At 48.6% G+C, this 124,549-nt stretch overlaps 9 protein-coding genes, 1 long non-coding RNA gene and 1 pseudogene across 15 annotated transcripts; 6 read left to right on the top strand and 5 right to left on the bottom strand.

Moving 5' to 3' along the window:
• Positions 1-13,986: 13,986 nt before the first annotated feature.
• Positions 13,987-19,759, top strand: LOC120652841 (telomere repeat-binding protein 5-like). The gene is made up of 10 exons (XM_039930775.1): positions 13,987-14,264; positions 15,479-15,663; positions 15,761-16,586; positions 16,694-16,882; positions 16,965-17,024; positions 17,103-17,182; positions 17,283-17,527; positions 17,608-17,931; positions 18,021-18,084; positions 18,765-19,759. The coding sequence occupies exons 2-10, from the start codon at positions 15,577-15,579 to the stop codon at positions 18,939-18,941; spliced, it is 2,052 nt and encodes a 683-aa protein (XP_039786709.1). The 5' UTR covers positions 13,987-14,264; positions 15,479-15,576; the 3' UTR covers positions 18,942-19,759.
• Positions 19,760-31,493: 11,734 nt separating this feature from the next.
• On the top strand, positions 31,494-34,800 carry LOC120652840. 2 transcript variants are annotated; one of them, XM_039930774.1, is made up of 5 exons: positions 31,497-31,637; positions 31,738-31,785; positions 32,293-32,544; positions 32,771-33,018; positions 34,040-34,800. In XM_039930774.1, exons 3-5 carry the CDS (start codon positions 32,295-32,297, stop codon positions 34,472-34,474), a joined length of 933 nt encoding a protein of 310 aa, XP_039786708.1. In that variant the 5' UTR covers positions 31,497-31,637; positions 31,738-31,785; positions 32,293-32,294; the 3' UTR covers positions 34,475-34,800. The 2 variants fall into 2 exon arrangements, with proteins under 2 accessions (XP_039786707.1, XP_039786708.1); XM_039930773.1 differs by having other exon boundaries at positions 31,494-31,785.
• Positions 34,801-34,911: 111 nt separating this feature from the next.
• LOC120652838 (receptor-like cytoplasmic kinase 176) lies at positions 34,912-38,086 on the bottom strand. Its single transcript, XM_039930772.1, has 6 exons — positions 37,703-38,086; positions 36,944-37,275; positions 36,732-36,867; positions 36,506-36,648; positions 36,291-36,414; positions 34,912-35,494 (listed from the first exon to the last, which is right to left on the bottom strand). The coding sequence occupies exons 1-6, from the start codon at positions 37,770-37,772 to the stop codon at positions 35,163-35,165; spliced, it is 1,137 nt and encodes a 378-aa protein (XP_039786706.1). The 5' UTR covers positions 37,773-38,086; the 3' UTR covers positions 34,912-35,162.
• Positions 38,087-46,962: 8,876 nt separating this feature from the next.
• On the top strand, positions 46,963-49,953 carry LOC120648842 (probable protein phosphatase 2C 31). Its single transcript, XM_039925491.1, has 4 exons — positions 46,963-48,392; positions 48,633-48,746; positions 49,203-49,467; positions 49,573-49,953. The coding sequence occupies exons 1-4, from the start codon at positions 47,013-47,015 to the stop codon at positions 49,686-49,688; spliced, it is 1,875 nt and encodes a 624-aa protein (XP_039781425.1). The 5' UTR covers positions 46,963-47,012; the 3' UTR covers positions 49,689-49,953.
• Positions 49,954-60,029: 10,076 nt separating this feature from the next.
• Positions 60,030-63,100, bottom strand: LOC120652837 (E3 ubiquitin-protein ligase XB3-like). 2 transcript variants are annotated; one of them, XM_039930771.1, is made up of 8 exons: positions 62,826-63,076; positions 62,626-62,685; positions 62,466-62,537; positions 62,237-62,358; positions 62,001-62,141; positions 61,764-61,871; positions 61,382-61,643; positions 60,030-60,787 (listed from the first exon to the last, which is right to left on the bottom strand). In XM_039930771.1, exons 1-8 carry the CDS (start codon positions 63,006-63,008, stop codon positions 60,389-60,391), a joined length of 1,347 nt encoding a protein of 448 aa, XP_039786705.1. In that variant the 5' UTR covers positions 63,009-63,076; the 3' UTR covers positions 60,030-60,388. The 2 variants fall into 2 exon arrangements, with proteins under 2 accessions (XP_039786705.1, XP_039786704.1); XM_039930770.1 differs by having other exon boundaries at positions 61,764-62,141; positions 62,826-63,100.
• Positions 63,101-66,416: 3,316 nt separating this feature from the next.
• Positions 66,417-71,243, top strand: LOC120652836 (annotated as a pseudogene).
• A 963-nt stretch (positions 71,244-72,206) lies between these two features.
• On the bottom strand, positions 72,207-76,154 carry LOC120648841. The gene is made up of 2 exons (XR_005665100.1): positions 75,896-76,154; positions 72,207-72,372 (listed from the first exon to the last, which is right to left on the bottom strand). It is a non-coding gene; the product is annotated as an uncharacterized LOC120648841 (long non-coding RNA).
• Positions 76,155-76,811: 657 nt separating this feature from the next.
• LOC120652835 (palmitoyltransferase ZDHHC12-A-like) lies at positions 76,812-85,999 on the top strand. Of its 2 annotated transcripts, none has more exons than XM_039930769.1 (11): positions 76,812-77,245; positions 77,356-77,490; positions 82,880-82,946; positions 83,109-83,205; positions 83,301-83,394; positions 83,488-83,571; positions 83,754-83,794; positions 84,315-84,380; positions 85,263-85,322; positions 85,421-85,472; positions 85,553-85,999. In XM_039930769.1, exons 1-11 carry the CDS (start codon positions 77,071-77,073, stop codon positions 85,627-85,629), a joined length of 948 nt encoding a protein of 315 aa, XP_039786703.1. In that variant the 5' UTR covers positions 76,812-77,070; the 3' UTR covers positions 85,630-85,999. The 2 variants fall into 2 exon arrangements, with proteins under 2 accessions (XP_039786703.1, XP_039786702.1); XM_039930768.1 differs by having other exon boundaries at positions 76,813-77,245; positions 83,298-83,394.
• A 3,433-nt stretch (positions 86,000-89,432) lies between these two features.
• On the bottom strand, positions 89,433-92,379 carry LOC120652834 (putative clathrin assembly protein At2g25430). Its single transcript, XM_039930767.1, has 2 exons — positions 92,043-92,379; positions 89,433-91,681 (listed from the first exon to the last, which is right to left on the bottom strand). The coding sequence occupies exon 2, from the start codon at positions 91,589-91,591 to the stop codon at positions 89,666-89,668; it is 1,926 nt and encodes a 641-aa protein (XP_039786701.1). The 5' UTR covers positions 91,592-91,681; positions 92,043-92,379; the 3' UTR covers positions 89,433-89,665.
• Positions 92,380-106,354: 13,975 nt separating this feature from the next.
• Positions 106,355-112,213, top strand: LOC120652832 (protein spotted leaf 11-like). 2 transcript variants are annotated; one of them, XM_039930765.1, is made up of 4 exons: positions 106,355-106,872; positions 109,724-109,840; positions 109,955-110,380; positions 110,487-112,213. In XM_039930765.1, exons 1-4 carry the CDS (start codon positions 106,468-106,470, stop codon positions 111,681-111,683), a joined length of 2,145 nt encoding a protein of 714 aa, XP_039786699.1. In that variant the 5' UTR covers positions 106,355-106,467; the 3' UTR covers positions 111,684-112,213. The 2 variants fall into 2 exon arrangements, with proteins under 2 accessions (XP_039786699.1, XP_039786700.1); XM_039930766.1 differs by lacking the exon at positions 106,355-106,872 and adding an exon at positions 106,898-107,250.
• Positions 112,214-121,844: 9,631 nt separating this feature from the next.
• LOC120652831 (dof zinc finger protein DOF5.1-like) lies at positions 121,845-123,936 on the bottom strand. Of its 2 annotated transcripts, none has more exons than XM_039930763.1 (2): positions 123,556-123,936; positions 121,845-123,335 (listed from the first exon to the last, which is right to left on the bottom strand). In XM_039930763.1, exons 1-2 carry the CDS (start codon positions 123,607-123,609, stop codon positions 122,241-122,243), a joined length of 1,149 nt encoding a protein of 382 aa, XP_039786697.1. In that variant the 5' UTR covers positions 123,610-123,936; the 3' UTR covers positions 121,845-122,240. The 2 variants fall into 2 exon arrangements, with proteins under 2 accessions (XP_039786697.1, XP_039786698.1); XM_039930764.1 differs by having other exon boundaries at positions 121,845-123,332; positions 123,556-123,935.
• Between the last annotated feature and the right edge of the window lie 613 nt (positions 123,937-124,549).

Genomic DNA, 124,549 nt, shown 5'->3' with positions numbered 1-124,549 from the left:
ATTCCTCATCTATCCGTTGTGCCTCTACTGGGTAACGATTCCTCACGCGCGGCCCCGTGCCCGATCTGAGCTTGGTCGATTTGAATCCATGGCGTTGTAAGGCTCAGGGCCGCAGGACTGCAGGAGCAGGTCGATGACGTGTGCTGGAGGAGCACGGAGGCTTTCCATCGGTGGGGACCGGGGGCCGGGGGCGCTAGTTCTTGACGACGCTTTCGTCGATCGCCACCAACATTGGGGAGCTTGTCGGGTATTTCGGGGATACCCGAACCCGAACTCGAATTTTTGGGTACCCGAATTTTTGGGTTTTTCTTTTTTTCGGACAATTTTTGGGTGTCAATTTTGAAAACTCGAAATTCTAAAAACCCGAATTATCCGACTCGAAATTTTCGAGTAACCCGAATGCCTACCCATACTTGTCACGGGTATACTTCCGCGCGGCAACGCCGCGCACTGTTCTAGTTTGCTACAGGAGTTCAGAGGAATTCCAGCGTTCTAGACACAGCCGCGACTCCGTAGAAAGTTGCAACGGAAAACTCGTGAATCTCCAAATCTGAGAACTTGAAGTTGTCAGTCCATTCGAACCTTCACAACCAGTTTTTGCAATGCCAGTGTCAGTTGTAGCTGCCAGGTCCTCTGCCTAGTTGAAACGAGAGTCCCTAGAAGTTAGAACCGACGGGAAGGGAAAACGGACGAGGCGATAACGGTCACGTGTAGGTGTAGCGCGTCGCGAGCGAAGGAACGGACGGGGAGGAGATTGGGAGGATTCCAGGAACGGTGGCCACTTGTCCTCGCTCCTCCAGGATACGATTGGATGATTGGAAAGGGAAGGGAACGGGAGGGGAGGGGGTGGTCCTGCCCAATTCAGATCGCTTCCGACGCTCCAAAAAAAAAAATCAGATCGCTTCCGCCAGATGCCAGTCCCGAGTCCCGACGGGCGGGTGGGCTCGCCACGACAAGCTTGCAACTACCGGGAGCCCCAGACGGCCAGACCGGACAGGCGAACGACGCCGCTGCAACTACTACTAACACACGTACACACACACGTACATCGTTGTCACGGCGAAAGACTCGAGGTCCGGCTCCGGTTCCGAGCTTACAAAAATTCGCACTGCCAGTGACGACGGTTCAACCCTCGCACGAAGCTCGGCTGCGGCCTGATCCGAAGGTAAATTTACCGGAAGCAAGTGCGGTTCCTGATAGGATCCGAGACGCATGGAGAAGGGAGCTCACTCGGGCGCCTAAACCAACCAACGCAAGGCAAGGCAACTGTCCCTCTCGGCTCTAGCTGGACGGCCACCATCCCCATCCGCCCGTCCCCAACCCAACCCAAGCCGGAACCACCACCTCCGTCAGGTCAGGAGCCCTCTCCTCCCCCCTCCCCACCTCTCGACAGACGAGACGGTGGATGGACCACCCCGCCCCGGGCCCTCCTCCCCTACTACCTTGGACTGCACCTTTCGGGTACGTGACGCCCCGCTCTTTTCCCCTGTGACCGAGACGCGCACATTTTCGTTTCGCTTCCCAGTAAACCCCGTCGCCGTCGCGAGAGCAAGGGCGGCGAAAGATGGCGGCGAAACGAAACGAGCGGTTCGGCCATGACAAATTTAGCCTCGCGAGCGGCGAGCACGTTGGGTACACCCTGTGCTGTGCCCCGCTCGGCCCATGCCGGGCTGGGGAGGGTCCCTGCCGCCGCGCGCGCCCCGATCGAACTGGAGGCGCGCACGGGACGGGACAGCGCGGCGCACGAGCGGGCGCGACCGGCACCGGCAGCCACCACACATGACATGACCCCCATGACGCGGAGGGCACTCGGCGACCTGAATGCCGCCGCCACCGACGAGGCCCCCCCGCCGTTCCGCTACGTGATACCCTGCTGGGCAACGCAGGGATATTCCTCCTGCCATTCCTTTTCACTGGATCGCGTTGGGGGCCGGCGCGGCAAAGCGTCCTCCTCCTCCATCGGCATGTGTGCCGCGCTGGCCCGGCACGAGCCCCTGCCCGTCGTCGACCCCGGCCGCCCCCCTCGCTGCTCGGGACGGTTACTACTTACTACTAGGCGTCTAGGCACGGAGATGCTCACCGCGGACGGAGAGAGGGAAGGGGGGGGGGGACAGCGCCGCCGGCTTTGGCCGGAGCTTAGTTTGGAAGGGAAAAGGGAGCGAAATGTTTTGAATGCCCACATGCGTCCATGTGTACTTGGGGGCGACGAATTATTGGCTCCCACTTGGATGGGTGGATCGACACACGGATGAGGGATCAGGCTCAGGCGAGGCGCTGTCCCTCCGTATCCATCATCTGCGGAACACTGGGACGCCACAACCAAAGCTCTCCAATTTCCCGGATCAGAGTTCAGAAACAGGGGCCTTCTTCAGCACGCAGGATCGTCTTCGAAATAACCATTTCCATCTCGCCGATCCAAAGAGGTCGCAATGCAATGCAATCATCGTCCGGACACCGGAACTCGGCGACGTACGTAACCCTCGCTGCGCAACTGCAGATGCCGCCCTGCCCACCTGGCTGTAGGCCGCTGTAAGCAGGAACAGATCGTGCACCGTCGACTACAGGCACACTCGCTGCCCTGTTTCTTTATCCGATCGGCGTGGCTTCTCTCATTTCATGCCGTTACGGGTGCGGGGCCCTGCTGCCGGCAGCAGAGCATGATGGAATCTTTGCATGGACACATCAGCCATCGGGCAGCCTAACAATCTCACCCCATCTCATCTCATCATCTCGCAGGCTTAGCTGCCTAATCCAGATGCAACAGCTGCCACTTAAACTAGCATTAGCAGCTGGTTCCTAGAACCAGCCCCCACTGTGTTCGGCAGGTTGGAGCTGGAGGCTGGAGCTGGAGCTGGAGCTGGATTTGTGTGAGAGAAAAATACTGTTACCTGGCTGGTGGCTGGAGGCTGGATCTGGAGGGATGTGAGAAGGAGTTACTGTAGCGCTGGAGGGCTCTCCACCAGCGAACGCAGTAGTCACAACTGTACTACTCAGCACCAGGTAGCATTAGCTGTAAGTAAATTCGTCCTCACCCTTTTTTTTCCCAACTACGAAACATATGGGTTTGGATGTGACCCCCCAAGAAAAGGATATGCCCTTCCTGAAGCCTACTAGGGCCAATTTGAACCAAGGAAAAGAGGGAGCATAAAGTGAAATAAGTGCCTGTGAAGTCGGCACAGCACTACTAAATTGTACCACTGCATATTTTTATGGATTTCTCTTTTTGTTCTTTTAATTGCAGTTATGTTCCTCAATTATTGCCATGCTGATTTCTGTTTGTGCGCTTTTCAGTAGATCTATAGCAAATTAAAAATATTAGAATATCTTGATCAGCTTCCATTTAAATGCACACCCATGCAAATTATTTAGCAAACTATGCCTTTTCAGAAGTACTATACATTAAGCGCGAACTAGTCTGCTTAAGCTTGTGTCTTAATATGATAATAAACGCCCAGCAGCGTCCAAAGAATGCATTTTTCATCACTTCTAAAGAAGGAATAATTTCTCTTTCTCGCGACGCATGTGATCTGATAAACAGCTCTAGCTACCTTAAGCGTATCGATCCATGTGATTTCCCAACCTGGCCAACATTTGCTCAGCAAAAGCAAGGAAGAGTTAGAAAAAAGGTCACCGGAGATGAGTGAATATATCTAATTAATTGCTTGATACCTTGATCTCATGGGCTCGCCTGATCATAAGCGTGACCTGTTCCTCCGGCAAGCAACAACCTGTTCTTGTAGAGTAGCATGTGACACGAGGCTCCCTTCACATGACGCCTTACTTTTCCTCTAATCTATACGGAGAGAACCAGACTGTTAGTTTTGTAATCTCTTGTCGTTGCTTTAAAGAACAAAAATATTGATCAACCAAGTGGGCATTTGTATATATTGTACTATCCTACTTTGAAAAGATAACAAGGAATTTGGGAAGTATATTCATGCTAGTTGGTGTAGGGCAGCTAAGTAGCTCACTTTGTTAATCTCTCTGCAACAATGGCATTGTTGGGCAGTCTTAGGTAGGATATAGCTAGGCATCACATCCAGATCAAGCTAGGCGAGAGCGCACCAGCCAGGAGTGATGGCCTCCAATGTAGGCCAAAAGAAAAGGAACCAATTTTGGAATCAAAGAAACCTATATATTTGTCACTGAAAAGGTCAACTCATTGGTCTGCCGCCTTTGTTAACCAAACGATACGAAGTCAATGCCTGAAGTATCGCTCTCAAAGATCCCTACCACTTCAGAGGTTTTACAAGTATCTGATGGATAGATTCAGAAAAACATGTCGTTGCGATTTTAGATGATGGTTTGGTCTACCTAATGCATCATGACTCTGGTTTTTGCACTGTGTGTACACGATTGTGATAGGATCATAGGACAGTCTGAGCTCTTTGCAAACCGACACTAAAACCCTAATCATCCTAAAGATATGTTAGTTTTAAATTTGAAAAGTAGAGATTGGTGTAGATTTTGCACCCACAGGGACAAGATCCTCCCCCTCCCCCCGGGCAGCAACTAGGAAGAAGCCCCTTTCCATAAGCATGTGATCAGACCACTATAGCTCACACCAGCCATGTGATGAGCCTTCTTCACTTGTAAAACCCTCTCATGAACCCCTCCTACCCCAATGTTCCAATGGGAAATTTCCACTATAAACATATACAAGAAGTAAACTATGCTACTACAAGAGAGAGAGAAAACAAATGGTGGCTAATAGCATTAGTTAATGTACACAATAAAATAGGAGCCATGCATCTTTCCCCCCTCCCTTGTCTTAGTCGGGAAGTTGGTGAGAGTGGCATCAGCTACTTCTCCACAGGGTAGACAACCAATGTGATGCACGCCTCATTATTCCCTTTCTCCCCCATGGATGGGGCCCTAATTAGAGGGGAGGAATCTATTAATGATTGCCCAATATGTTACTAATACTTTTCTGGCAGTGCCATAGGATCCTGTTGTCAGTACTGATGATGCTCTGCTCTCTGATCTCACCCCACGCAAACCACCAGTTTTACCGGGCCTGAACTTCTTATGTAGTATGGGTGGATTAAAGTCCTCTACCAGTCCGTCGTCCTCGCAGATCCAAGTCTAACCGGACTGGATTTCTTACGATTTGCTGCCAGAACAGATGATTTTCAGTACGGTTGTTGCGCTATTATTTATAGTGACCAGAGCATTGCTCATGAGTTTTATTTTGGGACGAAGATTGGCAACCACCAGCCGATTCTGACCACCCAACGGATGCATTGGGCCGTCAATTTGCGCTCGCCCAATGCAAGCTGACATTATTATTATTATTATTGTTGTTGTTGCTGCTGCTGCTGCTAGTGTATACTCCTACGCAATGCAGATCTGAGGCGACCGAGACCTTTCCTATTTTTTGAAGCGTTCTATGATTGCGGTTAGATCAAACATACTCATCGCAAAGGCTCCACGCCATGTGAGAGGCTGAGCGAGACCGAGACCTACTCGCTTCATTAGCCTTCCCCTAACACGTAATTCTGTCCCGGTGCTAATCCCTCCCGTAGCATCAACATGGATGGAGCGTCAAAGCATGTGACCCATGCAGATTTGTTATGACATGCATGGGTGACGACATGATTAGCAAGCCCTTTCTGTTCTCCCCCCTTCAATTGTCCAACGGACCATGTCCATCCAGCGTGTGGTGCAGACAGCATACAGAGAGCTGAGGGAGGAGAGGGTGGTGGCTTGGAGTAGTAGTAGTATGCTGAAAGGTCCACTTTGAGAAGGTTAGCCGATCGCAAAAGCAAGGGAAGCAAGGGTGGTCCCGGAGCGCGCTTGAATACATGGTTTAGACTTTCGGACGCTGCAGTTGGAGGAATCGGTGCGTACGCGTCGACGGTGATCGGCATTTAGGCCCGGTGCTTTCAGGCGCTGCCGGCTCACACGCCCCTGGAATGGGCGCGCCACGGCGCGACGGCGAGTCGGCGATGGCGTCGCCGCCAACATGCTAGCTCTATTAGCTAACCCACCCCGCGCCGCGCCGCGCGCTCCGGGCCGGGGGCGGCAGCGGGACGTGAACGTGCCCGGGAACGGAGCCCCGGCGCATTCCCCTCCGGGGCGACGTCGCCGTTCCCGGTTTCGCCTGCGAACGGACGCCTTTCCGGGGCGCTCTCGTTTTCTCCGTCCCTGCCCACCCCCGGGGGCCTGGCTGGCGCTGCGTGGTTTCCCGTTTCTGTGGACGAGATGAGGATGCGGTTGGGTGAGAGCGGGACGGTTGCAGCTGGCCGGCCGTTCCTTGCGCCATAGGATGGATAGGAGGAGGCGCATCGGGCATCTTGTGTCAGCAGTGATGGACTCGGGGGTTTCTTTTTCGGGGAGGGAGGGTTAGGAATGATTGGAAGCCGCATGGGTGGTCGTGGCACGCATGTTGTTCAACTAACCGCGCCTTTAGCAACCACACAGGATGACAGGGGTACTAGTACATCCCTACCAGTAACACTAGTATAAAGTATACTAGTACAAATGAGCTAATCATCTACCATCAAGTGACCCTGATATGTCGCTATCGGTTCTCTGCAATCCGATCATTACTGTCCCCATGGACCACAGGTAACAGAGCGCAGCCCCCCTCTACTACTAGCTTTTTGCCGGACGCTGTCGACGGTTCAGACCGGCGGTGAGCGCCGGGCAGGATGAAAATTCCGGTAACCTGTATGGCGCGTGACGTGACGCCAAACGAGATTACATTAAAGAGGAAAAACGCAAGGTTTTTTTTTTTTGAGAGCAAGGGAAAACGCAAGGTTGGCCATGTCCAAGGATGTAAACGCAAGAGACTAGTACCAGCACAGTTGCAATAAAGAGCACATGGCCAGCCTAAAAGGTTGCCTCCCGGTTTGGTAAGGGGCCGATCTAGCGCAGGGAGGAATGCAGGAGGGATCTACCATCCACGGCCGAAGAGAACAGCTGGCCCAACGGAACAGGGGCAAGCCGCGGGGTGCGCGCCCTCCCCGTCGGAGCCGGACCGGGAGCGCAGCCCGGTCGGGGTGCTTCCTCTGGCTACGTTGCCGGCCGTACACGTCAAGCAAGCCTTCCCCTCCCGTGGTCGTCTCCCCCACGTTGCCTGCCCGCGGGGGCCGCGGCCGGGGCCACCGCTCGCGCGCGTGCGGCGCGCACCTAGCCGCGGGCGCCTCGGCGCCCGTGTCGCTGGCGGCTGGGCCCGGCTCGAACCGAGGGGTGCGAATGGTCTCGAGGAATGAGTTCCCGTGACGGCAGGGTAAAGGGAAAAGGTGTGGAGTCTCGGACGGTATTTTGACCCTGTGGGAGGAGCAGGGGTTTAGCAAGAGCGCAGGGAACTCCATGCCGGTGCCTTTGAATTCTTTTAAAGAAATTAAAAGCAGCAGATTGTTGATTTAAATTGGTTTATTTTGTTTTTTTTCATCCATACGTTTGAGGGCCATTTGTGGCAACCCTCAGTGTGTAAATATAGATGTCCATCATTTAAACCTATATTCATCAAATAAATGTATTTAAGCTAAAATAGTGCAAGTATGTGTCCCTAAATTAAATCGTGTCTTTGCCCCTAAATCTTTTTTTTTTCAAATGAAATTAAGCTCTCTTTTTTCTCTCTCACAGCATTGATATATACGGGAGGTTCCCGTCTAAAATATGCAGACAACGAGGTAGCACATCAGGGCAGTACTATTTCTAAAGCAACGCTGTACTTGAGGGGTAGGCCGCTAGATCTCGGCAGTTTTTTGGAAGGTCGGATGCATGGGTCGGAACAAACAAAAGGGCAGGACGACGAGGCGTTGGAACAACGATTGGTATCATTGGCATCGGGGACGAGATCGGCCGGCATGGTGGCGAAACGAAAGCGGGGGGGGGGGGGGGGGGGGTTCCCTTTCCCGGGACGTTTGGCATCTCTGGCCACTGGCGTCCTGGAGCTCGATCGCTTTGGCAAAACCCCAGGCAGGGCCGCCGCTCCCCCTGAGCTTTACGTGCAAGCAAGCAAGAGCTGCAGCAGTGCGCGCGGTCCCTCTCCCCTGCCATTCCGTTTCCTTTCTTCCGTTTTTGGCTTAGCGTCTTCTACGGTGTGAATGCATTGAGGACAAAACAAAACAATCAAACAATTCTGGCAAGTTCGTCAAGTGCGCATGCATGTCCTTGACATTCATAACCCAAAAATAAATAAAATGTGCCCACTGATCTCGAGATTTGAAATGACGCGGTGATTTTTAGCCATCTCGTAAGATCCGAGGATCGAATTCGGTTCAAATTTGTACTGTGCATCTGTTTCCGTAACGGCTCGGGTTTTGTCGGCGCAAGCAGGAGGAGGAGCGACGCCACCACCAAGCGCGCAGGAGCAAGGTCGTGCGTGGTGCGCGCGACGTCGCTTTCGTCGGCACACATCCGATCCGGCACCCGGGTCGCGTGATGCACGTTGCTCCTATCCGCCTTGGCCCACCGCGACGTGAGCGGAGGGACCTGCAGCCTGCAGGCGCAGCAGGTCGATGGAATGGGATGAAACGAACTGGCCTCACCGTGCGTACGTGCGTGCATTGGACGGGACGGGATGGAGTGCCCCGCCTCTCAGGCCCCACCTCCTTTCCCCAGGGCCCAGGCCCTTGCCAGTGCATCTGCTTCTGCTGCTGCTGTAATAAGGGGAAAAAAGGCACCGGTACATGCATGCATGTCTTCCCACGACGCATGCATCTGCATGCTGCATGCACTGGGTCCCCCTCCCCGCTCCTGCGAGCGTGCATGCATGCATCATGCAGCACGGAGTACGAACAATGCGGTAGCTGGGCTGAGCCGCCGAGGTGAGCGCTCATGATTGGCGTTGTTGATGATGGGGATGGGGGGGGGGGGGGGGCTCGTCCAGATGGGTCAACAAGAAGGAAGGATCAGCGAGCGAACAGGACCAGGACGGGAGCGAGATGCAGGGCCGCGCAGCAGAGCAGAGTGCAGACCCGATGGGTCAACAAGAAGGAAGGATCAGCGAGCGAACAGGACCAGGACGGGAGCGAGATGCAGGGCCGCGCAGCAGAGCAGAGTGCAGACCCGCACGCCCCCACCCCCGTTCGTTACCGTGGCTGTGACCTACTCCCTCCGTTCTGAAATGTAACTCATTTTGATAGTGTTTTATTGTATTCAGATTTATAAAATATTCAATAAATCTGGACATATAATTTATTTAGATTCAGAGAATATTTAATAAATCTGATAAAATACCAGAATGACTTACATTTCAGAATAGAGGAGTACGCGATGGCCTCTGACTACAGCGCGTGGACTTGTCGTCGTCCGAACTCCGTACTAAGAAGAACTCCCGCCCCGGCCCCGCAGCATTCAAGCGCGCGCGCGGGGTGATTTCGAATCTTCTACCGCGGTGGGACATTAATAATTACTACAGCGACGAGCAACGACCACCAGCTATGTGAACTGCGACTCAGCGAGTGGTTATACGTAGTATTAAAAAACAAATGAAATTACCGTGGATTCGCTGCGCCACACATTAGTCGCCCCGATCGCTAATCATGCGTCCTTACACTCTCTCCAGCGGGGAACTGCACACGGCCCGGTATCCCGTTTTAGGGGTGGGAGCACCCGGGATGTGCTACAGCGGCAAATTGGAAAGGGTCTGGCAAATATGGGCGAGGACAGAGAAACGCTATTACTGGGGCGTACGGCCGGCCGGTATCCTGCCCGACGCTGACGAAGGCCAATGGCCATCTTTCGCGCCGGCTGTATGCTTTGCTGCCGGCGTGTTGGTTGCAAGTGTTAGGAAAAAATAAATATAATATTGGATTGTGGGGTATAGGGGGTGTGCTATGGGGTGCATTGCTGGAGAGAATTTTGATATGGAGTACGAAATCTGTTTAGAGGAGGAGAATATTACTTTTAGGGGTGGGTTTTAGAGGAGACCCATGAGACAGTCTTAGGTGCTGTTTGGCTCCAGGACTTTTTTCAAAAGTCCTTATCACATCAAAAGAAATCTCACTATTTTATAATATTAAATAAAATCTGTTTATAAATGTTTTTTAACAGCTGAGTGCTTTTTCGCGAGACGAATCTAATGAGCCTAATTAATTCATAATTTGCTACAGTGATGCTACAGTACCCATTCGCTAATCATAGATTAAGATATCTCATTAGATTCGTCTCGCAGTTTAGCCCTAGAGTTCTGCAATTAGTTTTATAATTAACATTTATTTAATACTTCTAAATACTAAAAAATTCCAAAGATTAAAAAAAAGTCTGTGGAACCAAACAACCCCAGTTGCCCGCGACGAACATCCATCCCATCGGCGCCGGCCATTTTTCTATCGCTCCACAAGATTTCTCCCGCGATACGTTTCCACCGTTTACGGCGAACACGCGTCGCCCCGGACCCCGACGCGTCCGACCTGTCCGCCCACGTGCCCCCCGGGCCCGCCTGCAGCGGAACCCTCGCGCATCCTGGCGGCGGGGCGGGGCCGACACGACGCGACGCGACGCGCTCCCCGCTGCGCTCCACGCGCCGCCCAGGGCGCCCCGGCCCGCAAACTCGCAGCGCGCGCCGCACACGGACACTGACGCGGGGCAGTTGCTTTCTTGTTTTGCCTCGCCCCGCCGCCAGTCCCGTCGGGCCCTCCCCCCGGCTTGGCTCCACGCGAACGAACACGGAACGCCCATTGGCTCCTGCCCCGCGCCGCAGCAGATTCCCTTTTCGCGTCCCTCGCGGGGCCCGCGACCCGCCCAGGAAGAGGCCCCCGCCACCACAAGCGCCGCCCCGTCCTTATCCCGCGCACCACCACGCCGTCAGGGCGCCGTCCCCGGTCTCGTGGCCGGCGCGCCCGCCACGCCGCCGTCGCGTCTGACGCCGGCGACCGCCACGGACGGCGCGCGTCACGTCACGTCGGGGCTTTTTTCCCGTCACTCCAAAAAAAAAACCCGCATCGTTTTCTTTCGGTCTCATCTGACGCTCTTTTTTTTTCTCTCTCCTTCGTATGTGGTCGTAGTCGGAGAGGATCACGATACCGAAGAGCACCGAAAAAAATTCAAAAAAAATGTTTCCCGTTGTTATTATCCCTTCTCGCCGTGGGAGATAACGAGGGCCAGGAAAATGGCTCAATTTCTGGCCAAAAGTGACCACCGGACCGGGGCCATCGGAGGGGGGGCGAGGGATAGGCGGATAAGCGTAGGGGGAGAAAGGAACCAATGGAGGCGTGCCGGGCCGACACGCGTCACCTCTTTTTTTCTGACGTGGCCAGGGAGCCGGATCGATACTTGCTACAAATAAAGATTTGGGATTTGCAAGAAAAGCACCGGAGGTCCTCTGTTCGCCCTCTCGTGGAGCTTGTTTCGAATGATCAAACATTTAACTTCGTTCACTGCTGCGGTAATTAGGCCTTTCAAACGGTACATAGTGGTCACTGGTGAGGGTGTGCCTTTTTCCTGTTCACTACAGTGGACACCATTACATTAAAACACAAAAGTTTAGAAATTAGGAGAAATTTGTCGAGCAAATAACAACTTGTGTTTTATAGGAACCAACTAAGTCTATGTCAATAACCGATTTTGCGTGGGTGCTTTATTTGATTCAGCGGCCATCTTGGGGCACCTTTAGTTGCATCAATCCATTTTTTTTCTTCGTGGACATGTCCAGTGAACAGTATCAATTCCAAGGTCAAATAACATTTATTTTGCTACTCTCTCCTAACCTTCAGGGTATGTTAGAATATCTAGAATCCTAATATTATGGTGTCCACTAAGGCCCTATTTAGTTTCCAAAAAAATTTCTAGAGTACCTGTCATATCGAATTTTTGGACACATGCATGGAGCATTAAATGTAGTTGAAAATAATAACTAATTACACAATCTAACTGATTAGCTCGAGACGAATCTTTTAAGTCTAATTAGTTTATAATTAGACATTAATTGTCAAATAACAACAAAAGTGCTACAGTGTCAAGACCCAAAAATTTTCACGAACTAAACAAGGCCTAAATATTGGATGATGAATCTAGAGTGAGGCGGAGTAAATTGTGCATTATTCTAGATCTAACTATGTTGAAGCAAGGATAGCATGTCGATAAATGACTAGTTATTATTTTCAACGTCATATTATTTTAGTTGATTTTCACAATTGCTCAACGGAAGAATATTACCAAAAATAAAAATCCAACTTTTTCGAAGAGCTATTTTGTGGATGAACTATGGAACTTGTAGTATAATTAGACATGTCTAGGTGAAAACAAATCTCGACCAAAATAGTACAAATAAGAATGACCTATCACCGTTATTCACTTGAATATGTAGCTCTTAGGAGAATGTTCTTATGAGGTTGTAAAAAGAATTTTGTTGAGAAATCTAAAAATGTCTATTTGCAGTGCATAATGTTGTACCGATAATTCTATGACGCGTAAAGCACTTTAATATCTAACATTATCATTATACATAAAAGATCATTTATCATTTGAATAAATGTCTCTCTTTTAATTGTACAAATGTACACCAATATTTTTTTCACGCACTCAGCCATATAAATGTCTCTCTTTTAAACTGCGAAGTCGAAAGAACTAAACCATATGAAAACAAAAGTTCTACCTAAGATGCTATTTTTTGTTGGCAGATTCCAATAAAGAACTCGAGAAGCATTTGTTTCCTAAAAGTGGAATGGCATGCAAATATGGTCATTCGGGACGGCCTGTTGTCTCGCTATGCTAATAGTGGAAACCCAGTATAGTGGTATCTTTTTGCGAAGATAGTAGGGCAAAGCTTGCGGTAGTGCTTCAGTTCATTCTAAAAAAGCAGCACCTTCATGATTATTGCCTAACGAACTAACAGATTTCAGGTAGCTACAAAGTAGTGGATTCATATAAAAATAGCAGTAAGTTAATGGAACTTTTGAACTACACTAGAACTCAGTTGATGTTTAATTCATGTTTATACTATTGATACCTTAATGGGGAAAAAAAAGAAAACATATATCCATGTTAGCAAGTAGCAGCTTCATCTATCACATCCAATCCTTGTAGATTCCATCAGCACAGTATTTGTTTTTTTTTAAAAAAACTTTGACCAGTATAGAAAACCCATATATGTTTTGCCATCGTGAAATTTCCACCATAATTAATCATGGTAAATTTTGGAACCTAAAGAATGATCGTTTCTTAAACCCTACAAATTCTATGCTCCATTTGTTTTTCCTCCCACACCTACGGTCCGAGCAATGGTCGAGTGATGCATGCAAGCTGAACCTTCTATATATATTTTCCTACAAGGTGGCTTTTTTGGATTTTAGAAACACAAAGGCCACGAATTTCTTATCTAAAAATTATCTGGTCCTGCTGCGTTGAAGCGGCCCCGGAATCTTAGCACCTTTTCGGGCATCACCCCTGGACATTCTCCTCCACCAACACCACACAGCCTCTCATCCCATCCCCCCCCCCCCCCCCCCCCCCCCCCCCCGCGAAAAACAGCAAAAAACCCTCATGCAAAAAAGGGAAAAATAAAAATAAAAATTAAAAAATGGAGAGCCCTGAATTAATTCCGTGAAAGAGAAGGTGAGAGAGAGACTGTGGAGTGGGCCCGCATGCAGTTAATAATTGCTAACCCCCCACGTTTCTATACTAAAAACGCCACCGCTAATCTCCTCCCTAAACCCCCACCGGTTAACAGGGATCACTCCTCGCGTTCGTGGTCACGAGGGACTTGAGGCCCCCGCGGGATCCGACGGCGTGGCGGGCGCGTCCGCTCCCGGCACCGACGGCCTGGATCCGCGGCACGTGGCGCGGGCGCGGGGGTCGCCTCCCCCGCTGTCAGAAGCCCGGACAGGCCCCGGTGCCGTCGGATCTCCTGGGCGGGGGGGCACGTGGACGCCAGGCAAGGGCGGAACCGGTCGTTGGTCGGGGCCGCGTGGGGTTGAACCGGGAGCAGCCGGTGGCGCCCCGCCTCTCCCCGGTGGGATGGCGTGGGCGTAAGCGAGGCGGGGTTGGGGGGGTTTAAGAAGGGGGTTGGTTTTGAGGGGTTTTGGCCAACCCACACCACGGCACCACGCGCCTCCACCATCAGAAGAAAAAACCGAGGCGGAGGGCGGAGAGGAGAGCAAGGGGAGGGGGAGGAGACGGGGGGAAAGGGGAATAAAAATAAAAGAGGAGAGGCGAAGCAAGGCGAGGAGGAGGGGGAGAGCCCAGAGGCCCAGGGGGAGGGGGAATAATTCCGCGGGGGCGAGGGATCTCGGCGGTTCCGGCCGCGGAGGAGCCCGGCGAGGCGGCGATCCGGGGGCGATCGGAGGTGGGAGCGCGTCGACGCCGGCGAGGTGAGCCCGGCGTGCTAATTCCAGGGAATTCAGCCGAATTATGCGGCTCCGGGGCTGGGTTCCGCGTTTTGGCGCCCCGCTGTGGGGCGCTGCTGTGTTGGGGTTTTGCCTCCGTGCTGTTTTGCTCCAATCCTGTCCGAATTATGCTTGCTTCGGTCCGATCCGCGGCGCTGGGCTCCGAGCAGGAGGTGAATTTGCGTTTTTCCTGAGATTCTGCTGCATTTCTGGGCTGCGGTTTCAATTTCGCCGGGTTTTGGCGAATTCCGCCTCCAATTGCAGCGCATCGGGTGCCGAGATCGGATCTGGCTTCCGCCTGATTTGCGATTTCTTGGACCTTCTTGTGCGTCTGCGGGTTTTGCAGTTCGCTCCCTTTTTTTTTTAACCGACGCGCCCGCTTTCCTTTTGGCAGTTGCTTAATCCTCACGGATTCCGATGCACGAGGTTTTAAAAAAAGTTTTCTTCCTCTCTCCCCCTTTCTCTTTGATCGCTTGGCGTGCTGGTTTACCTGGCGAATTTATTTGCTTGGGTGCATTAAATTCGGCGGCGAAACCATTTCGTAAGGAAAAACATTTCTCATCTGTCTTCTGAGGTCTTAATTCGGATCACGAGTGCAAGTACTATGATTTCTCTCTCCATTTCCTGTGCTCTTTCGGTGTATGCTTAATTAATATTGGTTTTGTTTCGCTTTTGGAGCGCAGCCAGTTTAAAATTCATGCCATTTTGGCTGTTCCGCGTCTGGATCTCTCGCCTTGGGGTTTTGGGATTCTAAATTTTGCTAATTAATTACTCCCTCCTTCCCCGTTTATAAGGCATGGTGGAACATGACACGGTCTTCTAAACAACACTTTGACCATTTATTTATCATATATTATATCACTTTTGATTATAAACTTATAATCATTGTAAAATATATTTGATTATGAATCCAATCATATGAAATTTGCATTATAAAAATAAAAATTTAATAGTCAAATTATTGGTCAAAGATAACAATGTTTGAATCTTGATATACGTGTATGCCTTATAAACAGGGAAGGAGGGAGTACACTGCAAACCGTGATCGTTCCCTGTTTAATTAATCGAGGGTTTATCCGAGATTTATCCCAAGTTCTTGCGGAGATCCCAATGAATGATTTCCTTTCATTTTTTATTCTGCTGACTACCAGTTTTCCTTTTGCTGATTGCTAATGGGTTCTTGAATACTTGCTGTGCAGATTTGTGTTAGGGGACAAGCCATGAACAGCGCAACCACCGGTTGTTAACTAAGCAACCCCTCTTGTAAATTACAAGCAACCGAAGCGAGGCGCAAGAAATGGTGTTCCAGAAGAGGTCGTCAGAGATGGAGTCGTGCGGTGGAGGCCAAGTCGCGGAGATGCCGCGCGTTCCCAAGTCCGCGAGGGTATGCGCCTTTCAGCGCATCGATTCGGACCTCGCTTCACTGCCCTTGGTTGGCGAGTCTGACAGCGATGGCGTTTCTTGTTCGGTGAAATGTGCAGGGCAAGAGATCGGTCCGGAAGAAGGAGGCCCAGAGCCCGGGACAGATGATGTGCGCATTCGACCTTCTCGCGACGGTAGCCGGGAAGCTGCTTGATGAAGGCGAGGGATCGCTCGTGAACATGAGCGCGGGTGCCCCGGTCTTGGCTGCATGCGCGAAGGATGTCCGCGTGAAGCAGGAGCAGTGCGATGAGGCGATGAAGCATTTCAAGCACGAGGTGACGGATCAGGATAGCTGCAATGAGAGCGCAATTCTCCCCCACACTGTGTTTTCACGGTCGGTGAATCATGCTCGGAGTGAGGATCCGAAGGCGAAGTCTGAAGCCCTGGACAAGGAATCCTCTATGATCAGCTGTACCAAGGCTGAATTGGGTTGCAATTTCGGGGCGATTGCAGATAGGTGGTCTCCTGAATCCGTGGAATCAGGAGCCTTCACTGGAGATGCAGCGGCGAGCTTGATGCAGGTGGCCACAGCAGGATTTCATAAGAATGCACCTGACATGTATAATTTGCTCGATCCAATGGATGTGGACGTGAAGCCTCCTCCTTTGGTCAGCTCTGACAGCACCGGTGAAATGCCATTGTATGGCGATAAAATTCACCGCTCAATATCCTTACCAAGGGGCCCGAAGGGTGTGGCGGGGTATGCTGTAGATAGAGATGATGACGACGACAAGTCCTCTGGGTGCACTCATCCTAGCACCACCACTAACAGGGATTTCAGGCTCAATTGTACAGCTGATCATAGTAGGGTAAGAAAGCTGCTCACTTCTAAGTACAGGAAAGTTGCTCCAGCCAGGATGCACAAATCAGATCTTTCCTATAGTGGTAAGCACTGGAAAATCCTGGCCTTCCTTTTATTTTCAGTAGCACAACATTTATGGAATTTCTATTCAAACCAGCTGCATCTCACTTGAATTCATTGATCCCATCAGATGTTGAGCGGAAACCTTCTTTCCGCAACAAGAAAATGCATTATACACGACAGAGGACACAAAGGAGTACATTTAAGCGGAGGAAGCTCTTTGATCGTCATGCAGTTCTAGCATCTGAATTTGGTAGGGCAAATGGAAAGGGAAACTCAAAGGCTACCGGAAGAGACTCCCATGCTGTTTCTTTGGAAGGTTTGTTTTACTTCCACACGGGAATTTCCTTTCCATGCTATTTCCTTTTCTTACTTATCTGAGGGTAATAATATTTCTGCAGCAAACAAGGGCACCAATTCAATGCCATTCCAGAAATCTTGTGCATCAAACGATTGCCATGGTAACATTTACTCCCATCAAATTCATTTAATCTCCTAATGTCTATTTTTGGACCTAAGATATCATTTATTTCTTGCAGTGAAACTTAGAATTAAGTCTTTCAAGGTGCCTGAACTTCTCGTTGAAATACCAGAAAGTGCAACAGTTGGCTCACTAAAGGTATGTGCAGGACATTTTAGATAATGTGTAAAAAGGTTGCAGTTTTTTTTTCTTCTGCTCAATGGGGTTTCCTGTAGTTTAATCAGTATTCCCAATGCAGAAAACTGTTCTTGAGGCGGTGACTGCCATTCTTGGAGGTGGTCTGCGCGTGGGTGTTCTTCACCATGGAAAGAAAGTCAGAGATGATAGTAAAACTTTAATGCAAGCTGGGATTGGTCAGAATGATATGCTGGACAGCCTTGGTTTTTCACTTGAACCAAACTGTACACACAACCCGTCGCAAGTCCAAGCTCCTGAAGATATCAGTTTTCTGGAAACCATTGATACTACTGAACCCCTCGCAAGGTAAGAAGCAATGCTTCTAAACAATTCACTGGCATGCCTTCACAGTTCAGCCTAACCAGACTTGTGAACTACTGATACAGGATTGCGCCTGCTGACTCATCTTCCAAGCATGGTGAGGTAGATGTCTCCCAGGAGCTTGCATTAACCCCTTTAGCAATGAACTACCAGGGCAGTGATCATGATTCTGTACACTCCCCTGGGGGTGTTTCATCGCCTGATAAAGTGTCCACAAACTCGCGAGCTTTAGTTCCAGTTGCTCCTGCAGATCCCAATGCAGGGGCTGTAGTTCCAGTGAATAAGTCAAAGAGGTCACCAGAGCAGGGGCAACGCCGAATCAGGCGTCCGTTCTCTGTTGCTGAAGTAGAAGCACTTGTGCTTGCAGTCGAAAAGCTTGGAACTGGAAGGTATAATTGCTTATTCCCCTCATTTGACGTGACATTGTATACTTTCCTGGGTTCTGTAATCTTACAGGATAGTTATGGATATGTTGCAGGTGGCGAGATGTTAAACTCCGTGCATTTGACAACGCAAAGCACCGGACATATGTTGATCTTAAGGTAATAACAGTCAAATGCTTGACTTTGACTTCAACTGAAGACTAAACTAAATATTTTCTATACATTGCAATACTCAGTCAAAATCTGTTCATTGGTTTCCGTATTGTCCTTTCCTAATTTATTGATTGATCCTCATGATTTCCTGTTTTTTGCTGAACATTTTAATTGCTGCGAAGAGGAGGCTTCGCAGGGAATTGCATACTTAAGTTTTATGCAAAATCCCTAGCGGGTTAGGTTACTTGGCTGATTCAACCAGTAGTTTGGTGCTTGTGGGTTTTAGGTTCCTCACCCGACAGGACCGTGCTGTTTTTGTGTTCTTAGAAGGTTTCAGCCAGACTCTTTTTCTTAAAAGCCTCTTGTCCTTGTGATTCAGTTAGTGCTGTCCCCACGCATCAGCTTGTTGTTTAGATGGGTCATGTGGGTTGTAGTACCAGAACGGTTCACGTAGAAACAAAGGAGACCCATTCTTTCACGTCAACTAACCTGATCCGGACTTTAGAGAGAGTCTCGCCGAGGGATGAGATAACCTTTCCTTTACTAGACTGGAAGCTTCTTGGCTGCTTTGCATTGCATTTGCTGCATCTGTTGGCAACTGACTACATTCTCTGGTCAAAATTTGACTATGACTTTGAGTTTGAACAGGCAATGAACTAACCGTGTCAATATTGTGATGTGAACAGGACAAGTGGAAGACGCTGGTGCACACGGCGAGCATCTCGCCGCAGCAGCGGCGTGGCGAGCCGGTGCCGCAGGAGCTGCTCGACCGGGTCCTGGCGGCCCAGGCCTACTGGTCCCAGCAGCAAGCCAAGCTCCAGCCTAAGACGCCCCCGCTGGCTGAGGCTCGCTTGCTCACCTAATAATTCGATGATCCCGGCTGATGGCCTCCTCGGAGGCCGTTGCAGCCTTTGTATAAAGTCAGTAAGTCAGTCAGTCCCTTTACAGGAGGTTTAAGGAAGATATTAGAAAAAAAGGATACATATATAAGGTACAAGAAGCATTGACCGATTTGTTGTAATATCTACTCACCACCGGTTATTCTTTAAGCCAGGATTCTCTCTCCTTGTGAATTTAACCAAAGGAAAGGGTATTTCTTTGGCAAATTGTCCATGTTCATGATGGAAGAAGAAGATGATCCATGAACTGAGATCTGCAGTGTCTACTAATAGCTCACAATTTTTGCAATTGTGGTTAAGAAAATGAAGGTGCTGCTTGGTCGTCCAAGCTCCGGCTCCAGCTTCTGGATTCTGCTTTGAAGAAGTCGTTGTCTCCCACTACAGAAGCTGCGAATCCAAATTTCAGTGTATTAGGCTTAAGTGCAGCCTATCTTTTTATAGTTTGACTCACTCATAGAGACGGCCACAGAAGCCGCAGCAGGAGGGTAGCTTCTCCTTTGTTGATTTAGGCTTGGGAGCTTCAGCTCCAGCAAAGAAGCCTAGCTTGAGACTGAGCGAGGCCAAAGCCGCACCGAAAGCAAGCTTCAGATTTTTTTGTTCAATTGAATTCATTCTTTTGTTAGTGGAGGGTGATGGTAGGAGAGGAGGGATGGATCTTTGCTTCACTTTTCCCTTTCTTTTATTACTGTAGTTGTACTATGTTCTTTCACCAATCTTGTAGTCATCCTCAAATTTGTAATTGATCAAGATTAACAATATGAAAAGAAAGAATTTTTATACCACTCTGTGATACAGTGTCCTTTTCCTTTAAACTGTGGCCCTCATGCAGCATAAGTTCGCCCCCTGTGATTAATTTTGTGCCGACACTCAGCAGGTGATGCTGCTTGGGATCAGGCCCCAATCAGGTGCTTATTAATTTGTTGTCCTGTGTCAGAGCACTGCCGCCGGGGCCTTGCTACTGGAGATTCTTATCCATTAGCCCCCAATCATAATCCCATGTGCTAAAAGTTTACCACACCGCACCGCAACTGATTTGATCTATTCACATCAACCGCTACCAGTAATTACTTATTAGTAATCTCCAAGGCGTAAGATAATATCTTAACAACTACTACTCCAGCTAAGTATTCTGAATCGGCACGACAAGCAAGTTGACTTCTGGTCCTCTACGTTCATATCATACAAGCTGCTTAAAGTCCCTTGCAATTGACATGTTGCATGAGGATCGGGTACACATTTTTCCCGTTACTTGCAAAGATCTCAAAGGTTTAAACCGTTGACCTCTGACCCTAGGTGGCCCCCAAAAAAAAAAAATCTACCGCCAGTACCAGCAGGCCGGTGCCCTAGCTAGTAGCTGATCCCTTGAAGCATGCTCGCCCATCTGGCGGCGACGGGAGCTGCTGGCCGGCCGTTCCGTATACCGAAAGAAGAGAATACCGCGTGCGCCTTGCCGTGTGAGGATTGGAGGCCCGGAATATTCCCATGTGTGGAGCGGTGGCGTATGATACCGGGTTAGAAAAGACGCAAGCAAGCACAGGCGCCCCCCGCGGCCGGGAGAGGGGCCTGCGCAAGGAAGGGCGAGCGGAGAACCGGGCGGCGTCCAGGCTGGGCGCATTTGCTCGCTAGCTGTTGCTTGGAAGCAAGATTAGGAGGAGAGGGGGAGCACCGACCGACGCCTTGCGGCTGTGCCGCTGGCTCGTTAAAAACAACGGTGGCCAGCTGCTAGCTCGCTCGCTTGCTGAGACCCTTTATGGCTAGATGGATGGATCAACCGTTAGCTGGGATGATCAGATCAGATCAGGTCACGGCGAGTGCGCTCGTGCTGTGCCCCTCCCAAACGCACGGCGGCACCACCAGCAGGGGCCCCAGCTCGACGCCGCTGTGCTCGCGCGGGACTGTGTAGCCGAGACATGTGGGCGAGATCGAGACGGCTGCGTGTACCCATCCGGCCGGCCCTATTCATTGGCCGTCGCCGGTGCCCATACCAGCGCGCACCCGTCACGCCAGCGCCTGCCGTATATCTGCGTGTATTTCTCGCCATTATCCCCGGACTAACACGAGCTAACAACATGCGGATGCGGGCGGGGGGATGCGATGTTGGGGCCTGGGGGTTAAGCACGAGCCGAAACATGCGAGTGTTTCGGGGCTCATCTGACGGGCGGGGGCGGCACGGCACGGCACGGCACCGCAAGCCATGTTCCCTCCATGTGGGCTCTCTCCCGATCCCCCTAGCATCTGGTGGCCGCGATCTGGTCGCGGGCGCCCGGCTCGGCCCCGGGCAGGCGCACGCCGCGCGGGTCGGCGGGCGGAACCGGTAGGCGGCCGCGTACGGCGCCCCGCCGCCAGCCCACCACACCGTCCGGCATGTTAGGCTCGATCGGCATGGGCGGGGCGGGTCAGATGCATGGATCCAACGTTACAAAAATGGAAATACCACACTTTGTGGCGGGCGTGCCTCGAATACGCGGATCTTGGATGCTAAAACTCTGTATGTTTTGTGCTTGCAATAAAGCGGGTAACCTTTTGTCTGAAAAAAATACCACACTTTGTGTTTCGATGGGTATTTGGTGTATTAATTAAGGTTAAACTGGTCTGGGGATTTTTGAGCCGGCTGAAGGTGCAGGGAAAACTCAGACATTCATGATGCAATAATATTGAAAAAAAATCGTGTTGGTCTTTTCTCCTTTTGATAACGATGATCATTTTCTTTTCGATCAATGTATTGCAGGCCTAGCTTGGCTAGTTGCCAATTGCCATTGGTCAATTGTAGCGGAGTAGGTGGCGGTGGTGGGTGACGACGGCTACAGTGGCGTATGCTTACCACATTACCCTACTGGTCCATGGTGGCATGGTGGCGCTTGAACGCCTCCTTTCTTTCTTTAATTATTACCATCGTCATCATCGTCGCTCGCCACCACCCGCGCTGGCTGACATTTGAATCTGTCTCGGCGCGAGCGAACAAACCCTCTTCTATTGCTAGCCGCCGATCACATTCTAAAAAAAAAAAGTCGCAGCCTAGTAGCTTAGTATTAGCTTGCTAGTGCTGCTACTGCTACTACCTCCGGTTTTATATATATGTCGTTAGGACATCATCGTTAGCTCATTTTTAAACTAAACTTGCTGTTCTAACGTAATATATACAAAATCGGAGGTAGTATTTTTTAATCTCCTCTGCGCCATGGGGCCCTGATATTTCTTTCAGCTAATCGGGGAGCTACATGCTTCCGCCATGTGCTCTGTCGACGTTGCCTTGCTCCAGAGAAAACTTGTGACTCGATTAAACTTTGGAAACCAGTTCAGAAACGAGATCAAGCTGATCACAAAACTGATAATAGTCCAGCCGTCCAGCTCGTTGCCTGCAGGTTACTGTTTCGTGCACACCTCGCCCTGCTGAAAACCGCACTGCGTTAAACACCCGTTCCGGGCTGCCAAATTGATGTTTCTTTTCTCGTCTGATGAAAAACTCTGTTGGAATAAAGTACATTTTGACGACCGAGAGGACGCAACGCAACCCCTGCGGAATCGCTTTCAGAGGTGACGGGCGCGCACGTAAACTGGCGAGATGATGCGCGAGGTGCCGAGCCGGCAAGGCTCCATCTCCATGCGTGCCGCCATGAGCCAGCGCCGCATGGGTTCTGTTCTGCCGGTAGAATTATAGATAGGATAGATACAAAGAAGTAACACACGGTTCTAATTAATCTTCCAAGTTTGAGTCCGAATTGGGCAGGCAAGGTAAGGGAGAGCTGGCGCGGCGTTGTGGAACACGTGAAGAAGACGAACGGCCTTCTTGGTCTATTACAGACGGAAGAAGACGGCGGCTCGCAACTCCCAACCAACGACCGGACGCCCGGGGTTGCCTGCTCATCCGGTAATCCATCTTGACGCGCTGCAAGGAATTAAAGACAGCGTCAAACTAGTATTACCAGCTGCTTAAAACTGGTTACCGATAAGCCTTTAATTTCCGAGAGCAAAAGGGAGACCGGAGTCTATGCTGCCGACTAGTACTAACACTTAATAACCATCCGGGCCCGGGGGACGCTTGGTCGCTGTCAGCGGGTGGCCTCTAGATTAGCCGCCCCTAGATTAGCAAGCTGTGCACGCACGAGAAGAGCATGGGTGCCACGGGGTGGAAGCTTCTCTTCTCCCCGTTCTCACGCGCGCGGGCGGGGTGGCGCCATTTCCTTTGACCAGCCGGCACCCGCGTGGTGGTCGACGCGACGGGGGCGGAGCAGGACGATTTGGACTTGCCCAGCGCGTTCCCTCTGCCTAGGTGCCCTGGCGCTGGATGCTTCATGCCGCGTGCTGTGGCGTGACGTGTGTGACGGCTGCTTTTCCAAACCCAAAGGCCGCGTGATGGATTCTGGAATGTGTTCTGATCGTCTACTGCGTTCGAAGCACCGGGCGGGTTGTCGAAAAAAACGAAGCCTTTCAGTCTTTGCTACTTTGGAGAGCACGTACGGTGCAAAACATTGACCTGAACTCTTTGTAACAATGAATAAAGATGGAAGGACGAACTAGTGCTTGCGCCGAACGGGTACGAAAGGAAATGGACTGATCTATCATTCAATCTCCGTGGAAAGAAAGATGCACCGATGGCTTGCCAAACCTTGAGTTGAGAGCTTGTTTCGAAAGAAAAAAAATAAACACTTGAGAGCTTGTTAGGCGAAACGGATTCTAGGGTTTGTATTCAAGTGTTTGTATTCTAGGGCCCAACCGTTTTGAATTCTAGGGCCCATGATTCGACCTGAGCCCAGTTCTTCTTTGACAACTACGATCTCAACCGTGGTGAATTTTGGTCCAGAAGGCGGCGTCCTCAAATCTTCCTCCCAGGCCCGCAAAGCAGAGGTCCGAAACGGAAGGCCACGGCTGCGAATCTCGCGGTTATTTCTTTTTTATATTTAAAAAAAAAATTCAAAAATATATGTCCGTTTTGAAATATTTCAAAAATATACCCCGGTCGCCCTCCCATAGGGCGACAGGCCCAATGTGTAATTTTTTTTTCAAATTTGCAACGAAGTCCCTGGAGAAAAAAAAACAAGCCCTGTCGCCCGTTGGGGGGGCGACAGGGGCCTGTCGCCCGGCCCACGGGCGACCGCCGCTGGGCCCGGCCCACAGTCGCGGCAGGGGGCCTGTCGCCCCCCCCGCGGGCGACAGGGGGGGCCTGTCGCCCCCCCCCCTCCCGCGGGCGACCGGGGTCTCCCCCATTATAAAAGCCCCAGCCCTCCCCTTCCCTCCTCATTTGAGCCCGAAAATTCCACCAAAAATCCAGAAAAAAAAGAGAGGAGTGAGGAGAAGGAAAGCGGCGAAGCCCTGCCGGATTCAGCACTTGTGATCTGCAGATTAGTACATTTAGTTTAAATATTGTTATATTTAAGTACTACGTATTTAAATATGAGTAATTTAATTTAATTAGTGCTATAGTAGATCCATTTAAGTAGGAGTTCAATGATACTTTAGTTTGTAGTTACGTAGTAGTAAATTAGTTTAGAAAATTAGTTCTACGCATTTATTATTACAATTGCAGTGCTATTAGAGACATGTTTATAAATTAATTATGATTTAGAATAGAATTTGGCATATGCAGTATAGAATTCGAGAGTCATCACGTAGTTATGAATACTTATACGTTGTAGTTGAATTTCATACTTAGTTTTTACGGATTATTGAATAAGGTAGTGAAGTAAAGAGTATAACTCGATAAGTATTATGTGATATACAGATATGTCGAGCAAAATGTAGTTTCAAGTATTTTATGGTGAATACAATGTTATGTATGTGCCAAATGGAGTAGATCTTTCTGCCTTTAAGCGCCCATCTAGCGGCATAGATAAACCTCTGGAAAGGAGTTTTGGTTCCATATGTAAGTGGCTGCAGCGTGGGTTCCATGTTGATCCATTGACACATGTGATCACTGTCCAGTCTCTTGTTAATTGGGATGTAGAAAGTGAATTATGGGAATTAATGATGATACACAGCACTGATGACTGGCAGAAGTACATGCAAGCAGCTCTAGAGCGTGGGTGGCCTCTGGCCAGTCTTGTTCAAATCCGGGAGAAGACACAAAATGAAATCCAACATTGTGCAGATCAAGGAACTCCGAGTATTCGAAGAGAGACCAATTATGTTGAGCAAGATGAGTCAGAAGAGACAGAGAACCAAAACATGGGACCACAGGGCCTTGCTGATGAGGGAGAGATGATACATAGCATTGTGGACGAGATGGAGGCAGAAGACCAAACCGCAATAGAGATGGAAGAATATGAGGACTCATCTGATGACGAGCAGTACTCATTGCCAAAAGAGTGGAAAGAGCATGGTTTTGGCAGTCATATCGCAGAAGATGTACGAAATCAGGAGTGAGAGTACAGAGGGAATGAGGTAGTGCAATGTGCAACATATCCAAACATTGAAGCCGTAAAAGATGCTGTGAGACTATGGGCAATCTCATTGAAACGAGAATTCAGAGTCGTGAAGTCTGGCAGTAAAGAATATGAGGTGAAGTGTGTGAATGCTGGATGTCCATGGCGAGTACATGCATTCAAGGGAAAATGGAAGTCAAACTGGAAATGTTCCATTGTCACAGAGCACACTTGTTTGCTGTCAGAAGTTATTCCCTCGCATCGCAATATATCATGCGACTTTGTTGCAAAGCAAATGTATGGGTTTATTATGGACAACCTAAATTATGAGCCAAAAATGATTATTCGACACATTGAGCAGACTTACCAGTACACCATCAGTTATTTGAAGGCATTGCGGGCTAAACAAAGGGTGTTCGAGATGCGGTTCGGCACATACGAGGCATCATATGATAACCTACCTCGTATGTTATCCCAGGTTGCTGCTAGAAATCCTGGAAGCTTTTATGACACATACCTTTTACCAGTCGTGACTAGAGGACAAAGAATTATGCAACGAGCCTTCTTTTGCATAGGTGCTTCTGTTAGAGCATTTCAGTTTTGTCTTCCGGTGATCTGCATTGATGGCATATTTTTGACTGGAAGGTATAAAGGTCAGATACTCACCGCAATCGGTGTAGATTGCAACAACCAAATTGTTCCGCTCGCATTTGCATTTGTTGAGAATGAGAACATAGACAGTTGGTATTGGTTCCTTGAACGAGTGAAGAATCATGTTGTTGCTGCACGTCCAGATGTGTGCCTTATTAGTGATAGGCATGCAGGTATCCTGCAATCAATACTGAAATTGCAACGTGGAACTGCGACAACGCCTCCATTATGGCCTGATGTCCAAAACAGGTGGTGCATTAGGCATATGGGTGCAAACTTCTATGAACACTTCAAGAACAAGGATCTTAAGAACCTGTTTAAGAGGTTGTGCACCCAAAATCAACAGAGAAAATTCAAAGCATTATGGCAGATGCTTGATCAGTTGACTGCAGAGTTAGTGAAGGTAAGGGCATCAGGAGTAGGCACGAGTCAGGCTGCAGAGGCTAGGGATTCAATTGAGAAGCCATTTTCACACTGGATTCGAGGTGCACCTAAGGAGAAATGGTCATTCCTTTATGATACCAACGGAATACGGTATGGTATTCAGACAACGAACCATGCAGAGTGTTTCAATATGGTTATGCGTTCTTGTCGTGCCTTTCCACTTGTGGGAATTGTTGAGTTCATCATGTATGGGTGCATGAAGTATTTCAGAGAGCGTTACACGGCTGCAAGCATAAACATCAGCAACCCCCAAATTCAGTTTTGCAAAAGAGTGACACAATATATGCAAGAGAAGATTGAAAAGGCAAAACTGCACCGCGTCATATCCACAGGTACAATGGAGCATAGATTTGAGGTTCTATGTAAGGATAGAAGTGGTCGTGGTATCCGCAGAGATAGAGTGGTACATGAGAGTTTGATTACAGTTGATGGTAAAGCATTATGCTCCTGCATGAAGCCTAAGTTATTGCATATGCCATGCTCCCATCTCATTGCGGCATGTGCAGAGTCTGCGTTACAGCCAGGACTATTTGTTTCACCGTACTTCAGCAAGGAAGCAGCTGTATCCACATGGGGACATGAGGTATACGGGATTGGAATTGTGGGGCCTTTCACTCAGGATAATGAGAATAAGATGTTTATTCCTGATCCAGCCACTAAAAAAGGCAAAGGCCGCCGTCAGACACGTCGTATTCGGAATGGTATGGACGAGTCGGAAGCAAGCAAGGCACAAAAGCGTTGCAGCCAATGTGGATCATTGAGTCACAACTACAAGAAGTGTCCTCAGAATGCACTTCACGATGCTACTGACGTCGGTCCTTTCGGAAATCCCAGAGATGGAGCACCTCCTACGTTCAGACGAGCATCGGCGAGAATTGCTCGTGGAAGGCATTCGGTGTCATGATCCACAATTGTATTTCATTATTTGTAATATGTAGTAATGAAATATGGCAGGTATGTAATTAAGTATTATTGTATTTATGTGTCCAGTTTGTATGAAATATATATTTACCTATGTGTTCTCATATATTTTTGAATGCAGGTATGGAGATGGACTCCTTGCTAGACCCAGTGATCGACTCGAGCCACAGGTCTTACTTTGCAGCTGTTGAGCACCGAGCCCTAGAGGTGCTACGTCCTCGTCCACCCGGCGAGGCGATCTCTATACACCACGATTGGTGTGACCGGTATGTAATGAAATATTATTGTTTATCACTTTTGTATTCGCCGGTATTCCTTTGTTTCGACATTTTTTGTTTTTTTTTGCAGGTTACGTGAGGCCGGCCTACTGACTCTGAGCCGTCTTGTCGAGGTTGGGCCTATTCAGCTCGACCGATCCCTCCTGACGGCACTCGTTGACAAATGGAGGCCGGAGACACACACGTTCCACCTCCCGTGTGGGGAGATGACTCCTACGCTGCAGGACGTGGCCTACCTCCTCGGCCTCCCTATCGTCGGGGAGGCTGTAGGTCCGCGTGTGGTGGCGGCCTCGTGGAAGGATGAGCTGGAGGCCCGTTTTGCCCTGGTTGACCGCGTGGACGAAGCATGTCCGATCAACCCGCACCCGCGAGCAGCAGGTCCTTCGAAGACCTGGTTCCTACAGTTTACAGTACGTATTCATTGCATATATAAATTTAATTGTTACAATTCACATGTTCCATTGCCAGTTGAAACCATTAATCTTAATTGTTTATGCAGCCTGCCTTGTTGGCTGCGGATGCCGACGAGTACAGTGTGACCAGATCGCTGGAGGCGTACCTACTTTGGTTGTTTGGTTACATCATGTTCAACAACACTCATGGCAACTCGGTCGATAGGATTCTCCTTCCGTATGCACGGGAGATTGCGGATGGGGACGAGGACGTACCGCCCTACAGCTGGGGTGAGGCGGTACATGCAGCCACTTACCGTGGACTCTGCGATGGGTGCATGAAGACACATGGGAACGCTATCCTGTCAGGGTGCCCACTACTGCTACAGCTTTGGTCGTACGAGAGGCTAGCCATTGGTCGCCCCTTGGTCAGCCACGAGCCTTACCACGGGGGCATGTACGGCGACGAGGAGGACGAGAGGCCCACTATGGGAACTATCTGGATCTGGCGTCAGGTATGTTCGCAACAAACCTAATTTTGTTATTCATTGTTACATGATGTATTAGCGCAATTTTAATTTTACTTATTCGGAATGCAGAGGTCCTGGGCACATGCGCGGGTTAAACGCGCATATCCTGAGTTTGTTTCGGAGCTCGACATGCTGACGCCCGAGGACGTTGTCTGGGAGCCTTACAGCCCAGAGGCTGTGGCTACCCGTGCACCAGCAGGCCTGTCTTCGCACTGCTCCGCGAATGCGAGCCTGTGGCTTACTTCCGCCGTCCTGGTTTATGACATCGCGGTTGAGGCATATTGCCCCTGGAGAGTCAGGAGACAGTTTGGGCAGCGCCAGGAGTTTCCGGTGCCCACCGCGTTGGAGCGTGTCAGTCGCCAAGACCACAGGTAATTATGAATGAACTTGGCTCATACATTCGTGTCGAATCTAACGATTATTCGTGGTCCACTTTGTAGGTTGTCAAGGAGTGGCTTGCCGTGCTCTGATGATTGGCTCACCAAGATCCAGCCGTGGGTGGACCAATGGGAACAGGCAGACGAGCACTTGGTCCATCCAACAGGACCACACACAGATAGCTCCTTTAGGGCTTACCTCACCTGGTACTTACCCCGGACTCGGGCTCGTCTGGTTTTTATTGACACTCACCCGCAGCCACACCAGGCGAGGCCTCATGATGGCTATGCCCGGCACCACGTGGAGGCACTAGCTGGCGCGGTGAGTCTCTTGATCATATTTGCATATATATATAATCATATTTATAAGATAATTCATGTGTTTGTAACTTTACTGAATTGATGCAGTTTCGCCTTTGCAACATGATGGAAACGGACTGCTCGACTTACCTGACGAGGGTACGTGCCGGATCCCCAATGACCCAGTTTGAGCAGACAGAGGCATGGTCGAGGCAGTGTGATCAGTTGCGTCAGGTAGCGTACAACTTCGGAAGCCGTGTGCAGTACGAAGACAGCCACGGGTCGTCTCAGGCCTCGTCGTCGTTCCCGTGTCCGTCGACCATGCACGGGCCGACGTCGCAGTTCTTCCCAAGTGCAGGTAACGTACATATCTCTTTAAAATTACATCAAGTGTTCCTACATATTTACTAATATCACATACAGGATACGATCCAGCTACTGCGTTCGGCCATACTGGAATGTTTAGAGGGACAGCACCAGTTGGCGGACCGTATCCAGGGATGGTACCGGGGCCACAGATACCGGCCTACACAGGTTAATTTATGTTTCGTATTTCGGTTTCTACATGTCATTACGAAATATACGAGCGTACGCTAACATCCACATTTTTTGCGTAGGATTCTACCCCGATGCGGGCGCCGGACCTTCTTCTTCCTCCTTTCGACCAGATAACGAGACATTCACCTTAGACGACTTCGACAGCTTGAGTCCAGAAGAGCCTGCCGCGCAAGGTGACCCCGATGTCTTGGGGTATTCACAGCTAGGAGGAGCACCACTTGGGATCTCTCAGCAGCAGACACCGCAGCCCCTTGCGCGTCCTGAGCGACAGGTGAGGTCTCCGGATGTTCTCACCTACTCCGAGGGACATGTCCGTGCCCAGCAGAGGGCTAAGAGGGTCCGACGCCCTAGGGGTGGTTAGATGTATATGATGTTTATTTGTAATGAGATAGCTGTGGACCGCTTATTTGTATCCGATGTTTATGATTGTGATAGGTTACTTGTCATTTGTTTTTATAGATATTATTTATGTGAACTTATTATGTTTGTGGGTTCCATAATGCTCGTGAAATAAGGGAAGTTCTTGCGATTTTTTTCCGTGATTTAATGAAGGACAAGTTACGTGCGGTAGGAGTTAGCGGCCGAGATCTTGCCGACGATGATGACGAATACACGCTCGAATAGCTCAAAATAGGTCCCTGCAAAAATAAAAGTCCGAGAAAAAAAAAGGGGGGCCTGTCGCCCCCCCAACGGGCGACAGGGCCCTGTCGCCCGAGGGGTGGGCGACAGGCCCCTGTCGCCCGTTGGGGGGGCGACAGGTCCCCTTTTTTTTTCTCCAGGGACTTCGTTGCAAATTTGAAAAAAAAAATTACACATTGGGCCTGTCGCCCTATGGGAGGGCGACCGGGATATATTTTTAAAATATTTGAAAACAGACATATATTTTTGAAATTTTAATTTTTAAAAAATATAAAAATGAAAAAAGTTCGCGAATCTCAAACCCATTAATCAAACTGAGCCCACCAGCTGCTGCGCCGGGTTGCCTTCGAGTCCAAACCACTCCCGCCGTCTTCTGATATACTGAGAAACTTCCCTACAGAGCTCTACTAAACTTACCTGTTTCTTTCGTGGCCCTCTCAATTTTAAGTTTCTATACATCTTAACTTTGTTTCTTCCCTTATCTCGCTCTTCTGTCAGTTTTAAGTGTTAATGGTGTTAGCAGTTTAGCATGAACATGAGAAGACCATTTTATCTCTATTTATATTTCTATAACCAAATTGATATTGGTACATGTTTTTGAACTTTTTGAAAAGAGAAGAAATGTTGTAGTGGATTATTTTCGCATTTTTAAATATATCAATTTGGTTACAAACAATCTTTTGACGTACACCATCCGTTCCAAATTATAGATCGTTTTGGCAAATCTAGATACATAGATTTTGCTATGCATCTAGACGTAGTGTTTATCTAGATACATAGCAAAATCTATATATCTTGATTTGTCAAAACGACCTACAATTTGGAACGGAGGGAGTAGCTGTTAACACTGTTAACGCTCAAAACTGATGGAAGGACTAGATAAGGAAATAAACGAAGTTAAGGTATCACATAGGGAATTTTTGGAAAAAGAGAACCAGGTAAGTTCACACGAAAAAAAGGAAGAGGTAAAGTTCTGTACTGTAGAATTTCCTCTCTTTTTTAGGGGGGTACTGTAGAATTTTCTCTCTCATTTAATCTTCTCGCTACGAATTTGGGCTGTCGCCGCCCAGCCCACCTCGCACCCGTCCGCGACTCGGCCTAGTCGGCCTGCCCCGTCCCCCGCCGGCGGCCGCGCTCCTTCACCTCCCCCCACATCTCCCCGTTGTCCGAACCAGGCCCGCCGCCCTTGCCACCGCACCGCCAGGCGCCAGGTCCCGGCGGCCGCGCTCCTTCACCTCCACGGCTCCACCCACATCTCACCGTTCTCCGAACCAGGCCCGCCGCCCTTGCCACCGCACCGCCAGGCGCCAGGTCCCGGCGGCCGGCACGACCGTCTCAACCCGCGCACGATACTCGAAGGTGAGTCTCTGCGTCCGCTTCGGTATCGATTTTCAGGGTTACGTCTAGCTCGTCCTCTTAGGTTTTAAGGCTTACCCGTAAGCCTGTTGTTGTCTCCGCCCGCTTTGCCCCCTGTGCTCCATTGGTAAGCTGATGCTCTTGTCGGCTCGAGTCTGAGGTCCTAATGTTGTCGTCCTGCCCAAGGACTAGCGGCTACTATGTTCGGCAACTTCTGCGGGCAGTCGTCTAGGAGGGAAGCATGGAAATATCACCTTGTGTTGGTGTTGAATTCTGCAACTAGATGATGGATATCGCTGCAGTAGTGGAGAATTCGGTGTTGGATCGAATCATGATGGCCTAAGCTGTTTTTTAGTTCTGTTTGGGCTCTTAGGATGTTGATCTGAATATCTGATGGTGCATAATATGTTTGTTTAGTCTAGATTTCCCAATTGTTATTCCACGAACAGTGATCTGTTTTAATCGAAATTCAAACAATTTGTTGCCAACCTTGGTACTTTTGTGTTTCAGAGATGCAGGATAGAATGAGGCGACAGGGACAATACGGTGAATCAGACATCAATTCCATGGTTGCTGCCCAGTTGCATCACTACCAAGCACAGCAAAGGGTGCAGCAACACCCTGAGAACAGCTATACTGGAAGAGATCCTGCGCAAGCTCCTGGGGAGCACCAGTACACTCCCCCGAAGGTGAGGCAGAGTCAATGGGATCGAGGTGGACCAGACATGCCAAGCCAGGTTCCATCATATGCATATAAGGAAGGCAAGTACTGCACCTTATTAGTTTGATACTTCTTTTTCTATCAAGTAGTCCTGCTTCATTGCTTGCAAAATATAACTAGTTGCACTGGCACAGCCTATATATTGCAATGGAGGGTTCAAGGGGTGGTTGCATAGTGGGTAATTCTATTTGGGAATGTTCAAGCAGATGTAAGCAATTGCTTACCAGTTACAGTTCTGTGATATTATACTGACCTGTAGTGATGCAGGTCAAAGTGCTGCGGGTTCACAGTCCTTTTACGATGGACAGAGATCTGATCCAAAGGTTGGTCTAGAAAAGCAGCCCAGCAAGGAAACAAGGGACCAGGCTCGTACAGATAGGACTGAAACAAGATACGATGATTATAATCTTCCTCGGACATTTGAAGGTCTAGAGCAAAGTTTTCATGAGGACATCATGATGCTATCCAAGGAACTACAGGATGCTGAGGATGCTGAAAATTCTAGACACATGGAGGTATGTCAAAATGTACAGTATTTTTTCTCCTTTGGTATGCGACGACTGGAGTAATGCATGATTCTGCCCTATGCCCCCTACCTAGGAATAGTTGCATTGCAGTATACAGATTTAATTGTTTGATTAGTTTTTCATTGAATTGTGAATTGTCCTGAATTTTATTTTAGCCTTGGCTTGATCAACTTGCTTGAATGCTTTGTTCTTTACTCCTGTTTTTTATATTCCTTCTGACCATTGAAATGAGGTCCTTGTCCATTTCTCGAGACCAAAGTAATATCATTATCTAATTCAATTTTGATACAATTAGCCTTTCGAGGAAAACAAATGCATATGTGGATGCTGGTCAACTGCTACTTTTACACTGTTAGTTTTTCATTTTGTATCTTATAACTTGGTCAGTTTTATGCAATATGCATATTTTCAACTTGCATGCAAATATATCAGCTTATACATGCTATAATTATATGGTCATCTAGCATGACCAAACTGCTTGCAATGAACTAAGCAGATTTACCATTCAGGTTTTCGTCCGTATGACATATATAATAACATTCCATTCAGATAAGTATGATAATACATCCTCACCTAGAAAGCCAGCATGGTTCACTTACTAAATTGGAATTGTAATCTTGCCCCTTCATACGGTTGTCCATATATTCATTGCCTTACCCTATTATTGTGATTCAAGGGATCTTCATGCTTGGATTTGTTTCTATAATAATGGACGAATCAGCTAACTGAAGGTGTCATGCGCGTGAACTCAAATTCCATGTTTTTCTTAAAAACAATGTATGCCTGATAATCATATGCATTTCTAATATTCAACAAGTGAACTGTGGAAAATGGAAATCGCCACAGGGATTCAGTATAATGTTGTGACCCTTACAGCACTCTGGAATCTGGAGCTGCTATATTTAATTGAATTATCTGCTATTGCTGTTGCATTCTGTTTATTGATAGTTATATGTGTTATTTGAAACCAAGACAACCATTGTTTCGTGCTTCCTATGCCTCTTTGCAGAGATTGAAGGAGATAAATACACGGTACCAGGAGAAACTATTAGCACTTCGGGCTCGGCAAGCAAACTATAGAGATGAATTCCTGCGTAAGGAATCTTTGGCACGCCAGCAGCAATACCAGCAGGCCAGCATGAGCCATTATGCCAATAACTCTGTGGCTGGGGAGCAGCATGGTTATCACCCAACAGCTTTGCCTGGCGAGCAGCATGGTTATCATCCAGCACCAGCAGCAGCCACACCTGCCGCTGCAGCTGGAGGTGCTTATGGAGAAGCTCATCGGGGTTATGCTTCTGGCCATGGCCAGTATGAATCCTTCACTGATAGACCAGATTACCCAGATTTCCATGGTGGCGGCAGAGGTCGGGGTCGTGGTTTTGAACACCGTAGCCAATACCCTGGTGGCCGTGCTTATAGTTCTGGTGGCCGAAGATTTTAGATGTTTATTAGTTGCATAGTCCGTCATGTTGAGCTGATCACGGCTTATCTCAATTTGCTGTGATGTACTCGATGCTTTAGAAGCTTTTGTTGCGATCTCCTGGAAACCTAAACGCCTGTAGAACCTGTTCTACAATCCGTGTCACTGATATGTTAGTATTGAGCTACTTTTACAGTTTTGCCAGTGTTCCTTCTGGTTGTAATTTGTGGACGAACCAGAGAATACGGATGTCTTTTTTCCTCTGCTATCCATTCATGTTATGTGTTCTCTGAAGCAATAAAAGTACATGTTTATTGAAATCGAAATAATAAAACCAGCCTTGCTTATGTTGTTTCAGTTTTTAGAAGCACAGTATTGGTAGATATTGTTTGTTTGGCGGGCAATTTGCAGTGACGATTCTACAGCAAAGCAGTTCAAGAATCTGAAGAAAATGCAGCTGGACCCAACAAAAAGAACTATTTTTGAACTTGATACAACACAAGTGGACGGCTAAAATATACATATGTAGAGAAAAAGTTGCACCAACGAAGCAGCTAGCTATACACAAAGCAAGATATATTAATATTATACACTCTTCAGAAGCAAGTTGCCCCTGAAATCCCTCATCCGTTCACCGTTTTACTCCATTGGAGTACTACAAGACGACGATCCTTCAGAGAGGCAAGACCAACCGTAACTAGCCATTCTCCTACTTGCCAGATCTCACTGCACTCTTGGTGTCTTGAAGGCCTTCCAACACGGTCACAACCTGATCCATGCCAGGCCTGCATCGTGCGTCCATCGACAAGCATTGCAGTGCTAGGGCTGCGGTCTTCTGCGCCGCGGGAAGGGAATACTGGGAACCCAACCGCGAGTCCAAGACATGGATCACCCTCCTCTTGTTGGTGATGTAAGGCCTAGCCCACTCCACCAGGTTGTGCTGGCCAGGTGGGCGGTTCTTGTCCAGAGCACGCTGCCCAGACAACAACTCCAGAAGAACAACACCGTAGCTGTACACATCGCTCTTCGCGGTCAAATGGCCTGTGCATCATGAGGGTAAACAATAGACGTTGCCATCAATTATGCATATGCAAGCCATGTTGACTTAAACCATTAGATCATGTGCGCAAATTTGTAGGTTAAAGAACAATTTCAACTTGGAAGCAGTCGAGTAATCAGAATTTGTGTGTTGACTTGACTTGTACCATAAATTCTGATTTCATGGTAGTTCATGCATGAAACCAACTGGAGAATGTAGATGCATTTTTTTTGGGACTAATCAAAGGCATTGCACAGCTTAAAGTGCCTTTCAAGTAGCATAACGTGATGCTTCAATGTTTCCCCCCTTTACAGGATGCCATACATCATACACTTAATTCCTTGAGTTTTTAAATCGTAAGCAGCACATGCACAAGACAAGAAATGCCAATCAAGGGACTGTACAGCAACATGCTGTGCTCTTTGCTGACACAAATTATTTTATGTTCCCCAGTTGCAATTGATAAATGAGTTGCTTTAAACAAAAGGCGAGTCTAAGCAGAATGCAGGATCATGCCATATAAAATTGAATAAATGAATCTAACAGAAATTGCATGCACACAATCAGTATCCTTGTCTTGCAAAATATTTCTTTCCTCAACTACAGAGAAATGGAGAAATAATGAAAAAGAGAATGAGGATTGATGAAAATAAAAAAATTAACTAAAAAGGAATGAGTTACAATGAAACACCACAGCTTCATTTACCCACTTTCTCAGCATAGTAATTATAAAGTGTCAAAACAACAGCGAACCAATATGATGTATTACTGGCTGGCAAATCATGCTGCAAAGATTACCTGTTGCAAGATATTCAGGGGCAGCATATCCTTGTGTCCCCATGACCCTAGTAGAGACATGACTTTTATCACCACTTGGACCATCTTTTGCCAAACCGAAATCAGACAATTTTGCATTGTACTCCTGTAAAAAAGTCAAATAGATAATTAAATATCTTTAGATCAAAATTCAATTGACTAGCACATATTTTATAGTGAACGATTTGCATACAGACCGAGTCGAGAAGAATATTGGAGGTCTTGAAATCACGGTAGATAACTTTGGCCTGGTCGCCGTGCAGGAAAGCAAGGCCTCTGGCCGCCTCAAGTGCAACTTTCATCCGTAAGTTCCATGGGAGCGGTTGGTAGTTCGACCCTCCTGTAATATCATAGCATTCAGTCCTTCTCATAAGCAAGAATCCAAGAATGAAGGACTTCACAAAAGAAAACTTGAGAGCTTACTCCTGAAAAGATGATGCTCTAAGCTCCCTCTTGGCATGTACTCATACACAAGAAGCCGTTGTTCATCCTCCAAGCAGTACCCAATAAGTTTCACAAGATTAGGGTGGGACAACTGCCCTAGGTAATTTACCTCAGCCTACAAAGTTATTGCAGACACAAATTAAAACCACCTTATAGTCAAACAAATGCAATAGGAGTGGGGGGGCACCAACCAGCCATTCTCTGTGCCCTTGGAAGCTGTCGAGCTTAAGCTTCTTCACTGCGACAATCATCCCAGTGCCTGGTTTCACAGGTGCAAGCGTGCGCTCATCCATCCATCCCTTGAACACCGAGCCAAAGCCTCCCTCCCCGAGAAGGCTGTCCGGTCTGAAGTTCCTTGTGGAGCCTTTCAGCTCACTGAAGGTGAACTTTCGGACATTTGATGATTCCAGAATTTCTGTCTCCGTACGAGGAGTAGGTGGCACCGACGATGAAGAGCCGGATGTCTTGGTACCAAAGGTGCTGGTGTCGGTTGCATTCTTGCTGCTGTTCTTAGAACCGGTCCCTGAATTACAAGCATCTACTATATTAGTAAGAGAAAAAGTCTGTCCCTTGCGATGATATGCTTCCAGAATTGAAGTGCTGCCACTTCTTGCCTAATAAATCTCACATTGTTGTAAAGAAAAAGTTGCGATCGTCTTGAAAACATCCTAATTTCTCACCTAATATTGTATATTTTCGCTTACCAATTCTGACAAAATAAGCCCGAAATGGACTATTAAATTGTTCTATTCTCGGGAGGGCAAGAAAACATAGCAGTTTATTCGAATCCAGGTCGACTATTCTTTCTTCTTTCCAAGTGCAGCAAAAGGGATCAGTAAACGCTCATCCCCCCAGTAGAAAACAAACCGGAAATCTCTGCTAGAAACAGAGTAAACATGGAGGATTCAAACACGCTCACACCGAGTAGCCAAGAAACGAGCTTTCAGTACCTGACGAATTGGGGGCACTGAAGGAAGGGTTGATCTCGGCGTTCCCCTCCACGCCGGCGCAGTTCCCCATCAGGAACAAAGATGACCAACTAAAACCCCCACGCGAGGCGGCCGCGCGTGGCGCTCCCTGCTGGATTCCTCCTAGCTCCTCGGCCGGCCGCAGGGAGGGAGCTAGAAGCGGTAGGACGCCTGGGTTTATTTGGCTTGTGGTGTCATCCTTTCGCTGCTCCGCTGGGTTGGAAGGAGATGTAGAATCATGGCTGCTGCTGGCTGGGCTGCCTGCCTGCCTGCGAGCGAGGGTGGTGGTGGGGTGAGCCGTGGGGTCGGTCTAGCTGACTAGCTCTTTTTTTTTTTTTGAGACAAGCTGACTAGCTCATTAATGGAGGAGCAAGGCGCCTTTCCGTCTCCCTCTTCTCTTTTCTACCCCTTGTTTTTTTGCTTCCATGCGCTTCACGCCTTCGCTTCTTCTTCCGATTTTGCAAGTTCCGTCTTGAGTAGTGCAAAAAGATTTGGTTGTGTTTTTGTCCAAAATTGTACAGTGTCACCAAAAGGTGTTCGTTCAGATCTTTTTATGGTTTACTTACGATTATGTCAAACTATGCCACTGTTTTCACGGGTTTTGTTTATGGGCCCCGCTATGTTATTAATTGCATCTGTTGACTAAAGATATTTGCTATATGCAACTTTGTAGTAATTTTTGGCTTAACAAAATAATTTCAATGAGCTTAGTTGCGAAAAAAATATGACAGAATTGAGTATTGTTTTAGATTTCTCCCTTTGTGAAAACAACATTAATTACTCCAACGATAAAGTTCAAAACATTGTATTCTGATGGCCCATTTGGAATATAGCAGTTCCCACGAGACATGAACTTCTTTGTTGTCCAGTTTTATCTGTCCCAACCGATCAACCGCCATGGTAACTGTTGAAAATAGTCCCATCTTACTTGTGGATAATGGAGCAACACAAATTATCAGCATGTTCGATCGATAGCAAAGGGCAAGGCTGGGTTGGTTTCTGGCTGGGCTGATCAGCCTAGTCGTCTAGCAGCCCAGTTCAGCCAAACAGCTCGCGAATAAGCCCCTTGGGAATGGGCTGCTGGCTGCCTCCGCCAGCTGGGATACTGGCACCAGCCAGCCACAGATGTCCACCTCGAACGGTGCCTATCAGCTATTCAAAAAGGGCGTATAAGTGTAAGGGAGTGCTTACCCATTGGACTGGTCTTTTACAGGAAATGACCCAAATATCATTTTTGTTGTTCTTTATATTGAGGCGGCTTGTGCGAAGCAGCCCAAAAGACCTAGGAGCCGGTGCAGAATGTTGTCCACTGTGTGCATCACAAGATGAAGAAATAATTAGTGCATTGTTATTGCTTTGTATCACAAAATGCTTGGTGACTTTATGCGGCCTTTATCATAGCAATGCACCGGGTCATGTTTGGTAACGCAAATATCCCAATGTGTTTCAGCTCATTTCCCACGATATCGTTTTTCGGGTGGTGGTGACCGGGGAGTGAGACAACGGTGAAACAAAACTTTTAGGTTTTTCCTAATATGATCTCTATCTATATTTCTCATCATCGGCTTCCAGCACAGTTTCTTCAGCTCAACTTCGTCGGCATAGTATCCTTTTTTTAGCATCCGAATTACTAAACGAGCACGACATGCAACACTCAGCAGCACTGCCGCCACATGAATACGCCAGCTCTTTCGGATTTAAGTAGTGAGTCCAGTTTATACGTGCTTTTTATTTGGTGTCTGGTGACTGACAACATCCAACAAGACGCAATCATTTATCCAGCGAATACCACAGTGCCGCTGCAGTGCTCCCGCCACTGATTTGTGCGAAACAGGCAACGCGATGGGGACGCGTTGGTGGGCCCGGCCCCCCACGGCCGGTAGCCCGGGACTGCACCCGTTTGACTAGCGAGCCTCGGCAAGGTTGGAAGTGGCGGGTGGTTGGCGGGCGTCCCGCTGGCTTGAAACTTTGGAGGCGCTTGCCGAGTCGCCGATCACGAATTCACGATGCCGTGCCCGTGCCACACTGCCACGCCGCCCCCCGCGGAATCACATCGGCAACCTCTCCGTCTCCGAGTCGCGCTCGTCTTTTGGTTGTTGCCATTGCCACCCTCGGCTCCGGCGGCGGCGATGCGTCCTCGACGAGCCGTCGCAGGACGCAGGCGGCCGCGCGCCGCCGAAGGGGAAACGAGCGGGAGTCAAGAGAGACCGTGGCGCGCCGCGCCGCGCGCGCGGTCGAGGGCGAACGGCGATGCAGGTTAATGGCCGTGGTGGGCAGTGTGAGAAGTTGCGCGTCGCCTCTACCTCCGGGCCGGGGGCGTCGTCAGGAATCCGGTTGGGAGCTCGGGACGTCCCTGTCGAGGGAGCGAGCGAGGAAGTCGTCCGTCCGTCCGGTGCGGTTGTGGCTGGCGAGCTGCCTTGCACGCCGCAGGAACCAACGACTGCTGCCGCCTGAATTTTTTTTGCGATTCCATATGGGAAAATTCAGAAACGTGTTCGTATGAGTGCACACGCGTGTACTGCGTACCAGCCGGGGGCTGGTGATGAACAGGTGTTTAGTTAGCTCAAGAAGCTTCCAAGGGTGGCAATACTGTTTGCGCAAAACTCTCGTTTTAAAATAGGATGGGGGGATTATTGTCTCCACCCTGACCCTAAAAGAAACTGTTTGCACAACGAGGAGGACAGACAGAAGGATCGGAAACGTTTAGTTTTTACTGCAGCTATAGTATTACAGAATCTTTGCCTCCGTCTACTACCACATGTGGCGTACTATACCAGGTAGGTCGATTCAGTTGGCGACAGCTGCTATGTCCCGTACCAGTAGCGCCGTTGTTCCTGGCCCGCGTGTACACGTACGTCCTCGCAGGGGCCCTGTCATCGTGCGGAATTTTTGGACGACTCCACCGTGCGCACAAGACCCGGTCTGCGATGGGTGGAGGCAGGGACAAACCATCGTTAGCCTCGGAACGACGCTAAGACGCATGATTAGTGATAGCGTGCTTGGTTAGTATAAAAATGCGGGCATTTCCACTCGCAGAAAAATATAGGCATGCCAAAGTGAAGGCATACCTTGGCAAATTTAGAATGACACTTAGGTATTTTTTAACCATAAAAGGTTAAAAAATACCTAAGTGTTAGAGGATGAAGACGAGTAGAGGATGAAGAACAACTTGCAATGCGGAGACGAGTAGAGGATGAAGAGCAGCTTGCAGCGCGGAGGAGGAGCCGGCCATGGCCGCCGCACATGAAGCGTAGCATCAGACGTTCGGATCAGAAGGCGATAGCAGTTAATTCGGGGGCGGCCCACATCGCCCTGAGCCGGGGCGCCGGGGGAACGACCTCCGGCCCCGCAGCCGTGTCTGAATTCTGATCAGGATGCGCGCAGATGCATGCATGATGCATTGATGGTTGATGCCGAATGCATCCTGGGCCAGGCAACCGCCCGGGTCAAGGAGTCCGCCGGCCGAGGACTCGCTCGCTGATCGGAGTTGCTTTCATGGAGGAGAGCCGGAGAGGACAGACGCCCCAGCTCAGCCACAAGCTAGCGTACGTACGCGCTGCGTGTCGACAACTCTGCTACTGCTGCTGCTGTACGCCGGCCGACTTGACTCTTCCGTGGACGTGCCAGGAATGCAAAGATCACACTCACCGGACTGACGCCCACGGCTTACGGGTCACGTGTCTCGACGCCCCGCCCTGCACTGCACTCGTGCCAGATACAGTTTTTACACTGGAGTGCCCGTTTGGGTCCTTTGGGATGCAAGCATCGTTCCCGGGCCCATCTTTTCTTTTCTTTTTTTTCCCTGTGGAATGGAATGACGATCGTATCCGTACGGTTACATTCCATTCCATTCCATCGACCTTCGGATTCATGGAAGGCGGTGATCCGCGAGCTTAAAATGGCAACGAGCTCAAGGGGTGTTCCTTTGATTTTTCGGTGACGGCGTGGCGTGCAAATTAGTAACCTACTAGGTCCTGCTCCTCCATGGATCCGGCAGCGCACCACAGAAAAGGGCGTGACAACCGGGCAGGCTTGACTCCGGGAGCCGAGCGAGCGCCGACGGCAGCGACGGCCGACGGCGACGGGTGGCGCTAACAGCTGCTTTTCCAGGGAGCACGGACAGCGCCGATCGTGGACCCGTCGACTGCCCCTGCACGGCATGCACATTCCTGGACGAGACGGTAAAATAGAGACCTTTCTTCTTCTTCTTCTTCTTTTTTTTTTTTTTGAGAAAGAGACCTTTCTTCTTCTTGAAATAGAAAAATAGAGGCTTCAAAATTGGGAAGGCCCGTCCGAAGAGCATTAGCCCCAACCACGACAAGCTACTGGGCCTTCAAAGCTTCTCTTTGTTGTTGGGCGGAATGGGCCAATCAGTTTCTCGGGCGAAGCGATCAAGCGGCGCAGCGGATCGCCGACGAACTTAGTAGTGTGGGCCGTTAAGAGAAATCGGCCCTGCAAGCCTTGGCCCACTGGCCCACATGGAGCAATCGGCTCATGTGCAGCCAGGGGAGTCGCGGCCGTTACAAAAGTGGAAACCACGCCTGCGCGGCGCGCCAGGTGGGCAGTGGCCCGTCACGGGCTGCGCTGCGCGCACGCCTGCGCCACTGCGCGGACCGTGGCGTCACGCTTGGGGGAGCGTCACTTGGGGTGCTGTCCTCCGGGGCACAGCCATCTGGCAACGGCGTGGGCGGCCGCCGGTGGCCCGTGTGTGCATGTGTGGCAGTTACAAAGTGAAAACCACTCCTAATTTTAAAAACATAAAATTAGAAACCACGCCTCCGTGGCGTGCTTGTTGGGCGGTGGCCCGGCACAGGCTGCGCTGACCGCGGCGTCACGCTGGGTAGGGGGGAGCGTCACTTGGGGCGCTGCTCGCCGGGCCACAGCCATCTGGCAACGGCACGGGCGGCCGCCGTTGGCCGCTCTGCATGCGTACATGCGTGGCAGTTACAAAGTGAAAACCATGCCTAATTCTAAAAAAAATAAAAATGGAAATCATGTCTGCGCGACGCGCCAGGTGCGCGGTGGCCCGGAGCACGGGCTGCGCCACGCGCGGCCTGCGCCGCTGCGCTGACCACCGCGAGGGAGAGCGTCACTTGGGGCGCTGCCCGCCGGGCCACAACCATCTGGCAACGACCTGGGCGGCCACCGCTGGCCGCTCTGCGTGTATGCATGCGTGGCAGTTACAAAGTGAAAACCACGCCTAATTCTAAAAAAACAAAAATGGAAATCACGCCTCCGCGGCGCGCCAGTTGGGCGGTGGCCCGACACGGGCTGCGCTGCGCGCACACCTGCGCCGCTGCGCTGACCGCGGCGTCACGCTGGGGAGGGGGGAGCGTCACTTGGGGCGCTGCTCGCCGGGCCACAGCCATCTGGCAACGGCATGGGCGGCCGCCGCTGGCCTATCTGAGTGCGTGCATGCGTGGCAATTACAAAGTGGAAACCATGCCTAATTCTAAAAAAAATAAAAAATGAAAATCATGTCTGCGCGGCGCGCCAGGTGCGCGGTGGCCCGGCGCACGGGCTGCGCCACGCGCGGCCTGCGCCGCTGCGCTGACCACCGCGGGGGAGAGCGTCACTTGAGGCACTGCCCGCCGGGCCACAACCATCTGGCAACTACCTGGGCGGCCACCGCTGGCCGCTCTGCGTGTATGCGTGTGTGGCATTTACAAAGTGGAAACCACACCTAATTCTAAAATAAAAAGTGGAAACCACGTCTGCACGGCGCGCCAAGTGGGCGGTGCCCCGGCACTGTCCGCCGCGTCACGCCGGAGTGGGAGGGGGGAGCGTCACTTGGGTGCTGCCCGCCGGCCCATCTGGCAACGGCGTGGGCGGCCGCCGCTGGCCGCTCTGCGTGCGTGCGCGCGCGGGCGGCGGCGCAGTCCCCCGCACCAAGTCTCCCTGGAGCGGGAACGGACACGGACTGCGCGAGACCCAACGACGCTGGCGGCATCACCTGCCGCCGCTGGCAGTTTCGTCGGCACGTCGTCCCCGGGGCTGCGCGCGCACGGACCCTAGCGCGTCACGGCGGCCTCGTTGGTCGTTTGACCTTGCGTCCCCGCGCGCGGCGCCGGACTCCCGCGTTGTCCTCTTCCGCGGCCCATCCGCCCGCGCCCCAGCCGTCCCGACCCTCCTGACCGCGCCGCGCAGGCCATAGCCGAAACAACCCACCCCTGGCAAACTTTTCTGGGTATTTTTCTAGTCATGTTTCGGACAACACGTGCTTTATCCAAGAGGGGCACCCCAAAGGTTTTTACTTAATACGTTTCTCTAAGTGTGCTCTAAGCTTTGGGATCACTCATCGCACGTTTCAGGCTGGCCGATGATGATGGGCCTATATTGTTTTGAATTAGGGGAGTAGTTCTAGATAGTCCTCCGTGTATGTAGCGGCAAGTTGGTTTGGTTGGTCATGCCACCGATGAAAATTCAAATCAGGGGCTATTAGCCGCACTAATTTGCTATGGGTACCAAGATATGGATCCACAAGAGGAACCCTTGGAGACATATTACCTACATCCAATTTTAATTGTAGCCTCCAGCTAACGATGGAGACTAACACGAAACACAATTCACCAAGACCATGAGGAGAGATACTTCACATCTCAAAGATATAGCGATAATGATACATTGGGTTACAAAGTTAAGAACACTAGAACATTGCGCGCTGTCTCATTAGTGACATCGCTGCAATAGCCAACGAGATTGTGTGCAAAATGATGTACATGGAAATATATATCTTTATTATATTCAACAAGTATGCTATATAATAATTGTGATATATGTTAAATTACAGGTGCTAGATGGCATGTCTCCTACCCACAGCCGAAGCTATGACTTGTCATTCCTACCCAGATTGTTGCATACTAAATTCTAGAATTAATTCAATATGCCTGCACCTATACGGCTTTAAACAAGCTTGTTACATATCACAATATCTCCAAGATACAAAAAATCTACATATCTTGATAAAATTAATCTACCTTTTGGATGTCTATATCTCCTAGATATAGAAAATCTAAGTATCTCAATATTAAACATACATGTCATATGAGTGTTGTTACATTAAATTGTATAATCGTATACCTATACATAACTGCGTCAGTAATCGTCATATCTTCAAGATATGGTAACATTGCATCTCTCAATAAATTTAAATTCTTTGGACATTGTTATACTAATGTGTGAGTTATAATACCATGAATATGGTTACTTAATAATAATAGAGAGCAAGCACCCCTTTGCGTTAGACATTTTAACAATATGCAATAATAGCTTATCATAATAACACACATACTTTGCTATTGTTAATACTAGACTCCAAGCGCGTGGTGCCTTGTTTAGACATGAGGATGGATGCTCTTAACACAAGAACGATTGCTCCACATATCAAGAATGACCTAGGAATAGACATTCTTGCAACCTACCAAATTATAGGCATGCTAATAATGTGTTGCTTATAATTACATTTGTGTAGTATATTAAAAATATATAGCATAATAATATGATGGCATGGTTCATGTTAACCATCTAGCTAGGGTAACTGCTTACCACCTTGTCTTTTACCTGTTTTACATCCTTTAATTTCGCGGATAAGGTCCTAAGAGTTAAATCGATATGTTTATGGGTGTGCGCCTCGACAGTAATGCATTGATCATTATCATATCTTTGATATATACTAACATATGTATAGAATGATAAATTTAAATACTTTAGATACCAATATACTAATTGTATGAATTGATCGTTGCCCACCACAGAATGCATTTACTTGATAGTATTATAGAGCAAGACACCCTCCTTCCTAGACACTCCACATACTAAGGACAATGTGGTAATATTGAGTTCATTATATTGCCATCTCATTGACATCGTAGCAATTAATTGTGAGGCTCTGCATTGGCTAATGCATTGCACATTGCTTATCAAAGTAAGTAGATTAGATGACATATCCCCTGTTAACTTATTAAGTATTAATCTTTTAGGGTAATCATCCACTGCTCAATTGTGACCTGTCTTCCAACCTACTTTGTCGCGTACTAAGTTAATAAGAGTCAGGTCAATATGCCTGCACCTAGATATGAGCGCATCAATCGTCATCGTGTCTTCAAGAATAATAACATTGTATATGCATATCTCTTATTAACTTGTTAAGTATTAACCTTCCACGATAACCGCCCACCGCTCAATTTGTGACATGTCTTCCAACCAACTTTGTCGCGTACTGAGTAAGATTCACATCGATGTGCCTGCACCTAGACATGAGTGCATTTATCGTCATCGTATCCCCAAGAATAGTAACATTGCATCTCTCGATAAATTTTAATGTATATATTACTTTGGACATTGCTATACTAATATTGTGAACTATTTGTTACTCACTGCGGAAATGTAGTAGTTACTTGATAATACTAGAGCGCTAAGAGCCCTCCTTCATGATAGCCATTTTAACAATATGCGATAACGGAAGATGATTAAAAGGCAACTAATTTGATCTTGTTAATATTGGAATGCAATATGGTGCCTTATTTGTCCACACAATCTGAGGCACTCCGCACATTAAGGATAATGTAGATGCAACTGACCGTGAGGTTCTATACGGGCTAAAGCATAAAACATATTATGTATCAATAATCTAGGGAAAACACTCAATCACCAACCTACTTTGTCGCATGCTACATTTCTAAGAGTTACATCGGTGTGCTTGCAGGCCTGCGTCAAGATATAAGTGCATAGCTCGTTATCATATCTTCAAGATATAACAAGATTTGTATCTATTGATACATTTATTGTTAAAGATTTCTCTAGATATCTCTATATTGATTGCGTGAATTGTATGTTACTTACAACGACCTTCCCTCTCTCCGGTCCCTTGCCCCTCCCCCTCGGAATGCCTATATAAAGTGGGGCGGACGCCTCTTCAAACCATTCCAGAGCTAGCATATCATTAGAAATACTTCCATAAGAATCGAAAAACTTCGAGAAACCGAAGCGTCTTCGATTGATTCTGAAGCCTTTGATAACCCAGAAACCTCTTCTTCCATGAGAGATGGAAACCCTTACTAGAGAAATCATGGTGTGATATCAAAATGATATGGATACTGTAGGGTACCCCAAGCAAGAGCGCTTCCGTTCACTCAAAAGTGGGCCTGCCCCTTGTTGCATCACTCGACTCCAACTATAGTCAACTCCCATAAAAAAAAACCACCCTCTCCCCTACCCTCCCTTTCCAGAAAGGTCAACTCATCCACCCCCTCCACTCCGCCGATCCCCAAAATCCAAAGCCCAAGAAAACAAAATGGGTAATGGCATCACCAAGAACCCATGCTTCTCCGGCGACCCCTACGCGGCCGCCGTCGCTTCGGACCCGCTCCCCGACGACAGCCAAGGCCACTCCTTCACCTACGTGCCATCGGGGGCCGTCTTCGACCAGCCCCCGACGGCAGCTGCGATGGCGTCGGAGCCGTCCTTCTTCTCTTTGTCCGGCGCCGCCATCAGCGCCAATCTGGCGACGTCCGCGTCGATGCCGTCGTTCCACCTGTTCAACGAGATGACGTGGCCGCCGTCGACCGCGTGCACCTTCGAGAGCTCGCGGTCCTTCGCTGCCGCGCCGCTCCAGCCAGCACCGCCTAGGCTGTCCATGTCCGGGCCGCTCCAGTTCATGTCCGGCCGTTTCTCCGAGACATCAGGCTCGACGTCCACCATCTCCGGCCCGCCATCGGGCCGCCCATTCATGTCAGGCCCGCTCGAACGCTCCCTGTCCATCTCGTCATCCGCGAGGCAAAAATCAAGCGTGTCAAAGCTCATCGCCGAGCGCCGCGACGCCCGCTCCCGCCGCCATGACGAGGGATCGCTGCTGCGGTTCTTGGCGAAGACCGCCTCCAAGCTCCGATTCGGGTCGCCGCGCTATAGCCGCCGGCCGCAGGAACCTGCTGCTGATCCGATGAAGGTCTCCTTCAGCGATAGGGACTACCGCTCGCCGCCGAACGGCAATGTGGAGTGGGCTCAGGGCATGGCCGGCGAGGACCGGTTCCATGTCGCGGTGTCCGAGGAGCACGGCTGGGTGTTCGTCGGGATATACGACGGCTTCAACGGCCCCGACGCAACCGATTATCTCTTCGCCAACCTCTACGTCGCTGTGCACGGCGAGCTCAAGGGCGTGCTCTGGGACGACATCCAGGTCGGCGACGGCGACGACGGCGGGTGCTGCGACCAAGAGCCCACTCCGGGCAATGCCGAGCGCCCCTGTTTCGCGCAAGCGAACGGCGAAGGCGTGGAGGCTAAGCGCAGGCGGACGGAAGGGCCCGTGCCAGGCAGCAACGCCACGGCAATGCACCGCAACGTCCTGCGGGCGCTGGCGCGGGCGCTGAAGAAGACGGAGGACGCCTTCTTCGCGGCGGCGGAGGAGCGCGCGGAGGAGAGCCCGGAGCTGGGGCTGATGGGGTCGTGCGTGCTGGTGATGCTGATGAAGGGCACGGACGTGTACGTGATGAACGTCGGGGACAGCCGGGCGGTGCTGGCGCGGCGGCCGGAGCCTGACCTCAAGGACGTCCTCGGCAAGGCGTCGCAGGACCTGCAGCAGTTCAAGGCCGAGATCATGCGCGAGCTGGAGGCGCACGACAGGGAAGGCCTGCAGGCCGTGCAGCTCACCCCCGAGCACAGCACGGCGGTCGAGGAGGTACGCCTGCGTTCTTCCCCTGCTCTGTTCTCTTATTCAGATGTGCAATTAATTTGTGACTGATTTGGAACAAGAATTCATCGTCGTTTGTTCTTGTCATCTCATTAAAAAAGGAAAAACAACTTTTGACAACTGGAAAAACTGCACTGAAAGGAGCAGGCTTGATAAGACAGTGACAAACCTGTGTGTCAATTGAATTCTTTCTGTGGGTTCACCAAGCCGGAATTTTGGGCGATGCAGGAGGTGAGGAGGATCAAGGGCCAGCATCTGGATGATCGGAACGCCATCGTCAATGGCCGTGTGAAGGGGAAGATCAACGTCACCAGAGCATTTGGAGTCGGCTACCTGAAGCAGGTAACTCCGGTTCTGCTTCGTTTTCTGTGCGCATGCCCAACCCCAAGTACATTTCTGTTGTCGGATAGTCCTCTGCAGTTGGTGGAAATTCCTTTGCGCGGCGTTTAAGATGTGCAGTTCTTATGAACATGCTCTGTGCGTCGTGCTATCACCGTCTAGGACTAGAACTGTGAGCAACCAATCATGTGGGTGTTCTCGGGTGATTCTGTTCCTAGGCCTCCCCAAATCATGGCAGAGTAGTGGCTGTCAACAGTAGCTCAGTGGAGTCGTAGCTTCTAATTCCACGCTTGTCGGCGAAAATTACCACAAAAACCAGAAAAATTCAGGCGCGCCGTACTGCAATGTCGTCTTAAACCATCATATTTCTCTCAAATGTCAATCTGCAAACCTGATGACGATTCTAGTTTTTTTTCTGAAAAAAAAACTGATGTTTCTGCGGCCATTTCTCTCTGGCAGCCCAAGTGGAACAGCAGGCTTCTGGAAGCCTTCAAGGTCAATTACGTTGGCACGGCCCCATACGTCAGCTGCACACCGGCGCTGTGCCACCACCGCATCAGCGCGCAGGACAAGTTCTTGGTGTTGTCATCCGATGGCCTCTACCAGTACTTCACCAACAAGGAGGTGGTGGACCAGGTGGAGGCCTTCACCGCCGCGCAGCCCGACGGCGACCCCGCGCAGCACCTCGTCGGCGAGCTCGTGATCCGCGCCGCGAGGAAGGCCGGTGAGCAACGCAGCCGTGCCCGCAGCACAGCACGATCAAATCCAAACCAGCCGGCTTCTTGAATCTCGATGACATCGTCCTCTTGGATTTCTTCTTCCCTTGCAGGCATGGCGTCGCACGAGCTGCTGCACATCCCGCACGGCGCGAGGAGGCACTACCATGACGACGTGTCCATCATCGTGATCTCCTTCGAGGGGAGGATCTGGAGGTCGTCCGTCTAGGATCTGGAGCTGAGAGAAGAAGAGATGGGTGGGGTCATGGTCGACCGTGCTGCCATGAATTACCCGTTCGGCTACCTTTTTCACCTTACTTATATTAGAACAATGTTCGCTCTTGCCGAAACTGTTGTACATAGTTAGGCAGGAGGAACTCTAGTAGCTAGGCTTAAGTAATCGCCAAAAGGAAAACAAAAAATGTACTAGTATATATAGTATGTAATTAGGGTTTTCGCATCATTGCGGTCTCTAAAGAAAAAGAAAAGGAAATAGTAGTATATATTAAATAAGAAATGCTGTGTCCATCACTCTGATGCTAGTAATAGTAGAAACACTGAATCGGCACGTTCCAGCACACCTGGAGCAACGCTGCCCTGCATTCAGATCGCTGACAGCAGGCCATACAAGCACATTGTTCGGCTTAGTTTTTTCATTTCTTCCGGAGAAAGGAAAATACAATGCGACTGAACATCGTTGTCTGATGCAGCCAACGTCACAGGCTAAAAACAGCGCCCATCAAAGGTTTCTTTGGTGCAAGAAACATAAGATCAGTGCGTGGCTTTTCCCAAATGATAGATTAAAATATCCCCAATGAATCATCGTTGTCCAATTCAACCGTGTCAAAATGCTATCACGATCATACTGTAGGGAGGTGAGGTTACAATGCATCACTGGAAAGATCACTTTTCAAAACCTTAAAATACCAACCCGTGTGTCTGGCGAATAAATCGAAGCAGACTAGTAGACCCTTACTGGAGAAGGTAACTTTTCCCCAAGTTTTGCTAGTGCGTCACCGCAACATTTTCCATTCCTTCTGGAACGTCAAAGCGAGTTGAGTTGTTTAAACTGGTATATTTTTTAGCCTGAAAATTGTCTTGGCTTTCCTGTACAAAATTAGTATACAATTTGATTCAAATATTTTTTTCAATGATCACGGTTTCATTGCGATGGATGATACGACTAGTATAACAGAAATTAAAGACCAAATCACACCTTACATTTTAAAATCGAAGAGGGTGCTTATTTTTTAAATTATACTCCAATAAAGAACAAACAAGAGCACAAGTAACAAGGTGGTGATGAAGGGACATCGATCTGGTGGACAGAGTCCCAACTATACATGCCTGGAAAACCATGTCAATGGGGCTGTATATATAAGAAATCAAAGAGAGATGAAAAGAACCTGCGTTGATTTATCCGGTTTTGAATTCTCGTTGGTCCAAGTTGAGAGCTCGATGCCTTCGGAGTAGGGCCTTAACTTCCGAGGTCTCCCCGCCGGAGGAGCATATTTTTATGCCTGCTTTGTAGGTCAACCCTCGCACACGCCTACTTGACAGCCTACGACGTAATCGCCCACATCATTTGGCTCAAGTGGGCGATAAAAATTGAAGGTAAGTGAAGCTGCCCCGGCGCTGCATCGAGACGTGACCCATGTCTGCATGTGTTGTGCTAACGGTATCATTGGCCTTCCAGCAATACTACGATCTTCTTTTTTTGTCCTTCCCTTTTGCAGTCAACGTCACTGGTTTATCTAAGTTCGTGGGACACTTTCCTTTACATGTGCAGTTTTTTTATTTAGAATTCTCATATGTTCCAAGTAAGGTTTTGTTTTTTTATAGAGGGCCTACGGAGTCTGCTTGGGGCACCAAGGTTTCACGGTGTACTCACTGGTGGCGCAATGCGCCTATGCGAGGTTCCTGCGTCCTGCCTGGGCTCACGGAATCTTGTTGCAGACTGCGCAAAACTTACCCAAAACCTTGATACTTAGGTGCTACAAAGTTAAACGTGCCAAAATTCCCTTTTCATGTGAGTGGGCATATGTAGTGGTAAAGGGTCTTAAAATTTCACCTATATAATATAAGGGCTGGCTCTAATCTTATACAATTTTGAGTTAAAAGAATTAAATATCATCTTGGATTGTGAAGATGTCACTAGGGCCATGACCCCTTACCGCTTGTATCGCTAACGCCTTTATAGCTACTTACTTAATACGATTGAAATGTTGATACTTATGAATCTTGAAATGTTGATTTAATTCTGGTGCAAACAAATTCCAAATTTGACTCACTAGCCTTTCAACCCATGCTTCCGCACGGACTAATTAAAATTAATATAAAAATAAGACTTATAGCTAATAACTATAATTATCTATCTCACACCCTCTTTCATTTCCTAAATATTCTAGCACATGCTCTAAAATTCATATTTATCATTATCTAGTTGCAATAGTTTCCATTTTGCATCACATCTCAATGTATGTTCGATATATATTTAATTAAACTATTTGTTTGTGAATTGGTATTCTTATCTTTTCCATCATACATGAATATATGGTTAGACATATCATGTGTAGTATTTTGTATAAATAATACTATAAATAATATATTAATAATGATAAAAATAGTAATTTAGAATTTTGTATTAAAGAATTTTAATATTTTATTACATATATATATATTTAGATTTAGATTTATGGGTTAATTTAACATTTAAGAATGACATAATTAGATAATTTATATGCAAATTTAGGGTTATTTGCATTATTTTTTTATAATAGCATAGGTGGTTAATTTATATACATGTTAAGAGATTACTTTAGTCAATTTTTATAATAACAGAGGTGGTAATTTGTTAGAAAATATAGCAGATCCAATGTCTATTATAAATATAGTTGTCGTTAATTGCTAGATGTTTCTAATTTTTGTGAGCATTTCTAAAATTTCTCTATTTTTGTAGAGAGTACATCTAAGATCTAAGGTGACTTCACATGGAGACTTAAAAGAAGCCTCTAATTAGTAATAGTAGCAAGTAGTTTAGAAGATAATTCCATTTCAAGGTTTGTCAACGAGACAAATCATTTTTTTGGAATACGAAACAAAACAAATAATGCATTGAATAGCGCAAGTGCAGGCGGGCCAGAATGGCCCATGGATTTGCTCGTTTGAGAGCAAGGCTAATGATTTAGTACATTGCTGGCTGTAAGAATCTTTGCAGCTCATTTCTCAGTCCACTTATATAGTGGTTTACCTCTCCACCATTAATATATAGCCCACATGTCTATCTAACAAAAAAATTTTGTTCTTATGTTAAAACTGGTTGTATGCTTACAGCCCATTTCTTTTTTCTCTCCTCTCCTCTTTTTTCCAACTCAACATTCTTTCTTTTTATAGCCTACCATAATACTTGCTATGAAGAACCCCAAGAATTGCATTGATGATGGTGGTGGTGTGCGCTGGCCGGTCAACTTTTATTTTTTTTGGCAAGATCGAAATTTTGTTGCCTCAAGAATTCACACAAAAATAGTTCTGTAAACTGCTGGGAGGCAATTCCTTGGGCTCGCAGGCGGCTGTCAACGAGTGGGGCAATTGTTATAAAAACGAGTGGGCCAAGAAAGAAGTAGGCCTGGACGTACTCCTGGGCCTCCATCCGGACGTAAGTGGGCTGAGATTGCAGCACTCAATTGAGCCCATCCAGGCGGAAACACCCCCCCCCCCCCCCCCCCCCCCGACGCCGCCGCCTGGTGCCCGCATGGTCCACCACGGCGGGCGCGGCGTGTCCCAGTCCCAGGCCCGTCTACTACTGCCGGCACTGCACTGCACAGCGGGGACGTCTATATGTAGCGCGAGCGAATTTGCGCTGATGCATCGGGCAGCCTGCAGGCGGACCTCACGGGCCGAAACTCGAGGCCCATTATTGATTCACCAAGTCTCTCACTAGTAAAATGATCTGATCGTATATTCATCTTCAATAGGCCAACGAGCGCATGAGGCATGATCAACAATCTGAACATAGGGACGAACGGAAATTTAAATTCATTTGAAAAATATTAATATTATATTTTACATAAAATATAGCCCGGATCCATTTCAGATCATTTGAAAGATTTATAAATGTTCCAAAATATTCAAAAAAAATTATATAACAATTTCAGAATGTTTCGATCACTATCCAAAAAATGTTGTAGTCTTAAAAAAGTTCTGAACCTATTTCAAAATGTTTAAAATATTTCTAAATGTTCCAAAATATTCAAAAGAGTTGTTTAGCATTCCAGATTGTTTTAAACATATATAAATAGGCTCATAACATTTATAAATGTTTCAAACATTTTAGAATGTTTCAAACTGTTCAAAAAAGTTGTAAATCCATTTCAAAATGTTTGAAACATTCAGTCGAAAAAAATGTTTGAAAATTCATAAACATCAGTATATTTAAATACTTCTTTAGTTGGAATAATTTGTTGGTGAAGCGGAAACTACTATAACTCTAAGAGGAACAAATGTTACAAATTCAAGCTATTGTTTCGAAACAAATGAAAATGTTCAGCAAAAGATATTCTAAAAAGCAAATAGAAAACACTTTGTTCTGAAATATTCTAACTAGTTCAGTAGATTGTCCTGTTTTCAGAATGTTCTGGAACTTTCAGTTTATTCCGAAACATTTAGCGTTCTGGGAACATTTCAAAAATGTTCTGGGCAATTTTCAAGATTGTTCTGAAATGTTCAAATTTGTTTTCGGGACGTTACAAAAGTGTTCCAAAATATTAAGACATTTTCAAAAGTGTTCCAAAACATTCTGACTTGTTTAGTAGATTGTTCTATTTTTGGAATGTTCTGATACTTTTAGTTTATTCCGAAACATTCAGATTTGTTCTGGGAACATTTCAAAAATGTTGCGGAACATTATGACGTTATTAAAATGTTCCGAAACTTTCAGTTTACTCCGAAACATTCAAATTTGTTCTGGGGACAATTCAAGATTGTACTAGAAAATGTTCTGGAAAATTTTCAAGATTGTTCAAAAAATGTTCAGATTTGTTTCTGGGACATTTCAAAAGTGTTTCGAAATATTTAGACGTTTTCAAAAGTGTTCCGAAACATTTTGACTTGCTTAGTAGATTGTCCTATTTTCATAATGTTCCGAAACTTTCAGTTTATTACGAAACATTAAGATTGGTTCTGGGAACATTCAGATTTGTTTTTAAAACATTTCAAAAAATGTTTTAAAATATTAAAACATTTTCAAAAGTGTTCTGAAACATTCTGACTAGTTTAGTAGATTGTCCTATTATCAGAATGTTCCGAAACTTTCAGTTTATGCCGAAAACATTCAGATTTGTTCTGGGAACATTTCAAAATTGTTCTGGACAAATTTCAAGATTGTTCCCAAATGTTCCCATTTTTAAGTCATTTTTTAGTTATTTGGAACAATTTGATGATGAAACTAGAACAATTTCATTATCCTTAAAAACATAAATTATTTTAAATCAAATGGAAAAAAGTTCCACATAAAAAATTAATCCGAATGTATTCTATCAACAATAGATCTTGTTCTGAGAACAAAATAAAATGTTCCGAGAACAAGATAAAATGTTTTGGACAAATAAATTGTTCTGGAATGAATAAACATATTTTAGAAAAATATCATTGAAGTATAGCAGAATAAATTTGACAGCAACTTTGGACAAAGTTGGTTGCTAGCGCAGGAAACCAAAGAAGAAAAAAGAAATCGGCCAATGAAAAAATAGCTGAAGGTACATGGGCGTGATCCGTGGCTCTCCCGCCAGTCCCCTTGTGCGACAGCTCGGCCCCTGATAGCATATGCGATGAATAGAATTGCCCCTGCACAGCAAGCCTCCAAGACCTCCTGGAGCCCGCAACGACCAGACTTGCCTGCCCATGGCCTCCTCCTGTAGTCCTGTTCCTTGACATTACCTCATAGCAATAGGTCACGCACTGCACTTGCACATGCACACGCTTGCTACTGCTAGTTGAGTACATATACAGGGCCAAGAATCGGCGCGCGCTCGTGAGTCGTGGCCCCAGGTGGGGCGGGCACTGTTCATGCGGTCCCACATGGGGCCGGGGGGCGCTGTTCAGCGGGTCCCACTATTCACGTGGAGCCTATGTACTATTCAGGCGGGACCCACGTGGGCCCATAATTCTATTAAGGTAGTCTCTTTATCTTAAATAAATATTTTTCTTTCATTATTTGACAATACAAAATATATTTAACTACTTTCTATATAAAAAAATAACTAAACTTTGTATACTACATTTACATGTGGTACTTGTACTACTTGTTGGGTTTTGATTTCCATCCGAAAACCCACAAAATATAATTAAATTGTTCATTCATTTCTAATCTTACTTTTTTTCCTACTAAATTAATTAAACTATACCTACTGACAAAAAAAACATAAGGAAAAATTATCTGTACCTCTATACTACAATGCTTGAGATTGGCGCGCTCTCAGACACAAAACTACTATGCCGCTCTACTGTAATTTTTAGATCTAACTCAATACATCAATACGATGTTGCTTCGAACATAGTAACGGATAATATCTTTCTATTAATATTTTAGTTCCATGTTTTTTTTATAGGCGCGCGTAGCGCGCCAACCTGACTAGTTGAGTACATATACTAAAGCTCCAAGAATCGGAGCATTTCCGTGAGTCGTGGCCCCACGTGGGACCCACACACTATTTATGCGGGTCCCACATACTATTCAGGTGGGACCCACGCGCTATTCAGGCGGGACCCACGTGGGGCCATGGTTCTATTAAGCGAGGCATTTCCGTGAGTCGTGGCCCCACGTGGGACCCACGCACTGTTTATGCGGGTCCCACATACTATTCAGGTGGGACCCACGTGGGACCCATGCGCTATTCAGGCGGGACCCACGTGGGACCCACGTGCTATTCAGACGAAGCTATTCAGACGAAACCCACATGGGCCCACGGTTCTATTAAGTGAGCCTTTTTATCTTAAAAAATTATTTTCTTTCCATTATTTGACAATACAAAATATATTTAACTACTTCCTACATATAAAAATAATAACTAAACTTTGTATACTACATTCACACGTGGTAGTTCTACTACTTTTTGGCTTTGGGTTTCCTTTCGTAAACTCACAAAATATACTTGAACTGTTCATTCATTTCTAATCTTTTTTTCCTACTAAAGTAATCAAATTATACCTACTGACACAAAAAACGAATTCCTAAGAAAAAATTGTCTGTACCTCTATACTAAAATGCTTGAGATCGGCGCGCTCTCAGACTCTAAACTACTATGCCGTTTTACTATAATTTTTAGATTTAACTCAATGCATCGATACGATGATGTTTCGAATATAGTAGCGAATAATATTTTTCAATTAATATTTTAGGTCAATGTTTTTTGTATAGGCGCGCGTAGCGCGCCAACGTGACTAGTATACTATACTAAAGCTCCAAGAATCGGAGCGTTTCCGTGAATCGTGGCCCCACGTACTGTTTATGCGGGTCCCACATACTATTCAGGTGAGACCCACGCGCTATTCAGGCGGGACCCACGCGCTATTCAGGCGGGACCCACGTGGGACCCACGTGCTATTTAGACGGGACCCACATGGGGCCATGGTTCTATTAGGTGTGCCTTTTTATCTTAAAAAAATTGTTTTCTTCCATTATTTGACAATACAAAATATATTTAACTACTTCCTACATATAAAAATAATAACTAAACTTTGTATACTGCATTCACACATGGTAGTTCTACTACTTTTTGGCTTTGGGTTTCCCTCCGTAAACTCACAAAATATACTTGAACTGTTCATTCATTTCTAATCTTTTTTTTCCTACTAAAGTAATCAAACTATACCCACTGACACAAAAAAAAACGAATTCCTAAGAAAAAATTGTCTGTACCTCTGTACTAAAATGTTTGAGATTGACGCGCTCTCAGATTCGAAACTACTATGCTGTTTTACTGTAATTTTTAGATTTAACTCAATACATCGATACGATGTTGTTTCAAATAAAGAAGCGAATAATATTTTTCCATTAATATTTTAGGTCAATGTTTTTTTATAGGCGCGGCTACGCGCCAACCTGACTAGTATAGTACAAAAGTCCTTGGCCGCTAGCGTAGAGCGGTGTAGTGCTTGGCATGCATAAAGTCAGTAAGTTAGGTCCTATTTAGTTCCCACCACGTAAACACAAAAATACAAAAACACAAAATTTTATGAAGGAATCTTGCTAATTTGAAGTACTAAATGAAGTCTATTTACAAAACTTTTTGCATGGTTGGGCTGTAAATCACGAGACGAATCTAATGAGCCTACACAATCAATGATTTGCAACAGTGATGCTACAGTAACCGTCCACTAATTATTGTTTAATCATGGATTAATTAGCATCATTAGATTTGTCTCGCGATTTACAACCCATCTGTGCAAAAAGTTTTGTAAATAGATTTCATTTAGTACTTCAAATTGGCAAGATTCATTCAAAATTTTTTGTTGCGTTTATATAAAGAACTAAACAGGGACTTACTCACTCGACACACAAAAAACTCGATCGGGGGTACTCTTTTTATGCTCAAGAAAATTTCTGAACTCCTGCCGCATTCGTACACAGTGGATGAGAGGATTTTTTTTATACCCAACTAAGGCTTTCACCAGCCGGGCTAAACCCGCTTTCAGTCACTCGACGCGAGAGAAAGGAAAGATGGCAATATGCAGAGGCCGGCCCCGGTGGTTCTGGTCCCACCATCTGAATTCACTCCGCCATTTTACGACGTCACACGTCTCTTCCAGTTCCAGGTATCCTCCTGACCTGACCTCCTCTGACCATCACGTTACCAGCAGTGAGAGTGTCGTGGTACACGGCCCTTTGCCCCCCTGCCTCCTGCAGGCTGCATGTCCCCTGGAATAGTCGTTCTTCCTACCAGGATTTTCCAACCCAAGTGACGCGCGAATCCTGTCATCTGCCCCTCAATTACCCATGATTTTGCTGCTAATCCTCGTTCCTTGGAGTGGTTGCAAGTAACAACTGCGCAGCAGGGAGAGGAGAGCCATCCCGTGGCAGCAGGTACGGGCGCTGCGAATCATTGTGATGGCTTCGTCTTATCACGTTTAGTTGAACAACTTGGACAAGCTTTTCCAAGATGTTTAGCTTATCCTGTGTCTCCCTTTCATGGAACTTGTACTAGTAGTATGTGCCATGCTGATGGGGGAGAAAATAGAACCGGTGATCTTATGGATAGCAATTCTTGGTGCGTAGCGCCGCGTCTCTGCATGTCGAATGTGTATCAACCCGCTTGTCCGCTGCATATGTTGGTGTCGATCGTATCGTACACCACGGCGGATGGAGAGCTCTCGGCATGGGTTAGGTTTGATCAAGGATCGGGGCAGGAAGGAATCTGTCTGCGGCGTCTTTACGCCCTCGCCATTGCCAGGCAGGCAGGCCAGACCGCCAGACGCTGCTGCAGTGCGCAGTGCCTTTCTCTTTTTTTTTTTACTTCAGTGCTGCAGTTCCGCGAAAAGTTCCCAAAATTTTTTACTGACGCACATCACATCAAATCTTACGATATATGCATGAAGTATTAAATATAGTTTAAAAATATAACTAATTGCACAGTTTGATTGTAAACGACGAGACGAATCTTTTGAGACTAATTACTCTATAGTTGGATAATAGTTGCCAAATAAAACCAGCAATTTTTTCCTTCTTTCTACGTACGTACACCAAGACGCTGACATCTTCACATTTCCGGGAAGTGCTACCCTTCCTGACCAAGTGATGTCATGTCGTCTCTCTCGTTTTCTGGGAAAGGCCGTCTCGTTCGCTCTCAGTACCCCTACTAGTAGTAACTTCCACAGGTCTACCCACTGTGTTTCTTCCTTCCTTCCGGATGCTCTTGTTGAGCTGCGACACAGGTTTGCACAGCTCTCTGCACATGATACAGTCATACTCTCAGGTCTCAGCCTCGTCTCGCCTCTCAGGTGCTTTACTTCTACAGTTCTCGAGGGAGCCAAACCTAGGAGTACTTCCTAAGTAAAATTAATTTTCCCTGCCCTAAAAAAAAGTAAAATTATTTTTGCCTAAACATACTTTCAAGGGCTGGTCCTGGAACTGCAGAGTTGGTCCAACAAGTCAACAGGCGGTCAGCAGCCGGTACAATAAAGTGTGTATTTACAGCAGCTGACTGGGGCCAGACAAGCCATGACGTCAACCCGTGGCAGCAGATGCCCCCTCCCCCATCTCATCTCATTCACCAGTAGTTGGTCCAATCCAATCTCCACCCCTCCCAAAATCATTTATCTAGATTACTACAAAAAAACATGTACTACTAGTTGGTCCGATCCAAGAGGAAACTTGGGGCGATCCCTGTCCCCAGTTCGGCAGTTCCCCATCCGCCATTGTTCAGGGGATCCAAAGCCCAATCGCCACCACTCAAGCAGGCACACTCTCCAGATCCAGAGCCAAGATCTTGACGAGATTAGGACAAATTCTGAGGGCAGCAACTGCCCGGCCCTGACCGGCGCAGCCCCATTCGGGCAATCATATGAATCGGTCACATGGATTTGTACCCGGGTTCCCATTATCAGACCGGGCCAGATCTCTGCGAATCGGACGTGTACAGCAGCGTTTCAAGAACTCACAAGTCACAAACGGAGGAGGAGGAGGCAAGGCCGCATGGGGGCTGCCAGTGCCAGGCAAGGACGGACGGACTGGCTGCTTATTCCGGTGATCAGATCTACAGCACTGGATCGCTTGAGAAATGAATCTACACAGGTGAATAACTCATTTGCCAAAAATAATCTACAAAAACAGCGGCTTGCTCGTTCCATGATCGATGGCGGCGGCGATGATGATCGTATATGCACTGGTTTCTTCTGAATGGATGGACGCCGGGGGAGGCAGCAAAGAATGCTTTGCTACGGCTTGTCGTCGACCTGCTCGCTGCTGTCCGTTCGCCGGCGGCCCATCTTGCCGATGGACGAGGCGATGCTGCCCATGAGGCTGCTGGTGCTGCCCGCGTCGCCGCTGAGGTTCGTCGACCGGCGCGACCGCCGGTGCCTGGGCGACTCCAGCCTGCTCCCCTCCTCCTCCTCCTCGTCGTCGCCGGCCCGCGCCCGCGTCGCCACCACCAGCCGCGCGATCCCGCCGCGGCAGAAGGGGCAGGTCGGCAGCGGCTGGGACTGCGTCGCCGGGTTGGGCTTGGCGTGGCAGCACAGCGCCAGCGTGCACGCCGCGCACATCTGGTGCCCGCACTCCCGGACCTCGATGCTGCACGCCTGCTCGAAGCAGATGCTGCACACCTCCGCGTCGCTAGCCTGCACACACACACAAGGCCACGCCGCAGCTTTGGCTATCAGCCATTCAGCCTGAACAACAAGATCCGCGCCGTGGGGAACCGCAGGCCAGATCGTGCACGTGTCGTCGTACATTGATCTCGATACGGGTGTTTTGAATAATGCCGAGCTCCTATGGATTGGCGCGGTTGCTGCTCGGATGAGCAAACGGGCCAATCGATCGACAGCAAGTGGACGCGCCCATCGCTGCCCGCTGGTTGACAGACATGTGCCGCGCTTGGCATTACCGATAAGCACGGTGTTAAAATAGTGCCCGAAAGCCAGTAGCAGTAGCCATCACGCTGACACCCGCTGGTTAAGCGTCCCTAGTATACTCATCTTCAACACTCCTCAAGACGTCACTTGTCCCTCTCGGATCAAGACGGGGTGCTTGTTTATAGTGCTAGTGCGTTTTTTGGAGCAAGTGACTCCGCGTTGAAACTCCAAACCGTGCATGTGCAGGTGACACTTGGGGGTTTGACTAAGTTCGGTAGTTCGTGATCATTCCGGGATAGGATGCCATGAGGAACAGCACCAAAAGGAGATATTTGTATGCAACTTGCAATGGAATTTTACCTCAGCTATGGCGGCGTCGTGAGCACCGTCGTCGGAATGCGGCGGCGACGGCAATGCATTCTTGGTCCCCTTGAGGATCCTCCGCTCCCTCTCCCTGTTGGCCTCCATCAGAGCCGCCTCGAGCAGGGACTTGGCGTCGGGCTCGAGCTCGCTGATGAACTTGAGCGCGGACGGCCACACCAGGGGCTCCCCGGACGACGGGTTCAGCAGCGCCGCGCACGCGACGTGCCCTCGCTTCACGGCGACCTCGTACGGGATTCTCCTGCAGAGGCAGCAAAATCAACCCACCAATCGCTTCAGATTACTACTACTGAACTCTGAAGGCAACACTGCGTCGGCATTTCAGACGGCATGAACCACCAATCGCTCGCAGCTCGCTCACCCGACGGAGTCTCGCTGGAGGCGGTCGGCGCCCCAGGAGAGGAGCTGCCGGACGCAGTCCAGGTTGCCGCCGCGCGCGGCCAAATGCAGCGGCGTGCTCCCGGGGAATCTGCAGAAGCGCGCGCTCAGGTCAAATACATGACAAAGTTTCCTCAAAAGGCGCGAATTTTTCTTCTTTTTTGCACATAAAAATGCGCCGTTTGACATGAAAGGAGGAGGAGGAATCCGGAATCCCGACCCGAAGGCGCCGCTGGAGGCCGACACGATGGCGCCGTTCTCGAGCAGGACGTGGACGCAGCGCCGCCAGCCCTGCCTCGCCGCGAGGTGCAGCGGCGTCGCCCCGGCGTCGTCCCGCACGTTCACGAAGCGCGCGAACCCCCTGCATCTCCACGGCTGAGAACAGATTAGCGAGGAGCACCAAAGGAAGAGCGGCGGCGAGACGGCGGTGTCTGCGGGGCGACGAAGAAGGCCAACCAGGATTCCGACACCGGCGCGGACTTGGCCGCCGAGAGGATGGCCCGGAGGCAGTCCGCGTGGCCGTAGTACGCCGCGTAGTGCAGGCACGTCCGCCCGTGCGACGAATCGAACATCACGATCTGCACGCCCAAAAGGGAAGAGAATGAACACCGTTCGGTAGTCCGACTCCATGGCCGGCAACTGCAAGCTGCAACCGCCAGTACGGTACGCTGTTCGTGAGGCTCACATTGGCGCCGGCGTCGAGCAGCCGCCGAACGCAGTCCGTCTTCCCGTGCATCGCCGCGAGCATCAGCGCCGTCTGCGCCAAATTGAAGGCCCGAGGTGTCAGGATGGAACAGCAGAGAAGAGAGGGAAGTACATGTGAGGCGACGGCGTGCGATGCGAACCTGCTTGTGGCGGTTAACGACATCCGGGTGCACGCAAAGATCCAATGCCAGCGAGACCACCTGAAGAAAGAAAGGAATCGCCATGGCCGCAGTTAGTCGCTCGCGGCGGCAAGAAACCGGGAGAGCGGCGAGAGCGAGTCAAATCAAGAGGTGAGCAAGCAAAGGTGGCGCTGGTGGCTCGCCGCCCGCGCAGCTCGTACCTGGCGGTGGCCGTGGGCGGCGGCGATGTGGAGCGCGGAGAGGCGGTCGAAGAGCGTGGTGCGGCTGAGCAGGGTGGGGCGGGAGCGGAGGGCGGCGGCGAGGCGGGCGAGGTCGCCGGACTGCGCGGCGCCGAAGAAGTCCACCTCCTCGCTGGGGCGGCCGCAGCTGGCGCCGTGCCCCATCGCCGCCGGCCGCGGCCGAGCCTCCGGCGAGCGGGAGGTGAGGGGCGGGCGGGACTGGCTGACGGAACTGTCCTGGGAGAGCGCGGGGGCGTGGAGAGTTCCTTAAAATACTGCGCGCACTTTCCTGTGGTTTTTAAAGGATTTGCCCCTCCCTCCCTGATTGAAAAAGGTTTCTTCTTCCGTAGGCCTAGCAAAAATAAGATAAAATAAAGTAAAATAATCCTCTACCAGATAAACTTCTTTTTTCTTTCTCAAGCAAAAGATTTTTTCACGGAAAACATTTTTACGAAATACTCTAGCTTGTCCCTGTATGGACGCGAAAAATATCATCGTTTGGCATGTATACTAGTATAAACAATTGTATACGGTCTTACCTGCCTGGTGAGAAACTGCACAGGAGTTGGAGCTGTTGCTTTCTGGTACCAACTCGTAATTGATCGTTCGTGGCCGAATCGGTACGGTACTCGAGTAAGGATGGTGCCGTGTGCGCATGTATTTACACATTGGATACGCTCATAGTTAACCCTCCCGTTCTTGCTCCGCAATCCAAGCAGCAGATACGCTTGCTTGCTTGGGCGTCCGATGCCTACACGGACTGGCCCCACGTGTTGTTTCCGAATCCCGATCCATGGCGTCTCCGATCCCTCCCCCGGCTGCCTCCGGCGGCGGCCGTGACCCGTCGGCGGCGGCGAGGCCCTCGCCACGAGACGGAGGGGCATCGCCGGACCGAACAGAACGACCGCCCGCGCGCGCCGGATCTGAGCGCCGCGCATCGTTCCTCCGGCGGCGCGCCGGTGCGCGGGCGCTTTCAGTCAGATGCGCCGTGGCGTCGCACATATGCCAACGTCCCAACCGGCGAGACAGCGATCCTCCACCGAGCGCTCGTTTTTTCCTTTCCTTTCCTTTTCGCCGCCTCCGCACGCCATGGCTCGCCGGCGCACGAGCTTTCAGATCGATCGATCGATCGCCGTCGTCGCGTCCGGCCTTTTTCGCATCGAGTGGTGAGCGCGGCGCGGGTCCGTCCGGCTCGATCCGTCATCGGCGGCGGTGATGAGCTGCTCCGTGCGGCGCAGCCGCGCAGTACCGGCACGGCCGGGATGGGCCGGGGCTTTGATGGAGCGCGAAAAGATTTTTTTTTTGTAGCCGAATTGTCACGTACCGACGGGGTACGCGTGGTGGCGGTGGTCCTCCTCGCCGCGAGAGAGCTGCGTGTACTGTGCCGTACATCGCGCGTGCCGGGATAAGCTCAAGCACGGTTCGTTCCTCGTGTCGTTTGGGCCCGGCGCGCCGCACGGTGGCGGCACTGTTGCGATCAAGATGGAGAGCGTTCTCTGGGTGGTGTGTGATTGGGGTCTCGTGCTACTGGTTTTGGTCCGACAGGTGGGCGTGCTGCGTGGGACGATCTGTTAGCTGTTGGCAAGTAGAGCGGCTTCTTATTATTGTTGCATTTGCAGACGTGTTGTGCTTGTACAGTCCTCGGATAGCAATGGAACAGCTGAGCAGCTGAAGAGTGCCCAAGCTCTTTTCATTTTACTGAAATACTTGTAGAAGGGATCCAAAAAGACGAGAGTGCAGAAACTCCACTCCAGTATCCAGCAGTCCATGTCCAGCCATCATTTCTTTCTATGTGAAAATCGTTTTTTCTACATCTACATTTAATACCCCATGTATGTGTCCAAATATTTATGTGTAAAATTTTTGACATGTAACAACAGAAACTTCACTTGTGCTGGCAGTGGCATCTGGCTTCAGTTCAACAGAAAATTCTATCTGCTTGTAGGAAGAGTCCCGAGCCGAAATCTCCTGTGGTTGTACGATTGCCGACACGATCGGTTTGGGCACAGTGCCGCGCCCAGCGAAATCTTTCGGATCCATTGAAACCCCAACAACCCGGCCGCCGTTTCCGTACCTGCCGCGGCTCACCAGACGCATGGTGGAGCCATGGAACCGGCCGCGGCCGCGAGACGGAGGCTGCGTGCCTGCGTCGGTGGGCGACTGGACCGCCGACCTGCCGTGGGGGGCTTGGTGTTCACGCTTCGGCTCTCCGGCCGGGCATCATCGCCTTGCCGCTGGCCGCCACGACACGCTAGCCAAAGGACGGGCGGCCGCGGCGACGGGTCGACCACGGCGCCGTCGCGTTCCCGACGTGCCTCGCCGCGATCGCCTATCCGCCCCCTCGCCGCTAGCCGCTGGGGCGACGTGGCTCTCGCTTGCTGGGCACCTGGGGGGACGAGCCGCCTGGCCGCCCAGCCGGGCCACGGCCACGGGGGGACCCCGTACCCCGTCGGACCGGGAGGTGCGTGCCGGCCGCGCGCTGCTCCCTCTCCCTCTCACCTTCTGTTTGCTGGTCGTGTCGTGGGGTGTGCGCCCGCGGTTCCCTCCTCCTCTGCTCACTGGTCTCCTCAGCGACCTCGGCGTTCGTGCGGTCGGCCGCCGCTCGCAGTGCTTCGACTCCCCGTGCGGCCGAGGGCGGTCACGCCACCGATGAGCACCTGCCTAGCGTGCCGAATTATCGACGGTAGATGCAATACGGCATGGACTCGATCGTGTCAATGTCAGCGCTTGTTGGAAATGAACTGCTGTTGTTGCTGCTGCTACTGCTTGGCAGCTTGGAAATGATCGAATTAGTATGGTGAAATAGTCAAAACCGTCCATCAACTATCGCTCAAGGCTCAATTTCATTCCTAAACTTTAAAAATATTCACTTTAGTCCCTAAATTATGTTAAACGGGTCAATTTCGTCCTCCTGACGACGTGGCGTGCCACCGTAGACCGCCAAGTCAGCGCCCAGTCATCATATGATGGGAAATACCGTTTCTACCTCAAGCCAGCTAAACTCAGATTTGCTCACAGCCCCAGGCCCGGAAATCTCCATTGCAATATTGTATCTGTGACCCATCAAGAACAAATTTCTCATTGAAATAAAATCTAACAGTCAATACCTCATCATCTCCCATGTTAATTCCGCCATACAGATCTAATTTCGTGGTCAAATTCCATCATATCATATGATGATTGGGCACTGACTTGGCGGTCCACGACGGCACGCCACGTCGTCAGAGGACGAAATTGACCTGTTTAACATAGTTCAGGAAATAAAGTTGACATTTTCAAAGTCCAGGGCGAAACTAAGCCTTGAGCAATGGTTGAGGGACAATTTTGGCTATTTTGCTATCGATCGTGTCAATACGGCATAAAAAAGGTTTCACGACTAAACCAAATATCAGTTCTTAGCGACGCTAAAAGCGTTGACAGTAACTAACGACACAAGTGGCAATATCGCAAGGGCGAGCATTTCTATATATTAATTGTGCACCGCTCTGTGAGCTTCCAAGCTATCCACGTCAGCGAAATTATTTTGGCTCCCACGATATCCATCGAACGGTCTGTGGCGCTACTCCCTCCCCATGTCGCACCGGGCTCCCATGTCGTCGCTGCATTAGCCGAAACTTCTCGGCTCCTCCCGCTGCCCTGTGAGATTCCTCTGAAAATATCTAGCTCTAGAATCGTCTACCCTGTCGTGGCCGCCGGTTTTCATGCGCCCCGACGCTGCGCGCGGCATCCTCCGAGCGGACCTGCCTCTCTAGTTCCTACCCATTCACCGGAGGCGCCGGCGCCGATCTCATACTCCGCGCGGAGCTCCTCGGCATGCAACAAGAGCCGCGTCGGGAGGGCGAGATTTGGCGGGGTCGCGAGAGGCGGCACGGGAGACGAGATCAAGACGTGGAGGTGAGGTGAGGCCAACTGCCCAGCCGTGGGCGAGGGGGTTGCCCTCCCAACGCTCGGGGGCTCGCCGCCGGCCATTGCCATCGTTGGAGGCCAGGTGCTAATCTCCCGCTCGCCCTCCTCGTTTAAGAACCTGGCCGGCCTCACTAAATCCTACTCCTAGCCCCTTTCGTGTTTCCCCTTCTCCATTGCTGCCGCCACTGCCTCCTTGACTCTGGCCGCCGTCGAAATTCGTCGTCTCCGTTGAGTCTCCCTTCGATTCATCGTGGCTACACCTTCCCCTTACCCTCTGCGCCAATTTGAGCCCTCACCCGCCCGATTTCTCCACCGCACAGGGCTCCCGGCGACCACCTCCGCCCACCGTCGCCATCCTCAGTCGGGCCACCTTTGCACCGCCGCTTCCCGCCGTCCGAGTCGTGGGTGAGCCTCGCCGCCCCCACCACCTTCCTCGCACGTGCCGGCCCTGCCCCTACATGCCTCCCTCGCTGCCCCTCCTCTCACCGCCGCCTCTCTTTTGCATTTTCTCACTTTCACATGTTTCTGTCATAAAATCCATTCACACCTTTTTGTGATTCATGCACCTCAATTCCAGCAAAGGCCTATAGATCAAGCACACATGCTACCTAATTGAGACTTGCCTTTTCTTCGCTCCACTTGGTATAATCTTCTGGATGATTATAGGAGTTCGCAATTTTCCTAGACGAACCCAGAGACATGAAGTTGTTGCTTTTTATGCTATCATTGGCTGATTAATTAACCACCTTGCTGGTGTATCTTTATGGTATAACATGAAATTTTCCATCTCTTCATAAAGACTAACTACAAGCTGCTTCAATTTTTTTTCTCAAACCACATTGTTTCTTTTCCCCTGTTTATTTACTTCCTCATCTTGTCGTTGCATTTACCGTACGTACGTCTAGCGTATTTCCCATTCCAAGTTCTACCTTTCTGGATAAATTACCTTTCGAATCCTTACAAGTCATAATCTAATTGTTCATAGGTAAAATGCAAGATGTGCAATTACATCATATAAATTGATTAATGAAAATGTCCCTTCTTGTTGTAGATAAATGCTCGGTATGCGATGAAACTGTGAAAGAGGATACAACATGAGGACATGAAATCTGCCTACCAACAAAGAGTATTGACCTTTTTTTGTGATCCAATCCAAGATTTTTGCTTGTCAAATGATGCAAGGATAAATCTAGTTGACTAGGCTGTGAATTTCATTTTCTCCTTTTTGTTTCCATTTAGATGACTGTTCCTGCTTACGCATGTTTAGCTCATAGTATTTTTATCTATCACCTCCTTTCTGATGCAGATTCAGTACGGTGGTTAAACCATGCAGTCGACAAGATATGGCCTATCTGTATGGAGAAGATCACTTTACAACTTCTATGGCGGTATGGCCCATCGTATTGTGGTTCTTGGACAAGTTCAAATCTTGAACGGTTGTATAATTTCCTTTTGGGAAATTTGGATCCGTACCATTAAAAGATCCAAAAGTTACATATATACCATCGTTGGTATATATCTAACTTTGGGATCTTTTAATGGTGCATATCCAATTTTTCCTTGCTTTTTTTATCTTGATTTTCTAATTCATGTGCTCCATTTTTTTGATATTTTACGTGATAATGCCACTTTAACAATGCTTATTTTAAGTCTGCTACCATTTAATTTCTGCAACTAGGCGTTACCATCCGTCAATACTAGATAGCTCACTTGATCTAGTTGTTTTACAAAGCAAAGCAAGTGTACAGGAGCTTTATATGGGTAGGAATCCTCCCAATGTTTACCTCCATGAGAAGTTTGTTCAGAGCTGGCCATTTCTTGGCCGTGTAAGACTTAGCTTTGTGCAGCCACCTTATTTTCTGATGACTGAAACCACTCATTAATTATGGGCTTGATGTCATTGAGTTTCCACGAAGTTCATGATGACTGTTACTATTGTCTTGTGTTGTAATTTTTCTTACAAACACAGTTGGGATTCTATTTCTTACTGACCACTCAGGGTCTTCGATTTGTTTTACATGGATAAGTTGATGATACTGCATTTGGAAGACATTAGTTGAGGTCATATTTTTACAACTACCTTTTCAAATTTATTTTTTACTACTTTCAAAAGCTTTCTCAGGGAAACTCTTTGAAGGTTGTCCGTTCTGTATTTTTTCCCTTACTGAGGTATATTTTCTTCTGCTAGTCCAATATGATTGCTATCGATATTAAAATTTTTGCATCTACTAGGTAGGAAGCAACTTTATTTCTGCTAGTGTTTCAGAAATTATCCTATCAGACCTCCCGCTTCCCTATAGTTTCTACAATCCTCCTTCAAAGCTACAGTTAATGTTAGAATTTGGTATGCCGCTCAAATTTATGTACCTAAAATAAACAAATTTTGTAGTTCTTTAGCCTATGGGCTATTCTGCTCCAAAACTCAATTCTGAGCAACAACATCAAGAGGAACAATAAATTAATAGTTCCCTTTACTGTGATGGTTAACTTCCAGTCCCTTTTCTGTTATCTTCTATATTGTACCAATGTCATTGCATTCTACAGAAATAGCTGGTCCAATATTGAGGAGAGACCTCCTATTGCGTATATGGAGCTTGAGATTTTAGAAGGAACCGACATTGAATCATTTGCTATAAATGGTGAGAATAACCTATGACAACTTTTGTATTACTCTTTATTAGTTTAACACATCTCATGTTCTTTTGCACAGGACTAGCGGACTCTTATGTGAAAAGTTGTCTTGGTCCATTCAAATTCCAAACACAGATAGAGGAAAACACTATCCCGTAAGTGGTTTGAAGAGTTTAAAATACCAATCACATCGTGGGAGGCATCAAAGGCATCAAATGAACTTTTCATGGAAGTTCGTGATAAGGACCCCATGTTTGATGACTTGCTTGGGTATGTTCTATTTTCTGACCTCATGCTGCTAATGATTCATTAACCAGGAAATATATAGGATAATGCTTCTACTGTCTTATTAACTTGGTGTCTTGATTCAATTGGCTTGTGTTGAAAATGACAATCTGTCACTTACTTTTGTACTGTAATGCTATGATATATTTGGAAATTTCCAGAAATGAGATATAAAAATTATGCCACATTCTGTTTTCTTTTTTATAGAGAATGTATCATTGATTTACATGAACTGAGAGGTGGACAACGACATAGCAAGTGCATATCATTGAATAATATCAAGAAAGGAAGGATTCACTTGGCGGTAACAGTTAAAAATGTATCTGAGGTGAGTTGCAACATCCTCTCTCCTTTCATTTTTGCCAAAAAATTTCAACAGCACTTTAGTGGCCCTGAATGAGGTAAGAGGGTTGAACCAAAGTGGTTGGTGATTCTAGTTTCTACTCTTCTATGAAATTATCTTGTAAAAATAACTTATGAACTAGACAATATATGGCATGTTCAAACCTGATCTGTAAAAGGTCACTCCGGGACTCATTCTAGTTGTGTTTGCATCTGCAGGACAAATGTGTATCATTTTTGGACGAACCATTGAGGAAAGCTAATGCTGAACTACCATTATCAACCTCACTTGACAGCACGTTTGATGCTGCTGAACTGCCTGAAGAAAAAGTCTTCATGGATGAAATGGAGCAGATAGATAGTGATGGACAAGAACAATCTGGAGGGTTATATGTTCATCGCCCTAGCCTGGGGTTCCAAAGCCGTGGGAATCTCGAAAAGGACGAGCACGTAACCCAGGCACACAGATTTACCAATAGGTTGAAAAGTCGACGGAAATCCCCACACCAATAAGCAGTGGGCAAGGGGGTCTGTTTAACCTAGGCTCCTTTTTTCGGAAGAACTCAAAAGGGGAGTCTAAATCCCAGCCTTTACTACTTCGGGTTCTCAGAGTGTGACAGAGCTTGATCCAAAGCTCCCCAAAACACCACATCCCAACCTGAAGATGCAGCAAAGTTTGTCCAGGAAAAAAAAAAGAAGCAGTCGAACCAGGCAGATCACTAACAAGCACATTGAGCAGGTATTTTCCCAGGAAGAGAGCCATCAACATTATTTTTGGCAGCTGTTTTCATTAGATAAAGTTTCTAATTATGAACATGCAGGTCTCCAAGCAGTCTCACAAATGTCTTATGGTTTCAGTATATGTCAATGTACGTCCATATCTTTCCATCATGTACTACTACTCATATGCAAATATTCATATATATATATATGTGTGTGTATGTGTGTGCGCTATGTATGTTTACGCGTATGTACATATATATAAATGCAACTTTTACTGCATCTTAGCTTCAACTAAAGTGAAAACGATGTGTTATAATATATATACACTCCATTTTAATTTTATCTTAATGTAATTTTTAATATAATTTTTCCCTATGTGTCTTCTTCATCTAACGTGGAAAGGATAGGTACACCTTTTCTTCAACTAACATGGAAAGGATGGGCGCGCCAAGGCGCGCGCAAAGTATTCGTACTATAACAAAGCTGCGGCCTATTTAGAGCTACTAGTAGCCAACAACGTTAGCGATGAAGGAATGTACATCGATCGCCAGGTGGTGATGAGTTGATGACCTGTGATGATATTCGATCCCCAAACTAGCACACGAGCAGTTCTTTGTCAACCCCACCCCACATGTGAGTATGTGACATGTCCACCCTAAAGGCCCTGCCACCCTTCCAAAAAAAAAAGACCCTGCTACAGTTCACCCACGACCGCATGCGCGGCCACAGCCAGGCGGCCCATCCAGGGCCCGCCCACGGATCCAGCAGTAACAGTAGCAACGGCAGACGCGAGCGCCGAGCAGCATAAATTAGCAAGAATATTCTACCGCAGCGAAAATATCCGAACAGTAGCAACAGTATCGGGTTGGCCGGTGCCAGCCAGGGTTTACCTTTTCGTTTTTTTTCCGAATCCCGCCGTTTGCCGGAAACGAAATTTCAGCCGAAATTTCGCCGAATTTCGCTAATTCCGAACGGAAAGAGAATTCAAATTCAAAAAACGAAATTTCGGTGAATTCCGACCGAAATTTCGGTCGAAACGGTGATTTCGACCGGAAAATGATGTCCGTTGTGATTTTCGTACTGTTCCCGAGGTCAAATGAAAAACTTTTGAATACCAACTTTGTTCAGTTTTTCAAGATCTACAACTTTTGTTTCAGGAACTTTTCATTTGAGCAATGGTTTGAAAGTTATTTAATTATTTCAAAAACTACCAATTAAAAGTCTTGTCATTTCATGTGACAACTTTCATTTTCTCTCTTAGGACTCAACTGGACTTTTATTATTCTTGTTATGGCGGATATTCCTATAAATTTTTAGGGACATTAGTTGATCCAATTGAAAGTTGTTTTAAATCCAGGACAAACATGATTTGAATTGGTTATCAATTCATGTGACAGTGTTTGAATTTTTTGTTTGATTCAATTTGTATAGAGAATTGTTAAAGCATTATGAAAGGTGTGTTTTCCGGCAGTTTTCCAACGGAAAGTTTTTCCCTGCTCTATAGATGGTGACAATTCTCTTGTGGCCTAAGATTTTGGTCACATGCATGCTGTGGATGCAAGAATTTGACCTTCTCTTCTTATCCTCGGGACTGGAATGGCGTCGGAGGAAATTCACTGGAATCAAGGTTACAGTCACCGACCTACTGTAACACCCCGGGTGTTTCATTAGCTAAACCAGAGGCCGCCGGCCTCACGCCGCGCGTCGCCCGCCCGGCCAGGCAGCCTCCCCGCCACCTGGTTCGCCCAAACCGGCCACCGCAACCCGCTCGGCCTCGCCACGCGGCGCCACCCCCGTGCGCGCACGCCGAGGTCTGCCGCCGAGGCGCCATGGCGACGCCGTGAAGGCCCGGCCGACCGCGCCACGTCCATTCTCGCGCCTTGACTCGCCTAGAACCATCCCGCGAGCTCCACAACGCCTTCACCCCTCTCTCCTTCCTACCTGAGCACGAGAGCCAGCTCCGTGCGCCCTTTTCCCGCCTGGAACGGCCGCCGCCGCCGCCATCAGTGCCGCCGCCCCCTAGCTCGCCGCCGAGCCCCCTCCTCCGCCCTTCCTCGTGCCCAACAACCCCCACAGCCACCTTCCTCGCCCTCCACTGGTACTTCCCGACCTACTCGACGCCGCCCCGGGCCACCGGACCGCCGCCGCCGCCGCCGCCAAACGCCGCCGCCGGCCGCTGCTCTCCGCAGAGGAGCCCCTCCCGGCCATCCCGCGCCGAACCGAGCCCACCCTTGGGTTCCTCTCGGCGCCGTGAACCTTTTCCCCCATTTTACCCACGCCCCCGGTGAGCCCCCACGCCGGAATCCCGCCGCCCGTCGCCTCCCCTGCTCTGAAGTCCGGCCAGGGGCCTATCCGCGAGAAGAAAAAGTCTTCCAGGGGCCTCTGCGCAAAAAGTTCTTTCTTTTTCTTTTGTTTCCCAAAACAGCAAACTTTGAAAATTCCTAGAAATTCGTAGAAAAATCAGAAAAATGCAAATCCAAATGTTTTGGAATCCTTGCAACAAGATCTACAACTTTCTTTACATGCATATGTTTATTTTCTGTCTGTATTTTAATCTAGGAAAATGATTAGATTAAAGGGGTTATAATTGTTCTAGGAGTTCTACTTAGAATCTGTAGTTGATTTTGGCTGGTAGGTATTACATACCAGGCTTAGTGTTGTGTAAAAGTTTGAACACCAGTTGACCTTTGTAACTAGATGAAACCCTAGTCTTGGCTAGATCTAGTAAAACACTTTGCTTTTTATTTCTGGATGTTCTGACTTAGATATATGTATGAAAATTTTTCTTTGTATTTAAAATACTAGATAAACACTACTGTCCAAATTTCATTAATTATAGACTTGTGTAGCTATTTCTTTGTTTTAATGCTTGTTTAGTAGACTTTAATTATGATAAATAGTTTATGTTGATAATAAATCAAGAAAATATTTCTGAGTGTTCTTTTTGTCATAGTATAGCTTGTCCATGGAGTTTGAGCCCCAGTTCATAATTAGAACAGGGTCTAAAAATTAATCTTGTTAAGCTGATGTAAGTTTTGTTTATTTTCTCCTATTTATTTATGTACATAATAAATCCTGAACAATTCACAGTAGCTAATTAATCCCTTTTTAGACCTACTGTTAAAGTTTGAAATTGTTTTATACTTTAGTCTAATGTGTATAATTCAATCTTGTTCTAGAAGTTGTCTGATTACATGATTTGCTTTGGTTATTTGACTACAAGATTTAGGATGAATTTTGCAGGATAGCTAGTTCTGTTTAACTTCTGTTAGATGTAATTTTTGTGGATTTTACTACTGTATGTGTGCTGAGTTACTGATTTATTGACTAACCATGATTTAATTGCTAGATGAAGCTAATCCCACTTGTTTAGGAAGTTAGTACAGCTTTGTTGTGCTGTGGATCTTGATGTCTTGTGTAGTTAGATATATTGAGTTGTTACTCTATAAACGATTGCCCAGTAAAATATGAATGAAAGTGTTTCACTCTTTAACTTCGGGTTTTGTTTGCGTTACACCGTTATTGTGAAATGATTCATAAATTCCTACCATCACAACGACTTACTCATGTGCATTGCATCTCATATAGATACTACTACTCTCGCTGACGGAACTTACGAGCTGGTGCCCGAGTCCGAGAGTGAGCAGCGCGAAGCTCAAGTTAATCTAACTGAAGCTGCGCAAGACCCGAACCCGATTTCGGAAGAGCCCAGATCCAGCTACGCCCAGGAAGGCAAGCCCCGGAGCATGTCCTACTATTTTAAACTTATGCAACTTTTTATTGTTCCTATCTATTTGTGCATTTAAGTTTACAGGAGTTGACTGGAACCTTAATTGCATAATCCTAGGTACCGATGTTTGAACACTAGTATGTGTAGTTCGCTAGTTGGCTATGCTAATGTTTCGGTAGAAGTCGAGTGATTTCCTGTCACTCGCGAGAAATATAGGAGTTGGATGTTTACTACCTGCTGCAACTATAAGGCCTACGGGCGGGACTGTGGTACTTGGGATGTCCCGTCTGTTTAGTGAAATGTGATAAGGCCGCAGTGTGTGGTAGTGGTAGTTAAGCGTTTGAACGTACTAAACACATGCCGAGAATATGGTAATCGGTAAGCTTAAGTACCTGATTGGCCCGGCAAGTGGACTTCTCCCTCACCTTCTTTGAACGTCGTTTCTCATGCGCGCACATGCGGGTGCAGAGTCGTCGTACTCTGTAGTCGAGGACGGTGACCCTGATCCACAACCTGGAAAGAAAGGGGAAATGTTGCACGTGTGACTCTGTGAGTAACCACGTGACGTGTGTTTAGGTCTGCCTTGCAAGGTTAACAAATTCGATTCGAATCGTCCGCCTCTCACGGATAATGGGACTGCTTAACTCTTTTGCCACATAGAGTAAGAAGTGAAAGATGAGAATGATGAATATGGTTGATTGGATAATAAAAGATAAATGTTATCACCATACATGCTATTGGATAGATGCTCACCTAGAATGGTTAATTGAACTAGAACCTGAAAGTTAAAACCCCCAATTAAGGATCCACTTTTTATTGCTTTTCGGCAAAACAAACCCCTCAAGCCAAAAGACTTGCATGTCTAGGTAAAGGGCTAAGTATACCCTCAGTCGGGTAAGCCTTGCTGAGTATTAGAATACTCAGCCTTGCTTGTGGCTATGTTTTGTTTCAGGTGAAACCTTTGAGGATATGATTGCCAGTTTGACCTGGCCTTGCACTCTTCCGCCTGGTTGGTCCGTGGAGTGGGATGCGTCCCCGGCCAACGATGACAAGAACGAGTGATGTCTTGTATCGAGCTTTCTCGAGACATCTGTATCGTCGTTAGTTCTCGTGTTTACTTTCCGCTAAAATAAAAGACTCTGATGAACTTCTGTTACGTTGGTTTGAAAAGTACTTTGTTAAATTGGAACTTGGTTTGTAATTCTGTTTTTATGTTAAACTCTGTGGTGTAATATATTGTGAGGTGTTGTAATCTCTGGACTCGCCTTCGTGTGAGTTAAGCTGCTTTGTTCGATCCAGGTTCAAGTGGTTTTATCGGGATTTTACCCGACAGCACTGCCGGATTGCTCCGTTTTAAGTGCGTGTTAACCCTGATTGTCGTTTTGATAACGGTTAGCGCGCTTAAGCCGGATTATGTCGGGCGGGGCTGCCACACCTACTATTGCAATGCAAAGCTTTCTTCCACGAAGTGGGGGCAGATCAAAGGCCACAACTGACTTAATCTGCAGTTGCCAATGGAGAAGAATTGCCAATGGAATTTAACACGTATCAGCAATGGCCACAACTTCAAAAAAAAAACTCCCAAGTCTCCACAGTTACCGGCTACAAAGCTAGAAGAAGAGCCAGATCGAGGGCCTGGTTAAGAATAATAGACTACAGCAGACAGAGGGCTTTAGCTGCCATCTCATTCGATCTCATCGCTACATACAAAAGAAAAGAGCTGCTAGATGATAATATAAAAGCAGATGCAAAAGGCAAAAGCGAAGCAAGATTGACGACGAGCCTAATTGGACAGCACGAGGAAACCAGATCTACTAGTCTACTGATGAGAGTATAGTCCACCCGGGCCGGCCGATGGATCATCATCCTAGTTGTAGGTATGCATATGAAATTGAATAGGTACCTCACCAATATCATGATAAACCAAAGTCTAGTTGAAGTCGAGGGGAGAAAACAAATTTTTGCACATGAAATGACGAGTCATTCAAATTACGATTTCAAATGTTAATTTTAGCCTAGCAAATGATGTTAGATTTGAGTGTGTTCTAGTCCTATTTACTTAGAAAAACACCTAGTTTTTTATCATATTTTTTACATATTTTTTTACAAATTTTTTTGAATTTTTGAATTTTGAAACGAAATTTACCGAAATTCCACTTCCCGGTAACTACCGAAAACGAAAAAAATACCGAAATTTCACCGAAATTTTGAACCCTGGTGCCGGCCCAACTGGCAGGAAAAAAAACTGGCAGGAAAAAAAAGGAAAATTCAACATTTTTCGAAACAAATATAAAATTACCGCATTCAAACTGAGTTTTTATCTTTTCCCCGAAGCGGAGACCATTCCGCCTTGCTACTGTTGCCGCTTTTACTTGCGCACACGTTCGACGAAACGCCGCGGCGCGGCCTCCTCCCCCGCGTCCACGGAGATTCGCCTCGCGTCCACGGAGATCCCTTCCCCCGCTCCCATCTCATCTCGCGGACCCCGCCGAGATCGGCCGCCGTCCCGCGGGGAGCCCCCCCGGCTGGATCTCCTCCTCCCGCAGCCGCCTTGATGGTCCGGGGGCCGGCGGGGCGGCGGCGGCGGCGGAGTAGGTAGCTCTCGCGGCGATGAGCAGGCTCGCGACGGGGCTCCACCGGCTGCGGAGGTCGGCGTCGTCGCCGTGGGAGGTGCTGTGGTCCGCGCTCGCGTCATGCGGCCTCGTGCTCTTCTCGCAGCTCGCCGTGGCCATGGTGCCGCGGCTTTTCCCCTCCCTCTCGCTCCTCGCCATGCTACCCATCGCGGGTCGGTGTGCTCGCTCGCTTCCCCCCTCGCTTTCCTGCCGGCGGCTCCTCCACCTTTTTTTTCAGCGCGATTTTTTTTTTCTGATGTTGCTTTGGCCGCGTGCTGCGTAGGCCTGGTGTTCCTCGCGGCTATCGTGCTGGGCCGGCTGTGGAGGAGGTTCATCGGGGTGGCGGCGTCCGCGCCGCTCTTCGTGCTCTTCAACATCCTTCTCCTGTGGGGCGTCTACGTCTTCGTCATCCGGAGAGGTGAGCTCGTGGAGCATCGCCTTAATTGGTAATGCCCGTGCATTGGTAGGATGTCACTTGGATGCTGTCGATTTCTGTGGACATTAGCTATTTTTGTCGTGCTGTATTCAGTTGGTTAGTTTGCTAGGGTCCCATGTAACTGAATCTTTTAGTTTAAACAGAACAAACACAATCAATATATTCTCTCAGTGGGCTTTCAGCCCTTAACATTGTGTTGTACATAACTGTAAAAATAAGCACAATTGGGAGAAAATTAACTTTATGCCTCAAGCTGACCTGTTTAGCTGTACCGCTTCCCAGATTTAGAAACCAAAATGGTTGTGTCGTGGGATTTTTAGGGTACCCACAGCCGGGTGGCGGAGCGTACCCGCCTATTCCCGGTGAGGGAGGACTCGGGGAAGTACTAGGCGGTTAGGCTAATCTAGCACGGAGGCAAGCACACATGAACTCACGATCTAGAGTGGTTCGGGCCGCCGGAGCGTAATACCCTACATCCACTGGGAGAAGTATTATTCTTGGTTGTGTATGAACCTATCCTCTGCCGGGCCTTGGCCTTTTTCCAGCCCGAGCCTTCTTCTAGCGGGCGCCCCCCTTTTATAGATCAAGGGGTGCAGATACATTGGTTGTTGAGGCCCCGACAGGTGGGCCCAACGTGACTGTGTAGCATGCTGCACAGAGTACTTAAATGGCTACAGTAGTTTTGAATCTTTTCTCCGATATGCTTCCATGCCCTGCTGGCGCTCTGACTCAGGGAGGTCTTCTCTTGTCCCGTCAGCAAGGTGCCCGTTGGGGAAACGTAGCTTACGGCGTGGCCTGCTGAGGCTATTATGTAGGCGTCATAATGGGTGAAGCCGAGCCGTCGTGTCCATCTGTCATGGCAGACTGACAGGTGCGGCGTGGGCGGCGCCAGCGGCTCCACTACACGTCTTGGTAATACGCGATCAATAGTGTCCCCTGGTCAAAGACTTGCCTCGGCTTCTGCTATATCAATGCGGACGTCCACCTACCGTAATGAATGCAGTGGAAGGTGAATCTTTAGTATGGAGACCAAGTGACCTTATATACGTGTCTGTGCTTGCAGACACGTGGCAGCTCCGGACCTCCCCGGGTCGGGGTGTCAATTCCTTCCCTTAGTGAGGGGTCCGGTTATTATACAGGGGTCCGGGACCCCGCGGGGGGGGGGGGGTCCGGACCTCCACGGAAGTTCCGGAGCTCCCGGCTGTTCGGGCTGAGCGCCTGCTTTTTCCGAAACACGTGGTGCTCCCAGACCCTTCCCAGCCGGGGGACGGGTCCGAGACCGTTGTTGGGTGAACAGGGCTCCGGACCGCAGGGGTCCGGCTGTTCGGACGTAGTCAAGGATAACCACAAGGCTCTTGCCTAGACACAGCAAGAGGGGGTACCCCAGTTCTGGGGTACCGACAGTGGCCCCCGGGCCTACCTCGGGAGAGGTACGAACCCGCGGGTGGGGCCTACTATCGTGATGTGTTTCCACGCAAACTTGATTGCGTCGGTGTGCTCATGCAGAGAGCGGGCGCTCCGGACCCCTGAGGCCGGTACACCGGTTGCCAGGTTCAGGTACTAGAGCGCTCTCCACAGGGCGACGAAGGTGTAGGCTTAGGGTGCGGAACCAAGCTAAGCGGCTACACAGACCTCGGATCGCTCAGGGAGCAAGCACCACTTCCCGGACCCGGCTCTTGGCGACCGTGGCGAGCGGTCTCCGCCGGAGCGGGCCACCGGAGTGGACTTGAGTCGACCGTGGCGAGCGGTCTCCGCCGGAGCGGGCCACCGGAGTGGAGTTGGGTCGACCGTGGCGAGCGGTCTCCCCGGAGCGGGCCACCGGAGTGGACTTGAGTCGTTGCTAACGATCCGATGAAATGTCACCGGTCCTCATAGTAAGGTCCGAGAAACCAAACCTTATACTAGAAGGGAGCCCGGGACCTCTAAAAACAGCAGTCTCGGATACTAGAGTACTTGTAACAGGGTAGTGAAGTACGTAAACTTAGGGTACATTACCAGGCTAAGCTACACGGAGCTTCTCTACCCCAGGATACGAATACTACTTCTCCGGAGCAGGTCCTTAGGGGTCCGAACTGCCTTCCAGCTAGAAGGGGTGTCTCCACCTGGCCACAAGCCAGCAACTTAACTTGGATTGTTAGCAATAAAAGAAAGATTCTGCTTAAGGGGAAAGAATAGTTAAACCAAGGCGAATAAATGTAATCAAGGTGGAGCCTAGATAAAACTGAGAAAGAAAATCCCCTTTATTATTGTGGTTGTCATGGTATACATCAGAGATCGGGATTACGAGGTCGGACCTCTACCGCTCCGGACCGTTTTTTGCCTGTTTGTGTGAAGGGCCAGAGGTCGGGTTTACAAGGTCGGACCTTCACCGCTCTGGACTCACACGTAGGCGCCATGTTATTACAAGGGAGGAATTTTCTTAGTCTTATCTTAGGAGTAACCTTTGGCTGCATCCTATACAGCATGTCCTTCTCTGATTGGAAGTGGTACCGCTACTCCTGGATTCTTCATAGTCGTCGGAGGTGAAGGCTCCCTGGATGTGCCTGAACTGCATCATCCAGCATCACCTCGGGAGCTCGGGGGACCATTCCTTGCCTAAGAGCTGTCATATGCTTAGGTTGCATGAGACAAATTCTTTGGCTTTGAATGAGAGAGGCCCCCTGCCGTCGCCGTCTGCCACCGGGAGCTAGCCCGCCTGCCGCTTGCTGCGGCAGAACATAGTTTTCCGCCCTAGCGTAGCAGGAGAACGGGTGCTCGTATGGACGAGCACGGGGCGTGGAGAAGGGCGGTCGTTCACCGGCTTGTCCTTGGTGCTAGCGCCAGGGGCCCCCGCGCCTGGTGGCGGGGTCCTGTCTGCAGCAGCACCAAGCACCTCGGGTGGTGCCGGAGACAACACGACGACACGGCCAACTTCCTCCGGGATGGCCGTTGGCTCCAGGCTCCATGTTGAGAGAAAGCCTTGAGCCGACGCCATGCCACCGCAGAGGAAGCGTGGCCGTTGCTTGAGAGAAAACCTTGAGCCGACTCTGGGATGGCGCGGGGTGACACGCAACAGGCGTCGCCCCCGCGCACCACCGTGCCGGCTCTGAGGCGTCGCAGTGGCGACGCACAGCAGGCGCCGCTGCCGTGCACCGCCGCACCGAGGGCGCTGGTGCCTCAGCGTAGTGACATGCGGCGTAGGTGCCACCATGCCTCTCTTCATCTTCTCGCTGCTATCGCAGAGGATGAGCTTCAGCCTCGAAAGATTGGAGATCTAGCCAACGCCTGCATCGTCCCCACGGACGGCGCCAAATGTCGTGGGATTTTTAGGGTACCCACAGCCGGGTGGCGGAGCGCACCCGCCTATTCCCGGTGAGGGAGGACTCGGGGAAGTACTAGGCGGTTAGGCTAATCTAGCACGGAGGCAAGCACACATGAACTCACGATCTAGAGTGGTTCGGGCCGCCGGAGCGTAATACCCTACATCCACTGGGAGAAGTATTGTTCTTGGTTGTGTATGAACCTATCCTCTGCCGGGCCTTGGCCTTTTTTCAGCCCGAGCCTTCTTCTAGCGGGCGCCCCCCTTTTATAGATCAAGGGGTGCGGATACATTGGTTGTTGAGGCCCCGACAGGTGGGCCCAACGTGACTGTGTAGCATGCTGCACAGAGTACTTAAATGGCTACAGTAGTTATGAATCTTTTCTCCGATATGCTTCCATGCCCTGCTGGCGCTCTGACTCAGGGAGGTCTTCTCTTGTCCCGTCAGCAAGGTGCCCGTTGGGGAAACGTAGCTTGCGGTGTGGCCTGCTGAGGCTATTATGTAGGCGTCATAATGGGTGAAGCCGAGCCGTCGTGTCCATCTGTCATGGCAGACTGACAGGCGCGGCGTGGGCGGCGCCAGCGGCTCCACTACACGTCTTGGTAATACGCGATCAATAGTGTCCCCTGGTCAAATACTTGCCTCGGCTTCTGCTATATCAATGCGGACGTCCACCTACCGTAATGAATGCAGTGGAAGGTGAATCTTTAGTATGGAGACCAAGTGGCCTTATATACGTGTCTGTGCTTGCAGACACGTGGCAGCTCCGGACCTCCCCGGGTCGGGGTGTCAATTCCTTCCCTTAGTGAGGGGTCCGGTTACTATACAGGGGGTCCGGGACCCCGCGGGGGGGGGGGGGGGGGGGTCCGGACCTCCCGTGGAGGTCCGGAGCTCCCGACTGTTCGGGCTGAGCGCCTGCTTTTCCCAAAACACGTGGTGCTCCCAGACCCTTCCCAGCCGGGGGACGGGTCCGGGACCGTTGTTGGGTGAACAGGGCTCCGGACCGCAGGGGTCCGGCTGTTCGGACGTAGTCAAGGATAACCACAAGGCTCTTGCCTAGACACAGCAAGAGGGGGTACCCCAGTTCTGGGGTACCGACAGGCTGAACAGATTAAATTTAGCTGTTGCTTTTGCTTGACTATGTCCGGCTAATTTGGTTGAGTTGGTAGGAGATATTTGTGCTTCATCTATTGAGAGTGGCACAAGTACAACTTTGAGAACATAGACTAAGGGTAATTTCAACTACAAACCCCCTGAAGTGCCAGTTTGGGCAACGACGGTAAAGGATTCAAGCATCGGCATACCACACTTACTCAATTTGTGCTTACTCCTTGTTCTCTGCAAATAAAAAATCCTTAATGGATCAAGCACGGTTTGTTTGTGCTCACCCCTTTCACAGTGGATCACAATGCTAGTAGTCAGATACATGCCATTGTTGTATAGTATTCCAATTTACTTGTTTAGTGCATGGGCAAGGTCTTCTCTGCACCTTTGACCGTAGATTATTTCCAAGTATATGTAAAAAAAAATCTTAGTATAGAAGAATTTTTAGTGCTTAGTCAATTGATTTCATTCTCACGTGCCAACGGAGTACTTAATTGCAGGTTTATTAAGTTAGCTTCATGTACTTTTAGAACGTCATCTATTTTGGACCGGATGTTGCATATTATTGGGGTATCGGGATGAGGTATTGTGGATGAGGTGCCATAAATTGGTCTAGCAGGACATAGGATATGATCTGTGATAGCTGAGTTACTACTCATGTACGCTTAAATTTGTTATTTTCTATGTCACCATTTTGGAGCAGGACATAAGAATGAGTGTATATATACGTGCTTCTGCTATAGTAGATTCGTAATCAGTCTTTTTTTTTGCATATTATTGGGGTATTGTGGTTGAGGTGCCATAAATTGGTCTAGTATTGGAAATGGATGTGTGGTAGCTGAGTTACCACTCATGTACGCATAAATTTGATTGTTTTATGTCACCATTTGGGAGCAGGACATACAGATAAGTGTGTATATATCTACTTTTGGTATTGTAGATTTGTAATCTGTCAAATATTTTTGCAGACACTTCTCCTCTGCTGGACATGTTAATAAATGCAGAATGTGCACTGCTTCTATGGGGACTTTACAGGTTACTTCCTCTTCAGGAACAATTCCCAATGAACTTTGCAAATTTATGCTTGGATTAGTGAATTTACAGTAGTGTTATGCAATTCTAAGTTTTGCAGTTAGTGGCCTTTGCATAGCATCACCTTTAGGACACAGAGCTTAGTTTGAACTCCTTTTATTGCAGAATTTTGTCTGGTGATCCTGGTATTGTTGCTTGTGATTCTTCATATTTAGAGGAAGCTGGCTGCAAGGATTTTGTGGAGGCTATTTACCCGAGTGAGGTGTTGCGGAAGTCTAGTTTTAAATGAAGTGGTTGTAAGTTATTGGCTTGAAGTATATGAAGTTGTTGACACATTTTCTACTTTTGACATAGAAGCTCCCAATGCTCTCTCGTGTCAGGCAGTGTAATTGGTGCAAAGCAAATGTTAGGGGCTATGACCATCATTGCCCTGCATTTGGTACTTGCATAGGTATTGTATTCCATATTCCTCTTGTGAATACTGTTTCCTCTCTTGTGGCTTGGTTGTAGACACGAATTGTAATCCTTAGTATGTATTTTGCAGGACAGAAGAATCATCGGCTGTTTATGGCCCTTTTGACAGGATTTGTTGTTGCTGAATCGACATATACAATGTGCTCAACAAAATGTATGATGTTTGTCTCCTTGATCTGTGAAAAACTTTTGGGTTTTTCCTAATAGCTTCTGTGGTGATTTCTTATCTTTCTATCTAAAAGCATTGGGCTACTATGCTTGTATTTATTTTAAAATTTTAGATAGCCAAATAAATTTAGACCTACATGTTCACAACCTATTCTACGTGTTGTGCAGATATTACCAGATGCATCAATTCAGGAACTCTAAGATCTGAGGTAGCTATTTCCATATATTTTTTGTGTGCAGGAATTCCCAAAGCAATTTCTTATGCTGTTTTTTTCTTGCACTGGTACTGGTTTTGAACATGTTCAGCTCACCTTAACAAACTAGTCATACACTTCTTATGTAAATGTGTACAACCATACTCATTAGTTTTTTTCCTGCTAGAATTATTTCCTTGGATGTTCTATCCTAGTAGCTTTTCAATCTTTTACTACATAGGCCCTATGGGTGCTTCTGTATGTTCTAACTTTTAAGTAGCACATTCAAGGATGATATATCAAATCATGTTGATCACGCTATAATGGACAGCCATCATGTTAGCCATGTTCTGGGCCTGCGTGGCTGTGTATACCGTTGTTGTCTTACAGGTTCTGTGAGTTCATCTTGCATGTTTCAGAGAAACCATGTAGCCTTGCATTCTAATTTTTTTGTCCAGCAAACCATTTCTGGATTTCTGATTTTAAATAAGAATGACCTCAAGATGCTCACTGGGTGTACTCCTTTACTGTACAGAATCCTGTATCTCTAAACATTGTAATCAGTACGATGCTCTTCTCTATCCTCCAGGTGGTCTGGCAGGTTTGCTCCTAACCTTTAGGATGTAACAATACCTTTTGCTGCTACCTACACACTTGCAAGCATGAATGTGGCCACATGGGCGGAAGCATTGTTTCATAACAAATTGTCTAGCTTATCAAAATTTTGGGCCTGACATCAGTTGTGTATGTGATAAGATTGATCAGAATTGGTATCTTATCTCTTGGAGAGCTTAAAAAAAAAGAGATATTTATGAGTTACGATTGGCCTCGCATGCTGATGGTCTTGTTGATCATAGTTAGTAAATTATGAAAAAGAAGAGTAAAAAGTAGTGTTTGAAAAATACTTGGTCAAATTTCACAGCACAGGCTGCTACTGGTGGTTTTATATGTTAATGTTTTTCCGTGCATTAACTGTATTGCAAACTCCAACTTTCTGAACTACTTTGATTAAGATTACAAGTGTCTAATCTGTGTTTTTATTGATTCACAACATGTACGCATTAACTGGCTGTGTACTGCAATCATCAATTAAAGAAAGAAAAGCATTTTCAGCCCCCACAATCCAGGCAAAGATGCACCAAAAGGTGCTACAAGGAATACGACTCGAGTCTCTTAATCAGTTTGACGTATTATTGAATATAGGCCAGGCATCTCAAAAATTTGCAGCAGTGTTCTGCATTTCTGTGGTAGAATTGGGAATGCATGCCCATCTTTTCTTGATGTGACAATTGATCTGTTATTCTTTAACATTTGGAGACAAGAAAGCACCTCTTATACTATGACTGCCCACATTTCTATGGCAACCCAACATCTAATTTAAACTGCAACTTTCGTGTTCGAGTTCGATTACATAACCTGTGATTGCTAATTATGTTTATTTCCATCATGCATTCTCACATACATCCTCTCCTTTGTTGGCCAGATTGTGTTCTTGATGTGGCACATATATTGTATCTGCTTCAACATCAAGACAGATGAGTGGGTAATTTCAAATTTCCCATGCTTTGGACTCTTTCTTCATCAATTACAGGTCGTCTTCTCGTTAGCTGTTTCTTGTAGCTAAAAGGTGAGATTTTCCAGATAAACTGGAAGAAATATCCTGAATTCCAGATGAGAGAACAGCCTCAATCAGGTTATTTCCATATCCTCATTATTGCTGAGCACCTGATTTCCATTGTGGCTTTTAACATGGTACACGTTTGTCCATGCCAGATTTTGAAGTCAAATTTGTAAATCCGTATGACAAAGGCATGCTATGTAACATTAGAGAATTTCTGAAGCCGAAATGATATGAAGCCAATTTTGAAAACCTGACCTGATGGAACTGAACAATGGGGAATCAGATGTGCGTCACGACTGAGAGAACAACACCCAGAATTCTGGAAGCCTGTTTTCCTAGTTGCAGCGGTAGCATCTATTGAGATTCATCGACTCATTGTTGTGAGCATCATTTGGACTCTGCTGTCTTAATTTAAGGTGCGGTTAGCATTTTTTTTTCTGAGAAGTTGCTTTCACTAGGCGTGAAATTGTAGGCAAGTACACACTTGTAGCTTTAGAAAGTACTATTGGAGTTCAAATCGTGCTCCTTCAACTCTGGATATGTTATTGTTGCTCTCATCTCTGCTTATGTTATTGTTGCTCTCAACTCTGCTTATGTTATTGTTGCTCCCAGAAATACTACTGTAGTAGTAGTAGTTATCCATGGAGTTGAGATTTCAAAAAAATACACGAACAAATTTCAGAGAGGGTCTATTTTTGTCGTGATGTTTGTTACAAAAAAATCAAAATAACACCGTAATAAAGTGATATCTGTACTGTCGCAAAATTCTGTTTCCTACACAAAAAGGCAAAACTCTAGGTTCTCATACATAAAGAAGCTGTCGTATATTATCAAGTACATTCACCGTCTCAAATTACAATTCGTTTCAACTCCGTCTCAAATTACAATTTGTTTCGACTTACGAAGATACATAGTTTTTGCTATATATCTAGACATACTTCCTCTGTTCTGGAATGTAAGGCATTGAAGGGTTCAAAATTTGTACCTGAATATAAGGCATTCTAGAAATTTTGAATAAATATTAAAGAATTTTTTTTTAATTCTCCATAGGTCTTAGCTGCATACTCCCTCTGTCATGAAATGTAAGGCTTCAGATGATTTAAAATCTATACTCAAATGTAAGACACCCTAAGATCTTTTGGCCAAATTAATTCTGGTGGGCCAAGAAGTAATAAAAGAAATGAAGATCTCCTACATTGTGGTGCGGCAACCAATATCCAGTTGATAATCTTGCAATTAATTAATTAAAATAGAGAACTAATAAAGGGTACATACGTTTTTTTCCATCTGTTTATTTTGTTGGCAAAAAGCTCCCACACCCTACATAACAGGACGGAAAGAGTACTTACATTTTTTTTTATACCTTACCTCGCTGCTTAATCTTAGGAACAAGTTTAATCAGCAATCACAGCCGGTGAACGTCTTTTGTTCTTTCCCTTAGTCTGTTCTAAGATTGCTAGAATACCTTGTATTATACGACAGAGGGAGTAATATACATCTTGATGCATAGAAAAAAAATATATCTAGAAATTTAAAATAAATTGTAATTTATTAGGGCAGTACTGATCAAGGGAGACATATCCTATGCAATCAGCCAACTCGTGCAATCGTGCAATCCGCAAATATGAAACATCCGATCTCAATCCAACGGTCGCTGCTATTTTGCACTTAAACCCCCCGCACCTCATCAGCGCCGGCACTCCCTCACCCATCGCCGGGGACGGTTCTCCACTCTCCCCACCTCGAGCGCATCTCCCTCCCCGGCGCCTCTCTCTGCTCCTCCTCCCCGGTGCCTCCCTCACCGCACCGGGCGGGCGCGGAGCAGGGGCCCCGCTGCCCCTCCCCTACTCGCTCTGCACGAGCGCACGGACGACGCGACGGATGATGGCGAGGCGGAGGGACGCGCCACGGCCCCACTCCCTCCCTCCTCCTGGCGCCGAGCTGCAGTAGCGCGGCCGGGCAGCGGACCCGCGCGAGCCATGGCGAGCTGGGGCGGGTGGCTGCGGCGGCCGCGGCCGCGGCCCCTGCTCCCTCCGCTCGCGCCGGCCGCGGTGGTGTGGCGAGCAGGGCCGGCCCCTGCTCCCTCCTTCGTCGGCGCTCGAGCTCGGCCTGCCTCGACCTCCGCTATCGCGGCGGCGGGACGCCCTCGTCAGCGCACAGGGCCGCCTCCCTCCGCGCGGGGCCTCGCCGCGGCCCCCTTGCCGTGCGTCCTCGCCGCGCTCCCTGCGCGCGCGGGCTGGCCGGCTCCTCTGCTCGCCGTGGCGTCCTCCGCCCGGCGGTGGTCCTTCCTCCCTCCGCCGCTCGCCCCATCCCGCGCGGCCGCAGAGGAGGAGCGGGGCGCGGCACGGCACGACGACGACGCTGCGGCGCGGCCATGGAGCTCGCGGCCTCCCATGGTGGCGCGCGTCCATGCCTGAATGCCTCCGCGGCAGGGCGGGGCGGCCACAGCTGCGGCGCGGCGGCCACGGTGAGGCCAGACCTCCCCGCACGGGGCGGGGCCTTGTGGCGAGGCGGGGAGCAGCTCATCGTGGTGGACGGGGAGCAGCTCGTCGCGGCGGAGGAGGCCGTCGCGTCCTTGGCGTGCGCGGGCGCGGCGGCTTCCCTTCGTCTCCCTCGCCGGTGGGCATGCGGAGGCACCGGGGAGGAGGAGCAGAGAGAGGCACCGGGGAGGGAGATGCGCTCGAGGTGGGGAGAGTGGAGGACCGTCCCCGGCGATGGGTGAGGGAGTGCCGGCGCTGATGAGGTGCGGGGGGTTTAAGTGCAAAATAGCAGCGACCGTTGGATTGAGATCGGATGTTTCATATTCGCGGATTGCACGATTGCATGAGTAGGCTGATTGCATAGGATATGTCTCCCTGATCAAGTGCTCGTAAAATCCTGTCAGCCCAAACTGATCCGCAGTTCCTCGGAAAAAGAAAAATGCCTGTCGGCTGCGCCCACAAACGCATTTTATTCATCAGGCGGTTCGTCTTCAAATAAGTGGCAGCCTGCTAATCTGCAGGCTTTCTAAATGCTAAAATGGCCCGTTGCTGCGATATTCTCGGCCCCAGAGGCCCACGAACGACCATCAATTCGCACATATACAGAAGGGAAGAATGGTCACGTCAAAAAAAAAAAGGGAAGCATGGGCTTGACGAGCCGTAGATATCACCTCCAACCTCAAGCGACGGCGACGTGGTTGTTATCCGGCCGGGGGTCGCCGCCAGGCGGAGAGTGCCGTGCCCGGAAAGCGCGCACTCCTCGACGACCCGATCTGCCAAAAACACCCTCAGTTTATTGCAATCTACTACGCGAACGAATCATCTCCAGCTTCTTTTTACCCGTTTCTTTATCACACTTCAAAGGGCCAAGGAAGCATTAATGGAGCGGGTAAAGATGTCAAGATGTGTGTGCATGTGACAGTGAGATATCATGTTGCTGCACAGCCAGTCAGACACTGGAAACACCCCACAAATGAAAGGGAAGGAAAGGGACAGGAAACGAAGACAGCACCGGCAAAGCGAGGCTCCTTGGGAAAGAGTCAATGGCGGGCCACAAATTGGGTCATAGCGATTGGATATTTTAGCAAGCACTAGTCGTTGTTGGCAAACTACTGAGTGCAAGGGAGGAGATGAACCAGGATTGAAGGTGCAACGTCGCTGACTTTCCATTCACAGAGTTTCGGCTTTTGTGTTTTACTAATTCTCCATCCTGGCTGAAAAAAATTGTTTTCACGACCAATTGTCGCCAATGCGGTCCAGTAAAGTCAACAGACAGACTCTCCATATCTTCGAATGGCAACAACCTCAAAAAGTTGGTCTCACAAAATCCATTTTGCGAACTATTCGGACTGTAAGCCACCAACCATGACACCCTTAATGCCAACCACCAGCAATCTTTTGCAACAAACGTGGAGATCCAGATCTGAGAAACACAGCATTCCTCATCACAGTAGGTAGATCATAGATGTGACATTCAGTACCACTCTGTCAGGAACATCAACAACACAGCAAAGCAAGATCCAAGAGAATGGAAGTGACAACACGCAGGAGATTTACAAAAACAGTATAAAGATCAACTGAGATTATGTAATCGACTATAGCCACCCTCGGATGCTGCATTTGGTTCCAAACAAATAAAATTACATTACATATATGAGACCAAAAGGTTTGATCCAGAGACGGGGGAACAACAGCTGATGCTGGACACAACCCCAGGGCTGGGAGTAAGATCACAATACAGAACAAAAATTCACAGCAACTGTAAGGATGAACAAAGAATAGGCCTCAGTAAGTGGGGTAGTAATACCCAGGGTTCCCGGTATAAGTCGTTGGCATGGGGTTTGTGTTGTATGGCATGGGCATCCCGTAGGGCATGGCGGGGTTGGGGGCGAAACCGTTGTTGTATGCCCGGTCGAGCTTGTTGAGGCTCGATTGCCCTTGCATGCCATCCCTCTGGTACTGCTGCCACATCATCTGCTCCTGTGTCAAGAACTGCTGCTTCTTTTCTAAGTCCGCCATCTGCACATAGGATGGCGGTGGGACGGTGAGGGATGCTGCGAAGGGATCACCACCAACAGTCTGCATCGAACCATCCGGTGCAGGCAGAGCCAGGACCTGAGTTTTCTGTCCAGGAGCAGGCAGGGCGACACTGCTGGCACTCCCGGTGGTCACCTGTGCACTGACGTGCTGGCGCACAGCACCCTGGTCATACATACCATTCAGCAGCAGTGGGTCCATACCACCAGACATTGCAGGCTTCTGCTTCGACAAGTTGCTTGCTGTCTCTACAAGGGCGAGTTCCCAATCAGCCTTCCCAGGCTCAGCTGCAGGATTCTGCCATGCTGAAGTCACCTCGTTGCCACCATTTGAAGGGAAGGCCTCCCATGAACCATTGCTTCCGCCAGCAGCAGGTGGCCCCTGGAAGAGAGCCAGAGCAAGCCTGTTACCTTGTTCATCCGCACTTACAGTATCTTCTCTGAGATCCACCAAGTTACCCTGTGGCTGCGGGGGTGGCTCTGGCTTCACTTCTTCCTCAACCTTCTCAGGTTCAGGCTCCTTAAAATCCTCAGGTGCTGGAAGCGCCTTGATGTCATTCATATCCGGCTCAGGCTCTTCCTTTACAGGCTCAGGCTCAGGCTCCCGCGGTGGGCTCTTGGGCCGCTTAGCCCGGTCCCTCATAAATTCTTCCAGTGTCTCCAGCAGCTTATCAGTGACACGCTGCACCTCTGGGTACTCTGATGACCTCGCAACTCCAGTATCTTTGCACCATGCGTAGAATGCACAGAGCTCATCAATCTGCTTCGCAGCACTAGCATATGCCTCAAAAGCCTTCACGCACTCAGCATATTCCATGTCAAAGAACCTGTCCAGCAGCACTGCCAGCACCTCACAGATATCTGCATAGAGCTGGAAGCTCTCTCTCACAATCTGGTACAATGCAACCAGCACCATCCTGCTGTGCTTTGCGCCACCAGTGGGGCGGCAAGCAAGGAACCTGTCAAGCAGCTGCTGCAGGTGGTGCATGCGGGCAAGTACCCGCTCCGGCTTCATGTCCCTCACCGGGGTCGGCGGCCTCTTGTCATCATTGTTGCCACCATTCCTCTCACGGTAATCATCATATCCGCCATACCCAGGGGGTGATGAGTAGGAGGGTGAGCGGCGGCCATAGGGGTCAGGCGAACCCCAACGGTCACGGGGCGACGGACCATTAGCACTGCTGCCAGCATTTGATCCATGCTTGCGCTCATGGAGGAAGAACTCAAGGCGCTGGTCGAGGTAGAGCGCGTAGGTGCGCACAAAGGCAGAGTGATCCCACGACCCAGAGTGCGCCTCGTCGCGGAAGTCGGAGAGGTTCAGCAGGCGGGTGCCGCGCCTGGTGGCGTGGAGGAGCTCGCGGTGGAAGGTTGGGTCGCCGTCGGCCAGGAGGCGGTGCACGAGCATGAGCGACTTGAGCGCCACCACGTAGTCGCGGGTGCGGGAGAGCCTGCGCGCGCAGGCCGCCACGGCGGCGGCGACGTGGGCGCGGGATCCGGAGGTGAGGTGGAGGATCTCGCGGATGTGGCGCTCCTCGGCGGGCTCGTCGTCGTGGCTGGTGACCTTGACGATGAGCACGTCGAGCTCCGGGGCGATGTTGCTGGTGACCTTGGCGAGGCTGATGCTGGTCTGGTCCTTGACCGCCCCCAGCGCCTTCCGGATCGTGCTCGACGACATCCTCGCAGCCTCCCCTGCCGCCGCCGCCTCCTCGTCACCGACTAACCCCCACCAACCGGAGCTGGAGCTCCCCTCTTGTTCGGTTTAGATCTGAACACAACAAGCATGGCATGAGTTTATAGAAACCTTGTCACCCCTGTTTTCGCTACGAGGAAGGGAGCAATCAATCGGTAGAGCGCTTTATCACGCGCCGATCCCTGCGATTTCGCAGGGGTTTCCATTTGGAAACGAATCAAGGATTCGGCGGAGTTCGAGATCTGCGGAGCCGGGAGGAGATTTTTCGTATCATTTCCCGAATCTACCAAATATAGGGAGGCTACTACTAGATGCTAGTCGGTGCTTATCGTCACCTAGAGCAGCCGCGAATCTAGCAACCAAACAGACGAGCTTATCCCCTGCTCGCGATAAGCACGCACGGATCTAGCAGGCACGATTCGAGCAAGCGGCTTACCTTACGTGCACGAGGCGCAGCAGCAGATCTGCGGGGGCTCGAGATCTGGGCGGGCGGGCGGGCGGTGGCCGGCGGCGGGCGCACGGGGAGCGCGGCTCAGCTCAGATCCGGGGACCCTCCCGCCTCTCCTCCCCGGCTCCGGACCCGCTCTCGCTCCGCCGGCGGGAGAGTTGACCGCGCGCTCTCGGCTGCTGCGGAGGCGCGCAAGGGGACGCGGTCCACGGCGACGAGGCGAGACGAAGATGGAGGCAGAGGGCGCGGGCGGAGGAGGGGATGGAAAGGAAATGGTGTGCGCGGTGGTGGGGCGCTTTTGAGTTTGTTCCGCACGGAGGGGGCGTTGGTGCCTTGCTTTGCTGTTTCCAGATTTTTGTATTTTTTTTTTTCGGCGCGCGGCCGGGGCCCGGGGGGCACGGCCGGAGCACGCTTCGCGTGGCTTCCTTTCCTCTTCGACCGCGCGCCGAGCCGCCGACGCCGACGCGGGACGAGCCTCGGCCGGCGCCTACCCCCCTGTGGCCCTGCCGCAACCGTACCGTACCTCGAGCCAGTTTTTCTCGCGCCGACGACGGACGACGGGAGCAAGGGAGAAAGAAAAAAGCTCGTGAGTTTGGGGCGGCACCGCGCTGGTGGATGGAGTGATGGTGGGTTGACTCGGCCCGGCGTTGGGATCGCGAGCTGCGGGCCGACAGCGCCTGGCCAGCGGTGCGCCGCCAAGGCGCGTATGCCCGCGGAGCAGGAGGATTCTCGCTCGCGCGCGCTCCGGACAGCGTGACGCCGGCGGGTCGCCGGGCCATTGACGTCGGGCTGCCGGCTCTGTGGCTGGATTGGACTGGCTGTGCTGCACTTTCTGGCACGCTAGGGAAGTCCACCCCGCTCTCTTTCGTTCCGCTAGGGCAGTTTGACCTGCACGCCCTTGTGTGATTATGTGATCCGTTGGAGAGATTTGCCACGGCAATCGATTTTACTCCCTGTGCGATGGTGTGCAAATAGGCGATCTAGTGAACTTTACTAGTATTTTCTGCATGCTGAGTATGGAGAGGGTGTGGCGCTGTTGAGGATACCTCTGCTCGGTTAATCCGAAAAATTTAAAGGGGGTGACGAGTCGGGATGAAGCTTTAATTTAGTACTCCCTGCCGTACATGAAGCCTTTCACTTTCATGAAAGGTTTTTAATTCCAGATTTAGAGGCGCCATGAAAGCAAATCCTGTCAAGCTAATCTCCTCCTCGAACGAAATGGAGTTAAATTGAGCCAGACTACAACAGGGCCCAATCATTGTGCTTACCTCACCGCCACAGTAAACATAGCAGGATCTGCTAGTTTAACAACGATGAACGATGGCTTCGTTTAGTTTTATTTATCTATTCGGAATCATGCTGCCATGTGACAGAAGACATTGTTACGTGTCGTTTACAGGTGGGGTCCGGCCGATCATTTTCCGTTGACGAGGAATGAATGAAATTGGTAAAAATTTGTAATTTTGCGAGGAAAGCAAATCTCGAAAAGCGCCAATTCATAACAGATTCATAAATCGAAGCTGCTCGTGGTTCGTAAAACTCACTCGCATCTTTCAATTTCATGCTTGGTTAGCCTGTCAGTTGCGACGTGTCACCAAGTCGCAGCTCGCGTCCAGGACGGTTTCGCGTTGCTTAGCCTGCAAAGAAGGGGCTGTCACGCCTCAACTATTCAACTAACCAAGCCGGCAAGCCGCCGCCGCCTTCTTGGAAGCTTTGTGCTCTGGTGCGCGCCGGCCGCCGAGGGCTCGACAGAGAGATCTATCCGCGGCGGTCGGCGGCGAGCCAAAGGGCAAAGGTTTTCTGTCCGATGCTGTCGTCCCTCCCCGGCCCGGTTGGCGTCTTCATGACGCACAGGCTGTTCTGGCCTGGGGCGTACCACCACGACTCCACTCCACGAGGTAGTTGAGTTGTTTGTTCATTCTCCTCGTCGTCGACACTAGACACAACCAGACCACACGCACGCTGGGAGTCTGTCCGATCCGCGGGCCGCGAGAGCCGCCGGTGTCCATTCCATGCCAGAGTTCTCTCGATTGTTCGACCGAGCTTTCTGATGAGGGTATGGGGATTGGGGAGAGACCTGCCACTCCCTCCTCCTGTTCTTCTATGAATAAAGGGCTGCGCCTTTGCGTGGGGACGGACAAGGACGCTCGAGGGAAAAAGGCGAGGCGAGGCATCGTGTTCTTGATCGGCCCCTTAAGCTAGTGCGTGGCCAAGAGGAAGCAATGGAGCAGTGGAGTGGAGGGGTCCTTTGACCATGAATCAATCGTTCGTGGGACGTGGCCGAGAGGAATGGCATCTCTTAGCCAGTAAGCAAAATGGCCATACTGCGTTGATACGCTCTTCGTAGCTTTATCATCGCAGAAAAGAAAAGATATATACCTCAGGTGGCTTCGCAAAGTAGTAAACAAATATACTGAAAAAATAGAGGTTCTCCTTTTTCTTTACAAGTGCGTATTGTTGATTGTTTTTTTTTAGGGTCGGGGGGGGGGAGCATCCACCACCTGAATTTCTATTGATGGGCTTTTTGAAAGCCAAACAGCTATTACAGACTAGTTTGAGCAATTGCAGTTGAAAACATAGCGGGGAGGAAAATATACTATAGTTGTTTACATATCGGAGAACACAGCGCACCAGGCATCACACACAAGGTAGTCTTCCCTCTTCCATCTGTAACTCCATTCCCGTGCCTCGCTCCGGCAGGCGTCCCAGAGCCTGCGATGTGAGGGCGGGAGGCTTTTGAATATCACCTGTTCCTGTGCTTCCAGAGGTTCCAACAGATTAGCAGAACAAAGCTGTCAAAGTGTTTTGATGGGATAGATGTCGGGCGGGGAAAGGCCCAGAGCTTTGTCACGTCTCCCTGGCCGGCGTTCATGCCCAGCGCCTGCCAAGCTTGACTTGAAAACGGGCAGGAGAGGATCAGGTGCTGGCGATCTTCATCCTCGACACTACATACCTCGCACTTGGCGTCGTCCAGCAGGTGTTTTGCGCTCAAGTTGGCTCGACAGTTCAGCCGTTGACACGCCAGAATCCATGCGAAGAATTGCACCTGTGGAGGAGCACGATTGCGCCAAACAAACTCTGTGAATTCACACTAATCGGCCCCCTAAGTTTGCATGGAGAGCCGGTAGATTGGCCCAGCACGCAGGGCATCCCCCTCACAAGCCAGTGGCGAGAATCTTCTGTCAGCGCCTTCATTCAGCTGCACCCCCAGCAGAGAATCCCTGAGCGTAGCAAGCTCTGCCCGCGCTCCAGCCGAGAGGCGGGGAACCAAGAAATGTTCGATCCTGGCACCGAGCACACTTGCGACAGAAACCTCAGTAGTGGTGGCATGGGAGAAAAGAAGAGGGAACTGTACTGACAGGCGCCCAACAGCAAGCCAACGATCACCCCAGAAGCTGGTGTCCTCGCTGTTCCCCACTTCGCAGGCCGTGACCACCCGGTACATCGGGAGCAGATCCTCCAAGTCCTGCCAGTGCGTGCCTGCAAGCTCGCCGTGCATCGTAACGAGGTCCATCTTGCTGCGGACCCAGATAGCCCAGGCGGATTCTCCTGGATTGTGCAGACGATGAAGCAATTTCAGGAGAAGGCACTTGTTCTGCATGGCCAGATCTTTTTATCCCCAGACCACCCTGCTCTTTCGTCTGGCAAACCTGTTCCCAGGAGACCAAGCACTGCGCGCCCGAGACATGGTCCTCGCCCGACCACAGAAAGGCCCGTCGGCGGCGATCAAGCGCATCCAGTGTGCCTTGGGGAAGAAGGAGCGACGACATGGCATAGATCAGCTGGCTGTCTATCACGCTATTGATCAGCACAGCCCTGCCCATCGAGTTCAGCAAGGTGCACTGCCACCCGGCCAAGTATCTGTCGGACTTGCTGATCAAAGGGGCAAAGGCACTGAGGCGAAGCTTGTCACAGGACAATGGTAGACCAAGGTAAGTTTGGGGGAAATTCCCAACCTGACATTCAAGAACCCCGGTCAGCTCGGCAACATCCACAGGGGAAGTATACATGGGCACAATGGTGCTTTTGTTGTAGTTGATTTTGAGTCACGTTGCCTCCGAGAAAGCATCAAGGATCCTCTTCAGTAGCCGCACATTTGCAGGATCTGACCGCAGCACCACGAGAGTAGCATCAGCGTACTGCAGCACCGGACATGGCAGGTTGTCATCCACGGGGTGTTTGATCCCCGGACATTGCTTAACCATCTGTTGCAGGACGTCAGCCACAATCAGGAACAGGTAGGGGGAGAGAGGGTCTCCCTGGCGGACACCCCGTTTGCAAGAAAACCAGGGTCCTGGCATGCCATTGACGAGCACCGCCGACTTGGACGAGGACAGGAGGGCCGCGACCCAGCGACACCAAAGCTGAGGAAAACCGCGCACTGCCATGATTCTTTGCAAGCTATCCCAGTTCACTGAATCGAACGCCTTGGCAAAGTCGAGCTTCAGGACGAGTGTTGGCAACCTCCGTTTGTTGCAGCATTGGACTAGTTCCATGGCATAGATGAAATTCTCCGAGATCGACCGCCCCTTGATGAAGCCGGTTTGGTCCACATCAACGATCCGGGGGATTTCAGCTTGCAGCCTTGTTGTCAACATCTTTGCGACGATCTTCAGGGAGCAATTCTGTAGGCAAATCGGGCGGTAGTCCCCCGCACGGGTAGCTGCGCAGTGCTTGGGGATCATGACCACGAAAGCACGGTTTAGCCGCTCGAGCTCCGCTTCTCCGCGGTGGAAGGCGTGTGCAAGCTCCATAACAGCGCCAGCAACCGTGTCCCAGGCAGCTAGGTAGAAGCTTGGGCCGAAACCGTCCGGGCCAGGGGAGCTGTTCCGGTTCATAGCCCGCACCGCGGCTCGCGCCTCCGGCTCGGTGAAGGGAGCAACGAGGGGCACGCCGCTGACAGTTGGAGCCACTGCATAAAGCCCTTCGAGGGAGAAGGACCAGGTGGTGGCATGCACCTCGCCGAGCAGGGACCGAAGGTGCGTCGTCAGCACCGCCGTCTTCGCTTCGTGGGACGTGATCGTGTTCCCGTCCACTTCCAGTGCCCGGATTTGATTCCGGCGCAAACGCTGGCTGGCATGCGCATGAAAAAACTGGGTATTGGAGTCGCCTTCCCGTATAGCGCGCTGCTTGCCGCGCTGCTTCCAGTATGCCGCACGCTCACGCAAGGAGGCGGCGAGCTTCTCTTGGCATTCCTGTCGAACGAACAGCTCCCCTGCGGAGAGAACACGGGATTCTTCGAGCACATCAAACATATAAATGACAAATTTGCAATTTTGGTGGAGAGAAGGTGGAGCACGCTTACTCCGAGCCCAAGCCTTAGACGCGTTCCGAACTGCTTTCAGCGCAGTTGCCAGAACTCCTGCCGCGCCCCCCTGCGGATGTCTGTGCCAGGCCGGGAGAACTGAGGGCAGGAAGTCGCGATCCTTGAGCCATCCGTTCTCGAAGCGGAGAGGAGTGCAGCAGGCCCATTTCGTGCCACTTAAAAAGAATTCACGAGAGCTAGCTTTGTAAGAGCTGATTACTTGTTCCATGTGAAACTGAATCGAAACGATATCAATAATTGGTTTTACCGAAACAGCAAAAGTTTACAGATGAGTTTTATCCATACCGTTATCATCCTTGGCCGGGAGCCGTGACAGTTGGTAATCCGACAGTAGGAATATGTAGGAGTAGTATCCTTTTGTGGGCTCACGAGGGTACTGTACTACCCCCACTTTAGAAAAACAGCATTAAACCTTTCGAAAAAGAAAAGAAAAGCAGCACTACCTGTAGTTCTCTCTTTTAACGAAAAGTAATATATGCAAGCTCCACTCGACACGTAGAAGACAGGATTGGTATGGAGGGACGAAGCACGCATGACCCGATCGCGACACGCCAATTATCTGCACTTGGGGCGAGTTCCATTTTCTGCACAACAAATCCAATAACTAAGCTTGGCGAGCCGACCATGACGCGACCTGTTCCACCTCCACGAAAAGCATACATACACTAGAGAAGTGGCAGCAGAGCCTGTTCGCTAGTCAATTGGTATCCACCCTCAGCAGCAGTAAAAATCCAGTGTCCACAGTGTGGAAAATGCTCTATACGATGCATGTCAGGAAAGCGACCCGGCCTCCTGAATTATACTCAGGAGGTGGCGGCATGGCCTAACCTAACCGTCCTCGGCACAATCAATCTATGAGATGGTAGGCCTCGTGTGCGTATTAACTTGATCGAAGCGCGGTGTACCGTGACGTGTGCCCCACCACCATGCATTTCGGCATATTTAGAAAAACAGCTTTACCACCGCAGCCCCCGTGGCTATCAGTTTGCGCGCCGTGATAAATAAAAGAAGTGGAGGAGAAGAGAAGGCCGGGCGCGATGGTTGGCTGGATCCAACCACATGCATAGATGGAGCAGGTGACAGTGACAGCGCGGAGGCCAGCTGACCAATGATGCCGAGATGTGGTGTGCCCTGGTTAAGCATTGGCAGCTGAATATGTACTTAGAAAACGATCAGCGGTTAACAGTATTAAAACGCGTCCAACGTCGTGCTGCTGAGAGCCTGCAATCAGGTGTGCCATGTGATCTGCATACGTCAGCTAGCCACTTTCGTCCACTGCTGTTGCTCGAGTTGGGTTAAAAGAATCGGGGCCTGTCGGCTCCCCGTCGAATGCCTTCCACGACCCTACTCCTGGACAGTGGGGTCAACGATAACCGAAACCAAATAAGTCTCGAGCAGTGGCTTAAAATAAATCTAAACCCTACCCCTTCAGTGTATCATCTGTTGTATTTTTATTTTGAGAGGACACTGCAGTAACTACAAATTACAATTTTCTTTTTTTTGGAACATGCAGATTACTTTTTTTTAGCAAAGAACATTCCAGATTACTATTGCAGCGTTCAAAGAGACGGCCCACTCCGCATTGTTCCAAAATTCCAATTGGACCGAGGTCCGCTCAGCGCCTCGGTTCACGTCACGGGCCGCGTGCAACACTGGGCTCTGAGTTCGTGGACGCGCGCTAGGAATGCATGGGCCCAGCCCTGGCTTCTCTCTCGAGGACGCTGAGACAGGATGACAGATCATGATTTCAGTGGTTTCTTTATAATTTAATTTATTCTTATATATTTTTAATTTAATATTATATAAAATTAGAATCCAGCCTTTTAGATTATTTAGATACCTACGCAGGTGCCTTTACCGCCCCGTCGTGCTCGCGCACTCATGCCAGTACATGCCACGGCAACATACCCGGCTACCCCCGGCCCGGACCGGAAAAGCCCGTTTCACCAAACAAGAGTACCACAGCCGGACACTTATGGTCGATAACACCTCGTGATTAGGACGACACTTTCTTTTGGAAAGGGCGATTAGGACACTTGGTTTTGTTATCTCGAGCAAATTGGGCTCACTTCTCTCTGCTCAGCTGTGCGTGAGGACCGGGCCAATCCAATGCGATGCTCGTGTGCTGCAGACGAGGCCCATGCTGAAAAGGCCCAACGGTTGTCAAACAGTGTAAACAAGCACAGCGCTCCTTCCTCTCAAAAAAAAAAAAAGCACAGCGCTCCTGAGCCTTGACAAGGAAGCGAACTATTCTTCGGCCATGTTAGTTGGCGAAATTTTTTAAGTTTTGATAGTACTTTCATTATTATTTGATAATTAATATTTAATTATAAATTAATTAGACTTAAAAGATTCGATGTGATGATTACTGTAGAAATTTTTTTGGCAACTAAACATGGCAAGGAAACGAAGAGAGAACTATTCTTTGCAATGTTTTGTTTCTACAGTAAAAATTTCGTGAAAAGGGAATCTTGTATGCAAGGAGTACTAAATGTAGCCTATTTACAAAAAAATTTCAGAGATGGGTGTAACTTTTCGCGACAAATCTAATGACAGTAATTAATCTGTAATTTGCTACATATTGCTACAGTATCATCATCTAATTGTACGGTCAAATGTTTTATTAAATTGGTCTTGCGAATTTATCAGGAGTCTTGTAGGTGGTTTTGGAATTAGATATTAGATTTTATTTAATACTTTAAATTAGTGATGGAAGGTGAAAATTTTTCACCCCAAAACAAACATAGCCCTTGGCATGGAGGTCCGTCCGGCCGCATAGGCATAGTCATACCGTGCAGCAGTAACGCAAGTGGTGCTGTGGTGGAGTACCCTGTACCCTGCAGACCCTGCTGCTTCTGCTTCCATCGTCCCACAACGCTACAAACGGCAACAGCCGCCGCCGAGGACGCATCGAGATCGCCGCTCCTGCCGCGTGCTTGCCTCTGGCTCGGGCCCCGTTTGGTTTAGGATAGCACAAATAGCACAAAAATTTTGACCAATAATTAAGGGTGCTAAATAAAGGTAATTTACAAAACTAACTCCACAGTCGTGTTCTACTTCGCGAGACGAACCTAATGAGGCCTTTGACCGCACGATTCGAGGATGGTTACTGTAGCATCACTGTAGCCAATCATCGATTAATTACTATCATTAGATTCGTCGTGAAAAGTTACACTCATCTGTGAAAAGGCTTTGCAAATAAACTTCGTTTAGTACTCCATGCATTGAAGATTCTTTTCTCGGGAAATGTGTGCTAAGTAGTACTACACATAAACCAAACAGGGCCTCGGCAACTGGACCAGCAGCCGCGTCACCACTGGCGCCTGCTGCCACGCCGCCACAGGGTACGGCCGGCCCGGCCTGGCGCGCACCGCACACACCGAGACACGACACTCGTCGTCGTCGACCGACCCGGTGGGTGGCGGCGGCGCCCGCTCCGCGATTCGTTCCAGGCATGGGGCCGGCGCCGCACGGGACCCGCGCACGCTGGACGCCAGCGCCGAGTCCGTCCGCGCCGATGACTCGCGCTTTCTGCGGTCTCCGCCACCCCCACGGTCACATGCGCCCGTGGGGCCCTCGGTCCCACCCCCGCCCCTCGGCCCTGGTCCGGTGGTCCCGCCGCCGCCGCCGCGCGGGCGGACAAGCACAGGGGTCGCGCGGGGTGCGGTTACGCGTCACTCAAGGTGATGGATCTGTGAACCATCGCCTGAAGTCGATACGAGTTTTGCGTGTGCATCGTCAAGGTAATTATTGGGTCGCCAGGCCAACAGGGTTCAAGAAGAAGAGGAATAATGGGTATGCATGCACCGATGCACGCAAAAAAGACAGCGATGACATCATCCACATGCTGGTGCCAGCTAGCTGCATGCATGCACAAATAGACGAAACATATAGTGCATGCAAATTCTGAAACTAAAAAAAGTTGTAGCTATCAAACTAAGCATCAAAATTAAATTTAAATTGCACCATTATATTTCTTATAACTAGATCTTTAAAACAATACCACACTTGCCTATGTTTGCATGATACTTTTTAAAAATATTTTTCTAATACTAAGTAATTAATTTTAGCTCCCCGGAACAAATATCCTAAGAACACGAACAATAATTATTTTTTGCGAACAAAAAAGTTGCACATAACGAACAAATAATAAAATGCAACGAACAAAATGTTACACATCACGAACATTTAATTGTATAGGATAAATAACAAAAAATGAATATCACGAACAAAAAGATCAAAGCATAGAACAATTTAATATACAAAGTGAACAAATAATTTGGTCTTGCGAACAAATTAGTTACATGCAGGCGAATAATTTTACTTGAAGAATTAATGCATCTACATTGTGCAAAAATATTCTTATAAATGAACATATACGTGCTAAAATCAGTTAGCATATAAAAAGATAAATTATAAAATAACTCTACATGATATATCCACAACTTACATAAATTATATAACATGAATAATAGTTTAAGATAGAAAGTAACCTTCCGTACTAAGAAAAAGAAAGGAGAAATAGAAAAGAAATGTTACAATGAATCAAGAAAGAGAGAAAGGAAAGAAAGAAGATCACGTCAATGAGAAAAGAAAAAAAAGTAACGGAAGGGAAAGGTAAACCAAAGAAGTCGAGAAAGCAAAGCAACTAACAGAATGTACAGATAAACGAAAAATAAAGTATAAAAAATAGTAAGAACTCAATAGTAAATAGAAAAATAAAAAATTGTAAGAAAAAAAATGAAGTTATAGAGCAGGAGAAAGAAAAATTAAAAAGAATAACATGGATGATTAGCGTTCATGCGAAAGAAGAAAGAAAAATAAAAGATGTAAGCAAATAAATATAAGAAGAAAAGAAAAGAAGAAAAGCACAAAAATATTACGACGCAATAAAGATGCCAAGATGCAGTACTCATGTGTAGCTGTCACATGCACTGGCAAAGACGAATAAAGATGTCAGGGTGCATGTTGCAGCTTTCTACGTCATCAATATAGTTGTGCCTAGCAGGTGGATCCAAAAAACGAGTTATTGGGCCGCAGAAGCTAAAATAGTCTAATAAAATACTCTGACTTCTTCGGGCGAAGGTTTCATGATTTACAACGCCGGCGATATATATAGTCTCTCCGGGTCGCGCGCCCGCGGCGGATCCTCGCGTGGCGTCCCCGCTTCCTCCTCCGCCCCGTGGGATCTGGGCTGGACGGCCGGGATCCGCGCGCAGACGAGCCTCCGCCTCCGCCTCCGCGCCCGGTGGTTGGCAAGTGGGCCCAGGATCCCTCGGGGAACACGTCAATCCATGTGCGCGATTGGGCCCGGCTGTGAGCTGTGAGCCGGCGGGTACAGCTCGGCGACAGGGGAGCGTGCTTGCCTGCAAGGAAGGAGCATATCTCGGCGATTACATTACAGGGGGCGTCGGCAAAAGGTTTGCATGATTGCGGATGCGGCAAAGTATAGGACTGACGAATCTTTAGGTGCGCCGGCAGGATACGGAACAGGCAAAAATCCGTGAGTATCTTTGCCGGAGAAAGGGTGCGAGCTTACAGAAAACCTACCCCAAATACTTTCTCATCATAAATACAGCTCAGTTTTCATCATTGATCTAGTGAAACATCTGGAGTAAATAAATGACTCGTTCGGCCGAAGTTTTCATTCTGCTTTGGCAAAATTGGCTGATGGACATCGCTCAAAGCTGGCTTTTGCCTAGAGCCACTAAAAAATCATGCCTTTGCTGGGAGACACCGTCCAATGGTGGTAATTTGCTATAGGACATTAAGTCCATTACAATACTCGATTTTAATAGAAAGCTACATGAATTTATGCTCTTGTCCTCCCGTCGCAACCTGGACATCCCTTCCGCCAGATCCTCCCACAGCGCCGCAGCCATGACCGGCGCTACCCGTGCGGCTTGCTAGCAAATTTTGCCTTGATTGTTCCTTACAAAATTTTTGCCTTGATTGGAGTGGCCACCGCATCCTCCTGTGTGTGGGTGTGGCCAGGGGCAGAGCAGACACCGGCGCACCGCTGCTACCTCGAGGCTGCAGGGGTGCAACACGGGAGGAAAGGCTCGGTAGATGTGAGGGAGGAAGTGGAGGGCGGCTCGGGCACTGCGTGGGCATGAGGCCGTGCGCGCAGGCGCCGGCAAAGCCGCAGGCCCGTCTACTCTCCCTCGCGAGCCGCGCGAAGAGCGCCGCCGAACCCGTAGGCTGCAGTTCGGCCCTTATGCTCCTTCCTCGCGTGCCACCAGCTGCGCGGTGAGTGTTGGCGATGCCGCAAGCCCGCCGACCCACTCTTCCCTCGTTAGCCGCCGGCGAAGCTGCAGTCGGACCATCCCACTCCTCCCTCGCGTGCCGCGTGGTTAGCGCCAGTGAAGCTGCATGCTGGCCTGCCCCCTCCCCTCGTGCCCCGTGCGGGGAGTTACGGCTTCTATGCCGGGCGTGGCCACAGCCCAAGCGAAGATAGAGTTCAAAGCCCAATCCACATTGAAGTCCGATTTATTCGCGAGTCCGGTTCGGACTGCAGGAGGAGGCCTCACGAAAACGGACGCCCAGGCCACATACGGGCTCCGTTTTTGGCGTTCTATATATCGTTGGAAAGCTAAGGAGATAAGCTTTCCAACCCAACTGATCCCATATCAAAATACGCTCGGAGTCGATGGGAATCGTCGAAACAACATGACGACCAGAATCTGCCTGGATGCAGCGACGCCAGTTTTTGGGCCCGAAGGCCTTGTACTCCCTAGGGTTACCCGGCCACCCCCTTGGCCGCCCCCCTAGCCTCTCTCTTCTATATACACAGCAGCCGTCATTAGGTTACTTGGGTTTTGCTTAGATTATTCTGTCGAGAACAGTTTCGCCGCCGTGTCGGTTTGTGAGACCCCAACTTTGAGATTAATCTTTCATCTGCAGAGTCACTTCAATTGAGCTGTGTTCTTTCGAGTTCTTACTTGTGTTCTTCGTTGCGCTTGCAGGGATTAGCCTTCTTGGCGAGGTCAACCAAGTTGTGACACGGTTGATAACCAGAGGAGTTGTGGTGCTAAGATTGCTGGATTCGGGTCTTAGGATCTGAAGCCGGATCGGTGTGTCTCGCTCCGCCTACAACGAGAGTTATCCAGAACCTGACGGAAAATCGGGAACCCACGTCCCCATTAGCGTCGGCTATGGCGGCGGCGCTGCGGGAGGATCTGGCGGGAGGAGCATCCAGATTGCGATGGGGGGCATTCTGTTCGGTACTGTCGGAGTCAGGCAAGGGTAAGAATGTAAATTCATGTAGCTTCCTATTAAAATTGAGTATTATAATGGACTTAATGTTCTATAGCAAATTACCACCATTGGACAGTGTTTCTCAACAAAAGCATCATTTTTAGTGGCTCCGGGCAAAAGCCAGCTTTGAGCAATGTCCGTCAGCCAATTTTGCCTTCTGCTTTTGGTGAAGAAACATAGCACTTGCTACCAGATATACTTTCATGCCGAATGTCCTTTTCGATCACATGAAAGCACTTCTCAATCTACATATGTCCTTTTTGTTTGATCTAAATAAATCCGTTTCAAAGATCATTTCTGTCCCTCCACAAGTTGATATGACTTGAAATACCAAAAATGTTGATATTGTAAGCTTTTATATAGCTTACATATGTTCTCTATCTCTATGCATCTTGCCAATAATAATAATAATAATCAAAACTATGCCTTTATTTGTATCGTTTGTCAGTAGATTTTAATAAGAAATCACTATCTCACGCTTATAATGCTTATCAAATTTACCATCGATATAGTTGTAGCCTATAGAAATCAACTTCGCCAAATACAACTTGTCGATGAGATGATGAAGACATGCCTGAAGTAGATCGAGGGCTAGCCCACTTCTCCCACTTGATCGTCTTTGCTAAAGATGTTTATCTTGCCGTTATATGTGTGAAGTAACGGCACTCAATTTTTTTTTCTCATAATGGATCATAAGCTTTACAGATTAGATGTCTTCTGGGTATCTGAGAGAGAGAGAGAGAGAGAGAGAGAGAGAGAGAGAGAGAGAGAGAGAGAGAGAGAGAGAGAGAGAGAGAGGAGAGAGAGAGAGAGAGAGAGAGAGAGAGAGAGAGGAGAGAGAGAGAGAGAGAGAGAGAATGCATATGCTTATGCACAGTCACATATGATATGATGCCGCTATCGAATTCAACGGTTAACCTACTATTCCGGTGCAATATATAAATTTCAGCATGATGCCTAGTATCCATGAAAAAAATGTCAAACATTTATTTTGTGTGTTTTGAGACGAGACAGCATCTTACCAACGTCACTACCTTTTTGGGCGTAGACAAATCATCCATAAAAAAAAGCAACGCTTAAAGCTTTCTCCGATGTAATCGTTGCAGCGGGAACCGGGAACTCCACCTCGCCTTGCTTGCTTGCCCGTTGCGCCCACCTCTCATACCTTAGTGGCCCCCACCGGCGGCTTCACACGCACCACCAAACAAACGGCTCCACCGTTCCGCGCCGCTCGTGGTTGGAAAACGCTTTGATATTAGCCACAAAAACCTGGTATCGTCTTCGCAAAGCAGCCGGGTCCCGACGGCGACACCTTTGCCTCTTGGGTTTTGATGAGTTCCCGTCCTTCCAAATTAGCAGATAAAAGAAGGAAAACCCACTTGTCATTTACCGTAACAGAAAGACAAAGCAATCCAAACGCGACAGTCCCAGCCCGAAAGCTACCCCGTCCAGTGCACGTACAGCTCCGCTGAAACTGCCTCCTGAACCCACCCCCATGCACCGGTGGCGGTCGCGCCGTTCATTTCTCCTCGGGATTGCCACTCCCGGGGTGTCTACAGCTCAGGCGCACCAGCTGGACCCGAGCCGAGCCGGCGCCGCGGTGCCGCGGAGGGAGGCAGCGGCTCGTATATCAGAGAGGGGACGACGCTGACCGGTGGGACCGGCCGGCTGGCCCGCATGGCAGAGCGAAGCTATACTAGGCGAGGGAGGAGCCACAGCCTCGCTCGCCTACTCCAAATCCCCTTCCCCACGCTCCGCCACCACGCGCGGTCTCCGGCCACCGTGCTGCGCGCAGGACGAGGTGCGGGCCTCAGCCCCAGCTGCGCTGCCATGGACGAGGAAGCGAAGGCTGGCCCGAAACCCGACTCGAACGCCAACGCTGCCGCCGCGGTCGAGGCGGCGGCAGCCGCTCCGCTGCCGCCCTCGAGCTCGGAGGCGGCGGAGAGGGAGGCGAAGGCGGAGGGTGCGGCGGAGGAGGAAGGGGAGGTGGTGGAGCGGTTGGTCGAGCTGGTGGGCGAGATCGCGGCCATCTCGGACTTCAGGAACTCGTACAGGCGCCAGTTCTGCAACCTGTCGCGGCGGATCCGGCTGCTCGTGCCCATGCTGGAGGAGGCCAAGGAGGCGCCCGCGCCGCTGCCTGCGGCGTCGGAGGCCGCGCTCCGCCGTCTCAGGGACGCTCTCCACGGCGCCGGGGAGCTGCTCCGGCTCGGCAGCAGCGGCAGCAAGATCTTCCTGGTGGGATTTCTCGCTTTATGGCTTTGGAGCTTTGTCGCCTTGCTTGTCCTTCGCTGCTTAAGTTCCTTCTGTTCACCGAATTTCGTGTTGAATTATGATTTCGCTGTGGAGCTAAGAGAATTTTGCCTGGCGAATTGGATGGAATTCAAGTGTATTGATACAGCAGAATTAAGCGCTTCCAATTGCACAAGCCGTAGTAATCCCTTTTCTCTTATGTTGAGTACTAATTTGTTGCCTGTCATCCTTTTGGGTCATTACGACATGTGAATTATGCTTAAGCTTAATGCTGGTTGAAGGTAGGACTATGGTTTTGGAATATCTAGCTGTCAAATCAATGCCGGGTCAGGACAATTGACATTGTTTAATGTTGTTGAGCAGGTCTGCTATCTCTTTCGTTTATATAGATATTTGAGACTTTGACCAACCCTTCATATGTTTGAATGCTATTATACATAATACATCTTCTAACTCTGCTGTAACCAGCAGTATCATGGTATTCCAAAGTTGGCTAGTTTGAGCTTCTGCGGTCTTAATAGGTCATATATATTATCTAAAATACCGAGTAATCTGGTATTCTGGATGCAGATTCTCAACTAGAAACGTAAGGAAAACATTTGGATGTGTGGTTGGAAGTATGGAAGCTATGCAAAATTTGGATGCTAGATGTATCAATTGTAATTTTGGAGAAAGTGGCCACTTTTAAGCAAGCAGTACCAGTGATGTGGATGCTTATAAGTCATAAGGCCTTGTAAGAAGATTGCATAGGAAGAAATAGTTTTACATCACCGTAAATTACTCTATTTAGGTATATACTAATGACAGAGTATGGTACAATTCAATACCATCCAAATATGTCATCTTTCCTTTATGTTACCACTTTGTTAACTGGCTCTATCCACATCACTTGTCACTGTTTTGTTGCCATCTAAGAGTGGAGACATTAGTAGCTCATCTCACCTTGGTCTTCTCTACCTTCACCACCAAACTCTTCGCTTCCTACCTCCAAGGCTCCAATTGGTCACTGGTATCGTGAATCATGAAGAATCTAGGAGTACTACCTTTGCTGCCATGTCCCTTACTCCACATTTTTTTTAATATCAAGTGTCTCCTCCTGCTTTATTTTGCAATAAAGCGTATTGCAATGTTTTAAATCAGGTTAAGTTTTGACGTATTCAAGGCGTGCCCGCTGAAAATACCCTAAACCAACCACACCAGTAACAGAAGAATGAATCACAGGATCATTTTCAATTTTCATGCAAATCCCAGCTACCGCTTCAACGATCCACACCCTGCACACCCATCAGGTTCCTTGCTCTGGCAACTCTGTAGTCCAGTGGGAGTTGTTCCCCACATGACGCTTCCCGATTCTGAAGCTGTACTCTCCATTTGAGTCTTGGCAGTTCCTTCCCTTCACCTTCAACACACCAATGCAACGGTCCTTTACTTCCAGATCTTGAGCAGCATGCACAATTTTTCAGCAGGTTGGTAGTTGTACCCGCCTGCCTCCTCATGTTCCCCACTGAAAACACATACCGTTCTGTGTTTTCGTTAAGGACCGGACACCAGATGGTTGCAGCACACATAAAGTTAAAAACTGAGTTTTTCTTGTTACTGATCCACCAACGGCCAACCAACTCGGTCAGCACACACATGACACATCAACCAGTGTTTTAAAGGCGTCGCCCAGGCAACGCCTAGGCATCCAGGCGGACCCAGCTTGCCTTGGGTTACAGTGCCGCCTTGTCGCCTAGGCGTCCAGGCGTACCCAGCTCACCTCGCCTCGCCTTACCGCCTTTAAAGCACTGACATCTACATTTGATAGCTTGGGGATGACATTCCACATAGATTGACCAACACAACACTCAAAATAATAGATGATTATCAGACTCCTGCTCTTGACAAAAAAGACATCGATCTTCCACTTTCATCTGATCAGATTATCATGGGTTAGAATTCTGTTATTGTAAAGTAACCCAAGAAAAATGTGGATCCTGGGTGGGACGTCCTACTTCCAGACAGCAGGAATAAGGATAGCTTGACCCCTCTATACAAAATCACTGAATAAAGTGACTGAACTGAGGTTATGTTGTTAATGCTAAGGTTCCAAAGTCCAAATAGTAGCATCCTCCTTTTCAGAGAGTGATACTAACAACGGTCTGAACCAGCTCTTCCCAACATCTCACCAAAGTATGGGAGATAATTCTTTTAAAGGTTTAGTTTTAGATTCTCCCCATCCCAAACTTCAGCAATGGTCACACTCTTTTCATTGACAATCATATACAACGGCCAAATCTGAATTGCTAGGCTAGAGTTACCAAACCAATGGTCCTCCCCAAAACAATTTTTTTTTACCATTCTCAACGTGTCACCTAAATGGCTAAACCCCATGCGTGCTGCCTGAGCAGCTGATAGGACTCCTTTCCAAACAGGAAAAGCACCGATCTCCGGGACAGCAGAAAATGTTAGGCTGATCATTTCTATAGTTATCTACTATTTTAGTCCATAGAATGTTATGATGGAGGTTGTATCTAGATATCCTAGAAGCAAGCAGGCATAGATTCAGGTTTCTCAACTTAGAAATACCTCCGTTTTCTTTTTCTGGGCAATTAATTGCCAGTTTACCAGGTGGTATTTCTGCTTTTTATAATGTCTGTCATAGCACTATGTTGATACAAGCTGCTTTGTTGTAAATCAGAATGATTTGGTACTAGATCTTATATTATGTCTATCATTAGTTCACTACAATGCATATCCCTTCTGCGTTTAATTTTCTCTTTTGCTGTAGGGACCACTTTGGCAGTAAGCACATAATAATAACACACTAGATGACTAAATGCCTCCCTATTTGCAGGTTCTCGAGAGAGAGAAAATAATGAAGAGTTTCCAGGACATTACAGCAAGACTTGAACAAGCTTTAGCTGGTATCTCATTTGATGAGCTTAACATATCAGATGAAGTAAGAGAGCAGGTAGACTCCTAAGTTCCAGAGTTACTCTTTTCATTAGTGCTTTTTTTTACAATACTGTCTCAATTTTTTTTTTGCCTCGTTCCTGCATAACATAATATCTGTGATGCTATGCAGGTTGAATTGGTGCATGCTCAGTTCAAAAGAGCAAAGGAACGATCCGATTCATCTGATGATGATCTATTTAATGATCTGATATCTGTCTATAACTCGAGCAGCAGTGCTAATGTTGACCCTGATATTCTTCGAAGGTTATCTGAGAAATTGCAGCTTGTAACAATACATGACCTCAATCAAGAATCTCTTACCTTGCATGAGATGGCTAGTGGCGGTGATCCTGGTGCAATTGTTGAAAAGATGTCGATGCTTCTGAAGAGGATCAAGGATTTTGTGCAGACTCAAGACCCTGAAATGGGTGCTCAAGCAAGTGCAACAGACATTTCCCCAAAGGACAATTCAACATGTCCTGTTATTCCTGATGATTTCCGTTGCCCAATATCACTGGATTTAATGAAAGACCCAGTTATTGTCGCCACTGGGCAGGTTTTGCTTTGCCCCAATATCTTGTTAAATTTTTTTCTGTTTCCATTCAAATATGCAGACCTTTTGCATTTCAGTTCGCTATAATTACTTGTGTATGCCTTTGCAGACTTATGAGCGAGGGTGCATAGAGAGGTGGCTGGAAGCTGGCCATGACACCTGTCCGAAAACACAGCAGAAGCTTCCGAGTAAATCCCTGACTCCAAATTATGTCCTACGCAGCCTCATAACTCAATGGTGCGAGGCGAATGGTATAGAGCCACCGAAGCGCTCAGCTCAACTTAGTAATGCACCAGTGTCATGTACTGCTGCGGAGCATAACAATGTTTTCGAGCTTCTTCAGAAACTCTCATCCCAAAACCTTGAAGATCAACGTGGTGCTGCTGGTATGCTTCGTCAGCTTGCCAAGCGTAGTGCGGAGAATCGTGCTTGTATTGGAGATGCTGGTGCTATTCCTGTTCTTGTTAGCCTGTTATCAACCACTGATGTTAGCACCCAGGAACATGTCGTTACTGCTCTCTTGAATCTATCCATCTATGAAGAGAACAAGGCCAGAATAATCACATCTGGAGCTGTTCCTGGAATTGTGCATGTATTGAAGAGGGGCAGCATGGAGGCTCGGGAAAATTCAGCTGCCACACTGTTCAGCCTCTCAATTGTTGATGAGAATAAGGTGACTATTGGGGCTTCCGGGGCAATTCCTGCGCTTGTACTGCTATTGAGTAATGGAAGTCAACGGGGTAAAAAGGATGCAGCAACAGCACTATTTAACCTGTGCATTTATCAGGGCAACAAGGGCAAAGCTGTTAGAGCTGGATTGGTTCCTATACTACTAGAACTACTAACAGAGACTGAAAGTGGTATGGTAGATGAGGCCCTTGCGATATTGGCAATCCTCTCTGGCCATCCTGAGGGCAAAGCAGCTATTGGTGCTGCATCTGCAATACCTGTTCTTGTTCGAGTTATCAGAAATGGATCTGCAAGGAGCAAAGAAAATGCAGCTGCTGTAATGGTGCATCTCTGCAATGGTGAACAGCAGCAACAGCATCTTGCTGAAGCGCAGGAGCAAGGTATCGTTTCTTTGCTGGAGGAGCTAGCAGAAAGTGGCACAGACAGAGGAAAGAGGAAAGCAATCCAGCTGCTTGAACGAATGAATCGGTTCCTAAAGCAGCAGAGTCAAGCCCAAGCCCAGGCAGAGGCCATGGCACAGGCGCAGGCGCAGGCACAGGCTCAGGCCCTTGTTCAAGCTCAAGGGCAGGCAGATATGCGATCACTGCTTCCCACGTCATCACATATTCCTGATTGATGAGGCGACTGATCAGCAACATCTTTTCTGGTAGTTAGTGGCTCGTTTTTTGGCCAGAGCTGGCAGGTGGAAGATCGCCTGCAATTGCTATTGTGGATGTTTGTGGTTTCTGCTGCGCACTGCAAACTAGGATGTCTGGGCAGCTTGATTTAGGGCCACTGGCATGTTGACGAGTGAGTTTTGAGGCAGCTGTTAACCTGTGTGTGTTGTCCCTACAGTGTACCGGTGATTGAATGTGGTATCCTCGAGTTTTAGGGAGGTGTCGTTGTACTTGTACCCGGTGCCCAGTACAGAGCTAATCACTGGCGTCCTAGGTTGTTTACATGCCTGACAAAGAGCTGCAGTAAAGATTTAGTTCGAGTGTTTGTTCATCCCAAACTCATGTTCTATCTTGAATTCTTGATACCGTGGAGCATCCGAACATCTTGCCCTAGTGGAATGATCTTGGGTTTGTACGTACTTTATAGCCCAGCTGGTCTGGTGCAACTTCTGTCTATGTTCCTTTTATCCCATCACTGCTGTTACTGCCATAGCCCATAGCTCCATGTGTGCACAGAACTGAGGAAAAATCGGCGTGTTGGGATCATAAGCAATTGAGCATCATGATCATTTGTGCCCTGTTATTCTTGTTTCCTCAGTTGCTCTAACCTGGAAGGCTGGATTGAAAATTTGAAATACTGCTGGGTGCTGGCAGCCCAGGTAGAGAAAGGGAATATACTTATCTAGTACTTGGGCTGGACATCTGTGGACTGTGGTACGCTTCAGTTTGGAGCTTGCCTACATGAACTCGAATATTTGCGTGTCCGTTTCTGCAGGTTCAGTTCCATCATCCGCGCAGTCTATCCTATTTGCCTACCTGGACCCTTTGATGCACCTGACCTGACCCTTTGATGCATCAAACGCGACATGCATCACGAGCTGATCTGCAACATAGCCGCAGGTAGCTCCTCGACAGCACAGGACGGGGGCGCGCCTGCGCCGCGCTGTCGCGGCGGTAGGGCTCAGCGCGGCCGAAAGGCAGGGAGGGGTGCAGGTGCACGCCGATGCCCCCCCGCCGGCCGGGGCACATGCGCGTGCCCGCGCCTTTCCCCCGTCGTCAACGCTGGTTGAGCCCGGGCTCGTGCTCGTGGTGAGATACCTGAGAGGAGGTCTCAGTTTTTGACGTGCCTGGTTTGTCCTTGCACGCTCCATCGCGCAATTATGCAGGGTCCGGGCGTGAGAGTGAGATTATTGTTGAGGGTCAGACCCTGATGTGACCTGGTGAGGTCAAAGTGCTACCCAACGCTAGCATGTCATACGGACCTGGTAATTTTGAGAGAAAAAAAATGTTTGGATTTTGGGGATTGATCTTGCAGGTAATGGCCGCGTTTCAGAGTCCCGTTAAGAGTGTTGACGCACCTTGAAAAAATCAATGCTCTTCTTCGTGCTGTCCATATATATGTAGACGACATATAGACAACTCATGAAGGACTTAATTGAGAATTTTTGGCGAAATTTTTGGAACAAAGAGAGAAGCATGGAGATGAAGTCTTGTTCAATTTAGATTTTTTCTTACAAATAAATTTGTTATTTCGCTTTAAATAACATGTTTTTTTGGCAATAACAACTTTTGTACTCAATCAGTTCAAGTTCATTTAGTACAAATTTACCCATTTAATTCATTTATGGAATTGTATCCAAGCTCGCTAAAAACAAAATGCATCCATGTGAAATAATTGAAGGGTGTGGGATCCTATTATAGATAACACATTGGCTTGTCTAGTTCTTTATCTGTAAAGTTTTTTAAGCATACGGACACATATTTAAAGTATTAAACGTAGACTAATAATACAAAAACAAATTACAGATTCCGCTTGTAAACTGCGAGACAAATTTATTAAGCATAATTAATCTATCATTAGCAAATGTTTACTGCAGCATCACATTGTCAAATCATGGCGCAATTAGGCTCAAAAGATTCGTCTCACAATTATTTACACGTGAACTGTGCAATTGGTTTTTTATTTTGTTCATATTTAATACTCCATGCAGGTGTCCAAACAACTCCACTACATATGGTAGCTAGTTTTAACTTTCATCTCCAACAACCCACCAAGAAATCACCGGCTTCCTAAACAGCTCTCATCGCATCGCCACTTTAATCATCGCCACCTGAATTTCACCGGGTGACAACCTAACGACGAATTAAAGAGGCCATGGACATATTAATTAAGAAAAGCCAGACGTACGCTAAAGAGAAAAAATGGGCTTAAAGCTCACTGCCGGGTCCGTTCATAGATCGACGCGACGTCTGCACATGTGGTGACCTCATGGCTATGATCTTTGCCTTCAGTGCGATATGATGACGATGATGGAGATGCAGGGGGCCGGGGCTGATACAACCAACGATCAATCGCGATCGCCAGGGCCCCAGGAAATGATGATTAATTCGCCATCTGTTACGGAGACGAACTGGTCAAAAAGATGCTTGCGCCTGATAACGGGTTTTGGCATCATTGTCTGTTGCAACTACTACCACACTATTGTACGTAGCCATTGACAGACTTTGGCATTCTTGGAGTAAAAGAATGCTAATAATCATGCACACATGATATGGTTAAGGTTATCGAGCTACCCATCATTAACTATACCCGTTGAACATATTAAACTGAGGAAACATCGGAAAAGCCTAAGTTTTTTAATTAGCAATACAGTTTGTTTTTTCAGTTTTTCGGTCTGAACACTACTGAAATAAATCAAGACTAGGCGGCTAGGTAGCAGTCTCCTCATTCAGATTTCGGAGATCAATGTAGGCACAGAAAGGAGTAGAAGGAGACTAGCTTCTTTCTGTCACAAGTCATCAACAAATCAGCCTATCAAGGGCGCAACAATAATCTTGCCGTTATTAGTGCGTGACTAAAATGCTAGAGCTATAGCTAGGGCGGTCGCTACGGAGAAATTAAAACGCAGCGAAGGCTAAAATGATAGCTAGATGTGCCACTGATGGGCTTAATTATATATATGGTGCTATATGCTCAATCATGGAAATTATGATCTTACTTGCTCTAATCAAGGATCGGAGCAACAAATGGAACTCAACATCCAAGGGAGGGGCGCAGAGAGGTGGGAGGGGGGATTTATAAAAGTGTGATTACCCAATCCAAGGGCGGGTCAAAATTGTAAAATTACTCAATCTCCCATACTCCTTGGATGTTGATCCAATGACTCAGATTAGAGTTTTCATAGTTTACACGAAGAGGTTGATTTGCACCTAATACGTTCCCATATATATAATACATATACTATATATACGCCATGCATGTATAAGATACGCGAAACCACAGTACGTATACTTGATCAAGCACGCGTGCATATAGCACCGATGAGAAATGAAGATGATACGCGGGGAGACCGGATACATGTGATGCCATCGATGGACGGAGGGATAGGAAAGCTAAAAAGCTAGACGCGCTAGCTAGCTAGGAGTACTCGTCATGGAGGCATGCGACGTGTCATGCCTTTTTTTTTTGCGACGTGTCATGCCTTGACCGGCCAATCACACACTCATACAGATGAGGCGTGTGCTCTCAAGATCAATTAATTGATCACAGGAGAGTGTGGAGTAATGGGAAATATTTTGAAAAGAACACACACACGCGGGAGGGAAGGGAAATAAAACAAGGCGCGCGCCTGTCGCCGACTCGCCGTGATGCGCATACAGAGGTAAAAAGAGTAGCGTGCGTGCATACGGCAGTGCCGGCGCGGCGGCTCATCTCCTCCCAGCAGTGCCGGCCGGACGACACGGCAGCAGCACTGCAGGGCGGGGCGGCGACGGACGGGTCGGGATCCCCGGCCGTATCGTCTCGCCCTGACGCGCAGCAGCAGGAGTACATGCATGGTGCGCGGGGCCGGGGGGGGGGGGGGGGGGGGGGGGGGGGGCGGTCCGGCCGGCGGTCGGGTTACACGGCGCATTGTGGATTGGCTGCCGGTGAGAGACACAAGGACCCAACCAAGACGATCGAGGACGGACGCGGCCGCCGGCTGGGCGCCTGGCCCTACCGAACCTAGCTAGCAGCGAGGGGCCGATACCTAGGCGCGCATCTTTTTAAGATTCAGCGCCGGCGGCCGCTGTTTTTATGGATTACCAGCGCTGTTCATGTACGGGGCGCAGCATGAGGCTGCTGCGCGCGCACTATCTATCTCTCCGGCCGTCGGCGCCGAGAGCGTGCGCTGCGTTTGACTGTTGGCTGCTAGCTGCCTGGTGCCTGCTGCTGGCGTGCCCCAAGCCTGTGCTGCCACCAGGTAAACATTGTTGTTGTGCTGCCAACAAGGGTCTCTCATGGCGAGAGATCGATGTGCGTACGTACACAAGCCGTGCGCCGATCAACTGATGATCAGATCTCCGGCGGCGCAGTGAATAGTTGGAGATGGAAAACGCATGCGTACATACGATTTTTCCACGGGATATATATAATGGCGTCGTCAACGTGTGTGGCAGTCTCTCTGACTCCGCCGCGGTCAGCGATCATAGAAAGGTTAATTGATGATGACACACGCCATGGAGCTGTCTTGCGTATGCTAGCTTAGAATGCACGGAAAACGCTTGATGTGGTCTCGATGCTTGACACGTACATGCCGCCGCCGACGGAAAATTCCGGTCATACGACGTGTGATTTAGAGAACATGCATGTTATCTGATGAATATTGTCGGCTAATTAAATGCACGATTTTCATATACTACTATACACATGCGTGCTTAATAATATACCAGAGCTCAAATTTAAGCTGCAGGAGTATGGCGCTATATATGCTATGGTCTTCGATCGATTTCATGACCGAGCTAGCTAGTCGGGAGAAGCTGACTAGCTAGGCCCGTATATATATGGTAGCAGTCGCAGAGCTAGCTAGTTTGGCACCACTACTGTGTGCTGCACTGCTGCGCAAGCCTTTCTTTTGCTGCGCAGTAACCACATGGGCATGGGCATGGGCATGGGCATGGGCAAGGCCATGGATGTGACCTGGAGTGGGGGCCCGGGAACACACAGCCGTGTGCCTTGGTACCAGTGAAAGGTTCATCATCTCTGCCGCTGTACGTACGCTTGGGGATCGATAGAGGCAGCGGCTATCCCTCCACTGATTCTTTTTTTTTTGAAGTAAATCCCTCCACTGATTCCCTGATGAAGCAGGCAATAATAATCCATCCAGCCCCAAAAGCCAATGGCCAGCCAGCAGCTATGGTCCTCTTCAAGTCTTGCTTTCGGCTCCTCCGATCCATTTACTGATGAGGATCAGCCCTAGCTTGCTTGCTTGCTTGCGCGCGCAGCACACTCGAGACTCGACTAGTAGCTTTGGGCTTGTCTTTTTCCCGCTCGCCTTTTGATTGCTAGTAGTGCATGCATGTGTTTATGATCGATGTCCTTTGTTATTAATCTTGTTCTCTTCTCCCATCACACAGTTGTAAAGGACCAGGTAGGGAGCGAAAGCAACCAGAGCCACGTACCTGGACCATATGGATGCCTTTTCTATCATTTGTCGCCGTCTCCCCTGCTGGCTGTGTGGAATATAGATCATCTTGATGGTGCGTGTCTTGTAGTGTGGTTCCATATATTTGCTGACTGTATTGCATGGCTGAAACTTTTAGTATCGATCTATCTTGGTCCAAGTATCATATTTAGAAGGAAAAAAAACAAGGTCTCTTTCATGTCAAGAATCTAGCTAGCTAGGAGCCAAAAAAGAATCTAGCTAGCTACTTTTTTAATTTTTTAAATGAAGAAAGTGATGCGTGCGAGCTCGAGCATATTATAAATTATTGTGCCAGCTAGCAGATTATCAGCGTGGTGGAATCATGTTAACGATACTGGATGCTATTTATTTTATGTTACTTTTTCTAGAGCAGAAATTGTTCTTCCTTCAATCTAATTTATGATAAATTTTGTTCAACTCTAATTTTATCGAAAATCCTCATATCTGCATGATATTTCTAAAATAGAAAAATTTTAGAGCAAAATTCCCTCGTTGTTCAAGAGAAGAGAGAACACTATTGTGGGCTAAGCTATAATAATTAATCAGTTGCATATCCGATGCAACTGCAGTTTTGAGGTTTGCATTATATAACAAATAATACAACTGTCTACTGAAATCAATCCATGCTATTATTGAGCGGGCGATATTTTTCTATGTAAAAGATAATTAGGTCGTACAAAGTGCAATGTACTTTGCTATAGCAGTACAGTAGTCATCCACTAAACATTTTCCTCCATACATACCTTGCTGGTGTGTAGTCACTGTGAGACCACAGTGCTAATTAAGAAGAACACTATTGGTCACCTAAGAATGATTAAATTATCTACTCATCATATGGCTCTCTTGTAAATAAATCACAATGTCTTGATCAACTTTGGTACGGGGGGGGGGGGGCACTTGATCTTCAGCTGTGGAATCCAGCTGCTGACAGCAATGTTAATTACTAGCTGATGCAGCAGCAATGCAGCATTTACATATGATCTTTAATCATATACTGGGTTATTAAATTGAACTTTTCTGACACTATATCATGGGCGCAGGTGATATAACACTAAACAGAGAACTGCGTGGGGCCGGGCCGGCAGGTGTTCAGAGGCATAAATTAAAGGGAAGAAAGAATGGGGGACGAAAAGGAGATCTGCATGCATGCATGCTGGACTCATGTACAAATCATAATTAAACTGCATGCGAGCTTTGCCTAAAATCTACATTAGTTATTCAATTTTGAAATCGAATTCGAGTGAAAATGTTTGCATCTGGTCCAGGGGTCGCTGCATGCCGAGCCCTGTGTCCGCATGGCGGGCGCGCGCGTGCGTGCAGGCTTTTTGCCTTCGCCGAAGCTGTGATAGCGAAGTATCTTCGCTGCTTACCGCACGCGTGTTCCCTTCGTGAGAGCATCAGAGACCAACAGTTCGTGGCCATGCATGGAGATCTTGCGGCGTGCTACCTCGCGCGCCATGCATTCGAATGGAGAAAAGGCAAGAGCAAGCAAGGGGTAAATTATAGGCGTCACGCTATTTTTTTTTTCCGAAACAGACGTACGCCTCACGTTATTGGTAGCGCCCTCCGTGTAGTTTACATGTATATGTACTTCAGGTAGCTATACAGTACATATATATCTTCTGCAACAACCATGTATCTATCCAAAACCAAAAATAGTTTGTTTTTTTTTCCAACAAGAAGCCGCCATAAAATTACCGGACGAAGGTAAACTTTACACGTCTTTGATCGACATCAAAGTTTCTAAGCTCTTCATCACTGATCGCACTACCGGAAACGGCGTGTTTGCCGTGTGCCCCACAAATTGCCGTGTGTATTTTCTCAGCACACGATAAAACATTCTCTTGCCGAGTGTGGCACAATAAACATACGGCAAAAGCTAGACAAATGGCAACAGCGGTATTTGCCGTGTGCCACTAGCAAAAACACATGGCAAAAAAGACACACGGCAAAAGAGAGATGTATCAATATTCTCTTCTAGCTAGATGCATAGCACAACATGTAGGCCAGTGGCGATCGAAAGACCGATGGAAATATGTGCAGCAGTAGTGGAGTGCAGGCAGGGGCGGCCTGACGCGGTTAAAGGAGACAAGGACACATGCGCCAGTGGTATTAGTTGTTTGCGCAGGCCGATCGATCGATCGGCTTGCAGACATGAATGGACGGGATCGACGAAACACGGTGCGCAGGTAGGTCAAAAGGCGCCTGTTCTTTCTCAAAGCTACCCGGCTGCCGGCCTAGCCTACTGAAAGGTTCAGAGACCAGCCACATCACTTGCTAAGCTACTAGTCTGCTATACAATTCTATGGCCCAATCATCTGCTAGCCACACACATACACACGCCACTGAGCTTTCGCTGGGATAGTACCCTGTGCTCTAAAGAGCAGACAGGGATTCAGGTGAGCACCCGATCCTATCCATGGACCGTACGCATTCATTATCTTTTGCAACATTGCAGTTGGGCTGATGAGACGAGAGAAGACGGTAAGAATTCAGAACGAAGCTGTGCATCCCAGAAACGGGGCGTCTGCTGCTCGTGCTCGTCCTGAAGTAGATAGACCGGATTCTAAAGCTAAATAAAGAGTATTGTTCGGTGAACGATGTGTGACAACTGACAAGTGATCGCGATTAATCCCCCCCCCCCCCCCCCCCCCCCCCCCCCCCAGCTAGCGTTGCCATTTCGATTATTTGCTTGGGAACTTGCGAAAGTGCTTTAGCAGTGTACATGCATATATATAGGTAGCCACTGCTACGATGGCATCGACGCATAGATCTAATGACGAAAAAAATAAGCACATATACTATGTCATAGAGCACTACTTAATCAGCACGCACTTTGTTTACTTAAGTATGCGTTGCTATGCGCATAGCTCCATGATCATCATCATCGAGCTCCAATGAGGAAAACGAATCGTTTCCAATCATAATGCAATCATGTTACCGCACAGGCCAGTAGTGACCAGACAAGGGGTTACATCAAGTTGTACACTGACAATACTGCTAACCTGGTAAAAAGCTTGCATGCACACATGCACAGAGGAACACATGCCGCAGCGCGGCTAGCTTTAATTACGTACCTGATTTGAAAGCGGGATAACACTGTACTATACCTTCAATTTATCTACCTCACGAGGCCATGACCCCGGCGTACGTACGTCTAGATTAGTGTCTACGTGCAGGTATTTAGTATGTTCTCGTATTCTGAATAATTTTCTCAGGGTGCCTCGCGCCAATGAAAGTCTAGCTAGATGACTGCGCCACCAAATTATTTTATCATCTCAAATTAAGCAAGAGACTTCAATACAATTGCCGCGTATTTTGAAGAAACAGGATGATTTATTTCCCTAGGAAATTTTAGGATAAACTAAATTCCAGGTTTTGATAAAATACCAATATGAAAACGTTATTGTTCATCTGAATCGTTAATTAGTCCACCTATATTCCCTCAAATAAAATTTCTGCACATGTGACTCTTGATGAACCAAATAGACAGGAGAGCATATAAAGGGCACAAAAGGATGGGGCTTTCACAAATATTCAAGGGACCATGCCCAAGCTTAAGACAGTGATGATCAAACAAAGGCATAGCAAAAGAAATTTCTCGGACAAGAGTCTGATCCAGAAAGGAATGATAATTAATTCTTCCCATGTATATTTTTCATTTCCTCGATCCAGTGTGGGAAAAAAATTCTGACAATTTGGCTCTTTAAAGTCAATTATATTATTATATGCCACCTTTATTGGCAAGATTTTTTATTGGCATATGGGCAAATGTTTGTTTGTGAAACATTTGTTTACTGCAGGTGCACCTTTTTTAAACTTGAGGAAGTAGTTAGCTGCAGGTGCCTTGGTGTGAAGAGTGCCTTTGTGCTGAAAAATCTACTAACATAAAATCGCCTTTGCAGCAATGATTCAGATAGCTAGTTCTGTACGTAGCACCCAGTTAATTATCTAGATCATACTAGCATTGGTGCTTTTCTAGACAAATATTCATGGAAAGTAAGAAGATCTAGCTGCCCAGCATATAAAGACACTCTTAAATTGTTTCATGATCACTCGTATTGGAAATAAAATCAAGTGAAAGGTCGTGTATATAAATCTAAGTTCAAATGGACCCTTTTTGTTTGGATACACATTCTGTCAAGAAAGATCATGAAACTAGTATTCGTTTCAATAACGCAACGGCATCACAGCCATACACCCTCACAAAGTCATGTATATGATGTAAAAATTAACTTGTAAAGTTTTATAAATATGTGTTAACGTTGAGCCGTTGACATTCTCCCCTATTTACCAACCAAAAAGAAAATAACAATATATAATTACCTGACTGATGTTATGACGATGTCATATATTCATACAAAGAGTGATTAAGATGTCATCATATATAATTACTTGACTGATGTTATGAGTGCAAGACTAAGCTAATTTACTAATGAGCTGCTGTGCTCTTTTCTAATCAATACCAGAGGCATGTGATTAAGATCTTACAGCTCCTATATTAATTGCGTACTACATTCTTGAACTGTAGTTGTGCAATGTTGTTTATCATACACACACAATACAACAACGGATAGAAGCAAACATATATATATGCTGAAAGAAGTAAATTGGCAACAAACCATAATTATTTTCATGCAAAATTCATCACACAAATAATAATGAAACAATTTGATCGCCGTCTCCGTGTCAAATATATATACCTTATCAAATAGTATACCCCATGCACCAAGTTTGATTAATTAATCCCTGTGAGCAATAGTGTGAAAAGTAGAAAAGTGGCGCTATGGACACAATGCAGGCACACCTTTGAGTTCAAAACCAAATGACAGAAAAGGAGTTAACCAAGAGCAACTTTAACTTAGACTGTACCTGTGACCATCATGAGCTAGCAGTGCTTCTACAGTCGTTGATGAAGAATAACAGCTGATGAACAGACCGGTGGGTTGACCATCTCCTGTTCCTCCTTCCTAGGTAGCATTTGCTTAAACTTAACCAGCATGCCTCTGGACAATGCCATTGCCATCTTGCTTAGGACATTGGCCACAAGGAGTACTACAACATGCCACTACCATTGCCGCCACCTGTCGATGAAGAATTGAATCCAGGAATGTTCATCGGCCAACTAGAACCGCCATTGCCAGCACCGTCGCCACCACTGCTACCAGCATTTCCATCCCAGAGTGATCCGTGGCGTAGAGCCGCCATGTACTGCCTTTGTAATAAGCTCATGTCCTGTCCTTTGTTACTCTCCTCCACCTTCATTGATCCTTCCTGCCTAGCCGTTGCAGCACTGGTCTGCCCTAACGTAAACGCCGCCGCTGCAGCTGAACCGCTGCCTCCTCGGTTAGCATCCAAACCCAGCTGCTGGTACATCGACGCCGGCGGAAGGTCCAGTATTCCTCCTCCTGTCAAGAACGGGAACTGCTGCTGCGGTTGCTGCTGCACTCTCCACTGCTCCAGCGATGCACCTATGGTGGCACCGCCGCCGCTTGCCACCGGGAACTGATCCACCGTGTCCATGTGCTGCAAGCCAAGCGGTGGCAGGCCGGCGGAGAAGGCTAGCCCTAGGTTGGGCCCAGGCTGGTGCATCGAGCCCAGGAACGGCAGGTGGTGCGAGAAGGAGCCGAGACCTGGTGGGATGATCGCGCCGGTGGCGCCCGTGCTGCTGGATGGCATAGACGACGGACCAGCTGTGAGCTGCCTGGCCGACGAGGACGGCTTCGACGACGAGGAAGAAGCCCCGCCGCCGCCGCCGGCGGAGGACTTGGAGGAGCGCTTGTTGCGGCGGCAGCCTCCGCCTACGGGGACGTTGCGGAGGGTGCCGCCGCGCGTCCAGTAGCGGCGGCACGCCTTGCAGAAGTGGCGGGGCTGGGAGAGGGAGTAGTTGTTGTAGTAGCAGAACTTGGTGTTGGTGGAGTCGCAGCGCGGGCACTTGAGCGCCGGCTCCGGCTGCGGCATCCGCGCCAGCCGCGCGCGCTCCGCCATCGAGTTGGGCCGCGCGTGCGCGGCCATGGCGGCACTGGCCGCCGATGAGCTGCTCGGCAAGCCAGAGGCATCGGGAGCCGCCGCCGGAGCCGGAGGACCCACGGGCAGAAGCGGTGCTGGTGCATCGCCACCCCCGCTCGCTCTCGGCTGCTGGCCTTGCTGCTACACACATGGACAAGCATGCTACAGCAGATCAAAAGAGAAGGAAAAAAGCAAGAGAGAATTGTCTTATGAATATCCATCGAGATGAGAATATCTTTGAGCCAAATTCCTTTGCCATGAAGCAGAAACAAGTGCACGTATGGACGGATAAAGATTCAAGGCGAGTTAGATCGATGACCTTAGACACCGAGGGAGATGGAGAGAGAAGCTCATGCAGTACCTGGTTATTCCAATTAGGTGGATCTAGGTAGGCCGGTACTGAAGGGAACACCATGGAGGAGGCCACTTAGTGCTGCTGAGATATATTTCTCTCTCTCTTTTCGCTCTTCTAGCAGCTTGCTTTCCGGCTGCTTTGAATTCTGATGTTTTCTTTATAATTTGCACTTTCTTGGCTGCGGATTTGTGTTTGGAAAGAAAAGGAAGCAGGCGAGCTAGGAAGAAAGAGGTGGATGAGTCCTCTGGCAAGCTCGGAGGTGGTGGAGAATCACATCCGGCAGTTGAAGGAGAGAAGACACAGCAATGAGATGAGAGAGAGAATGGAGGAGAGAGAGAAAGAGAAAGAGAAAGCAGGGAAAGAGAAAGGAAGGGCAAAAGCATGAATTTATCTTCTCCTTTTATGAGTATGGTGTCTTTCATATTTCTAGTCTTTGCTTTCTCGTGTGGGGCCTACTTGATCAGAATGAGAGAGATTAAAGTTTCCTTCATGCTTAAGACTGACCTGATTCAGCAGTATGCTAAGCAGGAGAACGGAATCGAGCAATAAGATCTAAGCTAGTTGGTGGAGAGGGAGCTAGAAGGCATGAAGTGTTCTGGACTTGTACGTGTTAGCAACTTGGCAACCACTGAGTGCTCACTAATAGATATGGGAGAATCCCTAATCTATTCCGAAACCCTAACACACTACCCATAAGTTGCTCTAGCTAGCTAGCTGCTTGCTAAGTATTGAAATTATTTTCATCTAACTTTTTAACATAGTCCTATATATGTTTTACATACATGTATGCACGCATCCTGCTGATTAATGCAAGGATCGATGTAGTTATATTGATAACCATACACAGAAGTGCTTCCCATGGCAGGAATCGTCAGGAGTTTTGAAAAAAAAATCCTTTTGCGCAAAAATGTTTTACTATGGGTTCCTCCACGGTGACAATTTTATAAATGTTTTTGTCAAAGCTACAAACAAACATTTTGTCAAAGTCTGAAGGTTTGCT

The sequence above is a fragment of the Panicum virgatum genome, chromosome 9K, assembly GCF_016808335.1.
Source record: "Panicum virgatum strain AP13 chromosome 9K, P.virgatum_v5, whole genome shotgun sequence".
Taxonomy (NCBI): Eukaryota; Viridiplantae; Streptophyta; class Magnoliopsida; order Poales; family Poaceae; genus Panicum; species Panicum virgatum.
The sequence above is the reverse complement of the archived record's forward strand: the minus strand, read 5'-3'. Positions and strand labels throughout refer to the sequence as shown.

What these genes read in the sequence shown, in the direction of transcription:
- LOC120652841 (XM_039930775.1), top strand. Translation starts at nt 15,577, where the DNA reads ATGGTGTTCCAGAAGAGGTCGTCAGAGATGGAGTCGTGCGGTGGAGGC. An exon ending in TGCATCAAACGATTGCCATG is followed by an intron (nt 17,025 to 17,102) that starts GTAACATTTACT and finishes TATTTCTTGCAG; the next exon opens with TGAAACTTAGAATTAAGTCT. An exon ending in ACTACTGAACCCCTCGCAAG is followed by an intron (nt 17,528 to 17,607) that starts GTAAGAAGCAAT and finishes CTACTGATACAG; the next exon opens with GATTGCGCCTGCTGACTCAT.
- LOC120652840 (XM_039930773.1), top strand. Translation starts at nt 32,295, where the DNA reads ATGCAGGATAGAATGAGGCGACAGGGACAATACGGTGAATCAGACATC. An exon ending in ATCATATGCATATAAGGAAG is followed by an intron (nt 32,545 to 32,770) that starts GCAAGTACTGCA and finishes GTAGTGATGCAG; the next exon opens with GTCAAAGTGCTGCGGGTTCA. An exon ending in AAAATTCTAGACACATGGAG is followed by an intron (nt 33,019 to 34,039) that starts GTATGTCAAAAT and finishes GCCTCTTTGCAG; the next exon opens with AGATTGAAGGAGATAAATAC.
- LOC120652838 (XM_039930772.1), bottom strand. Translation starts at nt 37,772, where the DNA reads ATGGGGAACTGCGCCGGCGTGGAGGGGAACGCCGAGATCAACCCTTCC. An exon ending in AAGGGCACAGAGAATGGCTG is followed by an intron (nt 36,868 to 36,943) that starts GTTGGTGCCCCC and finishes ATAACTTTGTAG; the next exon opens with GCTGAGGTAAATTACCTAGG. An exon ending in CCAATATTCTTCTCGACTCG is followed by an intron (nt 36,415 to 36,505) that starts GTCTGTATGCAA and finishes ACTTTTTTACAG; the next exon opens with GAGTACAATGCAAAATTGTC.
- LOC120648842 (XM_039925491.1), top strand. Translation starts at nt 47,013, where the DNA reads ATGGGTAATGGCATCACCAAGAACCCATGCTTCTCCGGCGACCCCTAC. An exon ending in ACAGCACGGCGGTCGAGGAG is followed by an intron (nt 48,393 to 48,632) that starts GTACGCCTGCGT and finishes TGGGCGATGCAG; the next exon opens with GAGGTGAGGAGGATCAAGGG. An exon ending in CCGCGCCGCGAGGAAGGCCG is followed by an intron (nt 49,468 to 49,572) that starts GTGAGCAACGCA and finishes CTTCCCTTGCAG; the next exon opens with GCATGGCGTCGCACGAGCTG.
- LOC120652837 (XM_039930770.1), bottom strand. Translation starts at nt 63,008, where the DNA reads ATGGGGCACGGCGCCAGCTGCGGCCGCCCCAGCGAGGAGGTGGACTTC. An exon ending in TCGTTAACCGCCACAAGCAG is followed by an intron (nt 62,538 to 62,625) that starts GTTCGCATCGCA and finishes AATTTGGCGCAG; the next exon opens with ACGGCGCTGATGCTCGCGGC. An exon ending in ACGACGCCGCCATAGCTGAG is followed by an intron (nt 60,788 to 61,381) that starts GTAAAATTCCAT and finishes GTGTGTGTGCAG; the next exon opens with GCTAGCGACGCGGAGGTGTG.
- LOC120652835 (XM_039930768.1), top strand. Translation starts at nt 77,071, where the DNA reads ATGAGCAGGCTCGCGACGGGGCTCCACCGGCTGCGGAGGTCGGCGTCG. An exon ending in CTTCTATGGGGACTTTACAG is followed by an intron (nt 82,947 to 83,108) that starts GTTACTTCCTCT and finishes CTTTTATTGCAG; the next exon opens with AATTTTGTCTGGTGATCCTG. An exon ending in CAGGAACTCTAAGATCTGAG is followed by an intron (nt 83,795 to 84,314) that starts GTAGCTATTTCC and finishes TTTACTGTACAG; the next exon opens with AATCCTGTATCTCTAAACAT.
- LOC120652834 (XM_039930767.1), bottom strand. Translation starts at nt 91,591, where the DNA reads ATGTCGTCGAGCACGATCCGGAAGGCGCTGGGGGCGGTCAAGGACCAG.
- LOC120652832 (XM_039930765.1), top strand. Translation starts at nt 106,468, where the DNA reads ATGGACGAGGAAGCGAAGGCTGGCCCGAAACCCGACTCGAACGCCAAC. An exon ending in GCGGCAGCAAGATCTTCCTG is followed by an intron (nt 106,873 to 109,723) that starts GTGGGATTTCTC and finishes CCCTATTTGCAG; the next exon opens with GTTCTCGAGAGAGAGAAAAT. An exon ending in CAGATGAAGTAAGAGAGCAG is followed by an intron (nt 109,841 to 109,954) that starts GTAGACTCCTAA and finishes GATGCTATGCAG; the next exon opens with GTTGAATTGGTGCATGCTCA.
- LOC120652831 (XM_039930763.1), bottom strand. Translation starts at nt 123,609, where the DNA reads ATGGTGTTCCCTTCAGTACCGGCCTACCTAGATCCACCTAATTGGAAT. An exon ending in CACCTAATTGGAATAACCAG is followed by an intron (nt 123,336 to 123,555) that starts GTACTGCATGAG and finishes CCATGTGTGTAG; the next exon opens with CAGCAAGGCCAGCAGCCGAG.